At 45.7% G+C, this 102817-nt stretch overlaps 1 protein-coding gene and 1 long non-coding RNA gene across 6 annotated transcripts; one reads left to right on the top strand and one right to left on the bottom strand.

The window, feature by feature from the left end:
- Positions 1–15972: 15972 nt before the first annotated feature.
- On the bottom strand, positions 15973–27117 carry LOC125642814 (uncharacterized). Its single transcript, XR_007358514.1, has 3 exons — positions 26775–27117; positions 19873–19928; positions 15973–16046 (listed from the first exon to the last, which is right to left on the bottom strand). It is a non-coding gene; the product is annotated as an uncharacterized LOC125642814 (long non-coding RNA).
- On the top strand, positions 16526–95180 carry ARHGAP36 (Rho GTPase activating protein 36). 5 transcript variants are annotated; one of them, XM_048864624.2, is made up of 12 exons: positions 16528–16669; positions 16883–17064; positions 38470–38626; positions 57855–57917; positions 62553–62809; positions 66478–66673; positions 69065–69120; positions 72432–72582; positions 82505–82653; positions 84080–84256; positions 88959–89056; positions 93565–95180. In XM_048864624.2, the coding sequence occupies exons 3-12, from the start codon at positions 38491–38493 to the stop codon at positions 93821–93823; spliced, it is 1542 nt and encodes a 513-aa protein (XP_048720581.2). In that variant the 5' UTR covers positions 16528–16669; positions 16883–17064; positions 38470–38490; the 3' UTR covers positions 93824–95180. The 5 variants fall into 5 exon arrangements, with proteins under 5 accessions (XP_048720582.2, XP_048720581.2, XP_048720580.2 ...); XM_048864623.2 differs by having other exon boundaries at positions 16883–17033; positions 93562–95180; XM_048864622.2 differs by having other exon boundaries at positions 16529–16669; positions 93562–95180.
- The last annotated feature ends 7637 nt before the right edge of the window (positions 95181–102817 follow it).

Genomic DNA, 102817 nt, shown 5'->3' on the forward strand with positions numbered 1-102817 from the left:
ACTTCACCAGGCAGAATGATCGTGAGCGAGATCTTCCCAAAATCTTCTAGGTCAGCGTTGAAATGCCTCCAGGATAACTTGAAGGAGTCTTCGAAATGTTTCTTCTGGCCTCCCTGAGAGCGCTTTCCCTCCTTTAGCTCACCATAAAATAGCTTCTTTGGCCATCACTCATCTGACATTCTGGTGGCATGGCCTGTCCATCTCATCTGTGATTTCATCAACAGAATGTGGATGCTTGGAATGTCTGCCATTATGAGAACCGAAGCGCCTGGAACCTGGTGTTGCCATCTGATCCTCATCAGTTTCCTCAGACAGCCCATGTGAAAGTGATTCAGTTTCACAGCATGGCATCTGTACACCATCCAGGTTTCACATGCATAACTCAGAGTTGGCAACAGGATGGCTTTATAGACCTTCAATTTTGTTTGTAGACTGATACATCTGCGCTCCCACACATTTGTATGTAGTCTGCCAAAGGCCACACTTGCTTTGGCAATTCTGGTGTTGGTTTCATCGTTGTTGTGAACTGCACGTGACAGTGTACTGCCGAGGTAGGTGAACTTGTCCATTGCCTGGAGGGCTTGGCCATTCACTGTGTTAGGAGGCTCTACATAAAGCTTTCCTGGTGCAGGCTGTCACATCACTCCTGTCGTCTTGATGTTGATTGTGAGACCAAAAGTGTCACAAGCTGAAGCTCTTCCTGGAGTTTGCTAACTTTTATAGGAACTTCATCTCCAGGTTTTTATGCCAAATCACCCCACTGACAGCACTGCTCCACAAAAGCACTGCTTTCACCTGGTCTCCAGGGAGAAATGACAGGAAATAGAACAATTAGCATTTTAGTAAATACTAGAAAAAGCTTGGAGCTTCCTTCACCACCAGACTCCATGTATTTTTCCTCACTGTTTGAATGAACCTTGCTTTGAGGGGTAACCTTCAGAAGAGTCCACTTGAAAGGGTCATTGGACTGTAAAAGAAAGGGGCAGAAAATCCCAAGTTTTCTCTTTTTCACCTAAGAAGAAAAAGGCACCAGCACCTTTGGGTCTCTGGGAGAGATCCTGACCATCTTGCTGGAAGATTGTTGATGAGAAAGGCCATCTTAAGCAAAGCCTTCAACCAAAACTAGATTTATATCAAGATTTAGACTTCGAGATGTATGTTTTCACTTTTATTTGCTTGTAACCATTTCTAACTTTATCTCTTATACTTGAATTCACTTAAAATACTTTCTTCTTTTGCTAATAAACTTGTTTTATTTTTAATTTAAACTGTTCAGGAGAGGGCTGGACAGTGAAGAACACATGGTTGTAGGACAATCGGGGACTGGGAGGATGACTGTTGGGGTCATCCTGTATGTAGTAACCAATGCTGCTGGAAGCCAGAGTGTGGCTGGTGTGTTGCTGGCAAGCTGCTTGGATCAGAGCTGTTGGATCAGGGCTGCAGCTACACACAGACACCCAGGGTGTGACCTGCATGCTGGTAGGCTGGTTGTGAGCAGTGCAAGTTGGGAGATAGTGAAGCAAAGCATTGTGAGGCACCTAGGGTTACAAAGCATATGGTGACACAACCCCTCACTGGTCTGGATTGCACCCCAGAATGTGACACCCACAAACTGATGGTCAGTCTGAGTGAGTGAATCAAGTGTTAGATTGGGGGGAGGGATAGCTCAGTGGTTTGAGCATTGGCCTGCTAAACCCAGGGTTGTGAGTTCAATCCTTGAGGGGGCCATTTAGGGATCTGGGGCAAAAATTGGGGATTGGTCCTGCTTTGAGCAGGGGGTTGGGCTAGATGATCTTGTGAGGTCCCTTCCAACCCTGATAGTCTATGATTCTATAACAACACTTGTGCTACTTCAAGATTTCCACCAGGACAACTGGTTGAGCCTCCTACCCCAAGCAGAGTTTGCTTAAAACAACACTGGCCACATCCTCACTGGGCAGAATCCGTTCTATGCAATCTGTGGCTTCCACCCCCATCTGTATCCAGCCATATCCATCCACTCTACCAATCCCATGGCTGCTGACTCAGTGCTCTGGATTCATGAGTTCCAAGAAGAACTCAAGGCACAGGTGGAAAAGAAAGATTCCAAGCGGTATACTGACTGCCAGTGCAAGGAAGGACCGGCATTCGCTGTCAGGCAAAAAGTGGCTCTCAGCCCAAAACTTCCACACCAACCAGCTGTATTATAAAATGGATTACCATATTCCATCAGCTAGGTAATCAACTCAACGCCCGTGAGGCTTAAGTCACCCAGATCCCTCAAATTACAGCTAGAGTTTCACATGTCCTTGCTAAAACCCTACTGTCAAGGCTGATTCCTCACTCTGGCACTTCAAGTGCAGAAGGTGGGGTCCACAAGGATTTTAAAAATTAATACTGGCCACTCCAGGCTGGTATTAAACTCCCAAGGTCATAGCTTCTCTCTGACCTTGGATGGGTAGATGCTGCCACCACCCAAGTGCAAGCCCCCCCCCCCCCCCCACACACACACACTTTTAGAGAACCCAGAAAGGCATACTTGGGGAATTTCTTCCTGTGGGGTACCCTCAAGCCCTTCCCCCTCCTCCCCTTCCCCCCCCCCCCCCCGGGAAGAGCTGAGAAAGAAGAACAAAGGAAATCAGCTGTTGCCACCACCTTATTAAGCAACATATGCACAAACCTCTTAGGACACCAAAAATCCAATCCTGTTCTTAAAAAAGGTAAATTTTATTAAAAACAAAAAAGAAAGAAAATACATCTGGAACTTAGGCCTTTGCTAGATTTAAAAAGCCCAATTGCAAAAATTAAGCATCAAGATAGCTCTCTTGAGGTTCAGCTTAAAGGTTACGAGCAAAACAAAAGCATCTGGGGTTAGCACAGAGGAGTCCACAAGCCAATAAGAAATAACCTTAATTGCATCTTCCTAGACATTCCTTGATTTACTTATATAATTGAGGTTTCAGATAAGTAGGGTTGAGGTATGATTTGATGCTTTTTCATATCTGGTTTTAAAGCTTTTTACAGCATAGCTCCAGCCCTGTCCTGCTCTGTCCCCTCTCTCCGGAGAACAACAACAGACAGAGGGAAGTTTTTTTCCCAATTTAAAAAAGTTCTAGCCCTCCCATTGGCTCTTTTGGTCAGGTGCCCACTCCCTTTCTTTTACTTATGGGCTTTTTTAACCCTTTACAGGTAAAGCAAGTAGAGAATAACTACTAACAGGGATTTTGTAGCTGGCTGGGTGTCCATAAAAGGGAGCTCCTCCCCACACTTCATTTATCACACCTAAATTGACAACACCTCCACTCACTGAGCTCAACCACTGTCACCTCTGGCATGGATGCAAACTCACGACTAGTATGAGGTCCATGGGATACTGGATTTGAAAATCAAACTTGGCTCCCTCTGATACTTTGTAGACTGGGAGAACTATGGGGCAGGCAAGCGATCCCAGGTCAATGGCCCTAGCCTTGTGACAGCCTTTGACACAGCCTACCCAGGCAAACAGTACCCCTGGAGGGACAATGTAAGGCCCAGTGGGTCTCAAACCTGTGCCTGCCAAGCTATCAGGCATCAGACAATGCCATGCGGCCACCCAGCAGCCATGGTAATCAGCTCACACTCCACTAGTCACAATTCGCTGTGGATGCAGACCCTGGGAAGTCACACCTCAAGGGGTCTGACAGGCAGCAGCCTCATGGCTCCTCACCCTAAATAAACCAAAGGGACATTCCAGGAAGAGTGTAGGCAACAGTGTAGATCTCCGATAGCTGCTCTGACCATTCCTGCTCCTGAACTCCTGGCTTTGACTTTGGCTTCATTAGGACCTTGCCTCCTGACCCGGATTCTGAAACCTGACTTTGGACTCCAATCCTCGGTACTGACCCTGGCTTGGAACTTGAGTATGAACTCCTCTCAGCCTCAGATTTGACCCTGTTCTGACCCTTGATCCTGACTGCCCTTGTCTGGATCCTGGCACCAATAAGGTGTATGAGGTGTTCAAATGATTCCTTCCAATGTGCATTATATTGCCTTTGTTAATGCAGTGTCCTGAGGAATATTTGTTTCCTCAGAAATGAATTGAGGACTATAATCATACCTGATTTCTTCAGGTCATTCATACACAGATAACAAATTAAGTAATGCTTCCTCAAATTTAACATCAGACGGCTCTCGCTGTGCGCTCCTATGAACACCAGGAATAAACATCAACCACAACAACTGCATCTATTTGCTTACTCTGTCAAAGGGCAGCATTTGCTGCAATTTTTCCTGGTGGCATTTAGGTGCTACTGGTGAGCAGCATTCAGCCCAGCAGCAGCAGCCATCAAGCAGAGTGAGAGCTACACCATTCTCCAAGGCTCTGATCCAACTCCCACTAAAATCAATGGGAAATCCCCCCTTGACTTTAATAGGACAGGATCAAGCCCCAGGTCAGCACGTTCAGGTCCAAATTTTCAAAGGTGGCCAGTGGTTTCAGATACCCTGCTAGAGACACCTTGGGCCTGATCTTCAGACGTGCTTAAAACTCTTTAGAAGTGGAGGTAAATAGAAGGAGAGAAAGGTTTAGAAAGTAAGGAACCGTACAGAGAGGGCACTGCTGTTCATCTGCTCTCATAAACCTTGCAAGAAGAAGGGGACGTTCCAGCAGTGAAAGGCAGCTCATTAAAACTGACGAAAGAGAATACTATTTGCCCAGTAGGACAGTGGAATTCTCTACCAGAAGAGATCACTGAAGCCAAGAGTTTAACAGGGCTAAAAATAAAACAAGGGTTAAATATTTCTAAGGCTCGATGTTTACATTAGAGAGGCAAAAATAGAAGGGCTGTAACCCCTCCTGTGTCAGGGCATTAGCTGATGTGCGACTGAGAGGGCGAGGGAAGCAGTTATCCTGTCATTATCCAGGCTGCACTTCGCACTGAAGCAGTTGTTACAGGCCATTGTTGGAGAGAAGTGAGGGCACTTTGGTCTGATCCATGTGGCAAAGCATACTGCTCAGTACTGATGCAAAAATGGTCATTGATAGAAAGATAACTTACGAGCATTTGATGTTATTGCAAGCTTGTCTTTTGTTTTCATTGGATTTTATGAGCTAATGACTCTTGTGTTCATGCACAGGATGTTCGTAGTAGTTCACATGTTTATGTTCTTGGATGTTCATGTTGTGAAATAGTAGGATAGATTGCTAGTAGGATAGATTGCTAATTCCATGCTAGGAATTCCCTTGTAGAAAACGCAGCTTTCTGTCAACCAGTGATAGGTGTCAAAAGCATCAGAGGATGAGACCTCCTCAGCCAGGAAACCCGATTTATCCCATCTAAGTGTGTTTGCACAGACCCTTGAATCCAGCTTTATAACTTCTATTTTGCTTCAACAGTCTGTTATTTATCTGTATATTCAGATATGATCTATAAGAATATAGATCACATCTGAATACATAGATAAATGTCAGTTATGGTGGTCTCTGTCTTGCATAGAGTATTTGAGAGGAGTCTTTGTGATTGTAAGTTTACTGCAAATGGTACGTTATAAATGTCAGAAAGGCAAACAGCCAACACGTGTCTTCTGGAGAGCAGAACTTCCATCTGTGGAAGACATCAATGTGATACAGACTCAACCTATAAAAAATAAATAGCTTGGGGTATCTATGTCCTGATGGAGAAGGCTGGCTTTGTAAAAGAATATTAAAAACTTCTTATCTACGAAGATCCAAGTAGGAGTGATGTTTATAGACTTGTATTACCAAAGCCATAAAACCTAAGCCAGGGCCCCTTTGTGCTTCCTTTCAACCCCACTCCCCTTGGCTTTTGCCTCTCTTCAAAGACAAAGCATTGAGTTTTGAACCCACACAGAGAAGTGTATGTATTGAAATGGATTTCTTGTATAAACTGCCTACAGTCTTTGTCCATCTGAACTTTAAGGAGACCATTTATAGTTGGGACATGTTTTATAGAAGTTCTTGGTTACTTCTTACCTCATGCTTCTGTTTTATGGCAAAAACCTTTCTTTATTCCTTGCTTGTTTAAGATGACATGAACCTCTTTTGGGATATTTTTTTTAATAAGTGTTGTGTATCTAAACGCATGCCCTTCATATGGTAACTCCCAGATATTATTATTCTGTGAATAGTGAGATATTTTATGTACAAATATGGAAGCAAATGGCCTTGCTATGAATAGTTACTAACATAAGAATCTACTGGGATATTACAATGCTATGTTTAGTAATTTTTTCCTGTTAAACACTAGTTTGTTTAGACTGTGAACTTCTGGAAAGGAGAGATCAGCTAACCTTGGTTAACAGAGTGAGAATGGAATTTCATCTCAATCTAAGTGTTTTTGACTTTCATTAATTTGCCTGTCTTAAGGCCACCCCTTAAAGTGAGTTGGTGGGATTGTATGTAACATCGCTATTTTAAATGAATAATTTATTGAACAGCTTCTTTTAAGGAACTGACTTAAAAACTGTCTTCATTTTCACAGGGCTCAATTAAGATTATTTATCGCTGTCCATTGACAAACTGTTTAGGTTATCCACGAAAAACCAAACAGGATTCACTGACCAGTAAACAAAGCTCTTCCGCCCTTTCATGAACTGTTTAGCTCCTTTTAATACACTGAGCTACAACTCACCGTTGATATGGGGGAATAACATGCATTGGAGCCTCCCCCAATAGAATGGACCCACTCTCTAAGGTGCAGTCTCTGCTGAAAGAGCTCCACAGGTAGACGCTCAGAGGAGACTGTGACTGAAGGTGACCCTTGTTGTTGGCGTCCTTGTGTTCTGTTTTTGTTTGCTTTTTTTCCTTTTTCTTTCTTAAGAAGTTATTCTTTGAGTAGGTATTTGTCTTTAATCATGGTGTCCCCCGAGGCTTAGTAAGAATGCCATGTCTCTGAAGTACTGTAGGTCATGCGCACAATTGATTGTTGCGGTTTGGCCCTACCTTTTCTTGTTTCTCTAGACCATAATATTTCGTAATTTAGGGGATAGAATTACTCAGTACTCAACACCCTAAAACACCCCTTTCTCATCCACACGAGATCTCCGTTCATTCCATTTGAATGGGTGCTGCAGCTGCTCTGCCTCTCTGAGAATCAGGCCCAGTTTATCTAAAGCTGAACACCCCAAAGAACGAGTTCACTGTTTTGAGTCTCATTTCGGGGGGACTTCGCTAGTTACTGTGCCTTTTTTTAGACTACCTGTGTGCCCCTTTCATTGAGTTTAGACTCATTGAACACTCTACATGAATAACTGTATTGTAGTCGGCCCAGCCCCATTGTGCTAGGAGCTGTACAGACCTAAAACAGGGATCTGGGCAAACTTTCTAATAGCATTTAGGAATGTAGGGTCCTAAATCACTTGACTTTCAATCAAAGATAGGCTCCTAAACCCCAGATTTTCAAAAGTACTTATGTGCCTAAAGATGCAGACAGGCTCCTAGTGGGATTTCAGCAGGAGTCAGGCCCCTAATCTGTCAGGTACCTTTGACAATCCCACTAGGTCCTATGTGCATTTTTAGGTGCATCAATGCCTTTGAAAATCTGGCCATAAATCGCAATTAAAAATGCTTCTTAGGCTCTGTGACACTAAGCACCCCTGTATTCACACCCTACACACTATTGTAGTAATCTTTGTACAGAATGTGCCGTGTGAAGTATCATTTAAAAGCTAATAACTTACTGATCATTAATCTTGTGTTATGTGTATGGTGGGTATTAAGAGTTATGGAGATACACTGGGATGATAACTAAACTGTGTTCAAACCAGCTATGTCAGGAGGAGTTGTTAAACAGATTTATCTTTGAGGAATGTGTGTTTACCTCAATTTACATAAAAGCAGTAAACAGATCCATCAAGCTAGCGAGGGGTGGAAACGAACCTCACACTAACAAGTGGGGAAGAAGACAGCATGGTGTCTACACCCAGCAGGAGTGAAAAGCTTGTAGCATTTAGGTTCAGAAAGGGGAACTGCACAAAAATTAGGAACCTAGTTAAGAGGAAATTAAAAGGAACAGTCACAAGAGTGAAATGCCTGCAAACTGCATGGAAACTTTTAAAAAACACCATAATAGAGGCTCAAATTAAATGTATACCCCAAACCCCCCCCCCCCCAAAAATAGTAAGAAGACCAAAAAAATATGCCAGCATGGCTAACCTCAGAGTAAAAGAGGCAGTTAGAGGCAAAAAGGCATCAGTTAAAACTGGAAGTCAAATCCTACTGAGGAAAATAGAAAGGAGCATAAACTCTGGAAAGTCAAGTTTAAAAGTATAATGAGGCAGGCCAGTCTTTTGCTAATTGCCCTTTAAATTCCAACAGCAAAAAACTTAAGTGCATCAGAAGCAGGAAGTCTGCCAAACAATCAGTGGGGCCACTGGACGATTGAGGTACTAAAGGAGGACTCAAAGAAGACAAAGCCATTGTGGAGAAGCTAACTGAATTCTTTGCATAAGTCTTCACTGCGGAGGATGTGAGGGAGATTCCCACACGTTCTTTTAGGTGAAAAATCCGAGGAACTATCCCAGATTGAGGTGTCATTACAGGAGGTTTTGGAACAAATTGAAAAACAGTAATAAGTCACCAGGATCAGATGGTATTCACCCAAGAGTTCGGAAGGAACTCAGATATGAAATTGCACAATTACTGACTGTAGTGTGTAACCTGTCCCTTAAATCAGCTTCTGTACCAGATGACTGGAGAATAGCTAATGTGATGCCAATTTTTAAAAAAAGGCTCCAAAGGTGATCCTGGAAATTAGAGGTCGATAAGCCTAAATTCAGTACCAGACAAATTGGTTGAAACTATAGTAAAGAACAGAATTATCAGACACATAGATGAACACAATATCTTGAGGAAAGAGTCAACACCGCTTTTGTAAAGGGAAATCATGCTTAGCCAATCTATTAGAATTCCTTAAGGGGGTCAACAAACATGTGGACAAGACTGATCCAGCAGATATAGTGTACTTAGGCTTTCAGAAAGCCTTTGACACTGTCCCCCACCAAAGTCTCTGAAGCAAAATAAAGAGTGATGGGATAAGGGGGATCAGTAAGTGGCTAAAAGATAGGAAATAAAGGGTAGGGATAAGTGGCCAGTTTTCACAATAGAGAAAGGTAAATAGTGGGGCCTCCCAAGTATCTGTACTAGAACCTGTGCTGTTCAACATATTCTTAAATGATCTGGAAACAATGGTAAACAGTGAGGTGGCAAAGTTTGCAGATGGTACAAAATTACTCAAGATTGTTAAGGCCACAGCAGACTGCGATCGTTTACCAAGGGTTCTTACAAATTGGATGACTAGGCAAGAAAATGGCAGATTACATTCAATGCTGACAAATGCAAAGTAATGCACATTGGAAAACACAATCCCAACTGTACATACAAAATGAGGGGTTCTAAATTAGCTGTTACCATTCAAACAAGAGATCTTGGAGTCATCATGAATAATTCTCTGAAAACATCTGCTCGATGTGCAGCAGCAGTCAAAAAAGCGAACAGAATGTTAGGAACAAATAGGAAAGGGATAGGTAAGACAGAAAATATCATAATACCACTATATGAATCCTTGGTATGCCCACCCCTTGAATACTGCATGGAGTTCATGCCTATATATAGATAGATAGATAGATATAGATATATTGAAATTAGAAAAGGTTCAGAGAAGGGCAAAAAAAAAAAAGGATTAGGGATTTGGAGCAGCTTCCATATGAGGTGAGATTAAAAGACTGGGACTTTTCAGCTTGGAAAAGAGAGGACTAGTGGGGGATATGATAGAGGTCTATAAAATCATGAATGGTGTGGAGAAAATGAATAAGGAAGTGTTATTTACCCCTTCACATAACACAGGAACCAGGGGTCACCCAATGAAATTAATGGGCAGCAGATTTAAAACAAACATAAAGAACATAATGCAACCTGTGGAACTGGTGACCAGGGGATATTGTAAAAGTCTAACTGTGTTCAAAGTGAATTGGATACATTCATGGAGGATAGGTTAATCAGTTGTTATTAGCTAAGATGATCAGGGATGCAACACCATGCTTTGGGTGTCCCTAAGATCTGAAGCTGGGACTGGACAATCCAGAAGCTGGGACTGGACAATCGGGGGTGGATCAATTGATGATTGCCTGTTCTATTCATTCCCTCTGGGGCACCTGGCATTGGCCACTGTCGGAAGACAGGATACTGGGCTAGATAGACCATTGGTCTGACCCAATATGGCTGTTCTTATGTCAGAAGTTGGTCTGGGTTTTACTTTTCAGAAGAATCATAGAAGATTAGGGTTGGAAGAGACCTCAGGAGGTCATCTAGTCCAACCCCCTGCTCAAAGCAGAACCAACTAAATCATCCCAGCTAGGGCTTTGTCAAGCTGGGCCTTAAAAATCTCCAAGGATGGAGATTCCACCACCTCCCTAGGTAACCCATTCCAGTGCTTCACCACCTTTCTAGTGAAATAGTTTTTCCTAATATCCAACCCAGACATCTTAGCCAGTCGGTCCCCAGCCTGTAGTAGTGCGTGGGATTCTTCCTTCCTAAGTGCAGGACTCTGCACTTGTCCTTGTTGAATCTCATCAGATTTCTTTTGGCTCAATCCTCCAATTTGTCTAGGTCACTCTGGACCCTATCCCTACCCTCCAGCGTATCTACCTCTCCCCCCAGTTTAGTGTTATCCATTAACTTGCTGAGGATGCAATCCATCCTATCATCCTATCAATCTGTTCCAAAGGTTTATTACCCTGTAAAGACAGGGTGTGAACCTCGTGAAAAGCAACTGAATCAACTGATTGTATAGAGTGAGGTCTTTCCTGAAAGCCAATGACACATTGGTGATTAATACTGTGAAATGTATGCATTAATACTATGTAAGGAATTATGGATACTCATTGATATTAGGCTGTACAGTCTGCCCAGACAGGAAGGAACGCATCTCCCATATAAATTAAGCACAGGGCTGTTCTTAGGCATACAGGGCACCTGAAAATTTGGGGGACCCCGGGTCTTAATGTCCACCCTCCAGTCTTGACCCTTCCTGCAGGCTCCCACAGCTAGCTGCTGCAGCCTGGTGACTCTTACTCTGGAGGGGATCTAATAACTTAAAAGTGAAAAAGCCCTTCCAGCCTGCCAGACCTATTAGCACAACATTGAGACTGTTAAAGAGCCATTCAAGTGGTAATGAAGCCATTTAACAGGCATTTACCAGCCCTCAGGTATATACTGTCAGTTTCTGAATTTACTGACAAAAACCGTTGTGCATTACTGTAATGTTTACTTAGAACATGTTAGTCTACAGGACCTTAGTTTAAAATTTGCTTAAAAATATTTCATTAGTGAGTTGATGAAGATTATAAAATCACATCACTAAAAAATCCTCGCATAGATTTTTAGATGCACAATCATCTTTAGCCTTAAATGCTTGAATCTTCAGACATATAGTTTTTTAAATAAATCCTTCAGAAGACAACCCTTATCAAAAATACACATTTTAATTCTAATTACTATAGTAAAAAAAACTTGCTTCCAAAGTCTTCCTGTCCTTTCTGTCCATCGCTTTCTCCCTTCATTAAATCTCTAACAAACTTCAAGGCATATCAAAAAACCTGTGACTGACATTTTTATTCCCAAGTTTAGTGCTTTTAATTAAGTACCTTCTGCGTGTCCAGTCTTCACCGTCTGGCATGCTGTGGAAAACATGCTCCACTTTCTTTAGAAAGAAATTGCAGAAGAGTGTTTTTTTCAGATGTCATTTGCTTCATTTGGGTTCATGGATTTGGCTGGAAGGGGGTGAGCAGGGTGGAGGAGGGAGACAGTGGGATGAGGGTGGGGCCTGGGTGGAGTGGGGCGGGGCCTGGGGCGGAGCAGGAGTGGAGTACGGGTGGGGCCACAGGCAGAAGAGGTGGGCTGGGGAGCTAGCCTCCCCAAGCGGAAGCTTCACCCACTGCCCATGACAGCAGGTAAGAGCGGGTTGGCTCCCGCACACCCAGCGCACACTACAGTGTCTTTAGGCAGGGGCCATATTCACAGAGCCGAATGCACTGGCTCCATGCATTCTGCGTGAGGGAGAGGGTACAGGGGTCTCTCCGGGGAACTGTGACTCTGTGCTGCTGTGAGGCGGGCCAGGCGTCTCGGTATCATTTGCTGCCTCATCCCTCCTCCCCTCCTCCCCCAGCATAGGGCGTAGGGGCACCAGTTTAGTAATACTGCATAGGGCCCCATAAATCCTATGGATGGCCCTGATTAAGCATGGTGGAATCAAACAATGGAAGCCCCAATTTACACAATAACCATACAGGGGGATGGGAAGCCCACAGAAGGGAAAGAAAAGCGTGAAGTCATCCTGCCTTTTGGGAGACATAAGTAAGGATAGAAGCCATCTTTGATATCCATCACTAGAGAGATGTAAGGGAACCAAGCCCTTGCAAACTGAGAAAGATGAGTCCTTCTACCAAGGTGGGTTGAAGTCTCTGGAACTGAATGTAGGTGAGAAACCTACTTAGCAAAGATCTTTCACCTTAGAAGACAGACAAGGGGAAACCAGCACCTTGTACTTCTGTGGATGGTCCTGATGGAGGGAAAGTCAGCCATGGATCGGAAGAAGAATGGTGAGAGAAACCATCTTGAACAAAGCCTGGACCTTGCTAGATTAAGTTTTAGTACTTTAGAAGCATATTTTGTTTTGTTTGACTTGTAACTCTCTCTGTCTTCATTCCTAATAATTGAACTCACTCAATCCTATGTATATTTTGTTAATAAGCTTATTTCATTTTTACCACAGTCCAACTCAGTGCTGTGTGTAAAGGGAAAGGTGTATTTGCCCCCAGTTAAGTTAGTAGGCTGTGATGTGTTTTTACTTTTAATGACATAAAACTGAACCATATTATTTACTTCAACTATCCAGGAGGGGGCTGGACACTGCAGAACATATGTTTTTGGGAAAATTCCAAACTTTGAGTGTGTTTGGGTCACCATGTGAGTAGTAACCAAGGCTGGTGGAAGCCAGAGTGGGGCTGTAGACAGGCTGCTGAGGTCAGAGCTGCTGAACCAGGGCTGTTTAGCGCATGCACACTCAGGGTGTGACCTGTATGCTGGTAGGCTGGTTGTAGGTGGCCCAGGTTGGGAGCTAGAACAGCAAAGCATTGTGAGGCACCCAGGATTGCAGGGCAGCTGGTGCTGCAACTCCTCACTGGTTTGGATTTTCACCCAGAACATGACAGGCTCCTAAGTCACTTAGGAGCTTTTGAAACTTTCACCTATGGTCCTTACCTCTCGGAGTTTTCAGTCTAAATAGAAGATGAGAAAACTGGTGGATACGACAAAGGGATGGGGGAGCACAAGGTCCCATGTGACCGTGCTGCTCAGTAGGACAAGCAGAGGCCACACTGCACCAGCTCCCTAATTGTTGAGATTTTTGTAGACTTCTTAGAGAGGTAAGTTTTCAGGAAGAATGTGAAGGGCAATGGTGCAGTGGCTTTGCAAATGCTACAAGAGAGCCTCCTTTGAGGCATACAGGGCAGTGTGGAAGAAGGTGCAAAGGGATTTGTTGGACAACTTAACAAACAGGTGCCCTTGGCAGAGCAGGAGCAGAGTTGAGGCCACACCCTGCAGTGAGGACATGAGGGAAAAATGAAAAATAAATAAAATGTCTTTACAAATCAGTTTCATCCAGTCTGGACCAAGCACGCTGTTAGGAGCCAGCCATGACTATATGGTTCTTGCTGGGGTCTCTGCAGGTGCCGTGGCCCTGACACCTTCCCAGCACTGCCCTATTGCCCAGCGGACCTAGCAAAGCTCAAGGCAGCACAGGTCCCTGCCTTGCAGCAGCGCTACACGGTTATCTCCTAGGGTGCTACGTTAGCATTATTTCTCTAAGTAGCTCTTTGTTCTTAAAGCTCACCTCAGTGGTCAAGAATGTGAAACCTCTGAGGCTACCCAGCTGAACCTTGGTTAGGATGTGTAGCCTCAGGTGATGTTTCACATTCTAGCCCAGGTGGAGAGGAGGGATGGGTCAGTGGACAGGGCACTTTTTTAGGGCTTGGAGACCTAGATTCAGCTCCTTGTTCTGTCACAGGCTCCCTGTGTGACCTCAGGCTAGTCCCTTAGCTTCTCTGAGTGTGTCTACACTGCAATAAAAGATCCACGGCTGGCCCGGGTCAGCTGACTTGGGCTGTGGGGCTATAAAATTGTGGGTAGAAGTTTGGGCTCAGGCTGGAGCCCAAGCTCTGAGACCCCCCACGCGGGGGGAGGGCTCAGAGCCCAAGCTCCAGCCCCAGCCTGAGCATCTACACTCCAACTTTATAGCCCTCTGAGCCTGTGTCAGCTGACCCGGGCTCTGAGACTCGGTACTCCAGATTTTTTTATCAGTGTAAACAGAGTCTCTGTGCCTTAGTTCCTCATGTGTACAATGGAGACAACAGCCATGCCCTGCCTCACAGGTGTGTGAGGGCAGGTGTGTTCATGGTCTTGAGGACCACGGATGCTATGTTGATGGGGGGCCAGGTAAGTACCTTAGATAGTTATTGTACATGTGCAGTGTCTGAACGCTAAACTACAGCCAGTGCTCTGGGGAGGAGAGGGAGATAGAGGAGCCTGCAAACTCTTCCCAGTAAAAGGCTCCCCCTGTTTGTAATTTTTTTGTTCATTTTTGCAAGAAAAAATCCAAGCAAGCAAATTCCATCAGCGTTCTCAAACATCTGGCCAGCCTGTGAGCTGGACCCAGTGGCTCTGAAGCATTCCCCACATACCAACTAGCTCCCTCTCATTTTTTAAACAAGGCCACTGCATTCAATATTTACCATCCATTTCCTCAAGGCGAATGGACCTTAATACATTGAGTTGTGTTTTGTGCTGGAGCCAAGAAAAACTGTGGGTGTGAAAGAGATTGAATGAGGGCAAGCTGGGACTGAAGAGTACAGCACTGGCCCTTTCATAAACAAGGGTCCTTCTGTGAAAGGCAGGGCGACATCAACCGGCAACTGCAGCCACCTGGTGCATGGGGGAGCACTGTACATGGGTGACTGGTAGGAGCCCAGTGCAATGAAAAGCCAGTGGGGCAGAGGCACACTGACTTTTCCAATGGGTGTTTCTGCTTTCTGGATCATGAAATTGTGTTGTGTGGTCTAGGAGCCATTTTGATGTCTGTATGGCTGTTTGTTCCCCAAGGACAATTGGGGTAACACAATCCATTGAGAGTAGCTTGTGGTTTAGTGGGCAATGGGGCTGGACAATGCCTGCAGGCTTGGGTGTGTCTCCTCTCACACTGCTGTCACAGGGAGTTGGAACCTCCCTTCTCCACATGGAGTGGCTTGTTTCTCAAAGTGGCTGAGCAGCTCTGGCTGGGCCTGGACCCCCCAACCCCAGTCCCTGCCTTGTTCCTCAGTGCACATGGCTTGGTGTTTAGCTACAGGCAGTCTGTACTGTAGCACCAATCACTAGTGCATCTGTCTGTCTTACCCAGGGCCACCTTGTGGGGGATCACATTCAGTTTCAACAGTGACCTTGGAAGATATATGTGATTAGCCTTGGCCAAGGCTCTGCTGGTGAGTCACTGCTCTGCCTGTGCCTGCTGAGTGAGGTACCCTCAGGTACGACAAACCAGCAGCAAGTGTTTGAGCGTGTCACCCGTTTCAGCCCACTAGCCCATGGCTGTGGCCAGCTTACACACCCTGCCTCGCTTCCTCTCCGCTGCACTTATGAGGTCAAGTACGCCTGCCCAACCTGTGCTGGAAATGCTGACAGGCCAAAAGCTCCAGGCAGCACTGCGAGTGCACAACCAGCTCCCTGCACCAGCTCAGCAGTTTGGCATATCTTGGCCTTAGTGACAGTTGAGGGTGCATCCAGACACAGCCACCCACATGCTCATCTCTGTAAAAGACCGACAATCAGAAGCCACCCGAATCGCTGTAATGTCACTCTGAGCCTTTTGCTGACCTTCCCAATCCATACTGACATGCAAAATGTCCCTCAGTTTCATCCAACTCACCATGTCACGCACAGCCTTACCTGTCAGCTTATGGATGCTGAGGAAGAGGAATCTGCCAGCAGATAAACGATCAGCAGGTCGGTCAGATGGTATGATCTGTTGGGACAATCAATTACGAGATTACTGTCAAGGCTTTGCCTGTGAAGTACACTAGTTCAATTCCAACAAATAGGTTGTTATGAACTGAAAAGCAGTGAGAAAAGTATGGGACAGAAGAAACATTATAAGATGGAAGAAAGGGAATTTTGGGAAATCGCTCCAAGCTCTCATAATTCCCTGAGTGTAGTGCTGGTATCCCACAATACACCGCCATGGTGTTCCACATGGCAGCGTGCCGGTCAATGGCACAGGGAACAATGGGATGCCTAGCCATGGTGCGCTGTGTCTTTTGATGACACAATGCCTAGTCATTGTGCGGTGAGGATGTGCTGCGTCAGCAAAAGCAGCCACGTGCATATACTCTGTCAACGTAGCAACGTCAGCAGATGTATGGCAGCAAAAGTCCTTCTGGCAAAACTTTCTAATGTAGACATGGCCTGAGGAGTGCTGCTTGCATTTCCTTTGCTGCTGAGCGCTCTGCAATCAACAGCGACTGCTGGAAATCAGCCTATTATGAAGACTACTTGCCATTTCAGAAGGATCTTGAAAGTTCTTGGGTTTCTCTTTGTGCCCATGCATTAATAGGATCTCTGCCCATTCCCTTATTTTTTTGGCTAATGGTAAGAAAAGAATGGGAGCAGTTAAGACTGAGACCAGAAATGAATAATGATCCCTTTGCCTAAGGAATAAACACCAGCAGCCCTGGGAGCTGTATTTCTCTTTTAAGCTAATCCTCCTCTCTTCTATACACGATGTTTCTGGCTTTCATTTGTCTTGGCAGGAGATTCATCTCTTCTCTTCCCTTTCCCACCCCCTCCTTTCTCTGTTGCCAGAAGCTGTTCTTCTCTGCCTCACTTCTCATCCTGCTAAAGTTGGGGTAAGCTCATCTAACGCACGGTGTCTGGGGAGACGGGGTGAAGACAACGGTTTAAAGCAAGCATCTTAACAATCTCCAGAACTTCACCTTGAGAAAGAAGCCTAGATGTAAGTTGTGAGCCGAAAATGAAGCTGTAAGGTAAACAAAACTCCTTTGTTCCTGTTTCTATGGGGGATATTTATCTGCTGAAGGGCAGTGGCAAACGCAACTCTGGGTAAACTGGGTCTACAAACAGCTTTGGAAACAGAGGAACTGATGCATCTTAAGAGTTTGCTGTTTGATTTAATGAATCTCACAAAGATCCAGCCCTAAAAACAGGTGGGGAGGATTTCATTGTAAAGAGGAAAGTGGTTGTAAATTTCTCTTGGAGGGAAAGATTTGCTCACATTCATCAAACCGACCTTTGCAGTGGATACTTAGCACTTCTGCTTTTAAAGCTTCCAGAGGCTATTCAGCCATTCAGTTACAGACTAATTAAAGCCTTAATACTTCTTGCCCAGTGTGCTTTGGAGTTCAGGGGGACGGGCGAGGAGAGTTTTTCAGACAGCGAGGCACTGTACTGGGCTGGATGTGAGAGCTGTGCTGACAGTTAGCTGCTTGGAATTTATTCTCACCCAATTTTATGTCTGCTAGACAAAAATGAGCCTCACAGATCTCAGTGAACATGAGAAGGCAAATGGGAATTTCTTCTGATGTCTCTTTCTATGCTGCAGGGCTAATGGGGGCTGGAGAGCAGTGCAGACTATTGTGGGGTGAACTGAGGTGTAGATATTAAGGCAACAAGGTACTCTTAGATCATCTGGTCTGAATCTTTTGTATATCACATGCGACAGAACCTCACCCAGTGATTCCTGAATCGATCCCAATAGAATCATAGAATATCAGGGTTGGAAGGGACCTCAGGAGGTCATCTAGTTCAACTCCCGGCTCAAAGCAGGACCAATCCTCAACTAAATCATCCCAGCCAGGGCTTTGTCAAGCCTGACCTTAAAAATCTCTAAGGAAGGAGTTTCCACCACCTCCCTAGGTAACCCATTCCAGTGCTTCACCACCCTCCTAGTGAAACAGTTTTTCCTAACATCCAACCTAAACCTCCCCCACTGCAACTTGAGACCATTGCTCCTTGTTCTGTCATCCGCCACCACTGAGAACAGCCTAGCTACATCCTCTTTGGAACCCCCCTTCAGGTAGCTGAAAGCAGCTATCAAATCTCCCCTCATTCTTCTCTTCTGCAGACTAAATAATCCCAGTTCCCTCAGCCTCTCCTCATAACTCATGTGTTCCAGCCCCCTAATCATTTTTGTTGTCCTCCGCTGGACTCTTTCCAATTTTTCCACATCCTTCCTGTAGTGTGGGGCCCAAAACTGGACACAGTACTCCAGATGAGGCCTCACCAATGTCGAATAGAGGGGAATGATCACATCCCTTGATCTGCTGGCAATGCTCCTACTTATACAGCCCAAAATGCTGTTAGCCCTCTTGGCAACAAGGGCACACTGCTGACTTATATCCAGCTTCTCGTCCATTGTAACCCCTATGTCCTTTTCTGCAGAAAAATAGCTTGGATGAAATGGGTATGCTCAATGTGCAGCCTCTCGTGTGGGTAAAGGGGCATACACTGTTGTCAAGCTATAACAGGACTGAAGTGTTGTGCTCCAGGATACAGATTAATGGAGGTCAGGTGGGTTAGGTCACAGGTGCATCCTTACCGGGGTTAACAAGAATTTAGGTGGGCAGGACCTATGCACTAGCCCTTACAGAGCTGCTGGGTTCATGGAGGCAGGTACCATAGTGCAGTCTGTTACAGGGTTAACAGCAAATGGGGCAGGCCCTGGCAGGAAAGCTGTTTTTCAGCTCCAGTGTTGCATTTCTTGTTACAATGAGTGCCTGACCGTGTTCTGTCTAGTTCAGATTGCTCAAGAGTTTCCATTATAACCCCCTATTTTCACATGCAGATAATTGGGACTATATACAGAGTCTGCTGCAGCTGACCCCAAATCTATCCTAGTTCTTTTCCCACCCTCCAGTTATGCATTGAGTGTATGACTAACATCTGTCACATGTGGTTCATTCTGTCTCTCAGCCTCTTCCCAGGGGAGAAGTGTGGGTGCAGTGGAGTGTTTTAGTTTGGGAGGGTGCTTTTATTATTCTTATATGCACACACTGCTCTGTATTTCCATTAGCAAAGGCAGGTTGGAGCAGTGTGTCTTGCACTGGGGAGGTTAGTGATGATCCTTAGCTCCTGAAGGAGTTCATTTCCCCAGTCTCAGATCATCCCCAAAGAAAGCTCTGTCTCATGCACAGGTGAGCTTTACCCTTGCAGTGGCCCTTGGGGGTCTTGGGAAGAATGAAGGTGGCTTCCACAGGGTAGAAATATCTCTCTGGTGGCTTTAAAGGTTATAAGTAGAGGAATCTTCACTGGGAAGTACATCTGGGGCAGCATGATGGAGTCAAGAGGGTATCGGGATGGACATTGACTGGCCAGATCTGAGTAGTGGCTCAATGGAGAGATAGTCAGCAGCGGTGGATGTGATAATAGTGTACCACTGTGTCATCTATCCTCTTCAGGGTGAATGGCTGGTCTACACCAGTGCAACCACCATTGCTAGAACAAGTGAAAAACTCCCTAGCCTGGTGCACTCCACTGAGGCCAAAATGCCCTTCCCAGCCCAGCGTGGTCTCCACTGGTTTCTGGGTCCACTGCACAATGTATCCTCGCAGAGTAGCCCAATATCTCCCTTCTGTTTTGGGCAGCCAAGTTCCTCTAAAGTAATGTGCAATTTCTCAAGGAGCTAACTAAGGAGATATCTGAGCCATTAGCCATTATCTTTGAAAACTCATGGAAGACGGGAGAGATTTTAGAGGACTGGAAAAGGGCAAATATAGTGCCAATCTATAAAAAGGGGAATAAGGACAACCCGGGAAGTTACAGACCAGTCAACTTACCTTCGGTACCCGGAAAGATAATGGAGCAAATAATCAGGCATTCAATTTGCAAACACCTAGAAGATAATAAGGTGATAAGTAATAGTCAGCCTGGATTTGTCAAAAACAAATGATGTCAAACCAACCTAAAAGTTTTCTTTGACAGGGTAACAAGCCTTGTGGATGGGGGGAAGCAGTAGACATGGTATATCTTGACTTTAGTAAGGCTTTTGATACTGTCTCGCATGACCGTCTCAAAAACAAACTAGGGAAATACAACCAAGATCAGTGGTTCTCAACCTGCGGCCTGTGGGATGCTTGCGGCCCAATCAGCACACAGCTGCGGCCCATGTGACATCCTCAGGGCCATACAGGTAGTATTGTATGCGGCCCACAATGGTAAATAGGTTGAGAACTATTGACCTAGATGGAGCTACTATAAGATGGGTGCAATCCCACAGAGTAGTTATCTGTGGTTCAGAGTCAAGCTGGAAGGGCATATTGAATGGAGTCCCTCAGGAATCAGTTCTGGGTCCGATCTGTTCAATATCTTCATCAGTGATTTAGATAATGGCATAGAAAGTACACTTATAAAGTTTGTGGACAATACTAAGCTGGGAGTGGTTGAAAGTGCTTTGGTGGATAGGATTAAAATTCAAAATGATCTGGACAAATTGGAGAAATGGTCTGAAGTCAATTGGATGAAATTCAATAAGGACAAATGCAAAGTACTCCACTTAGGAAGGAACGAAGCTGCACACATACAAAATGGGAAATGACTGCCTAGGAAGGAGTACTGAGGAAAGAGATCTGGGGGTTATAGTGGATCACAAGCTAAATATGAGTAAGAGTGTCACACTGTTGGGGAAAAAAAAGTGAACATCATTCTGGGATGTATTAGCAGGACTATTGTAAGCAAGACACGTGAAGTAATTCTTTCTCTCTACTCTGTGTTGCTAAGGCCTCAGCTGGAGAATTGTGTCCAGTTCCAGGTGCCACATTTCAGGAAAGATGTGGACAAATTGGAGAAAGTCCAGGGAAGAACAACAAAAATGATTAAAGGTCTAGAAAACATGACCTATGGGGAAAGATTGAAAAAATTGGGTTTGTTTAGTCTGGAGAAGAGAAGACTGAGGGGGGGATATGATAACAGTTTTCAAGTACATAAAAGGTTGTTACAAGGAGGGGGGTGAAAATTGTTCTCCTTAACTTCTGAGGATAGAACAAAAAGCAATGGGCTTAAATTGCAGCAAGGGAGGTTTAGGTTGAACATTAGGAAAAACTTCCTAACTGTTAGGGTAGTTATGCACTGGAATAAATTGCCTAGGGAGGTTATGGAATCAGTCATTGGAGGCTTTTAAGAACAGTTTAGAGAAACGCCTGTCAGGGTCTAGTTATTACATAGTCCTGCCTTGAGGGCAGGGAACTGGACTAGATGACCTCTCGAGGTCCCTTCCAGTCCTTTACTTCTATGATTCTTCCCCCACCATAAAAGAGAAATGACAATTCTGATTAGACTAAGACAAATGCGAGTATTTAAAGAAAGGGATGCAGCTTGGCAGGATAACCACATTTATTACACTGCTCTGTCCAGTAGTGACTGAGGGAGGATCTCCCGTCTACTAACATCTTCCCTAACATTTACAGTTAGTTGCCAAATTATCTTTATACATATCCCTTAATTCTGAAGTAGAGAATTTTCTCCTTTGCTTTTTGGGAGGGAAATTCCTAGGAAGGTAGTCTGGCTATTCAGATTTGTAGTAGTTTATTTTATACTCTGAGTATGATTCTTTGTGATTGCCATTAGCCGTGGAACTGATGACTCTGGTTGTGTTATGGAAACAAGCATCTCATTCCCATGCAATGCCACTTTGTGTGCCTCCCTAGCTGTTTCGCTACCTCTAACGTATTCAGAGAATCTTCTGGCTGTGCTAATACTCCTCTTCAGTTGAATATGAGGAGCGGTTGTGGGCAGACCTGACTTGTAGCTGGTTCTAGCTGAAAAAGACGTGATGTATTCCACTAAGGACTAGAGGCTTGCGGGGAATTGTGTTGTTCTGTTTCATAGATTAGCCTCCTACATCCAGTTTTTTGCAGTGTGATTATCATAAAAGGCAATTACATCAAATTTAAAGGCCTTTGTAGTATGCATGTTATCACTGTTGATGGGTTGTTGTAATGTTTTGAGTGGGGAGTTCGGTTAAGTAGCTTACTCAGATCACTGGCTGCTTTTCTTTGTGACAAATCCTGCCCCAGCAAAGGTAAAAGCTGTCCCAGGAGATCTCTGCATCCCTATTTGATAATGACTTTGGCGGACATGCATCGCATAGAGCCTTTGCGTGGCTTTGGCATTAACATTGTATGTGCTTCCCCCTGGGAAGCTAGTAAGTAGGTTGTTATTCCCAAAGCTATTTTATAAACATATTCAGCATGGCTTTTACTGGATATATTCAACCTTTTTGTATTAGTCACTGCTGAATCTATCTGATCTTGGCGATTTACCTCTAGTCAGAATTTTAATGGCATTTCTAAGAGCCTCCTGTGTGATTTGCTCATAGAATAATTTTATTTGTGTGTTAGGGGTTAAGTAGCAAAGGGCCACGTTTTCAAAGGTATGTAGGGCACCTAAAATGTAGATGGTGCCTAGTGGGGCTTGTAACAGTGTTTAAGCAGGCCAGGTGCCTAACTCTCCTTGATTCCCATGGGAGTCAGCAGCCTAACCTGACCATGTGCTTTTTCAAATCTCACTAGGAACCATCAGCATCTTTAGGTGCCTCCATACCTTTGAAAATCTGATCCAAAGTTTCCAATTACCCTTTTTATGTCTTTATTCACTCAGAGGAGGAGAGTAGCTTTTGTAATAAACTTGAACTATTTGAAGAATGCCTTTAGTTTTAGTTATGAATTCCCTTGATTCCGTTTAAAGATAGAATATGCAGTTGCTGACTTGCTTTATTTTCGTAAGATTAGCTAGCAAATGCCGCGATTTGCTGATGTGCTCGAAATATCTTTGCTGTTGGATCATATAACTATATTGTGTCTTTTGAAAGACTGGGGAGTCAAGAGGCTTTCTCAGGACATCAAGTCCCTTTAGCTTGTCCCTGCCAAGGTTCTCATAATAGTCTTTTCCCAATTTATATAATTTTACTAAGTCTCTTTAACTAACTAACTAATTAAAAACCTCTATCAAACCAAAACGTAAGAACGGCCATAGTGGGTCAGACCAAAGGTCCATCTAGCCCAGTATCCTGTCTTCCGACAGTGGCCAATGCCAGGCGCCCCAGAGGGAATGAACAAGTGATCCATCCCGTTGCCCATTCCCTGCTTCTGTCAAACAGAGGCTAGGGACACCATCCCTGCCCATCCTGGCTAATAGCCATTGATGGGCCTGTCATCCAGGAACTTATCTAGTTATTTTTTTGAACCCTGTGATAGCCTTGGCCACACACTATACCACACACCCCATTCTCCTCTGAGAAAGCGCATGAGAAAAAGAATGAACCATGCATGAAAGCTGCTAATCATTTTGCTCAATGAACGATTGGAAGGTGCTCTGGGCTAGATCACAAACTGCTTCTAAGTCCACCAGCGAGGCACTACGGACATTCTCAAGAGCACTGCTCAGCTAGGTGCCCAAGGTTTCACTGGCAGGCATGCACTAAGCCACCTAAGCATTGGTGCTGTCCCACCCCTAACAAGCTGGTTGGAGTCCTAACTTAGACCTAGGCCCCGGCAGGATTCTCAAATGAAGCTTTTCCCCTGCCTATCTTGCCAGCAGGGCCCAATCTTGCAGGCATAATCAAAGCATGCCTAAGACTGATACCTGTCATAAAAGACAGCCGGGGCAGAGCAGGTGAGGTGTGTGCCCAAACTTAGAGGTTAGGCCACTTACTAGGCTGTGGGAGATGGAAGTTCAAGACCCTGTAAAAATAATTAAACATTTGTTGGAGCAAAGTGGAACTGCTCCAGCCGTAGAGATTGAGAGAGACGTTCCATGGTGTACTCTGTAGCCTGGTGGTCAGGGCACTCCCCCGGGAGGGGAAGAACCTGCATTTAAGTCCCACCTGCAAAGCAGGGACGTGAAACCAGGTCTCCCATGTCCCAGGTGAGTGAGGATTTCACTTAGCATGGTGGCTGGAGGTTTATTGTTGTGGGCTTAGCCCTCAGACACTGTGGTGATGAGGGTAGTGTTGAATCTGTATAGAACAGACTCTTTGAGGCTATACCTTTTCAGCAATTTATTTTTAATGACCTATTTCACAGTATTTTTCTCCATCACAGTTTTTAACTCAAGCTGTTTTGATTTCTTTTTCTGTTAACTGAATATTTTAACCCCTTTTTGGGAAGCATTATTATAGCCTGTGACCTCCATGCTGGTAAGGGATGTTTTTCTGTATGGCTGATGATGACACTGCTTCCATTCTGTGTACGTGTTCTCAATTTTAACTCCCTCTGCATCAAGTTTTTGGGATGGGGATTTCCTTCTGGGTTAGTGACATGCCTTGGGATCAAGGTAGGGAGGAACTGAGGCACCCTACCCTATGGAGCCACTGACTTCCATACAGCAATGGAACCAGGGGAGCGAGGAGGCTCTACAGAGCACAGGGATCCATGAGGAGCCAGGGAGAGTTAGGAGCTGTGCTGAGTCAGCTTCTGAGTCATTTTCCCACTACTCCCCAGGCTCCAACATCCCACACCTTGACTCCTGCTTCCCCCCGTAGCACTGCATCCCTGTGAACTTCCTGAAGTCCACAGGACCTGCTGCAGACTTTAGTAGGCCTGCCCATAAGCCCAGTGTTGACACTACACAGGACCACAGCAGCTCCTGCTCCCTGATATCTGGGACGGAGAATAGGCATACATGTATGGAACTGGGAGAGCTTTCGGCAGGGGCTAGATGACTCAGGGAAGAGGGAGGTGAACCATGGAAACAGGAGAACTGGCCTGGCCAAGACAAGGCTGTAGAGCCAGAGCTCTGCAGGTGTGCTGAGCTGAGGCAATGGGGGAGAATCTGGGGGTTTAGGAGATATGTGGGGTTAGAAGTGTTCCTGAGGCCAGAGGACATCCACGAGGCTGCCTATACGGGGCTGGACGCTGCTGATGGCTGCCGTTTCCCACAATTCCCCTTTTCACACAGTGGCATGTTGTAAGGGGGCTCTTCAGAAAGGAGTATTCCATGCTTCAGCCTCATTCCAGTGCCAGGGAAACAGGCTGAGGTGCTTTGACACAGTGCGGTTTCTGCACAGGGAAATAGCACCTCATCAGTCCGTCCGAGGTCTTCGAACCTGGACATAAAATAGTAGATCAAGGAGAACTGGGTGACCTTATTTATTTGGGCTTTCAAAAAACCCCTGACAAAGTGCGTCACAAGAGACCAAGGAGATGGAGCAGTCTTGAGGAGAGAGGCAAAGTACTATCATGCATCTGGAACAGGCTAAGAGAGAAAATAAAGACTAAGAAACGGGAGAAGGAGACAGATTTGGGGGCAAAGCGAGGGGAACAAAAAGTTGAACACGGTGAAATGTCTTTGTTGCTTCCATTTCCTTTTTTTAAAATGTAGAAAATGCCTTACAAAGTAGCTACGTTAAAAGGAATGCAAAGTAAGGCCGGAAAAGTCAGGAAATGACAGAGTTACAATTGCCTGTGAAATCTTAATCCTGCCTCCTTGTGAGTTTGCCTTAGGATACAGCTTTTTTTTATAAACATGAAAAGCTTGATCATAATGCTCTCCGAACATTTTGCCATAATCTAATTGTGGTTCAGAAAACATTTTTTCAACCTTCTTGTGCACTTCAGCAGCTTCAGGAATTGAAGTGAATTCCTCTGCACAGAAACAAGGGGCACTGCTACTGACTTAAATGTTTGGAGTAATTCGCCAGTAAACCTTCAATTCCCCACTAATTCCCCAGCTCAATATTTGCTACCTTCTGGCAACCAACCGATTCATAGATTCCAAGGCCAGCAGGGACCATTGTGATCATCTAGTCTGACCTGTCTAACGCAGGCTGCAGAACTTCCCCGAAAAGATTCCTAGAGCATATTTTGCAGAAAAGCATCTAATCTTAATTTAAAATCGCCAGGGATGGAAAATCTGCCGCAAGTCTTGATAAATTGTTCAGTGTAACCAACTCTTGCAATTTTATCTGAGTTGTGAGATATTTGGTGTTTTTCTTAAAGCCACAGCTCCTGGAGCCATGTGATTACATGGGAATCTCAACTTTCAGTTTTTAAAAAATTGAAGTTTTGCTGTCACGTGGAATCTTTCAATCAAGATTGGTTGTAGCTTTCAAAAAGATATGCTCGAACTCAGTGTTCCTCAGCGGCTGAGGCTGTTAGGGAAAAAGGGTTAACAAGGCACGACCCACAGGTGACCAGGAAAGGCAATCAGGGGGGTTGTGTGGTGCAGAAAATTATTATAATTATAAAGCAAAGAAAATAAAGTTTCCAGAATAACTTTGGAGCAGCCTAAACATTAAAAACCTATCTCACTCCCCCCACTATCTGCAAATAAGGCCCTTCAAGACCAAATATTCTCTGTCAAGCTCTCAACATACACAGGCTAGAATTGTTCTCGTTGATACATTTTTACTCTGACTTTTATAATAAATATAAGCAGGGGAATGGGGATTGCAAACATTTTTGACTTCCAGTAAGGGGTTGCCAACCTGGAAAGGTTGAGAAACACTGCTCTAACTTAACCACAGGACTCTGGCATGTGCTGTGCAGGAGGTCAGACTAGCTGATTATAATGTCCCCTCTGGCCTTAAATCCATGACTCTGTGCCCTGGTCTACACTGCAGGGTGGGGGGGGGGGGGGGCGGGGGCGGGGGAGGGTGGTCAGTCTAAGTTACGCAACTTCTTATTATAATTATATTATTATAATTATTCATGTAGCTGAAGTTGACGTATTTAAATTGACTTACCTTGGCGTCTTCACTGCGGTGAGTCGACTGCTGCCGCTCCCCCGTCGACTCCGCCTGCGCCTCTCGCGGTGCCGGAGTACAGGAGTCGACAGGAGAGCGCTCGGGGGTTGATTTATCGTGTCTAGACTAGACGTGATAACTCAACCCCCACTAGATTGATCTCTGCCCACCGATCCGGCGGTTAGTGTAGACATACCCTTAGAAAATCAGGCTCTACAGAGGCACCGGAGTCTGGGCATGCACAACCCACTGCTGGATTGGGACCACATCTAGTATCATCTTTCATATTCTTTCCATCCAAGTCTTTTGCGTGCAATTTTAGAGTCAGCCGAGAATGGCCCGATGTTACTACATGAATATTTGTCTTGAAAAAGCCTCATCTCAGTCACATGGCACTTATGCTCTTTCTCGTGTCTTTAGACTATACCAAATATTCCAGTGAACGGGGATGATCAGTTTCACACCTGTAAATAGCTCCTCCCTCAGTAGTTATTTCTGCACGCTCAGTCGGCTGGCTGTGAACATGACCCCACCCCTCAGTACTCAGACCCACACACTCAGCAGACAGCATCTGAATACATTCTCTGGGATCACTTCAGCCATTGCAACCCTGACTCAGGATGGAGCAGTTCAGCTTTCTTGACATATGGAAGTTCAGTGGTTTGGAAGACATGCTGGCTGCAAACACAGCACGAGCTATTTGCTTATCTACGTCGGTTTTGAATCCGTCACAGTAAGGCTGTTAATGATGCCGGCAGGATTAGTGCTGCAGAGTCATTAATACTGCTAGCGCTGCTGTTCCTGGAGTTAGCTCCAGTGGTAGCTGCAGTAGCAGACGGTGCAGCGTGCTGATTCAGCAGACCTCTATGTGATGCATAAAGAAAGACCACAGGCTTGGTTTGATGGTGAAGGTGCTCAGCCAGGTTTATTGTCAGCAAAGCATGTTACTAGCGCCCTGCCCAATAGGTCACAGGGACACGAACACATGTATGCCCATGACAAGGTAAAGGCTCCATCAACATAACAGGTTGCTATCCCCTCAGCCAATCCAAAGATATCCCTCCTAGGACTTCCCCTTTTGTACGTTGATACAAGCAGGTTACGTGTTGTGCCCTGATGGTGGTAGTTACCACCCCTATCCTTGTACCCGCTAGTTCAGGAGTTTTCAACCTATTTCTTTCTGAGGCCCACCCCCCGAACATGCTATAAAAATTCCATGGTCCACCTGTACCATAATAACTGGTTTTCTGCATATAAAAACCAGAGCCAGCATTATGGGGTAGGCAAGCAGGGCAATTTCCTGGGTCCCCATGAAGCTACATTGCTCAGGGTTTGGCTTCAGCCCCGGGAGCCGGGCTCAGGGCCCTGAATTGCAGCCACATGCAGTGCGGCTTTGGCTTTCTACACTGAGCCCCCACGAGTCTAATGCTGGCCTGCTTGGCAGCCTGCCCAGGGGCCCCGGATCCCTGGTTGAGAACCACTGCACTAGTTCAAACAAAACATCCTCATCCCTTATCCTGTCATTCTATCCCTCTCTTATGAGGGATCGGTGTGTTCCTGTACAATTTCCTGGGAATTTGTTTATGTAATTACTTGAGAGATCCGTGTGTCTTTGTACCATCCTTTCTGGTCAGGAATGTACGTACTTGGTTAGCCAATACTTGGTGTGTTACTATTCTGCCAAGGCCAGGTCTCCTTTGGTTTGCAGCCTTTGGTTCACTCTGTTAGTTATGTCTAGGGCTCCAGCAAGGCCTACATCCTGGACTTGTCTTTTTTGGCCCAGATAAGCTTTAAGTGTGAAATTGCTTAGTAGAGGAAACCTCTGTGTAAAATAGAAAATTCTACTAACAATTAAGAAACAAATTAAAGTGATTTAAGACTATAAAAAGGGAAGAAAGCAAAGGAATAACTTAAATAATCCATGTATTTAAATAATATCTATTTAAATGAAGAAAAATCTTGATTTAATAAAATTTATGATTTTAAATTTAAAAGCAAAACCAGGATTTGGATGCACCCTGATGGGAAAGTATTAAGATTGCACATCTCTAGGATGAGCCATTTCCTTCTCTACCCCACTATGTAGGAGGCATGTTGAGGGAGGGAGGAAGGAAGGGGAATGACTGGAGTGCAAGTCACTCAGGCAGATGCAAGCTGTTTCTCAGCCTATAGGAGGCTATTGCAAGCTGTCTTAAGTTAGAAGAGTGGTTCTCAACTTTTCCAGACTACTGTACCCCTTTCAGCAGTCTGATATGTCTTGTGTGCCCCAAGTTTTACCTCACTTAAAAACCACTTGCTTACAAAACCAGACATAAAACTACAAAAGTGTCACAGCACACTGTTACTGAAAAACTGCTCTCTTTCTCATTTTTACCATATCATTTTTACCCTATAAATCAATAGGAATATAAATATTGTACTTACATTTCAGTGTATAGTGCAGGGGTGGGCAAACTACAGCCTGCGGGCCAGATCCGGCCTGCAAGCCATTTTAAGATGATCCAAGAGCCGCACCACGTGGCTCAGCCCCGCTCCGGTTGGGGCGCTGGGTCGGGGGCTGTACCAACAGCTCAGCCCCACTCCGGCCGGGGCACTGGGTCAGGGGCCACACCTGGTGGGGGAGGGATAGCTCAGAGCATTGGCCTGCTAAACCCAGGGTTGTGAGTTCAATCCTTGAGGGGGCCATTTAGGGATCCAGGGCAAAAATTGAGGATTGGTCCTGCTTTGAGAAGGGGGTTGGACTAGATGATCTCCTGAGGTCCCTTCCAACCCTGATATTCTATGATTCTATGTGGCTCCTTGAAGCAGCACCACATGGCTCCTGGAAGCCATGGCATGGCCCCGCTCCGGCTCCCACGCGCTCCAATGGCCCCCTAGAATAGCATAGAATCATAGAATATCAGGGTTGGAAGGGACTTCAGGAGGTCATCTAGTCCAACCCCCTGTTCAAAGCAGGACCAATCCCCAATTAAATCATCCCAGCCAGGGCTTTGTCAAGCGTGACCTTAAAAACCTCTAAGGAAGGAGATTCCACCACCTCCCTAGGTAACGCATTCCAGTGCTTCACCACCCTCCTAGTGAAAAAGTTTTTACTAATATCCAACCTAAACTTCCCCCACTGCAACTTGAAACCATTACTCCTTGTTCTGTCATCTGGTACCACTGAGAAGAGTCTAGATCTATCCTCTTTTGAACCCCCTTTCAGGTAGCTGAAAGCAGCTATCAAATACCCCCTCATTCTTCTCTTCCTCAGACTAAACAATCCCAGTTCCTTCAGCCTCTCCTCATAAGTCATGTGTTCCCTAATCATTTTTGTTGCCCTCCACTGGATGCTTTCCGATTTTTTCACATCCTTCTTGTAGTGTGGGGTCCAAAACTGGACACAGTACTCCAGCTGAGGCCTCACCAATGCCCAATAGAGGGGAACGTCCCTCGATCTGCTGACAATGCCCCTACTTATACAGCCCAAAATGCCATTGGCCTTCCATCAGCAGGTGAGAGCAGGCTGGTGTGTCTCCTTCTCCACCCTCTGCCCACTATTCACCTCCAATACTTCTGCCACCTCCTCCCATTGCTGTTCCTAGGCTATGTCTACACTACGAAATTAGGTCGAATTTATAGAAGTCGGTTTTGTAGAAAGCGTTTTTATACAGTCGATTGTGTGTGTCCCCACACAATTGCTCTAAGTGCATTTAGTTGGCGGAGTGTGTCCACAGTACCGAGGCAACCGTCGACTTCCGGAGTGTTGCACTGTAGGTAGCTATTCCACAGTTCCTGCAGTCTCCGCCACACATTTGAATTCTGGGTAGAAATCCCAGTGCCTGATGGGGCAAAAACATTGTCGCGGGTGGTTCTGGGTACATATCATCAGGCGCCCCCTTCCCTCCCTCCCTCTGTGAAAGCAACGGCAGACAATCGCTTTGTGCCTTTTTTCCTGGGTTACCCATGCAGACACCATACCACGGCAAGTATGGAGCCCACTCAGGTCACCGTCACCGTATGTCTCCTGGGTGCTGGCAGACACGGTACTGCATTGCTACACAGCAGCAGCTCATTGCCTTTTGGCAGCAGACAGTGCAGTATGACTGGTAGCCATCGTCGCCGTACTCCAGGGTGCTCTTTTAGCCGACCTCGGTGAGGTTGGTCAGGGGCGCCTGGGCAAACGTGGGAGTGACTCAGCCAGGTCATTTCCCTTTTAAGTTTCATCTCATGGTGATTCAGTACTGCCGGCAGTCCTACTGCACCATCTTCTAATGAACACCCAGGAGATGACGATGGCCAGCAGTCGTACTGCACCGTCTGCTGCCAGCAAGATGTATAAAGATAGATGAAGTGGATCAAAACAAGAAATAGACCAGATTTGTTTTGTATTCATTTCCCCCTCCCTCCCACCGTGAAATCAACGGCCTGCTAAACTCAGGGTTTTGAGTTCTATCCTTGAGGGGGCCATTCTGTTTCTCCTTGATGCAGAGCCACCCCCTTTGTTGATTTTAATTCCCTGTAAGCCATGTTGTCAGTTGCCCCTCCCTCCATCAGAGCAACGGCAGACAATCTTCTTGAGCCTTTTTTCAGTGCAGATGCCCTAGCACTGGGAACATGGAGCCCGCTCAGATCACCGTGGCAATTATGAGCACTAAAAACACCACACGTGTTATCCAGCAGGATATGCAGAACCATAACCTGCAAGAAAAGTGAAACCAGGCAAGGAGGTGATGGCAGTGCAGTGACGAGAGTGATGAGGACATGGACACAGACTTCTCACAAAGCACGATCCCCGGCAATTTGGCCATCATGGTGTCAATTGGGCAGGTTCATGGCGTGGAACGATTCTGGGCCCGGGAAATAAGCACAGACTGGTGGGACTGCATAGTGTTGCAGGTCTGGGATGATTCCCAGTGGCTGCGAAACTTTCGCATGCGTAAGGGCACTTTCATGGAACTTTGTGACTTGCTTTCCCCTGCCCTGAAGTGCAAGAATACCAAGATGAGAGCAGCCCTCAGAGTTCACAAGTGAGTGGCGATAGCCCTGTGGAAGCTTGCAATGCCAGACAGCTACCGGTCAGTTGGGAATCAATTTGGAGTGGGCAAAGCTACTGTGGGGGCTGCTGTGATCCAAGTAGCCAACGCTATCACTGACCTGTTGCTATCAAGGGTAGTGACTCTGGGAAATGTGCAGGTCATAGTGGATGGCTTTGCTGCAATGGGATTCCCTAACTGTGGTGGGGTGATAGACGGAACACATATCCCCGTCTTGGCACCAGAGCACCAAGGCAGCGAGTACATAAACCGCAAGGGGTACTTTTCAATGGTGCTACAAGCACTGGTGGATCACAAGGGATGTTTCACCAACATCAACATGGGATGGCCGGGAAAGGTACATGACGCTCGCATCTTCAGGAACTCTGGTCTGTTTCAACAGCTGCAGTAAGGGACTTACTTTCCAGACCAGAAAATAACCGTTGGGGATGTTGAAACGCCTATAGTTATCCTTGGGGACCCAGCCTACCCCTTAATGCCATGGCTCATGAAGCCATACACAGGCAGCCTGGACAGTAGTCAGGAGCTGTTCAACTATAGGCTGAGCAAGTACAGAATGGTGGTAGAGTGTGCATTTGGGCATTTAAAAGCGTGCTGGCAAAGTTTACTGACTCGGTTAGACCTCAGCGAAACCAATATTCCCATTGTTATTACTGCTTGCTGTGTGCTCCACAATATCTGTGAGAGTAAGGGGGAGACGTTTATGGTGGGGTGGGAGGTTGAGGCAAATCGCCTGGCCGCTGATTATGTGCAGCCAGACACCAGGGCAGTTAGAAGAGTACAGTGTGGTGCAGTGCGCATCAGAGAAGCTTTAAAAACCAGTTTCATGGCTGAGCAGGCTACGGTGTGAAAGTTCTGTTTGTGTCTCCTTGATGGAAAGCCCCCCCGGCCCCGGTTTCACTCTACTTTCCTAAAAAGAAAAGGAGTACTTGTGGCACCTTAGAGACTAGCCAATTTATTTGAGCATAAGCTTTCGTGAGCTACAGCTCACTTCATCGGATGCATACTGTGGAAAGTATAGAAGATCTTTTTATACACACAAAGCATGAAAAAATGGGTGTTTACCACTGCAAAAGGTTTTCTCTCCCCCTACCCCACTCTCCTGCTGAAGTGAGCTGTAGCTCACGAAAGCTTATGCTCAAATAAATTGGTTAGTCTCTAAGATGCCACAAGTACTCCTTTTCTTTTGGCGAATACAGACTAACACAGCTGTTACTCTGAAATCTACTTTCCTGTAAGCTAAGCACCCTCCCCTACCCTCTTTGATCTCTGCTTGCAGAGGCAATAAAGTCATTGTTGCTTCACATTCATGCATTCTTTATTTATTTATCACACAAATAGGGGGATAACTGCCAAGGTAGCCCGGGAGGGGTGGTGGAGGAGGGAAGCACTGGGTGGGGTGGTGGAGGAGGGAAGGACAAAGCCATATAGCACTTTAAAACTTATTGAATGCCAGCCTTCAGTTGCTAGGGCAATCCTATGGGGTCGAGTGGCTGCGTGGCTGGAGGCCCCCCCACCACGTTGTTGGCCGTCTGGGTGTGGAGGCTATGGAACTTGGGGAGGAGGGCAGTTGGTTACACAGGGACTGTAGCGACGGTCTGTGCTCCTGTTGCCTTTCCTGCAGCTCAACCATACTCTGGAGCACATGAGTTTGATCCTCCAGCAGCCTGAGCATTGATTCCTGCCTACTTTCAGCAAGCTGATGCCACCTACCATCTTCAGCCCGCCACCTCTCCTCGCGGCCATATTGTGTTTTCCTGCACTCGGAGATTGTCAGCCTCCACGTATTTTGCTGTGCTCTGTCAGTGTGGGAGGACAGCATGAGGTCAGAGAACATTTCAACGCGAGTGTGTTTTTTTCGTCTTCTAATCTTCACTAGCCTCTGGGAAGGAGAAACATATGCAGCTGGTGGAGGGGAAAAAAAGGGAGAGTGGTAGTTGAAAAGACACATTTTATAGAACAATAGGTACGCTTTTTCAGGGTAAACCTTGCTGTTAACATTACATAGCACATGTGCTTTCATTACAAGGTTGCATTTTGCCTCTTATTGAGGGTATGCCGGTTTGGTGTGAGAGATCACTCATGCAGGGCCGGGCAGCAGAATTCAGCTTGCAGGCTGCCATGGTAAGCCTTCAGTCTTTTGGCTTCTTTAAACTTCATAACATGTGGGAATGGCTTCAAACAGCAGTGCCCTCATTTTCCAAACGAAGTAGCCATTGGGTTGGCCCTTTAAAATGGGTTGGCCATTTAAAAGGAGGGGCTGCGGTTTTTGGGTTCAAGTGCAGCAGAAACCCAACTAACTCCCCCCCGACACACACCCAATTCTCTGGGATGATGGCTTCACCCTTCCCCCCACCACGTGGCTAACAGCGGGGAAGATTTCTGTTCAGCCACAGGCAAACAGCCCAGCAGGAACAGCCACCTCTGAATGTCCGCTTACTAAAAACACCCTATTTCAACCAGGTGACCATGTATGATATCACTCTCCTGAGGGTAACACAGAGAGATAAAGAACTGATGTTGTTTGAATGCCAGCAAACACCAGGACCATACGCTGCAGTGCTTTGTTCTGCAATGATTCCCGACTACGTGCTACCGGCCTGGCGTGGTAAAGTGTCCTACCATGGAGGACGGAATAAGGCTGCCCTTCCCAGAAACCTTTTGCAAAGGCTTTGGGAGTACTTCCAGGAGAGCTTTATGGAGATGTGCCTGGAGGATTTCCGCTCCATCCCCAGACATGTTAACAGACTTTTCCAGTAGCTGTACTGGCCGCGAATGCCATTAAACACGCTTGCTTTTAAACCATGTATAATACTTACAAAGGTACACTCATCAGAGGTCCCTTCTCCGCCTTCAGGTCCGGGAGCCCGCCTTGGGTGGATTTGCGGGGTACTGGGTCCAGATCCAGGGTGATAAACAGATCCTGGCTGTTGGGGAAACCGGTTTCTCCGCTTCCTTGCTGTGAGCTATCTACAACCTCCTCATCGTCGTCATCTTCCTCGCCCCCAAAACCTGCTTCCGTGTTGCCTCCCACTCCTTGGACGGAGTCAAAGCACGGGGTTGGGGTAGTGGTGGCTGCACCCCCTAGAATGGCATGCAGCTCATCATAGAAGTGGCATTTCTGGGGCTCTGAGCCGAGTGGCTGTTTGCCTCCCTGGTTTTTTGGTAGGCTTGCCTGAGCGCCTTAATTTTCACGCGGCACTGCTGCAGGTCCCTGTTATAGCCTCTGTCCTTCATGCCACTGGAGATCTTTTCAAATGGAGTTCTGCCAGCACGGGTTCGTCTCGCCATACAGCGATCAGATCCTGTACCTCCCATTTGGTCCATGCTGGAGCTCTTCGGCGATTCTGGGACTGCATGGTCTCCTGTGATGATGAGCTCTGCATGGTGACCTGTGCAGGTGAGCTCGCTTTGCTGGCCAAACAGGAAATGAGATTCAAAAGTTCGCGGGTCTTTTCCTGTATACCTGGCCAGTGGATCTGAGTTGAGAGTGCTGTCCAGAGTGGTCACAACTGAGCACTCTGGGATAGCTCCCAGAGGCCAAAATACCGTTGAATTGCGTCCACAGTACCCCAAATTTGACCCGGCAAGGCCAATTTCAGCGCTAATCCCCCCATCGGGGGTGGAGTAAAGAAATCGATTTTAAGAGCCCTTTAAGTCGAAAAAAAGGGCTTCGTAGTGTGGACTGGTGCAGGGTTAAATCAAGATAACGCTACTAAATTCGACCTAAACTCGTAGTGTAGACCAGGCCTAAGCCATTGGCTGGCCCTGCAGAACCCATTACCAGGTAAGAAGTTGCTCCGTGCTGTCTCCTTCCGTGTGCTGCTGTGTACAGTATCGCAGGCAGCAGCTCACTGGAGGCCTGCACCCTACTGTGGGTATGTAGCGGAGCTGCGTGCTGGGCCCCTCAGTCCCATTACCCATCTCCAGCTGGCACTCCTGCCTCTGCTTCTGCCACACTTCCCCCGCCATACCGCTAGCCTCTGCCCCCGACCTGCCCTCCCCCACCCCACACAGGGGGATGTGTATCTTAACTATTCATTTTCTGGACTTCAGGTGTTTACATTTGTTAACTTCATTCCCTGCACCCCAGATCCCAGCTCATAGGGAGGGGCAGGGAGAGGGGCTGAGACAAGAGAAGCAGGGTCCCCCAGATCCCAGAGCACACAATGGGTGGAGGATGGCTCAGACGCCTGCAGAAGGATAGGACTCCCCCTGAGCCCAGCATGCACATGTAAGGGGTGAATTCAGGGCGTATCGGGCCCCCACTCCTATACCCCTAACTTCCTTTGCTACCTCAAATTCACCAACCCCTCCCATCTTCTCCCCTTTCCCTCCCTGAGTCCCCAACCCCTCTTCCCACCCTTATCACACATTCCCATTATCCACCTCCTCATAATACCCACTCCCTCACTGCAGACTGTGATCGAATGCACCCATGTATTCACACCCTACATATCATTGTAATAATCTCTAGCCAAGTGTCAGCAATGTTCATTGGCAATTACCCATCCAGTGGCCATTCTTTGGCAAGGAATGGGGCAGGAAAATATTGAGGTGTATTTTAGCAAACAGCAGCACGGAACCTCTTTAACCAGGAGATGCCATAGGAAGGAACTTTATGTAGGTTAAACCTCAGGAAAATGCATTTCAAAGGGGGACTGAACTATAAAAGTGAGGGGCAAAACACCCTTGGTATTTTCTCTCTCTCTCTTGCTCACTCTTTCACCTGAGAAGACAAAGGAAACAGCCTTTTGGGGGCAGATCCTGATTTAAGAATTTGGTCAGCTATGTTGCTGGGAACATGTGGTAAGAATTTTACTTTGAACCAAGTCTAGTTTGTTAAATTTAGTTACTAGAAAGCATTTATCTTTATTTCTTTTGTAACTGTTTCTGACTTTAATGTCCTACATTTGTACTCACTTAAAATCTGTGTTTTTGTTGTTCAATAACCTTGTTTTATTCCTTGATCAAAACTAATCCAGCATTGTGAATTGTTTGGGTAACTCCATTTAAAGTAGCAGACTGTTGTATATTTGTCCCTTACAGGGGCACTGGACCTAAAATGTCTAAACTCTCCAGGAGAGGGCTGGACAATGCTGGACACCTGTTGGGGGGGGGGGGGAATTCAGGACTGGGAGTGCATTGGGGTCACCCTGCAAGTTGTAATCCAGGCTGGTGGAAGCCAGAGTGTGACTGGTGTATTGCTGACAGGCTGCTGGGGTCCGAGTTGCTGGACCAGGGCTGTGGCTATTCACAGACACTCAGGATGTGACCTGCATGTTGTCAGGCTGTTTGTGAGTGGCCCAGGTTGGGAGCTACAGCAACAAAGCACTGTGAGGCACCCCAGGTTTCAGGGCAGGCAGTGACACAATCCCTCATTAGTCTGGATTGCACCCCTGAATGAGAGACAGACCCAAACCATTCTTCCCCTATTCCCACCTATTCTCGCATCCCGGATCACCTTCCCCATCCAGGGAGCATTTGCTTATGTAGTTTGTTTTCAAAACAGTTTTAACATTTTCTGAATATTCTGCTGTATTCAGATTACACTTCCCCAAAATAATAATTAAAAAAAAACTTTGGTGGAGGCAGATTGGAGCAATATGCTTACTCTTTTACTTCAGAATTCTGCCCAAACTGGATTTGAACTTACAGTGCCAGTGCTCAGAGTCAATGAGCCGAATATAGCTCCTGTTACGTAGAAGTAGTTTTCCAGGTGGTTAGACACTCTCTCTGCACATGCTCAGCATAATCTGTTAGGCATGCAAATAGGCAAATGAGCCTTCCCCCAGTATCTAAGTGGAGAAGCAAACTCTTTTAATCTGATTTCCTCAAAAGAGCTGGTGGTTGCCAGGCACTCTGGTGGGGTAATCCTTGAGCAATGGAGACCCTGGTGTGAAGATCTGAACCCTGGTTTGATCACTATCTGTGAGCAAAAAAGGTTACCAGAATCTGTCAACGTTTATTAAAAAAATTTTTTTCCTTGGTGCTGTATTTTGGGAACCCCTTGGTTAAATGCCCCCAAATTTGAGTCACTGCTCTTACCTTGCCCCTCTGTGAGGCATCCCAAATTTCAAGGCAATTTGATAACTGTACAGATTTTAGAACATTTAGAACAGAAAGCTGGTTTTGACCTTAACTACAGCAGACCTGTTTCTTTGCTATAATAAAAAATAATAATGGCAATTAATAATAAAATGGCACACTGCCAAAAAGAAGACAATCCACTGCATATGCTTCTTCCTTTGAGGGAGAGGATGAGAGAACAACCAACATGTGAGAGATGAATAGTCACATGGCTTATGCACTGCTGGAAGATGCTCAATCTGGGGTATAAAAACGTATATAGAAGAGAACTGAATTGGCCCTCCTCTGCACTCAGAATCAGGAATGCACAGCTTGGCTGGACCCAGAGATCTTGGCTTGTACTGTAGTGATACATGTGCCCCAGAGGCCAGAGTTAAGGCTGGCTGCAGAACCTCACCTGGCCTTCCACACTTCTGAGTGCTTCTCTTTGCACACTGATGTATTTTCTGGTGTAAGTGGGGGTAGTTGGGATTGAAAGTTTCTATACAGTTGTCAGATTTTTACCACTCCTCTCCCAAGCAAAACAGTTTCTATTTTCCACCTTCCATGTTTTCTCATTTATATTTCAGGGGAATTTTACCAAAGCTTCTATGTTGGGACAGAGAGTCAGAATGCAGCCTGCGCCCCTGCATAGTCTCTCAGAGCTGGAGAGAGCCTGTCTGCAAGAAATCGCCTTTTACCAGCTGCAAAAAAGGAACATGATCAGTGGTATCAGCCTTTCTAAAGGTAAGGAGAGGAGACATGCCTTATCTAAGGACAGTGGACTACATCAGTGGTTCTCAGCCAGGGCTCTGGGGCCCGGGGGTGGGGGGGCAGGAGCCGCTTGCATGGGGTCCACCAAGCAGGGCTGGCATTAGACTTACTGGGGCCCAGGGCAGAAAGCCGAAGCCCCACCGCATGGGGTTGAACCCCGGAGCCCTGCCATCCAGGGCTGAAGCTGAAGCCTGAGCAATGTAGCTTTGTGAGTCCCCCTGTGGCATGGGGCCCTGGGCAATTGTCCTACTTGCTACCCTCTAACGCCGGCCCTGGCTTTTACATGTAGAAAACCTGGTGTTGTGGCACAGCTGGGCCATGGAGTTTTTACAGCATGTTGGTGGGGCCTCAGAAAGGAAAAGATTGAGAAACCCCTGGACTACATAACTCCCGTCATTGTCATTATCTATTACTGCTGCTGTTTTTAATAATAATGATAATATATTGGCTGACATTTTGGACATCTCTGCACAATTGTTTCTTGGTTTTGAACCAAATTGTTACTGCTTTGGGTCAGAGTCATCCTCACGGCATCAGCCCTGCTAATGGGACTTTCCCTTCCTTTGGAGCATGGGAACATGACCTTGCCTGTTCACTGCCTATGATATGATCCCTTTAATCTCACGGAGATGTAAAAACTTCTGGCAGATTCTTCAAATGGGAACAAATTAATCATGTTGGATGGGACGGATTCTCTCTGCTCTGCTTTGGAGAATCCTGGAGTTCAGCAGAGTCTTGGTTCCAGGAGACTGGTGCTTAGTTAAACTTATTAAAATACACAACTAGGAAATGTCACTAATATAAATTGACAGATAAATATAGCAGATCCACAGAGACAGTTTCTCTGCATCTTGGCATAAACAGGAGCTGTCAGACTAAATGAGACCAGACCAAGGCTCCACCTACTCAAGTATCCTGCCTCTGACAGTGGCCAGTGAAAGCTGCTGCAGAGCAAGGTTCAACAAACTCTATGGTGGCAGCTGTGGAATAGCCTGGTCGCTGGGAAAGTTTCTTCTTCGCCTCATCAGTTATTAGAGTTTGGTCTATGCGCTGAAGCGGGAGGGCTTAAAGCCCTTCCAAAGCATTTGGTTATTTATTTCATCCTTTCTATTACAAACCCTGCTGTTCTTAGCCATTAAATATCCAGTCATGGTCAGAACCCTAGTAAGATCCTGGCCTCAGTGGTATCTTGTGGCACTGAGTCCCATATGCTATTTTTGTATTGTGTGAAAAAATATTTCTTTGTATCAGTTTGGAATCTGCTGCCTTTCATTCATGGCATCCCCTCGTTCTTGTGGCAGGAGAGTAGGAAGAGAAAGGATGATCTCATGGTAAGAGAGTTGAATGCTGTCTCGAAGAATTGGATTCTATCTCTGTTTATGTGATACAAGGCACACTGCCTGACCCCCAGGTCTAATGCTCATGTTTACTGACTCACTGCATCACTTTTTTTACCCATCTATAGAATGAGGATGATAATTACACACACTCTAGGTTTGCCACCTGTCCGGCTTTTACCCGGACAGTCTGGCTTTTGCCTTCAGTGTCTGGGTGCCATAATGGGTTGCCAGTTTTTGACTGGACAGTCTGGTTGAAAAGGGGACCCGGGGCCTTGTGGGAAGAGGCAGAGCAGGGGTGAGGCCTATGTGTTACCTGCACACACTAGGGCACCTCACCTTTTCCCAGTCTGTAGGGCTCTAGGAGTAACCCGGTTAATTTAGGCACCCCCACCTTTTCCCAATTCATAGGGCTCCAGGCGAAAAGCACCTACCCTTACCCAATTTATAGGGCTCAGGGCCACCCGTACCCAATTCATAGGGCTCAGGGTGTAACTAATCTGGGGGTTCAGTGGTTTGAGCATTGGCCTGCTAAACCCTGGGTTGTGAGTTCAATCCTTGAGGGGACCATTTAGGGATCTGGGGCAAAAATTGGGGATTGGTCCTGCTTTGAGCAGGGGGTTGGACTAGATGACCTCCTGAGGTCCCTTCCAACCCTGATATTCTAGGATTCTATGACTATTCTATGACTTTAAGTACCCACACTCTTTCCTAATACATAGGGCTCTGGGTGTATACTACTTCTGCAGCTTTGCAGGACCTTTTGCCAGTGAAAGAGCCTTACACAGTAATATACTACATACCCTCTATTTATTAACAATCACCAAAAACAGACTGCACACGCTACACATACAGTGCTCACCACTCCCAATAAGAGAGCTGACCTTTTCTTGATGGCCAGTCAGAATCAGGTCCATCTGGGGGACTCCAGTTTCTGCATGTGTCATTGGCAGCGTGTTGAGGTCTGGCAGCTCTGATCTTTGGGGCTGTGTCCTGGAGTTAATTCCCAAAGAACTTCCTTTTGGACCCCAGTTTATATAGTGAAATTTGAGTCCTTTTTAGCTGTACCTTAACTAATCATTTTACTGAAATCTATCTAACCAATCCTAACAGATTGTAACATAATTCTTTAACCAATTATATCCCACTACCCTAATTAATTTACACCTAGCAAAATTAATTATATAGCAGACAGAAACAATTAAAGAACTAGACAGAGATCATACAGATAAACAATAGGGAAGCGGGGACCATAATGACAAAACAATAAAGAAATGAGGATTTCACAACCACTACTATTGATAAGTGATTTCTTGACAGACAGAATGCTATCAAACTAAGTTTTCTTTAGCCATCTTAAGATCTGTTTCTTTATCTGGTGATAGTGGGTGCCATTAGGACGGGGTCTCCTTTTTAACAGCCTGATATTACATTGTTTTAATGAAATTTAGATGGAATGTGAGGATGTGACGTCCTGCTTCTCAGCTAATGGCTGCTGCTAGGCCCTTCTTTTAATCAGGCTGCAGATGAAGGCCTTAGGCTTTAGGCCTTACTATATGGCTGCAGACAAAGGCCTTATCCTTACAGTCTACTACTTAATGACACTTTTACCAAAGCTGTCATTACTATTTCAGAAGTCCAATACTCAGACCTGCTGAGCTTGGGCTTGCCTCCTGGGTACAATTAACCAGGACCCTATTTGATTTTGCATGCTAGCTTTCTGTAGTTTTCGAACAGTTCTCTTCATCCAGCAAGCCAAAGCGACTATGCTTACTAATAAAGCCAATTGGATTCCAGTGATCACCACAATGGGGTGAACCATGATATTTAGCATACCCCTTGCAGAAGGTGACCACCCTAATAGTGTTTTCCACCACGAGTGATGTCCTGCATTTGCAATAGTTTTTAGTACATGAGTGATTTCTGTATTATTATGTTGTACTTTAATATGTATTTGTTCTCCCGTCTTTGCAATATTTTGTAAATGCGAATGTAACATAGGATGGATTAACAATTTTTTTATCATGGTCCTATTCGTGCCTAAGGTTATAGGCATTACATTGTGATACAACTGTGGTTTAGACTTTAACTAGTTTACAATTCATACAGGTACACAGTATTCAAAATCACAACTTTTAATCTTTGTAATGTTGCAGAAACATCTATTAACTAAATAAGTTATAAAATACAATTCCTTATCATTTGCTACTACCATTGGACAATGACTTTTAACACAAACCCATCCCCTTCCTGCATATACAACAGCTGACTTTTGTGTAGTGAATATATTAAACACACAATGTTAGGGTTTTTGTCTTTAACATAGAAACATTTATCTTTTTCTTATAAATTTTGATTTTTACACACACATCCCAAATTTTTATTGGCTACACACTGAAACATGTTAATGGTTTTCCATTGTTGGGGTTTTTTCTAAATATGCCCAGGAATGATGATCAGTGGAATACATACCCACATTTTTTGTTAATTGGATTTTTACAGGTACCACTGGATATATATTAATAGTTAGACTGGGGTGTACGGTTACTACATATGCTTGTAGAACCCTTTGAACTTTATTTAGGGTAAAATTTACCAATTTTTTACCACATCATTAATTGCTTCTCCCCTTCTGTAACATTTTCCCACAACAACTTTTTTATTTCCAAAGGTAAATTTCCTTGCATGCCTTCCCAAATTATTTGAATAACTAACTGCTGACTTACTTTCTGGGCCTGTGTACAGGCTAATGCTAAGCACACATTTTCTTGTACTGTATCCATAGTCCCTGCTAAAAATAACAGATTCTTTTTCCCTTGCTGTTGCCATACTGGCAGTATTTTAGAAAATAATTGTTGTCCCATTTCTAATTTTGACAAGTATACACTGATGGGCTTTTCCAATTCTTGTATTTTAGCTGTAACATAACTTCGTTTGTTTGCCATTACCTCTTTGTTAGTAGCATCCAGTACTTCAACTCCTAATCCAGTTTCACCCAAAGCAGTTTCATTCACTTCTTGGGGATCTTTTTTTAGGCTACCCATCCCTCTTGGTTGCCAGCCAAATCCAATAACCTTTAGTAGTTTACATTGAGATAGTATTAGGGCAGCTAGACCTTCACTGGGCCTTTATGTACTGCCCCTTATAGTAATCAGGGAAGGTGTTCCAATGGCCTTCCTTTCCTTACATTCAATTTTATACAACACCCAGGTGCATTCAGCTGGGCTTGTGTGCTGGAAGTTGATTAAGACTTGCCAATTATTACTGATTTTTTTTCCCAAGCAACCAGTGTTTTTAATACCCTTTTTTTCCCTTGGTAATTTCACTTTGTGCTTCAAAATTTTTTATGTCCATCCTTTTATTCCCGCCAACAGATAAACCTTGTGTTTCACGCATATTTTGCCTTTAAATATGCTTTTACCACTTAAGGATGTTTCCCTGTTAACAGACTGGCGTTCCTTGACCTCTGGCCTTCTGCAACATTGGTTTTTGTAAATACACTTAAAATGCTTATTAATCCTTTTTTGCCTAATGCAGTATCCTCTCTTTTTGTAACACAATACACAACAATGCAAGCAACAAGACAAACACCACAAAACAAACATAAAGCACAAAATACAATTTTCGTCGCAACAGTAGATTCGTGGTATTTTGGGTTGCTCTTTAGCTGGTACCAGCTTCTCCTGATTTTTTGAAAGACAAAAAGAATATCTTTCTACCCCTTTTGGGATGGCAGATTATTGCTTAAAATATTCCTTTCTTTTACAAATACACTTGTTGATTGCAGGCAAAACAGAGGAATTATCCCCATGCTTTCTTGTGTTTTTGTTCTATAGGCAGGCCAGGTTTAATGGCTTTTACCCTTTAAGGGTGAATTAACCCACTGTTCAGTTATTCATTTCATGAGGTGGTGTACCCCAGTTTCCCTTTTCATACAGCAGACCAGGTTTGTAATGTTTTTTCTGCTATGCTAAGCTTTAAGTTCATTTATAGCTAATAGCTGAGAAGCATTACCCTACGACCTTAAAGGTTTTTTCCAAAAATCATACACACTATACATTGTTACAGGGGTACTTATTAACCTTAAATTTATCCCAATGTTTAATATTAACAATAACATTAGCATTAAATCTATTAAACGTATCTTGTTATACCATGCCTTTTTATTTAGACAATTTGTTTGTGAGGCCAGTGTGTTCAATGTTTTTTTGAAATTTTTGTATAGGCTTTTTAATTTAATTATATTCTTGGGGTTTTGGTGGATTAAAAGGTAGGGGTGTCATGCATATAAGCAGACCCCTTTTGTACCTGTCTTCAGATTTCAGCACTGTGCATACACACAAAAAAGTATTTTTTTTTCTACTTAGGGTTAGCCTGTCCCTCTTATTCTTAGGGTTGACTTCTTTTTTCACCTTTCTCTGGGGGGTCATAATTTGAGCCTTTTGGTTTCAGGTAGTTTGTTTGTGACCAGGTATATCCTTTATCTGCAGCTCCTTTGGTACTGCCATTTATGGGCAGTTCTCTCCGTCCTCTATCAGTTAGGTAATTTGCATCAACACAGATGCTTTCTGGCTTGCTTTTGGATCCAAAGCCATCAGCAGAGCTCAGAGACTCTGTCTTAAAAGGGACACAATCAACTTCCACAAGAGTTTTGATTTCTTTCCACATCAACTCCTGCTTTCAAAACACACGATCTGAAAAAGAAAACACAACCTATTGTGGCTCCCTTTGTAGCCCTAATGGGATTTTAATTAAGCAGAATGTTTTGTTTGCATTTCTTTTACTCCTTCTACAATATACATTGCCCATGTCCTGGGAAAAATGCACATTCCTTCCTTAGTTTAACTTTTATAACATTAGCCACATCAGTTTTTACATACAGTGTAACTGTTTCTTTTGCGCTCACAGAGTTTTCATGTACCCTTATCAAAGTGACAGTCTAATTACTCAAAGCCACCTTAAGGCTCAGTGTTCCTAATGTTGCTTTTTTTGTGCGCATCTCTCCCCTACTGTTGCTCCAGAGGGACATTGTCTTTTTTTTAATTTCTTTCTTTTTTTTTTTTTTTTTTTAACTACAGCTCTTATCTGCTATTTTGTTACAAATCCAGAATCTCTTCCCATTCTCCTGGGTTTGACTGCCCTGCTGCAGCCACAACTTTGGTCTTTAAAAAGATATTGAACTTTATAAAGCATTGAGGTACCATAAGGGTTAAATGCTAAATACCAAAGCCAAACAACACTAGTTACCTATGTCTGGAAAAAAAGTGTCTGTCAGTTTTGCAACTTTGAATGAAAGATTCAAATGGATTTTAGTGGTATTATTTAAAAACAAAACAAAATCAATACATCTTAAATCTACAAACCAGGAGTATTGATTTAGGTCCTTAAAACCTCACATATTTACACAATATATGTATATACACACACAGAGATACATACATACTCTTTTGCTTAACATCCCTTACACTGCTTTAATTTTCATACAGCTGTACATAGATTACATTTGTATACATTTGGGGGCAGTTAAGTTCCAACAGAAACCCCTTATGTTCTTTTAGTGAATTTGACTAAATTGTTTATAGTCAAATGATTTAAATCAGATTGTCTCTTTGCCTGGCTTATTTACAGACATTCCTTTGGAAAAGGGCTCATTTTTCCTTCAGAATGGCTGCAAAGAAACCAAGAATTCTTTTCCTATAGCACTTTTCCTTATTAACATTTTCACAACGTTCAACTGCTTAATTCCCTCCAGCCTCTGCAGAGTTAACTTCTCACTCTCTTTCCTTAAATCACTTGCTTATCTCCCAAAATGACACCTTCATTAGTTCAGATTTCACCATTTCAGGTATTGTCCCAGGCATCTGAAATCCCCATGCCTGTACCTACTCCTTTCTTTACTCCTGCCACTACGCCCCCAGGGCTCCGAACCTGTTTTCCAATCTCTTTATCAGTTGCCTGCCTCCTTGTCTGGGCCTGATCCTGCTTTCCTCACTGAACAGTCCTTTTCCATGGGCACAGGCTTTGTCCCACTACCCATTTAGTAAGGAGGGTGGGCTTCTCAACTAGCCTCCCCCTCCTTTTCTTCATTTCCTTTTTCTCTTGTTGTTCTGGGGTGGTCATTCTGCCAGATAGGTAGCGACCCTTTCTGACAGAAGGCCCAGGTACTCTGCTATTATTTACTGTGTTAGACTCTATCAGTTCAGTCCAAAAGACTGTAGGCTGCCTGCATTCTTTCCAGCAAAATTGTTACCTGCACACATTAGGGCACCCCCACCTTTTCCCAATTCATAGGGCTCCAGGTGAAAAGCACCTACCCTTACACAATCTGTATGGCTCAGGGCCACCCGTACCCAATTAGTAGGGCTCAGGGTGTAACTAACCTGGTCAATTCAAGTACCCACATCCTTTCCCAGTACACAGGGCTCTGGGTGTATACTACTTCTGCAGCTTTGCAGGACCTTTTGCCAGTGAAAGAGCCTTACACAGTAATATACTACATACCCTCTATTTATTAACAATCACCAAAAACAGACTGCACACGCTACACATACAGTGCTCACCACTCCCAATAAGACAGCTGACCTTTTCTTGATGGCCAGTCAGGACCAGGTCCATCTGGGGGACTCCAGTTTCTGCACGGTGTCATTGGCAGAGTGTTAAAGACTGGCAGCTCTGATCTTTGGGGCTGTGTCCTGAAGTTGGTTCCCAAAGAACTTCCTTTTGAACCCTAGTATATGTAATAAAAATTAAGTCTTTTTTAGCTGTACCTTAACCAATCATTTTACTAAAATCTATCTAACCAATCCTAACATATTATAACATAATTCTCTAACCAATCATATCCCACTACCCTAATTATACAGCAAACAAAAACAATTAAAAAACCAAACAAAAACCATACAGGTAAACAATAGGAAAGTAAAAACCATAATAACAAAACAATAAAAAAATAAAAATTTCACAACCACAACTATTAATAAATAATTTCTTGACAGACAGAATGCTATCAAACTAGGTTTTCTTTAACCATCTTAAAATCTGTTTTGTTTATCTGGTGATAGTGGATGCCATTAGGACGGGTCTCCCTCTTAACAGCCTGATATTACATTGTTTTAATGTAATTTAGATGGAATGTGAGGATGTGACGTCCTGCTTCTCAGCTAATGGCTGCTGCTTGGCTGCTCTTTTAATCTGGCTTTAGGCCTTACAATATGGCTGCAAACAAAGGCCTTATCCTTACATAGGGAAGAGCCGGAGAAGGGGGCAAGACCTTGAGGATAGAGGTGGAGGAGGGGTAGGGCCTGGGGGAAGAGGCTGGGCAGGGCTAAGGCTCTGGGGGAAAGAGATGGAGCAGAGATGGGGCCTTGGGGAAGAGGCAGAGCAGGGGGCAGGGCCTTGGGGGTCTGGTGACCAGCAATTAGAAAGGTAGCAACCCTAACACAACCACCTACCTCACTTGGGGGGTGTAAGGGCTAATCAGTTAATGTACATACAGGGCTTCAAACAGGCAAAGTTCTATATAATGCCAAGTACTCCAAAAAAACAGGCCCAACACTTCTCAAATTGGGCACCCAAAATTAATGGAGGTTTTTGCAAATTATAAATTTAATTTTCAGCCTCCATGCCCCATTTCTGTGAAACGAGACAATACTCGGTCATCTCTCAGAGACATTGGGAAGATAAACATTAATGTGGCTGAAGCATTGTGATGCTGCAAAGAGATCACCCTGGAAATGCTCAGTTCGAAAAGTAGTAATTCTGTATTGAGCCAAGGGTTTAGATGGTGGCAGTAAATAAGGCAGGGGCCACAGGCTGAACAATGAGGAACAAAAGAAATATTGAATTCCCTGAGCACTGTCCCTCCTGGACACTGAATAAAGCAGAGTCCCATGGGAAAAATACTATATGATCATGTAATTAAAGACATCATTATTATGCATATGCACAGGGGTGGGGGGAGAGAATTAAGGCTGCATGGGCAACCTGTTTGCATTTCTAATTATTGAGTGTTTGACTTTGCAACTAAATAACATACTTGAAACATAGATTTTTCTATGTCATAGGAAACAGACTCATAGATTTTTAGATTAATAGATTCCAAGGCCAAAGTGGACCATTGTGATTGTCTAGTCTGACCTATGTTTAGAGCTAAAATCACCTAAACGTGTTGTGATTGGTCACTGTTAATGGGGCAAGATTACTGCCCCCTTCTGGACATTGCTCGATGGGTATCAATGGGGAATGGAGCTGTCATAAATATAAAAGAAAGCGTAAACACCTTTAAAATCCCTCCTGGCCAGTGGAAAAACCCTTTCACCAGTAAAGGGTTAAGAAGCTAGGATAACCTCATTGGCACCTGACCAAAATGACCAATGAGGAGAAAAGATACTTTCAAAGCTGGAGTGGGGGAGAAACAAAGGTTCTCTCTCTGTCTGTGTCTGTGTGAGGCTTTTGCTGGGAACAGAACAGGAATGGAGTCTTACAACTTAGTAAGTAATCTAGCTAGATATGCGTTAGATTCTGTTTTCTTTAAATGGCTGATAAAATAAGCTGTGCTGAATGGAATGTATATTCCTATTTTTGTGTCTTTTTGTAACTTGAGGTTTTGCCTAGAGGGATTCTCTATGTTTTGAATCTGATTACCCTGTAAGGTATTTACCATCCTGATTTTACAGAGGTGATTCTTTTACCTTTTCTTCAATTAAAATTCTTCTTTTAAGAACCTGATTGCTTTTTCATTGTTCTTAAGATCCAAGGGTTTGGGTCTGTGTTCACTTATGCAAATTGGTGAGGATTTTTATCAAGCCTTCCCCAGGAAACGGGGTGTAGGGTTTGGGAGGATTTGGGGGGAAAAGATGTTTCCAAGCAGGCTCTTTTCCTGTTATATATTTGTTAGACGCTTGATGGTGGCAGCAATAAAGTCCAAGGGCAAAAGGCTAAATAGTTTGTACCTTGGGGAAGTTTTAACCTAAGCTGGTAAAAATAAGCTTAGGGGGGTTTTCATGCAGGTCCCCACATCAGTACCCTAGAGTTCAGAGTGGGGAAGGAACCTTGACATGGTGGCAAAGGTGGGATTAACTTGAAATCATTTTGAGATCAATTTGAGATTTTTTGAACAAGAAGCACAGATTTTAAAAGGGGAATTTATTTTTTCCTTTGGGCTGCTGGAAAGCAGGTTTTCAGCTGAAAGCAGTTAGAGGGTTTTTTTTTTTTTTTTGTCTCTGCTTGGGGGCCAGAGCAGAGACAAAAGGGAATTGTCTTTTGTGAGCTGGAGTTTTCTCTGCCTAAAGGCAGGGTAGTTAACTTCCTGCAGGGAAATTCACAAGTCTTCACAGACCTGAAGAAGTTTTTTTTTTTTAAACCGAAGAGCAACTAGAGGGGTTTTCTGTCTATTTGCCTGGTCTCTAAGGTGCCACAAGTACTCCTTTTCTTTTTGCGAATACAGACTAACACGGCTGTTACTCTGAAAGGTGTTAGGGTTTTTTTTGTTATTTTTTAAAGGATTTTTCTGTAGGCTGACAATCACTACCAGAGAACATAAATATCCGATTCCAGCACAGCAAAATTTTACAAGCCAAGTTTTTTGTTTTTTTATTTCTAACTCTCGGGTGTAAAGTTAGTTAAAAACAGAGAGGCAAACATGATAGAGCCAAAGAGGCTGCCCGCAGGAGAGCTATGGAGGCAAAGGAAAAAGAAATGGAGGGAAAGGAAAAAGCCCAAGGCCCCGACTACCCTGAAACGAACTCTCCAGACACCTTATCGTCCTGCCATACCATTCTCCAGCAACCCACCTCGCCCCAGTGATCTGTCAGCTGGACGATGTTTTAAATGTAACGAGCCGGGGCATGTGAAGGCCAACTGCCCCAAGAACCCCAACAGATTACAGTTCATTGCACTGGAATCACACTAGAGGTCCTCAGGCCCCGATACCTCCCAGATACCCTTGGAGCGGAGGGAAACTGTGAGTGTGGGCGGGAAGAAGGTCACAGCGCGGAGGGACACCGGAGCACAAGTGTCAGCTATCCATGCTTCCTTAGTGGACCCAAATTTAATCGACCCAGAGATCCAAGTGACAATTCAACCCTTCAAGTCCAACTCTTTCAATTTGCCTACAGCCAAGTTGCCTGTCCAGTTCAAGCGCTGGTCAGGAACGTGGACTTTTGCAGTCTATGATGATTATCCCATCCCCATGCTGTTGGGGGAAGACTTGGCCAATCATGTGAAGTGAGCCAAGAGGGTGGGAATGGTCACCCGCAGCCAGGCTAAACAAGCCGTCATGCATAACTCTGTTCCTGAAACTTCTACCAGGACCTGGTCAGAGGTGATGGCCCCAGACCCCAGGCCAATGTCTGCAACAGCAGTAGTGGATCCAGTCCCAGAGACCCAGACAGAGCCAGTCCTAGAACTGGAACTGGCAGAACAACCAGCACCAGACCCATTGCCAGCACTGAATCCAGTACTTGCAACCCCAACGCCAGAGGGCCCCACCAAACCTGAACCGGCCGCAGCCAATAATCCTACACCAGAGGCTTAGCCGGAGCCTGAACCCCAACATAGTGCACCAGTGGAGAGCGGTTCACAGTCAATGGAAACAGCCCCATCCCCCACATCGCTTCCAGGGGGACCAAGCCTAGGTCCACAATCCAATGAGGAACTGATGTCTCCAGCATCAAGGGAACAGTTCCAGACCGAACAGGAAGCAGATGAAAGCCTCCAGAGAGCTTGGACGGCAGCCCGGAGCAACACCGCCTCTCAGCTCTTCTAATTGATCCAGGTTTGTTGTAGAAAGAGGACTTTTATACAAGGAAACTCTTTCTGGTGGACACCAGGAAGTCTGGCATCCTCAGAGACAGTTGGTAGTTCCAACTAAGTACCAGGTAAAGCTCTTGAGCTTAGCCCATGATCATCCTAGTGGCCATGCTGGGGTGAACAGGACCAAAGACCGTTTGGGGAGGTCATTCCACTGGGAGGGAATGGGCAAGGATGTTTCTACTTATATCCGGTCTTCTGAGGTATGCCAAAGAGTGGGAAAACCCCAAGACCAGGTCAATCCTCTCTCCAGTTACTCCCCATCATTGAAGTTCCATTTCAGTGAGTAGCTGTGGATATTCTGGGTCCTTTTCCAAAAAGACACCCAGAGGGAAGCAGTACATACTGACTTTCATGGATTTTGCCATCCGATGGCCGGAAGCAGTAGCTCTAAGCAACACCAGGGCTAAAAGTGTGTGCCAGGCACTAGCAGACATTTTTGCCAGGGTAGGTTGGCCCTCCAACATCCTCACAGATGCAGGAACTAATTTCCTGGCAGGAACTATGGAAAGCCTTTGGGAACCTCATGGGGTAAATCACTTGGTTGCCACTCCTTACCACCATCAAACAAATGGCATGGTGGAGAAGTTTAATGGAACTTTGGGGGCCATGATACCTAAATTCGTAAATGAGCACTCCAATGATTGGGACCTAGTGTTGCAGCAGCTGCTCTTTGCCTACAAAGCTGTACCACATCCCAGTTTAGGGTTTTCACCATTTGAACCTGTATATGGCCACGAGGTTAAGGGGCCATTACAGTAGGTGAAGCAGCAATGGGAGGAGTTTACACCTTCTCCAGGAACTAACATTCTGGACTTTGTAACCAACCTACAAAACACCCTCCAAACCTCTTTAGCCCTTGCTAAAGAAAACCTACAGGATGCTCAAAAAGAGCAAAAAGCCTGGTATGATAAACATGCCAGAGAGCATTCCTTCAAAGTAGGGGACCAGGTCATGGTCTTAAAGGCTCTCCAGGCCCATAAAATGGAAGCGTCGTGGGAAGGGCCATTCACAGTCCAGGAGAGCCTGGGAGCTGTTAATTATCTCATAGCATTCCCCACCTCCAACCGAAGGCCTAAGGTGTACCATATTAATTCTCTAAAGCCCTTTTATTCCAGAGAATTAAAGGTTTGTCAGTTTACAGCCCAGGGAGGAGATGATGCTGAGTGGCCCAAAGATGTCTACTACGAAGGGAAAAGTGCTGGTGGCATGGAAGAGGTGAACCTCTCCATGACCCTTGGGCGTATGCAGCAAAAGCAGATCCAGGAGCTGTGCACTAGCTACGCACCAACGTTCTCAGACACCCCAGGACTGACTGAACGGGCATGCCACTCCATTGACACAGGTAATGCTCACCCAATTAAAGTCCAACCTTACCGGGTGTCTCCTCAAGCTAAAACTGCTATTGAACGGGAGATCCAGGATATGCTACAGATGGGTATAATCTGCCCCTCTGGCAGTGCATGGGCATCTCCAGTGGTTCTAGTTCCCAAATCAGATGGGGAGATACGTTTTTGCATGGACTATCGTAAGCTAAATGCTGTAACTCGCCCAGACAACTATCCAATGCCACGCACAGATGAACTATTAGAGAAACTGGGACGGGCCCAGTTCATCTCTACCTTGGACTTAACAAAGGGGTACTGGCAGGTACCGCTAGATGAATCCATCAAGGACAAGTCAGCCTTCACCACACATCTCGGGCTGTATGAATTTAATGTACTCCCTTTCGGGCTGCAGAATGCACCCGCCACCTTCCAAAGACTTGTAGATGGTCTCCTAGCGGTATTAGGAGAATATGCCTTCGCCTACCTTGACGATATGGCCATATTTTCGGATTCTTGGGCAGAACACCTGGAACATCTACAAAAAGTCTTCGAGTGCATAAGGGAGGCAGGACTAACTGTTAAGGCTAAGAAGTGTCAAATAGGCCTAAACAGAGTGACTTACCTGGGACACCAGGTGGGTCAAGGAACTATCAACCCCCTACAGGCCAAAGTGGATGCTATCCAAAAGTGGCCGGTCCCAAAGTCAAAGAAACAGGTCCAATCCTTCTTAGGCTTGGCCGGATATTACAGGCGATTTGTACCCACAATACAGCCAAATCACCGCCCCACTGACAGACCTAACCAAAAAGAAACAGCCAAATGCCATTCAGTGGACCGAAGAGTGTCAGAAGGCCTTTAACCAGCTTAAAACGACACTCATGTCTGACCCTGTGCTAAGGGCCCCAGACTTTGACAAACCGTTCCTAGTAACCACAGCTGCATCCGAGCGTGGTATGGGAACAGTTTTAATGCAGGAAGGACCGGATCAAGAATTTCACCCTGTAGTGTTTCTCAGCAAGAAGCTGTCTGAGAGGGAAAGCAACTGGTCAGTCAGTGAAAAAGAATGTTACGCCATTGTCTACGCTCTGGAAAAGCTACGCCCATATGTTTGGGGACGGCGTTTCCACCTGCAAACCGACCATGCTGCGCGACAGTGGCTTCATACAGCCACGGGAAATAAAAAAAAAACATATTCAGTGGAGTTTAGCACTCCAAGATTTTGATTTCGACATCCAACACATCTCAGGAGCTTCTAACAAAGTGGCTGATGCACTCACCTGTGAAAGTTTCCCAGAATCAACTGGTTAAAATTGTCCTTGAGATGTGGAAAATATTGTTAGTATTTATATACTTGGTAGTATATTTAGAGGTGCATGTGTCTTATTAACTCTGTTTTCTCCTAGAGGTCCAGGAAGAAATCACAGCCAACGTTTCACCCTATCTGTGATTTGGGGTGTGTGTCATAAATATAAAGGGAAGGGTAAACACCTTTAAATCCCTCCTGGCCAGAGGAAAAACCCTTTCACCTGTAAAGGGTTAAGAAGCTAGGATAACCTCATTGGCACCTGACCAAAATGACCAATGAGGAGACAAGATACTTTCAAAGCTGGAGGGGGGAGAAACAAAGGTTCTCTCTCTGTCTGTGTCTGTGTGAGGCTTTTGCTGGGAACAGAACAGGAATGGAGTCTTACAACTTAGTAAGTAATCTAGCTAGATATGCGTTAGATTCTGTTTTCTTTAAATGGCTGATAAAATAAGCTGTGCTGAATGGAATGTATATTCCTATTTTTGTGTCTTTTTGTAACTTGAGGTTTTGCCTAGAGGGATTCTCTATGTTTTGAATCTGATTACCCTGTAAGGTATTTACCATCCTGATTTTACAGAGGTGATTCTTTTACCTTTTCTTCAATTAAAATTCTTCTTTTAAGAACCTGATTGCTTTTTCATTGTTCTTAAGATCCAAGGGTTTGGGTCTGTGTTCACTTATGCAAATTGGTGAGGATTTTTATCAAGCCTTCCCCAGGAAAGGGAGTGTAGGGTTTGGGGAGGATTTTGGAGGGAAAGACGTTTCCAAGCGGGCTCTTTTCCTGTTATATATTTGTTAGACGCTTGATGGTGGCAGCAATAAAGTCCAAGGGCAAAAGGCTAAATAGTTTGTACCTTGGGGAAGTTTTAACCTAAGCTGGTAAAAATAATCTTAGGAGGTTTTCATGCAGGTCCCCACATCAGTACCCTAGAGTTCAGAGTGGGGAAGGAACCTTGACAGGAGCGGATGAGCTTCACCATCAGGGCAGCCCCCACACCCTGGGGCAGGGGTGGAATCTACCATCTCACTCTTGGGCCACCGCTGAAGGACATCCTGATCAGATTGGGTCCCTCCCTTTGGTCCAATCACATCACACAGGCTTTGGCTAGCTGCTGAACCCCTGGGCTGTGCACCTACAGTTCCTGCTCTCACCCCCTGCCTAATGTGTCAGTTTCCTTCCCCACCTCATTCCCCTTCTCTTGGTCTCCCCCTTTGTGCTGTCCATGTAAGGAAAGTCTAGCTTAGCCCCCAACACAGCTTCACCTGGTGTGACATTGATGTGAGCTTGGGAGCAGAAAGGCAGGTAAAGCAGCACTTGTAAACAGCCTGATGCTGCTAAGTGTTGGCTGGATCTGAGAGGCTGCTCGTACCACTCAACAGGTCCAAACCATCGTAGCAGCCACCTTCTCTCTTTCAAAAATAAATAAGATAAAACCATCTGTCACAGGGTTGGCTGTAGACCAAACAGCGCCCCAGGTAAGGAGTGTCTCTGGCGCCCCCCTTCCAGTTGTTAAACTTTGAATATCTTATTTTTTATTTCATTTGTAGCCCATTTCATAACTTTGAGGCACGATTTGCATGCATGATTTATCCCTGTCCTATAAGACAATAAATTTGAACCCTTAGGATCTGTAAATGTGTATTTATTCATGCTATATCCTCGCGAGGGCATGGCGGACAGCATGCTAGGAGGTTCAAGGAAAATGTAGTTCTCAGAAAGTCTGGAAGGTTCCACAATATTCTACAAAGGTCCAGAACATTCTATGAGGTTAATGAAAAATGAATCTACATACAGAATACCTGGAAGATTTTACTTCAAATATTCTATTTTCCCTTTTGTCGCTAACAACAAAAACAGCATCCCGAGCCTGGTGCCCCCCAATCCTGGCACCCCAGGTGGTTGCCTGGGTAGCCTGCCCCTAAATCTGGCCCTGATCTGTCATATCATCTACAGAAGAGTAAAACAAGAAATTCCCATCTAAACAACTCTGTACTGCTAAAGGAAGAAAATAAGGGGAAGTGTTACACTTGGAGCCTTGACTTGGGAAGTTGCAGACACTCCTTTGGCTGTGTGCATAATAAAAGATTAACAGTGGGACACACCAGCAATAACTGGATGCAAAGCTCCAAACCTGGCTGTTCATGTTGTAACAATAAACCAGGGTTTTTTCTCTACCTGAGCCCCAGTCACTCCCCCTTTATTGACACAAGGAGGTGCAGGATAGAGGGAAGCCAGAGAAGTTTGGAGAACCAGGAGGCTGGCCCCAGAGGGAGGAGCAGGTTAGGGTGACCAGATGTCCTGATTTTATAGGGACAGTCCCGATTTTTGGGTCTTTTTCTTATATAGGCTTCTATTACCCCCACCCCTTGTCCCGATTTTTCACATTTGCTGTCTGGTCACCCTAGAGCAGGTTGGGTTGGAGGGGATGTGGTGAATGGAGTATGAATAGCATTCTACCTCCCGCTTTGAGCTGGGTTCAAATGTCTAGGAGTTCCTCTTAAAATCTAACACACATCACAGACTCAAGCACCCCCAGAGAAATCTGGGAAAAACTCAATACCCCCCCCTTTAGAGGACTCTGAACAGGCAGCACCTCTTCATGTGCAAGCGTGGAGTCTGGTGCAAATCAAGGACAGGCTTTATTAGGGGACAAAGAGACACAACGTCAACCCGGGAAACAGCAAAAATAGATCTGTATATGTAAAACACTCACATGTCACCTTGGCCATTGTCCTGCCACTCAGCTCCCCACCCCTGGTGGGAATGGCAGTGGCAGTGTGTTCACAGTGCAGCAGTGTCTTTCTGCAGCCACTCCATCCCTGAATCCAACTAGAGCGATTTCAGGTTTAGTGGTGCTGAGCAGGGGGTCCCCCACTGGAGGTCTTTCTGCTCAGCTGCTGCTGCATTTCTTTCTTTTCCTTCGCTCACTCTCTGATTTCAGTCCCACTGTCCCCCAGGCACGGATCTGCAGGATCGGAGCTATGTGCTGGCTTTTACACAGCCTTTTGGGAAAACCCTTCAGTAATGCAGACCCCGCAAGGGGTCTTGCTCTTCCTTCAGGGTAGGCCTCACAGCCTCACCACCTCCACGACTGAGCCTCTGGGCTTCAGTCCTCCTGCTTCACCCCAGGAGCTCGGCTCAGTGAGTCCAGCTGAGATAGACTCCTGGTCAGAGCCGTGTACGCTCTTCAGGGACTAATGCACCTCAGCACGTATTTGCAGTGACACCAGGCAGCCTTTTCAGACCAGTAGGTGTATTAGTGATCTGGAACAGAGCCTCGGAAATCCTTAGGCTACCACAGAGAAATTAAGGTTAAGCCAGGCCATCTGACCAGGCCAGAGAAATCCACCAGCCAAGAGGTAATGGATTCAATTTCAAGCTCTGTCTCTCTCTGACCCAGTGGTTCTCAACCTATTTACCATTGTGGACCACATCCAATTCTACCTGTATGGCCCTGAGGATGTCACATGGGTCACATCTGTGTGCTGATTGACCTACAAGCTGCCCATGGGCCGCAGGTAGGGAACCACTGCTCTGACCCTTCATCAGTCCCTGCTGAGAGCTTCTTCTGGAAGCTCATTCTTATCCCCTGCTGTCAACTCTTAGCCCTTTGTTCTCAAGCTGGTCTTTGCTCAGCTACCCTGCTGGGAGGCGAAGGGGGAAATCTTTCCTCTTGGTCACTGATTCCTAGGTGTAAATGATCGGGTCACTGGGTCCTCCCATTGTCTCTCTTGGATTCAGCATTGATACAGTTTGTTTCAACAGGTTCCAGCCAGTTCCTTAACAACTCATTTGTTGCACCCTTAAAGAGCAAGTCACCACACACGTCTCCTGTGTTGCCCCAAAAGCAGATTTAACCCTTCCCCCGCACTGGATAGCAATGCAAAGTACAGAGGGAAACGGAGGTACACAGAGGATTCATAAGAATATTATAAAAATTCCCACCTTGTCACACCACTCAGCTCAGAGTTAGTGTTCAGTTCTGGTAAATCCTCAACGTATCATTTGGAGGAAGTGTAGGTAGAAAGCTTATGGAACTGGCCTCTCTCTGCAGCTGCTCTTTCTCCTGTTCACCATCAGATGTGGCAGGGAGCTCTCTATCACAGGGCTTATAGTTAAGACACTTGTGTTTATAACAAAAAGAGACAATAATGAAGAGTGGCCACAGGCTGCAGGGAAGGGTGGGATGGGTATTATTACAGAGGATATTCTGGTAGGTCCTGGTGAAATGCAACCCCTCCTCCTCTTATATTTGGACACTTGAAAAGAAACCTGTAGCACCCTTTTGCCGAGTGCGATGGCTTGATGCTGCAAGAGTGGATAGCACGGGGGTAGAAGGGTTGTGGATAGGTTTGGATAGGCCGTGTATTGAAGATGACCTAATGACATGCAGTTTTTTCTCACCTCTTCCCCCCACCAGCTGGACCCAAACGCAACAAATTCATCCGAAGGAAACTGGAGAACTCCTCCAAGGAGAAGAAAGGTGAGTGAATTCCACATTTCAGTCTGGCATTGTGCTCCTCAAAGCCATCATGGTCTTTAAAAATAAGCTAAGCCAAGGCATCCTATCTACCTGGATTCCATTGTGAATTTCTCCTTTGTGGCATGTTATTCCCGCCTCTCCCCCAGTGTATGCATGTGCATGTATAAGTATACGGTCATAGGTGCATATGTGTGGGTATGGGGCAGTGTTGCTATGTGAACGTGTTACTTCCCAGGGAGCCTGTTCTTGAGTCTCTCCTGCAATGGATTCCCCTTGAGGAGACTGTTCTACAATTCAGGTGCTCCAGCTGTTAAGAACTATCACCTAAACATTCCTTCTTTCACTTCAGGCACTGGCTCCTTATCCTGCCTCCACCCAAGCTTGCTTACCACTGCATGCACACTGACGCGTACACCCATCACTCTAGTATATGAGAGCTTCCCTTGGAAAATCAACAGCAGTGGCGCAGGGCCCAGGGGACTCCACAGAGTTTCTGGCACATCTCCTTTTTCAGGGTTGGTGGAGCGGCTCTGCTTGGGACGGGGTTTGTGTTTGTCTTTTTATGGGTTTTGCCTTTGAGGGATGTTTGTTTATTTTATTTTTGTGTGTGAATAAAAAGACAGACCATTCTTACAGGAATTCTTATAGGAATCACCTGGAAATCAAAGATTCCTCCTGCCCCAAACTGTTTTCTGGAAGGTGTCAATAAATGGGTATCCTCCATGGGCAGGGTCATAAATACAGTATTTCCAGGTTCCCTACTGACATACAAAAAGCTTTGTATTCTCAGCACTGCCCTGTGCTCTTCTTGCCCTGCCACAAGGCAAGAGTTCATTGCCAACACTCAAATGTTGCAAAAGCCAGGAAATGTGGAATCCCCTTCAAGATTATCAAGACTAAACAAATCATAGATATTGGAAAACTAGGAACAGAGATAAGGAGGCTCTTCCTACACAACATATGCACAAGACCTTAATTTTTCCCTTGTGGGGATGGCACGAGGAACTAGGAATACAGTTACCTTAGCGCTCCCCAACCAAACATGCCATTTTTCTCTGTGCCCAGCATAACTTCAGATCAGGACTGCTACTTGTATGTGCCAACAGATCCCCTCTGTGTTCCAGGTAGCACCATGGATCCAGGCTGGGGGCAGAGAGCACACTGAACAAAAAGGCTCAGGGAGGTGAAGGAACTATGATCTCTCCCTGAGGAGCTCCTTAAGACAGGGACCACAGGGACAGAATTAAAGTTGCATGGCTGTGCGGGTGGGAAATGTGTTCTTAATTGCGTATGTCCTGGCTTTGCAGCATTTGTGTTTGGGAATTCAACACTCCCATTCTGAAAGGGCTCAGGGTGCAGGATAAAGTGAATCACCTGAAATCTGCATGCCAGCTTACCTGTGGGTTTTGCACATGAAATTTCCCTTGGATTCTGAGAAAGTGCCGTAGTGAGGATGGCATGACTGAGAGGTGTTTGGGGAGGGGGCTTCCTGAGTGTTCCTCAGGTACAAGCCGTGCCCGGTCCCTCCAGGCCCTCAATGAGTTGGAGGGGACAATTGACTGGTTGTGAGGTGTTCAGCTAGAAGCAGCACTGGGATGACAGGGAAGCCCCAAGGTTCCTACTGCACATTGGGCTCAGCATGGGGGGAATGGCTTCTGAACTCTCCTTTTTCCCAAGAACAGGGGATGGGGATTTGCAGAGCCCCTTCCCCAAATTTTCTTGGTTCTTGCTCCCAATGTGCGGAAACCCCACCCTCCCTGACAACCAGCCCCTCCCTGCACACACTGCTGAGTCACCCCATGGCTCCAGCTCCAACGGCTCTGACCCCAACATCTCACCTCACACCCTCAGCAACAGCTGCTGTGCCATAGGGCAGTCAGACCCTGGCAAACTCTACAACAGAGCTCCCTTCTGGTTTTGAGCAGCCTGCCCATCTGTCTCCACACACAGCCTGGTAGCTGGCCTTGTTAGAGTGCCAGTCCCCCTCTTGGAAAACATTTCCAGCTGAGATTCAGGAGACAGAGAGTCTGTGGGGAAGGCTGTCCCCTGCTGCTTTTTCCTCATCTGTTGGAGCTTTTTTAAAGGGTTAGACCAGATTCCTGTTTAAAAGAGAGCTCTTTCAAGTGCTCTGCAATCTGCATACTTAAAATGATTGTCTTGAAATTTGCTATGCCTGATGGGAGTGTAGGGCAGGGTTAGTGATCCAGATGTGGGGTCATTTGAATAGGGATTTCCTGAGATACAGCCCTCAGAAAAAAACAAAATCACACAAAACCCAAACAAATATAAAAACACCAGCATTTCATTAAATTCACAGATTCTAGCAAGTTAGTTTGAAACCCACCCAGGGAAGAAATCGGAGAATGAACTGTGAATGTTTGGGGGGGAAAATGCTCCATCAAGTTTTTTTTTTTTTTTTTTTTTTTTAAAGAAATGTAATCTGAGTACAGCAGCCTACTCAGAAAGTGCTGGAACTGTTTTGGAAAAGAAAATGACACATGTGAATGGTCACTGGGAGGGGAGGGCAATTAGAGGTGCAAAAGTAGGTGGGAAGGGAGCTTGGGTCTGCTTAATGATTGATGTATAATTGGAACGGATAGCTGTGGAGGGCAAAGAGTTTGGGGCACAGGTAAGGGAGACGGGAGGGGTTGGGGAAGAGGGAGAAGACAGAGGGGCTTGGAGACTGTGAGGGGTAGTGGAGGAAGTTGGGGGTTTAGCGGGTGACCTTGGGCAAGTCACTCAACCTCTCTGTGTCTGTTTCCCATCTGTAAAATGGGGATCATTATGTAAAAGTTCTTTGAGACCTACTGGTGAAAAGCACTATATGAAATGGTGTCTTTGGATTATTACTTAGCTACAGTAGCATGTCAACTGAAAACCTAGGAGAGAATGACAATGGTCTAAATAATCACTAACTCCTACTGAAAAACCTTTCTGTCTCTGTTTAAAAAACTGGGCAAGTAAATGGCAAAAAACTTTGTTAACCCAGAGTGAAGGTTATCCAGTGATACCTCACGCCCTTCCAGAATATTGAGCTCAGCAAAACTCTAACTTCTAACACCCAGGAAATGCAGAGTTAAGGGAAACGCCCACACAACCATAACTCTGCCTCTTTGTATGATGCCCTAGTATGCCCATAACACACACTTTCGCTCTGCCTTGTCACTGTAATGGACAGACGCTACCTACACTTGCTCTGCACTCAAACACTGAGTCTGTTCCCTGACACAATACCACACTTGTAAAATTTAACAGCCCCTTCACACAGGATAGCTCCTAAACCTGTACTGTCCCATACCCATCATTAAACCCAGCCTGCTCTCATATCCCACCTCACGACTGACATTTCCCAGGGCAAGACCACCTCAGTGCCCTGCTCCGGACACAACCTCAGTTGAAATGGTGCAGACTGGAACCTCAAGGTCTATGTGCAGCTCCTTCCTTTGATCACACACATGGGGCGGTCTCAGACCCTGATCTCCTCATGTCACAGTCACAGCTCTCCTAAGCTGCTCCAGTTTATTCCTCCATCATTCAGTACCACAACACCCAGCACACTGAATACAGCTGCAGTGGATTTAGATACTTCCCAGTGGCTATTGCCAGCTCGGGGGGGAGGGGAAGAGTTAAGCCTCTATGGGCATTCACCTTAACTCAGTTTTGCTGAACTCGACATTCAGAAGAGCATGAGTCATCAACCTTAATGTTGCGTTAAGGCCAAAAGCGGCCATTAGATGGTCTAGTCTGACCTCCTGTATAGCTGAAGCCTTTACATTTTATCCAGTTAACCCTGTACTGAGCCCAAGTAATTTGTGTTGCACTGTGTCCCAGAAACGCATCCAGTCTGGATTTGAAGATGTCAAGAGGTCAGGTGCTCAGTACCCAGAACTGAAGTCAGATTTTACGATGTGCCCATACGCAGTGTGCAACTGATGCACTGACCTCTCTTGGAAATCTGGCCTATCATGGTACTAGACTCTCAAAGTTTATCTAAAGAAAATGTTTCTGGGCCTCATGAGGACAAGAAAAATCTTGAACACATGGCCACGGTGTTACTGATGCAGCAACGCCTGCCTGAATCAGTTGCTCTGAGCGGGGAGTTGCCCCATTGCATTCCCATGGGGTGTTAACTCTGAGCCCATCTGACTGGAGGATGCTCCCATCACCACTGTCCCAGCAGAGGGCATGGTAGGTGGGCTCACCCTATTGTGGCTCTTCTGTGTTGGTAGGATTCCCTCCCCACAGCCCTCTGCTTTGTGGGTAGGAGCTGAACCCTTGTTCCTTCAGAAAAGAGCCTGACTCACCTGCAGGCAGGGAGCTGTGGCCTGGAGCTGGGAGAGACCCCTGGGTGTCTAAAGAGGAGCGGTGGTGAGCAGCCCGCAGCTCAGCTGATGGCTCTTTTGTGTCTGGTTCTTGCCACTGCCCCTTGAATGGGGGTGGGGCAATGGGAACCCCAGATGGGGGGTTGCCAAGGGCCCCAGATTGCCTGACTCTGCTTTTGTTGTTGCAGCATGTAGCTCTGCTGTGCGGCAGAGTACGCAGGTTCCTGGCTGGAGGGAGGGATTGCTGCTACGTCTCTGTCTCATTTCTGCCTGACTGCAGGTCACAGTCCCTAACTGTCTCAAGTTTTTACAGACTGTTGTCCCCAGGTCTTTGGGATCCCGCTCTCCCAGGTCATTGCCAATGACTGGACACACAAGCAAATGCAGGAAGCAGTGAAAGGCAGCCGCAGAGACTGCCTGGAGGTGGAAGCGACTGTGACTAAATTTCGAGCTCAGATTCAGAAGAAATCCCCTTTCGGCAGAGGCTGCGTGCTGGGGCCCGGCGGAGAGTTTGCAGATGAGCCACTCTCTCCTACTTTCCTGGAGAATGTGTCCCGGAGCCACCGAAGGGTAAGGCTGCAAAACAGGTTGAGTGGGGCTGGGGCTGGGGCGGGGGCAGACAGACATAGCTCAGTGGTTTGAGCATTGGCCTGCTAAATCCAGGGTTGTGAGTTCAATCCCTGAGGGGGCCATTTAGAGATCTGGGTTGAAAATTGGGGATTTGGTTGGACTAGATGATCTCCTGAGGTCCCTTCCAACCCTGATATTCTAAACTGTATGCTGGAAGCAAGCTGCCATCAAGCTGGGCAGGAGGGGGGCCATGGCACCCCAACTACTGAGGCTGTTTCCCAGGGGCCCTAGTTACAAGGTCAAGCTGTGCTAGTTTGGCCCTCTGGCTGCTTTCAGCCTTGGGTTGTGCTGGCATCTGTTGGGGAAACTGAGGGGCTTCCAGCAGCATCAAGTCCTGTGGGCTACTGCGCAGAATATAAAGCAGTTCCTGCTCTAAGCAGCTTGCGCAGTAAGAATAAGACAAGAGACAACACTGGACAGATGAGGGAGGAGAAGGAAACTGGCACAAACCTGTTCAGCAAGGGAGAATACATGAAGGTGCTTCTTTGAAAATGTAACATGAGGGTGATAGAATCTGGCATCATGGGCCAGTGATAGGGGGGAGTCAACCTCTTGGTCAGATCTGAGCGAAGACAGGCGGGTGAGTGTAGGCCATGCAAAGAGAGGGGTGACATGGTAAAGTGACGAGCCAGGTCTTTGCAGTAGCATTCTGAATGGACACGAGGAGGGCAAGATAGGATTTATGGAAGCCAGAGAAGAGGATGTTTCAATGGTTGAGACACAAGATGATGAAGGTCTGGACAGGGGTTTTAGCTGTGGATGGAGAGGAAAGGCGGTTCTGAGAATTGCAGAAAGAACTGGAAAGTTTTAGCTATAGCTTGGATGCGAGGATCTTGAGAGGGGGCCAAGTCAAAAATGACATATAGGGTATGGGCCTGAGTGACAAAAAGGATGGTGGTGTTGGGAGAGGAGCAACAGGGAAGGACTCAGAGGGCAAGATTATGAGATCTGTTCTGATCAGTTGAGCTTGTACAGATGGCTGGATGTTTATGAGGAGGTGTCAGAGAAACAGGCTGAGATTGCAGTTTGGACAGATACAGACAGGTCTGGAGTACAGAGGCAGATCTGTGCACCATCAGTACAGAGATGGTAGCTGAATTAGTGTTTGCTGATGAGATTACCCAGAGATAAAATGTAGAAGGAGAAGAGCAGGGGACCCAAGCTCTGAGGGCTGTGATGAGCGTCCCCTGAGCAACATGGTGAGAAGTGATTGGAGAGTCTGGAGGGGCCACATGAGAGCACAGAGCCCTGCAAGCCAAGGGAAGATGAGATTTCAATCGGAAGAGCCTGGTCAGTGGTGGTCACCAGGCTGAGAAGGACGAGGATTCACTCTGCCTGTTGTGGAGGTGCAAGCTTTTCTGCCCCCTCTGCTTGGCTGAGACAGGGGAGTACAGCAGGGCAGGGGAAGCGTATTCTGTTCCATGCAGGATGCTGATATCTTCGGTTTTGTTCTGACTGGGAGCCAAAACCAAATATTTTGAAATTCTCTGCAAAAGTAAATGGAGCCCCGGGACCATTCGTATGTTTGCCTGCTCCAGAGCTGCAGATCCTGGACCCTGGCCTGATCCTGGTCAGGCTGTCTAGGCACTACTGTAATGTGAATAACTAAATCCAGCACATTGTACCACCATATCGGACGAATCTGGTAACTAGCCACTTTCCTGCTGTCCCCGCTCCCGATGAAGCGTGTCACCACGTTGGCTGGTGCCTCAAGCCCAAGACGATGGAGATGGGCCTCCGCGGGCACCACCCAGCCTACAAGGGTATTTTCTGATCCTGCTGCTGCTGCGTGGGTGGGCAAGGGCAGGCAGACAGTCCACTGTCCTGTCAGGGCTTCTGTGGGTCTGGGGCAGAGGGAGCAACTATTACCTTGTTGGCACCCTGGAAAATTAAAATGGGGGGATATGGGAACCAGCATCATCCAGCAGCCCCAGAAGGATGAATGCACTATAAGGTGGGTAGAAGGTGGCTAGATTGTCGGGCTCAACGGGTAGTGATCAATGGCTCCATGTCTAGTTGGCAGCCAGTGTCAAGTGGAGTGCCCCAGGGGTCGGTCCTGGGGCCGGTTTTGTTCAATATCTTCATAAATGATCTGGAGGATGGTGTGGATTGCACTCTCAGCAAATTTGCGGATGATACTAAACTGGGAGGAGTGGTAGATACGCTGGAGGGCAGGGATAGGATACAGAGGGACCTAGACAAATTGGAGGTTTGGGCCAAAAGAAATCTGATGAGGTTCAATAAGGATAAGTGCAGGGTCCTGCACTTAGGACGGAAGAACCCAATGCACAGCTACAGACTAGGGACTGAATGGCCAGGCAGCAGTTCTGTGGTAAAGGACCTAGGGGTGACAGTGGACGAGAAGCTGGATATGAGTCAGCAGTGTGTTCTTGTTGCCAAGAAGGCCAATGGCATTTTGGGATGTATAAGTAGGGGCATAGCAACGAGATCGAGGGACATGATCGTCCCCCTCTATTGGACATTGGTGAGGCCTCATCTGGAGTACTGTGTCCAGTTTTGGGCCCCACACTACAAGAAGGATGTGGATAAATTGGAGAGAGTCCAGCGAAGGGCAACAAAAATGATTAGGGGTCTGGAACACATGACTTATGAGGAGAGGCTGAGGGAACTGGGATTGTTTAGTCTGCAGAAGAGAAGAATGAGGGGGGATTTGATAGCTGCTTTCAACTACCTGAGAGGTGGTTCCAGAGAGGATGGTTCTAGACTATTCTCAGTGGTAGAAGAGGACAGGACGAGGAGTAATGGTCTCAAGTTGCAGTGGGGGAGATTTAGGTTGGATATTAGGAAAAACTTTTTCACTAGGAGGGTGGTGAAACACTGGAATGCGTTACCTAGGGAGGTGGTAGAATCTCCTTCCTTAGAAGTTTTTAAGGTCAGGCTTGACAAAGCCCTGGCTGGGATGATTTAATTGGGGATTGGTCCCGCTTTGAGCAGGGGGTTGGACTAGATGACCTCCTGAGGTCCCTTCCAACCCTGATATTCTATGATTCTATGACTCCAGGCCACTGAGCCTCTCCAGAAGACACTCCAGCCAAGCGGGAAAGACAGAGCAGGGGTAGGGTAACAGGGAAGTGACTCTTGGTTCCATGGGAAATTTCACTCTGAACAAGAGTTTTGCTGGAGTTTGCTTGGAATTTAGACCAAGGCACTAGCAGCTCTGGCAGCAGTAGGGGTGTGTATAGAAGGGAGATTTCCAGTAGTGGCAGTGTGTATAAACAAGGGTTTGTCTACACAGCCACTGGCAGCGTGCTTCCCAGTGTGGATAGATGGACACATGCTAGCTGTGTTCAAGCTAGCATACTGAAAATAGCAGTGTGGCTGCAGCAGCACCAGCTAGCCACCCAAGTGTGTACCCCGGGGCTGTACTCAGAGTGCCTGGGATGAGAGAGCTCACTCTAGCGTCTCACTTCCCTCGCTCGCCCTGGCGTGGCCCATACCAGGCCTCTGTATTTTGTTGGCCAGGATATGGAGTCTTGTGGGGTTCATTTTAGTGCTGAGGTTCTGGGATTTGTGGGGGCACCGGGGGCTTATGAACTGAGGGCTCTGGGCACCTTGCTCTCCCAAGTCACCTCTGTGTCTGATTTCAGGGGGGAGTGTCTGTGGACTCCATCGCTGATTTGGGTGACAACACCTCCAGGCTGCTGGAAGCTCTGCAGCTGTCACATCCCAATGAGCTGGATCTCAGGAGAACCTTGGAGAGGAACAAGACATTGAGCCTCAATCCCATCTACAGGCAGGTCCCGCGTGTTGTGGACAGATGTTGCCAGCACATTGAGGCATACGGTAAAGAAGCTTTTTCCTTCTAACCAAAGGCATTCCTCAAAAATAATGAAATGGTGTCATGTCAGGCCCCCTGAAATCAGTGACAAACCCCCAGTGAGCTCGGGGAACAGGCCCGGTCCTTACCTTCTGAGCTTTGGTTCGCTTGCTTATAGCCAAGAAGCTCTATCCTGTGGGCTAGCCTTCCTCTTGGCCTCTCGAGGTGGATGCAGCTCAGGCCTGCAGAGAATCCTAGACAAGGTTTGGTGAGGATTCCACCTTTTTATTCTTAAAAATCTCACTTTCCTCCCATTTAAATCCCTCTCTCCATCCCCCTGCTAGAAGTGGGGAGGAGACAGAGCCTCTCCGACTCCAAGGCCCATAAAAACCTCCCTTAGGGGTGGACAAACTGGCTCCCCTTTGTTGGATCCAACAAATCTTCACCCCTTTGTTGGATCCAAACCAAGACCTTTCCCGAGTCTCTGATGCTGTTGGAGGTTTCTCCAGCCCCCAAGGTTTCTGAATTCATTGATCAACAAGGAATACTTTGTGACATTCCAAGGTACAATCCAGACTATGAGCAGCTGTGTCACCCCTGCCCTGCAACCATGGGTGCCTTACAATGTCTTGCTGAAGTAGCTCCCATCTGGGTCACTCACATACAGCCTCCAGCATGCAAGCCCCACCTGAGTATCTGTGGGTAATGGCAGCCTGCCAGCCACACTTGGGTTACACTCTGGCTCTCACCAGCCTCGGTTACATTGCAGGGTGACCCCAACACACCCCCAGTCTTAGATTTTTTCCCCACGGAAATGTATGTCCTGTACTGCCCAACCCTCTCTTGGACATGACAAGTTATATTAAATCCGTTATTCTTTTAAAAGAATAATAAACACACAACTTGTCACCGCAAGTGGAGATGCCCAGACACTTAAGTTTAAAGACAGTGGATTAGATAAAACAATAAAACAAGTTTATTAACTCAAAGAGAGAGATTTTAAGTGAGTACAGATAATGAGGCATAAAAGTCAGAAATGGCTACAAGAAAAATAAAGATAAGACATTTATTAATACCTAACTTAACTACTTTAGAATCAAAGCAAAGTTTTCTCACCACATGCTTTCAGCAGTCTTACTGACCAAACTCTCTAGGTCAGGACCCCTCCCTCAGAGTCCAACAGCTGCTTCCTTTGTTGCTTCAGTGCAGGGAGGGGATGTCTTGTGGTGTTTGTCTCTACCATTTATAGTTTCAGTTCCTCTCTTGACAAACATTTCCCAGCTGAAAACCAGGAGTCAAAGAGTTGATGTGGAAGGATGTTCCCTGCTGCTTTTTTCACCTGTTTGAACTTCCTTTGTCTTTCCTTGCTGCTTGATGGTTCTGTTTATGGCTTAAATGCAACTTAAGCAGAGCACACATTCCTTTGTTTAGGACAGACCTGTTTGCCAACTTCTGTTTAGGCAGGGCTGTGGGGTTTGGAACTTGTGTCAATATCACCATACAGGGGAATTGTTTAACTTTACATACAATTTTGCCACATATACTTTAGCAGAAAAATACAGACCAGCAAATTATGGGTTCTCAAATGATACCATACAAGGCATACCTTATACAAACATTATTACAGTAGTGTGTAGGTGTGAATACAGGGGTACATTTGGTCTCTCACTTGCATAGCCAAGAGAAACTGAGTCACTAACCCCCAATTTTCAAAGCTCTGTCAAGTCACCTTTGCAACACAGCTCAGGTGTTAAAAATTACATCAACCTAGTTAGATGTGCTCAGGGGTGTGAAAATGTCACACCCCTGAGCTCTGTAGTTAAGCCAACCTAGCCTCTAGTGTAGTTGCAGCCAGGTCAACCTGGCTACTGCTGCTCAGAGAGGTGGATTACTTATACTGATGGAAAACCCTCTTCTGTCACCTTAGGAAGCATCTACACTATTGTGCTACAGTAGCACAGCTGCAGTGCTGTATCTCTGCAGCTTTAACGCCTGTAATGTAGACATAACTTCAGTTCCACCAGCCGAAGACAACTCTAGAGCTACTTTCAAAACCAACCTTTGTCCCCAAACTCAATTTGAGTCTGGGCAGTGCCCTCCTGGCACTCAGATAATAGAGGAAGTAGCACAGGCTGGAGGCCAGGGACGCAGGAGATTCAGGGGGTGGTTAATTAATTGCAGATGATACCCTGGGGATGAAGGATGGGGTTGCATGGAGGTGGCAGATTGTAGGACAGCACAGGGAGAAGCCTTTCATTTACTGAGTCTTTGTGAGTTAACAGAGTGAAGCAATGTCTTCCCTTGTAGCTAAAGGTAAAGAGCCCAGTGTTCCACATGGCACAGAGCAGTCAGGGCTGTGAACAAGTAAAGAAATTCATTTGAATACAGAGCTGTTTACAAACCTATTTTTCTTTCAGGACTCCAGACCGTGGGCATTTTCCGCGTCGGAAGCTCTAAGAAAAGAGTTCAGCAGGTAGAGTGCCCAACTCACCAAACCATCTGTACAGGTGACAGGTGCCACGCAGGGACATAGAAGGAGAATGGAAGATGGGAACACAGATTTGCCTACTCTACAATAAGAACCAGATTTAAATGTGGCTGCATCCAGGGCTGTGAGCCCCATGTTCTGTAACACAACTTATTCTGGCTTGTATGCACAGCAAAAAAATGATCTCCCAGTGTGGCAGGATCAGGAATCCCCCTGAAGGATCTAGCGCTAGAACATGCTTCTCTGAGCCGGTTGTATTGTATCTCTTCTATGTCGCACAGTCAAGTTAAAAATCAGTATGGATGGTGCTGTACAGAGAGCATTGCTGGGAGGCAGTTGGGAAGAGGCAGGCAAGGAGAGAAAAGAAAATACAATATAGGAAACAGAGCAAGAGACTGAAGTGAGTCTGTCTCCTGTGTGTGCAGGGCAGCTGCCCCTGCAGTCTCTGTGCCCAGGAGAACTATGTTGAGAAGGAAGAGAGAATGGAGCTGAGGAGTGGGGGGAGAGAGAAAGGGGTAAGGACGAGAGCTTGGGAAGGAGAGAGGAAGAAAGGGGTGTATGGCCCAGCGAAGGAGGGATGAGTACAAGACAATGAAGGGAGGAGACGAGACTAAAGCTTAGACACTTGAGAAGATCGGAAAGCTGAGGAGAAGGAAGCCAGAGTATACGTGAGGGGTAGAGAATAAATAAAGTAGGGCTTGGTATACCTGAGCCTAAAATTACATTGACATAGTCCTGCAGGAGCAGAAAACACAGTGCGGAGGCTGGACCTAGGAAACCAGTGACAAGGACTCATAGGGAAATACAGGCCTAGATCCTTGGGTCCAGCTGAACTGTCCTGGAGGCAACTGGAGGCTGATTTGGCTCTTGCCATAACTTAGAACGGCCTTGGAGCTACTCTAACTTACTTTGGCTGGTCACAACTGGATTGCAATGTGCTGTGGCCATGCCTCCACTCTGGGTGGGACTGTGAAGGGTTGGTATAGCTGGCTCCATGCCAGCTGGCAATTCCCCTATGCCAGGTGAACCCCAGCTAGTCTTTCTTCTGATATGTGGCCCAAAGGTGATGTATTGGGGCCAAAGACATCACCCCTACTATGTTTGCCCACCTCTCGCTTTATTGTATTGGAACTGATTCCTAGATATTAAGGCTAGAAGGGACCACTCTGATCATGTAGCCTGACTTTCTGCATAACACAGCCCAGAGAATTTTACCCAGTGATTCCTGCATCAAGCCTATAGCTGTTAGTTGAGGTAGAGCCTATCTTTTAGAAAGACATCCAACCCTTACAGATTTCAAGTGATAGCGCAGCCACCAGATCCCTGCGTAAGATGTTTCAGAGGTTAATTATCTTCATTATTAAAAGTATGTTCCTTACTGTGAATTTGTCTAGCTTCAACTTCAAGCCATTGGAATTTGTTCTGCCTTTGCTACATAGACCCCCCCCCCCGACTATCACAAGTGAAAAATGTCTGGCCAGTAGAATAAATGACAATTAAAAAGGAATTCTTTAAATACTTCTGGGGAAAAAAAGAAATCCTAGTAATGTTATACATAGGGAAGGTAAGATTGTCAATAATGATGCAGAAAAGGAAGTATTCAATAGATATTTCTGTTCTGTATTTATAGTCAGATACATACAAATATTTTCTATTCCAACATTAACTAAACAGGAGGTTAAACAGCTGCTACTGAACATAAACATTTTTAAATCTGCAGAATCAGATATCTTACCTAAGAGTTTTAAAATAATTGGCTGGGGAGTTGTTTGAGCCATAATGTTGATAATTAACAAATCTTGGAATATTGGGGACCCCAGTACAACTATCAGCTGGTTAGCCTGGGCAACCCAGTGGAATGGCTGAGACAGGATGCCACCAGTAAAGAATTAAAGAATGGTAGCATTGTTATTTTAGCAATCAACATGATTCTGTGAAAATAGATCTTGTCAAGTGAACTTGACATTGTGCTTTGATGAGATGGCAAATTTGGTTGATAAGGGAAACTGCGTTCACACAATATACTTAGACTTCAGTAAGGCATTTAACTTAGTGCCCCACAAATTATGTTTTAAAAAAACCCCAGTACCCTACAAAATCATTGCAGCCCATGTTAAGTAGGTTAAAAACTGGTTAACTGATCTCTGAAAGTAATTGTAAATGGGAATCAGCATTCAGTGGGGGTGTTACTAGTGGGGTCCTGCAAGGATCTGTTCTCTGCCTGATACTATTTAATATCTTTATCAGTGATCTGGAAGAAAACATAAAATTGTTGCTGATAAATTTAGCAGGTGACACAGAAATTGGTGGAGTGGTAAAAATGGGTACAGGGCAGTTGTACAGACTGATCTGGATGGCTTGGTAAACTGGGCTCATTTGAACAATATGTGTTTTAATACAGCCAAATGCAAGGTCATACATTTAGTGCCAAAGAACGTGCATCATACTTACAGAATGGGGGCTTACATCCTGGAAAGCAGTGTCTCAGAAAGGACTTGGTGGTCTTGGTGGATAATCAGCTGAACATGATTTCCCAGTGCAATTTTGTGCTTAAGAGGCTGAACGTGATCCTTGGATATATAAGCAAGTCAATGTCAACTAGAAGCAGGGAGGTGATTTTACCTCTGTATGTGGCATCTGTAAGATCATCACTGACATACCGCCTGGTTCTTGTATCCACAGTTTAAAAAAAAGACATTGAAAAAATTGGAAAGGGTTCTGAAAAGAGCCAGAAATAATTTGCTGGCTGGACAACCTGCCTTAGAGCAAGCGATTTAAAATGATCAATCTATTTAGTGCATCAAAGAGAAGGTTAAAAGCTGACTTGATCTTAGTGTAGAAGTATCTGCATGGGGAGAAAATTCTAACAGCAAAGGGCTCTTTAATAATAGCAGACAAAAGCAGATCAAGATTCAATTGAGCCAATTAGATTCAGACTAGAAAAAAGTGCCCATTTTTAAATGGGGTAATTAACCACTGGAGCAATTTCCGTAGAGATGTGGTTGATTCTCCATCACTTGTCATCTTCAAATCACAATGGGTGTCTTTCCAAAAAGTATTCTCTAGTCCAACTAGCAGCTGTGGCCTGAATTATGCAGGAAGTCAAACTAGATGATCATAAAGGTCCCTTCTTACCTTAAAATCTATTAATCGTTCTGTGAGCTGAACACACTCCAATCCCCTTTACTTCAGTGGGAAAAGCGTGCCCCAGCCTTCAAGGGGATGGGCCCCAGACTGCTAGATGGAGGAGTGACTCATTGCTGCTTGCCTTTTTCTTCTTTTTCACATTATTTAAGCTGCGGGAAGAATTCGACCAGGGATTTGATGTTTTCTTGGATGATAGTCATTGCGTCCACGATGTGGCAGCTCTGCTCAAAGAGTTTTTCCGGGATATGCCTGATTCCCTGATTCCCAGGGAACTCTACTCAGCCTTTGTCAGTACAGCCTGTAAGTAGCCAGAATCCCAGCACCCCAGGACCCACTTCACTCGCCTGGGGACAAAGGGCTGCACTTGAATTTTTCTTTTGTAAAGAACAAATCTGTAAAGCAATGTAGTGCTTATTAAAGTGATAGGCTAGTTACTGGGCTCAAAACAGGAGTAGCTGGAGCAGGTCAGACTAGATCAGTGGTTCTCAACCCATCGCCCATGGGCCACTTGCGGCCCAATCAGCACACAGCGGCAGCCCATGTGACAGCCTCAGGGCCATACTCAGGTAGCGTATATATTGTGTGAATGTGGCCCACATAACACAGAGAGCTGCATATGCGGCCCACAATGGTAAATAGCTTGAGAACTACTGGGTTAGACAATCTCATGGTCCCTTCTGGCTTTAAACTCCATAACTTGACAAATAATGTCATGTGCACCTGTAATTCAGACAGCACTTGTGCAAATTCCCGCACACAGCTCTGTCACTGGCACCTCAGTCCACAGCCACAGCTCTCCCCAGATCATATTATTTTAGTCCTGGAACCCCAATGCCCTTCCCCATCCTGCCATTCCAGCCCTCCCACTCCCATATGGCTTTGCCAATGCACCTCAATGCTGACTAGCAGCACCCCCTGTTATTCACTGGTGCTGTATGCGATCAAGGCGTGGGAAATTAGACATGGTTTTGCAGTGTGGTATGACATTTCTAAAGATCATTTTAATTTGGGGGCACCCAAGCAGAGACACCTCCTCGAGAAGCCAAGAAGACCAATGGCATTTTGGGGTGTATAAGTTGGGGCATTGCCAGCAGATTGAGGGATGTGATCGTTTCCCTCTATTCGACATTGGTGAGGCCTCATCTGGAGTACTGTGTCCAGTTTTGGGCCCCACACTACAAGAAGGATGTGGAGAAATTGGAGAGAGTCCAGCAAAGGGCAACAAAAATGATTAGGGGTCTGGAACACATGACTTATGAGGAAAGGCTGAGGGAACTGGGATTGTTTAGTCTAGGGAAGAGAAGAATGAGGGGGGGATTTGATAGCTGCTTTTAACTACCTGAAAGGTGGATCCAAAGAGGATGGATCTAGACTAATCTCAGTGATAGCAGATGCCAGGACAAGGAGTGATGGTCTCAAGTTGCAGTGGGGGAGATTTAGGTTGGATATTAGGAAAAACTTTTTCACTAGGAGGGTGGTGAAACACTGGAATGCGTTATCTAGAGAGGTGGTGGAATCCCCTTCCTTAGAAGTTTTTAAGGTCAGGCTTGACAAAGCCCTGGCTGGGATGATTTAGTTGGGGATTGGTCCTGCTCTGGGCAGGGGGTTGGACTAGATGACCTCCAGAGGTCCCTTCCAACTCTGATATTCTATGATTCTATGATTCTATAAGCAGGGAGGTGAGAGTCCCTCTCTATACAGCTTGTACACAACCAGATCTGCAATCTTACAGTGGCTTCTTGACATCTGCTGGTGTCCTGTACAATAAGCTAAAGAGATGTCAGCAGCTACCTACGGTATTTGGGTGACCACTTCCCATTAGAAGTAATGGGGCTTTGGCAGCCACCTTCCCTCTCTGACTTTGGAAATCTCAACTGTAACGTGCTGGCTGCAAGGTAAATGAGCATGACTCTTTTGATGGCTGAAGGAACCAAGCATTTTTGTGCAGTAAACATACAGTACGGATGTTGCCTGCATGATATTGATGAAAGTGATGAATGTGGGGAGGTGGGGGTTTTCCAATCCCCTTCCTCCATGTCCTACTGTAGCAATGTTGCCAGGAAAACGAGTTACCAAAAACCTCTTCCCATTGGCTGATAGCCTGTGAGCTATATCTGACAACTGCTGCATTGCAGAAAGTGCAGGAAGCCTGGAGAAAAGCTTTCAGACCTCTCGTTCAGTTGTGTCAGGGAAACAGTAATGATGCTTCCAGGACATTTCATTACACCCGCAAAGCACATCCCGTTTCAGCAGCAGATAACGATTATCTGGAGAAACCTTTGTGAACTTTACTCCAGCACTGTGGGGCTGTGCAGGAACTGGGGAGCTGGCTCTAGACCAGGATAATGTGATCTGAGATGAGTTGCCTGAGAAAGCAGTGCATGGGTGAATTCAGGAGTGCAGAAACACAGGTACAAATAGAGAAGCATTTAAGAGGACACAGGGCTTGATTCTCAATTTGTCCCTGCACTTGAGGCAGGGAGCATGTGAATAGAAAGGGGGTGTGATGTTTTGGGGTCCAACCCAGAGCAATGGCTTTGTCACCCTGTCCTGCAACTCTGGCTGCTTTAAACGCTATGCTGCAGTGGCTCACAGCTTGGATACCAACAGCTAGTGTACATGCATACAGGTCACACTGCCTCTGCCCACTTCCAGTTTGCAGAGTGACTCCAACATCCCCCACTCTCAGATTTCCCCCAGAGAGTCTCCCTGCAGTGTCCAGGCCTCTCCTGGAAGTAATTAGGTTTGCTGCTCCTTTGATGAGACAGAAACAGGAGCTTGTTATCATGACTGTCACTTCAGTTCAATCAAAGCACTGGCTTGTCTTTGTAAGAAGTCAAACATTTATTCAATTAAAAAGAGAGTGGATTTAAGTGAGATCAAGTATGGGGGATAAAGATCAAAAGACTTACAAACAAACAGAAGTAAAAACACGCTTTCTAATTGCTCAGCCCCAGCATAGCAAGCTACAGTCTTTGTTCCAGGTGGTTTCCTCACCAGTCTTCCCTTTCCAGCCATGGCTGAGTGGTTCTTAGGCTGCCCAGAGTGCTGGTTTTCCTTGTTTCCTCGGGTGGAGGATAACATAGGCGTTCTCTGCCTCTCTCGGTAGAGCCCAATAAACCTTTGAGAAGTCTCTTTCTCCAAGTTCATTGACCCTGCTTCCAGAGGCAGGCAGGCTTCTTGGGGGTGCAGTCCCAATCCCCCACTGAGTTCCTTAAGTGATGCCTTTCTTTCACTTGCTCTCCTGTTGGCTTTGTTTGCCTGAAATGAACATGTGCTTTCCTTTGTCTTTTGTCCCACCTTGCTCAATTTCCATGGGAGACACATACAAGCATAATAGCTAGCTCACCTTACCTGATCACTCTTGTTACAGTGTGTATGGTAACACCCATTGTTTCATGTTCTCTCTGTATATAAATCTCCCCACTGTATTTTCCACTGCATGCATCCGATGAAGTGAGCTGTAGCTCACGAAAGCTTATGCTCAAATATATTTGTTAGTCTCTAAGGTGTCACAAGTCCTCCTTTTCTTTTTGCGCATTCAGACTAACACGGCTGCTACTCTGAAACATACAAGCAGGACCCCCATTCCTTGGTCTGGAAAGAACCTGTTTATCAACAGGTGACCTGCCTGCTTTAAACACATTTGAGTCATTAATTGCAGCACAGCTGTGTAATCTGTTGTGGGTTGACCATACATACATCCCACAAGAACATTAATGATCCGGAAGTGATTAGTTTTCCAATGTCATGTTACATGACACCTTTTAGAGACTTGTTGGCATGATGTAGATGGTATTTTAGAAACAGGTTATAGCAGTAGTGAGTTGGGGTACACTGAGCAGGTCAGGCCAGCTGCAGGGAGTCCCTTGCCTTCTGGCAGAGGGAGGTTCTTACAGTCACAGGGAGACTTTTAGACACCATATTCCGCAGCCCCTGCCTGACTCCCAGTGTAATTTAGAGGAGCCTCAGGTCTGCTGTAGTTACCACTTTGCTTCCTGTGGCCTGCTTGCGGGCTCTGGGAAGCAGAGAGTACTAGTAGCACAGAGCACTGTGGTCACACCCTGACATTGGCCTAGTCCCCATCCTGTGCTGGGGGCTGGGAGAAGGGCTTGGGGAGCATCCTCAGTGTGAAGAAGGCAATGTCTTGCACTGCCAAAATTGAATGGCGAGGCTTTAGGAGGCGCAAGAGTCATGCCCCCATGTGGACGGGCTTGAAGTGAAGGTACGTGTGCAGCAGCAGAGCTGGAGGAATGCCCCAGCAACCAGAGACACGCGACTGACAATAACTGCAGCCAGGTTATAACCTTCCAGGGAAGACAGAATGACTGAACTTGGAGCGAAATGTCACCAGAGCAGTAAGCAAAACCATTTTGCTGCGGTAGCCGCAGCAGTAGGCTGTGTGCAGCACTAAAGGTGAGGAAAGGCTCTGATCAGTGCACAGCCTCCTTCACCTGCAGGGCGGGGTGACAGTATGAGCTGAGAATCAGTGTGCGAGTACTTCTACCCCCAGATGCCCAGTTGCTGCGCCCTGCCAGCCGGATGCTTCAGTCCCATGCAGAGCAATGGGAGAGGAGCAATAGGGCAGGTGCCCAGAACTGGGGTGTGTGTTTGTAGGGAAATAGGGAAATTAGGGATCATGGTTCCCTGTTATAGGGGGCAGGTTGTCTGCAATGTGTGCCCCAGAGAGAGCTGAGGTAAAGGGAATGTTGATTGGAGCTGGTAGAACTCAGAATTTCCATTCCGTGGGAAATTCTACATTTCAAAACGGCTTTTGTTCCAAATTAGAACAAAAACTAGAAATTTCTACGTTTCCTGGGGAACAGAAATTCCTGGAAGATATGTTCTGAAAAACCCAAAATGTTTCATTTAAATGATTCCAAACAAAATTCAGCATCTGGTTGCCCCAACTCTGGGAGATGCCCTGGTCTGCCCCTAGGGAGTTGCGGACCACCTAAGACCCTTTGGAGTGGGGGGCAGCCTGAAGAGTCCCCTGCCATGGAGCAGGGAACCTAGAAGTCCTGAGAGTCCCAGCTTGAGCTCCCAGGGTTGCCAAGGCTTCCAGGCATCTGGCTGCAGGACTCCCTATCTTGTACTCGGGCCCCCAGCACTTCCAGGCTCCCTGCCATGGAGTGGAGAACCTAGAAGCACTAAAAGCCCCTGGGAACTTCAGCTGGGGCTTCTAGATTCCTTGCTCCATGGGATGGGATTCTCCAGGCTGCCTCACTAATAAGGCTGCCATGACCTTCTGGGAGTACACAGGGGCTTCCACATGGGAGAGGGACCCTCTACATGTGTCTAGAGGGGGTGGTAACAGATGTCAGGAGCCTGTACCCCGGGGGCCTGCTTCTGTGATGGTGTGGGGCCTGGCTCAGACAGCTGCAGCGATGCTTCCAGCTCCAGGACTCCTGTATGGTTTCCAAAGTGTGGGAGGGTGGGTGGGATTGTTGGTTTCAGTACTTCCCCCCTACCCTAACACCCATTTGGCTGCTCAGGTGTTTCTTTGGTGCAAATTCAACCAGGGTCTATAATGGCAGCACATTAGCACAACAATCATATAAGGGTATCTGGTGACATCATGACCTTATGACCCTGCTTAGTGGGGTTCCCTACAGTGGTAAAAGAAGTGCCTCTTTCCCCTGTATTTGGGATATAATCTAGTTAAGCTTGTTAAGTTCTTGGCCAGTAAAACTAGTCCCGGTATGAGGATATGCTCCAACTGAGGAAGCAAGAAGGGGGGAAATCATTGCTAACTCCCCTGCAGATAGAAGCTGAAGACTCAGGGTACATGTACATGGAGCTTGGATATGGGATACGTTCACAGTGTGTCTGGGGTGGGACGGGCAACAACTTGGGCTAGCTGCCCAAGTACATACCCAGGTGGTCAGGTGTGATTGTACGCAGGGTAGCTAGCCCTAGCGACTGCCCATGCCGCCGTGGATACACTATTTTTAGTTGCTAACTTGAGCAGAATTAGTGGGGGTACATCTATGCAAGCTGGGAGTCACACCGCCCAGTGCAAAGGTAGACATACCCTTAGCAGGAGCATGGATGATCCTGTCCCTTCTCCATACCGCACTGCCACAGACAACCTTTGTGGCAGTTATCAGCGTGTGGAGCAATGACTCCTTCTTTAGCTATGTGATTTGGGCTATTGGTAGGGCCCTACCAAATTCACAGCCATGAAAAACACGTCACGGATTGTGAAATCTGGTCTCCCCCCATGAAATCTGGTCTTTTGTGTGCTTTTACCCTATACTATATAGATTTCACAGGGGAGAGACCAGCATTTCTCAGATTGGGGGTCCTGACCCAAAAAGGAGTTGCAGGGGGAGGTCAGAAGATTATTTTAGGGGGGTCGCAGTATTGTCACCCTTACATCTGGGTGGCCGGAGAGTGGTGGCTGTTGGCCGGGCGCTCAGCTCTGAAGGCAGCGCAGCCAGCAGCAGCGCAGAGGTAAGGGGGGCAATACTAGACTCCTGCGCTGCTGCCTTCAGAGCTGGGGGGCTGGAGAGTGGCGGCTGCTGACTGAGGGCCCAGCTCTGCAGGCAGCCATGCAGAAGTACGGGTGGCAATACCACGCCAGGCCACCCTTACTTCTGTGCTTCTGCTGGCGGTGACGCTGCCTTCAGAGCTGGGCTCCCGGCCAGCAGCCGCTGCTCTCCAGCTGCCCAGCTCCGAAGGCAGCGTCACCGCCAGCAGAAGCGCAGAAGTAAGGGTGGCAGTACCACAACCCCCCACCTACAATAACCTTGCAGCCCCCCCACAACTCCTTTATGGGTCAGGACCCCTACAGTTACAACACAGTGAAATTTCAGATTGAAATAGCTGAAATCATGAAATTTATGATTTTTAAAATCCTGTGGCTGTGAAATTGACCAAAGTGGACCATGAATTAGATAGGGCCCTAGCTATTGGGGCGATAAAGGCCCTCTGACTATACTGGGCCCATTTGGACAGACTCTGACACCTGCAGCTCCACTGAATCACCAACCCCAAGCACTCAAAAATCACGAGATTGGCTTAAAAATCAGGAGATTTCTCAACATTACTGACTATTGGTTTTTCTTTTCCTTCTGGTCTCTGAGCCTTTTGGCTACATTCAGGTCACATTTTCCAGGTTTTCGTTGCAGCCACAAAGGCTAGAAACTTACCTACTTTAGCAACATAGGTACTGCCTGACTGGATCAGACCTAGGATCCATCTTGTCCAGTATCCTGTCTCTGACAGAGGCCAACCACCTGCTGCTACAGAAGAAGGTGTAAGGACCCTAGAGTAGGCAGATATGAGATAATCTGCTCCATTGAACTCTCATTTTGATCCCTAATAGTAAGAGATTGGTGTAAACTCTGAAGCATGAGGTTTAATTTTCATTCCAAAACTCGTTGACGTTAATTATGCCAACTCTTGATATTCTTGTTGTCCATATAAATATTCAATCCTTTTTAAATCATTTTAAATTTTGGCTTCAGTGACTTCCGGTGGTAGCAAGTTCTGCAGTTTAATCACATGTGTGAAAAAGTCTGTCCTTTTAGTGGTTTTTAATTTTCCATCCTTCATTTTCATTAGTGTCCTCTTGGTCTGGTTTTGTGACACAGGCAAATTTCCTAACCTGCTGTATCTAGACCAGTCACTATTTTCTATACTTTTCTCATGCACCCTTTGATTTGTTTCCTTTCTAAGGTAATAATCCAAACCTTTTCAGCCTCTCTTCAACTGAGAATTTTTGAAGACACTTGATCTTAATTCTGCAAGCTTCTTTTGGACATAGGCTGACCCGATAGTGCATGCAATATCCAGATGAGGCCACCCTATATAGAGGCATTCTAATATTCTGCTTATTACTCATTGTCTCATCCCTTCTGCATCTTAATATCTTGTTAGCTTTTTAATCTTTTTGGTTTAGACGATTTTCAGTAAGATCAGATTATTGAATAAATGTAAAATGCATAACTGCACAATGAAGGTAGGGGCCTGAAGCCTTGATTAATGAGGATTGTGAAATGCACAGAAATCCTAACAATCAGTGGCACAGCAGAGACTAAAACTCATAGTCTTTGGGTTTGCAGCTCAGTACACCTTCCCCAGAGCTCCTGGGAAGGAGCAGGAGGAAGAAAAGATGACTGTCGCTCAAAAAAACATGGCATTTTCTGTGGTAAATGACAGATCTGGAGAGGCATGAGTATCCTGTGACACTGGGCAGCCCTGTAAAGAGACAGAGAGCAGTTTCTCCCGTCTTGCTATGTTATTTACAAAGATGTTACATTCAAGAATAAATGGAACAGAGGAGTATTGATCTTCAGATCAGAAGTGCAACAGAACAGCATAAGGCATAATGTTTCCTCTTAAAAAAGAGGAGGGGAAAAAAAGGCAAAAGAAGGCAACAGGTTCTTCTTAAATGTCAGATAAAATAAGCAGCAAGAAGATGTATCTGTCTTCTCCAGTATTGAGTTTAGCCCTGAGTAAACAGCCTGTAAATCAAAGAAGATGCAAAAGACACTTATTGGAGCTAAGGTCTATAAAAGGTGAAATTCAAGACATCATTAAAAATCTTTGAAGTGTTGTAGAAGAATAAGCAGACTGAGTCACCAGGCCAGCAGCTGGCTGGAATGAGCAGGCAGACACCATCGCAGGCATGGATGAAAGGTTGGAAAAGAAAAAAATTATTGACCAAAAAAGCTGCAAAAGGCAAAACAATGCGTTGCTGAGAGAACAAAAAAGAAAGGAACAATTTTAACCATATGCATAACTTTAAGCATATAAGTAACATCACTGACATCATCAATGCATACATTTTAAGGCCCAAAGGGACCATCGCAATCATCTAGTCTGACTTCCTGCATAACATAGGCCAAATCAATTCATCCAGTGATTCCTACATCAAGCCCATATCTGGTAGTTGAGCTAGAGTATATTTTTTAGAAGGAGACAATGAATCTTTATTTAAAGACTCCAAGGGATGGAGAATACACCACATCCCTAGGGAAGTTGTTCCAGTGGTTAATTGCCATAACTGTTAAAATAATTTATCTCGCCTGAATTTATCTAGTTTCAGCTTCCAGCTGTTGGATCTTCTTCTGCCTTTGTCTGCTAGCTTGAAGAGCTCTCTTCTGTTAGAAATCTTCTCCCATTGTAACTACTTACAGACAATGATCAAGTTGCCTCTGGACTTTTTGCTATGATAAGCCAAACAGATTGAGGTTCTTTAGTCTCTTGCTGTGAGGCTTGTCCAGATCTCAAATCTTTTTTGTGGTCCTTTTCTGAACCCTTTCCAATTTTTCAACATCCTCTCTGAAGGGTGGATACCAGAACTGGACCCAGTATCCAGAATTGGTCTCACCAGTGCTGCATATAGAGCTACTCCTGTTTGACATACCCATGTTTATAAAGCTAAGATTCACACTAGCCCTTTTAGCCAATGCATTGCACTGGAGCTCATGGTGAGTTGGCTCTCCACCATGATCCCCAAGTCATTTTCAGAGTCGCCACTTTCCAGGACACAGTCCCTCCTCCTGTACATGTGACCTACATTATGCCTAGCTGTATGGCCTGAAATTTGACTGTATTAAAATGCAGATTGTTTAAATGAGCCCACTTGATCAATCAGAACGTTAGGAGCCATGGCTGCTTGGCCATGAGGTGGCTGGAGCACAGCTGAAGTGGGCGTATAGAAGGGATGGGTGGGAAGTTGGAGAGACAGGTTATTTCTGGTGTTAAAAATGCTTGTTACTGGCACAGATACTGAAGCTGTGTGGAGGGAAAAGGGGAGCTCACAATATGGTACAGTTCACATTAATCTTAGTGGAGGCAATAAGGGACTACACTGTCAGTATGAGTTTTCAGTTATCTTACGGCTGTCCCTTCCTGTGAGTTTTAACAATCAGTGTTGTAGGAATCGTCCTGATGAGAACAGGGTCCTCAGAACTTCAGGATCTCACCCTCAGACTGCTTTCTTAGGCAGAGAAGAAGAGAGAAATTGACAGACTGGATCCAGCCCAGTCTCCTGTCCCTAACAGGAAGCTGCAAGAAAACCTGTAGGGGGCAGTTATGGGATCACCTGTCTATGGGAAAGCCTGGGTTCCTGTTACCAAATTGGTAAACAACGGATATGCTGCTTGTTTGTCTGCTTAGGAAATCTGACGTGAGAGTGAAATGTCTGGAACATTCAGGCTGTCTTGTCAGTTGCAGGTCTAACTTGAATTGCTCATTTTTCTCTGAATAGTCATGGAATGCATGGCCCAGCTCTCCATGCTGCAGCTGCTGGTGTACCTCCTGCCTCCCTGTAACAGTGACACCCTGTACCAGCTATTGCAGTTCCTGAACAAGGTGGCACAGCATGCCCAGGATTCCACAGGTCCAGAGAGACCAGAGGTACTGGCTTCAGATGCTCATGCACCCATAAGGCTTTGCACTGATATGTATCTTCTGTAGGGGTGGTGACATAGGAAGGACAATGGCAGTTGCTTGCCAGTGATCTGTGCCTCCTTACTTTTCCAGTTTTTGCAGCATCAGAGTACAGTGTTCTAAAAGGATTTCCCATGTTTTCTGAGTAGTGGCTTTGTGTTGTGATTGGATCCCATGTAAGCTGCATCCTTAGCACATTATGCCATGACCTCAAAAGGCATTACTCTTGTACTACGATGCCTCTGGTTTCCTGCACTATATACTGGGTGGCAATATATGTCAATATACTCTGTTATGTAATATATAATATACTCTGGTTAATTATTCTGCACCCAGAACTCTGCAGTCCTTCTGCATGAGTCCTGTTCACATTGCTGAAGGACTAGGAGGTTTGAAAACAGCCAGTTTCAGGGATAGTTCTAAGCTAAACATGGAAATCTGGACTCCCTCATACTGAAAACAACCTGAGCCATCCCAGCTCCTCAGTGTACCTCCAGCCATACCACCTTGTGCTATGAGCCTGGCAGATCTAGAAAGCTAAATGAGGTTGGGTTAAGAATTCCCAGAAAAACCTACCCAAAGTAGCATTTGGTGTTGTTGACTAGGCAGGAGCACCCTTCCTGCTGCGTCAGCACAGAGCCACTTGTCAGCACAGCATTGAGGTAGCTGCAGGAGGTGCTTTGTGCCAGATGAGATACACAACTGAAGTCCTGACCATTTGTGGTCATTTAAAGATCCCATGCAAGAACTGGGAAAGTATCCCTGGTATCCTAGGTAATTTTCCATTTAGAGGCTGTAGGCAAGATGAATTACTTGCAGCATCCTTAAATTGTTTGTGCAGCTACAACTGAGCATAATGCATGTTATATGACATTGTCTACGTCCCTGCCCTGAACTGTTCCATACTGTTCTTGTGTATTGTTTAACAACTGTCATGTTCCACCTCAGAAATGGCAGGTGAAGTTGTTCTTGTATATAGTCTGTAGAGTGTCGTGGGATGGAATGGGCTATGGAAATGTTATTTGTTACTTTATTATTTGAGCTGTGCAACTGAGCCCATCATGGGGGACAGGTACAAAGGTTGGACTGATGCTTATAGAAGGTGGGAGGGAAGGAGCTTTCAGACACTGCAAGCCAGTTCAAAAAATTCTCCTGGGCCTGCTTGCTGATCTAGTGGAAGCACAATGGCAGATAGAGTCTTTGCTCACAGGGTAGTGGAGACTAGGGTGGAGAAGGAGAGTCTCACTGCGCCATGAAGCAGCCCGGTTCTTCTCCTGGGAAGTGGTACTCAGCAGTTTTCCTTTCGCCTCAGCCATGGGGCAAGGGATAGCACCTGGAGCGAGTTGTGTTACTGGGTTGGTATCTGACACTAATTTCTGTGTTTGGTTGTTAGATTCCTGGAAATAAAATGACAGCCTCAAATTTGGCTACAATTTTTGGCCCCAACCTCCTGCAAAGAGAGAAGCTTCTGGAGAGAGACCCCAGTGCCCAGGCCATGGAAATGGAAAACAGCGCTTCTATCATCCTTGTGCTCCAGAGTTTAATTGAGAACTATGAAGCCTTGTTCATGGTAGGGAAGGAGGCATTTACAGTGAACACATTTCCAAATCTTCCCCTCCTCTTTGCAGTCTCCTGTCATGGCAGTGGAGTGGGGCAGCAGCCACAGCCTGCCTTCTTAGTAGGGAGCTTTGTAACTGGCCTGCAGAGACCTGATTTGTTCCTTGTGTTGATATGAGTTGTGTGGTAGAGATTCATTCTGGGTCACATCGTGATTGGCTCTGGCAGGGGAATGCAGGGCAGAAGGTCGTGCAAGGAACCCTCTCCCTCTTTCCCCTCCCCTCTCAGCTTCTGCAGCCCATGCAAAGGCCAATCACAGAGCAGGCCCTGTGACCAGGAACTGCTCGCCTCTTGCCAGCTTTTTGAGAGCAAGTCACCTGGATGGGGGAGAGGAGTGGCAGAGCCAAGGGTTCAGCCCCATTGCACTGCCCTGCCAAGCAGTGCCAGCTCCCTGGGAGAGGGACCTGCACTATCCTCATTCACAGATAGGCCAGAAGGGACCCTTATGGTCATTAGTCTGAGCTCCTACAGGGACAGGCCAGAGAATCATCCCAGAATTTCTCTCCATACACCCCTCCCTCCTGCACAATTGGCCAAATCTGTTCTGGGATTTGGGTTTTTTTACCTTCCTCTAAAGCATCAAACCATTCTCCACAGCTGCAGATGGAACACCAGACAGGGTGGTACAGAGAATTCTCTTTCTAAGTGTTTGGCTGGTGTGCCTTGCTCGCATGCGCAGGGTCAAACTGATGGCCAGGTTTCTATTTGGGAAGAAATTTCCCCCCAGGTCAAAGAGACAGGGACCTTGTTTTTTTTCCCACCTTCCTTTGCAATATGGGGTGCGAATCGCCTACTGGGATCACCTGGGCATCTCTCACATTTGGGTGAAATTTGATGGCCTGTGATATACAGGAAGGCAGACTAGATGATCCAATGGTCCTTTCTGGACTTAAATTCTTCGAAAACTACGAAAATCGGCGAAGATCATTTCCAGGCTCTGCAGTGAGAAAACCAGGACTGCTTTTGAAAGACGGGACAGGTTCAGGCACAAAGAAAGAACTTACGATGGACTATTTCAGGAACAAGAAAGAGCTGATCCATGAGGACAGACAGGGTCAGCGGAAACTACCTAAAGGCTCAAAAGGAGACGACAACACAACTCTTGTAGCAACTAGCTTCTGCACATGTGCTTGTATCACCCGCCCAGTGATGCAGGTCAATAATACATGCAGAACTGTTGCCTGCTCTCTAGCTTACTCACACCTATTCCAAAGGCATTCCACTTCTGCACATGGACAGGGAAAACAACTGGCATTTCCAAGACATGCAGCCCTATGTGTTTGGGTTTGTATAATAAAGTCTATTCAGAACATATCTCTCTGTGTGAAGAGGACAGCAATCATACGAAGGCATTTGACTTGGTTTGGAGGGAAGCATTATGGAAAGTAGCAAATTCATATGGGGCTCCAGATAAGATAATTGCAATTATAAACGTTAAGTATAAGGAGTCCTGTAGTGCTGTAAGAATTAAGAAGCTGGTTCAAGTCAAAGTTTGGTGTAAAACAAGGGGGCAAGGATTCACCACTGCTTTTCATCGTGTTCTTTAACTGCACAGTAAGAATGTTAGATGAGTTGGAGGGTGTGACACTGGAGGATTTAGGACAGGGGTTCTCAAACTGGGGGTCGGGACCCCTAAGGGGGTTGTGAGGTTATTACATGGGGGGTGGGGAGCTGTCAGCCTCCACCCCAAACCTTGCTTCACCTCCAGCATTTATAATAGTGTTAAATATATAAAAAAGTGTTTTTAATTTAGATGTGGGGGTCGCACTGAGTGGCTTGCTATGTGAAAGGGGTCACCAGTACAAAAGCTTGAGAACCACTGATCTAGAATTAAGCTCCTTGGCTTATCCAGATGACATTGTACAACTGGCAGACACATTTGAATTCATGATAATACTCTTTGCTCCCTTGGAAAATTGTTGTAGTCCTTGTGGACGTACAATAAATGCCAAGAAGGTGAAGTGGTTATATCTGGGAAAAAGGGATAATAGATAAAGTGTTGAAAGGTAGCAGTGATGATGTCACAGAACCAGCAGAATGTTATGTGTATTGAGGAAGCTTGGTCACTGCGCCGAGGGTTCCATCAAGAATGAAGTTAAAAGGCAATGTGCCTTAGCTACATGTGCTGAATTGATGAAATTTATGGATTGATGAAAACATTCTGTTGAGTGCCAAAGTAAAAATGTATCAACCTAGTGTGCTAACAGGATTACTCACTGGTCTGAAAGCAGCTTCATTAAATAAAACAGACCTCAGAAAGCTGGAGGCAGTCGAGATGAGTTCTCTGAAAGATGGCAGGTGTAAAGTGGAACAATTTTAAGACAAATGAAGAAATTAGAAGGAGAGTAGGAAGTGAAATCAAGGTATGGGACTGGCTACAATTGACAAGATTATGAGGGTGAGGACATTGCAGAAGACAAACAAATGAAAGGATGCCAAAGAAAATAATCCAAGCACAACCAAGGTCAGTTCAACCTAAAGGCCGGCCACTGACTAGACGATGAAACATGGTATGCAGGAACATGCCCAGGCTGGGCAGGGGAAAGGTATCTACATAGTAAAAGTATGAGCCCACCCATCTGTTTCCTCCCCTTAACATCAAATCAAGGGGGAAATGTAAAAAAGGTTGCATCTAATACATAAGAAAAAACCCAGCAAAAACAGAACAAGCAATGAGCTGTAATAGCAACTGGAGGTAACTTGTGCCTGTACCTCAGTGATCAGTATGCTCCATTCCCAGTTCCCAAGTGCACACAGTGTTTCTAATTGGGCTGCATGCCAAACGCAGGCTCTGCCAGTTAGAAATAAGTCTTAGGGGACATGGCTTGTCTTTTTGCTGCACATCAACTGCATCAAGTGTGGTTGGCTCCTGACTCCAACTCACCTTTGTTTTAACACATATGATGCAATAGGAAGATGTATCAATCACCACATGAGTCCCTGAACTGTTACAGCTCAGCCGTCTCCACTTGACTGAGCATCCCACACCAGCTGTGCATATAAGTGAATCTGCAGCGCCACAAGGTACATAATCTGGGGATGGCTTCATGGGCCATGGCAGAAGCAGCGATGAAGAACCCATTAATGTTGTGCTGTGGGAAAACAGTTCCAGTCTCAGCCCATTTTTAATAATTCTAGTCTCATGCACTTTGTTTCGTACTCTATGTACACGTTCAGGAACCTGCTGTGATGATTCATTGAGGCCTGTGTCACTACATAGTACCCATCTTCATCATGTACTCCTGGGCTTGTCTCTTTGCAGGCACAGAAAGGGCACATGAATTCAGTCTCTAGTGCAATACAGATTGGGAAGCCCAGTTATTTAAACCCCTCCAAGATTTTTATTGGCCTCCCTTGATGTCATGATTTTGTGCTACTTCTATGTAATGCCATGCAACTAGAGCTGAGCAAATTGATATTTTTTTTGGCTTAGGAGGCCAAACCAAACAATCCTGAAAATATTTCAGTTGGTTCAAACAAAACCTGCATTTATTTTTGGTTTCTCTCACTGAAATGAGAAAATGGGAAAAAAAATCAGTTCAGTTTAAACAAAACTATTTTGTTTGACCGCTAACAATTTTTTCTTCAGGTTTTTGTTTTTACAAAATAAATTCGTTAAATTTCTAAACAAAATGTCATTTTGACATTGTAAGTCCAAACGTTTCATTTCAAAATGGCTGAACTGAAATGTTTGACTTTTTAAAAAATGTTTTCCATTGTTTTACTGCCCAAAACTATTTGCTGAATTCGATCTGAATTTACTAGCCTCCATCCAACTCTAAATGCAAATTTCCATGACAGTAGCACCCAGGAGGACCTGTCTGGGGAAGCTAGCTTCCACAGCTCAGTCCCTCCAGTTGTGGTCAAGGGGCAGATCCCTAAGCAGAGCTCCACTCAGTGACTACCATCCTGGAGTGCCGTACAAAATAAACTGCTCCATGGGGAGGTGTGGGGATGGTGTTGCAACAATAACTCCCTTCACTGCTGGTCTCATGCTCTGGCTCTCCACAAGTCCTGCAGCAACCTCCTCCGCCACCATGCTGCAGAACCACATATACCTGGCGACGACTTTCAAAGCCCCAGCAGAAATCTCTCTGGGTGACAAGGCATGCAAGTTGAGCCGTCTTCCTGGCCTTTATTTTGAGACAAAGACTGGGAAATTATACCTGTTGTTAGGGCCTTATGGGAGTATCCTATGGACTTATGGGAGTTTGACATCTTTTCCCACAATTCCAAACGGGCAACAAGAAGGCCTTTTGAAATCTCCCAGAAGCCATGGCTTCAGGAAAATGTGCTGGAAAGTGCAACCACAACAGTAGAATTAGTTTGGACGCATGGTGCTCCGGGACCACACTGGTCAGTCCTACTAGTTCAGTGATCAATTCTTTACCGGACACTTTACCCATTGTCTAGGAATCCCTGCAGAGTAATCTCCCAGTCTGACAATGCAGCCTTGTGCCCAACTCTGCTCAGACTCGCTAGGAAAAGTGTGAAGTAATATATCCATTTAAAGTCAGTGCATTGTGTTTGTGGGTAAACAGCACAAGTCTTTAGGCCTTGCATCAAACCCTGGTGTGTTTGGCTTAGTTGTTTCTGCTTGTTTTTCCTCTGAGAGGAGCAGGTGCCATATTTACCGGTCTCTGTGACTCTTGCAGGTGTCTCCAGAGGTGCAGCATGACATCCTAAGGAGGCTGTTTCAGAGAGAGCCTGATGTCATTGACTATCTCTTACGCAGGAAGTTCAACACCACTCTGTAAGTCTTTGTCAAGAAAGAATTCGAAGTGGTGGTGCCGGGGTGCCTGGGCCATTAGCTTTGCAGAAACTGAGCTTTTTGCAAAATGGCAGCAAATGCACAATGTCAGCAACAATTTTGCAAATTATTCGTTCTGTTCTTTCCTGCCTCCCTCACTCTCTCCCTCCTCCCCAACAGCCCCTTCTGTCTCCTCCCTCTGAATTCCCAGTCTTTTGTCCCCCAGGTCCCTCCTTCTCTCCAAAACATTCCCTACCCCCACTGCTTCCTGTCCCCCTCAAACAGCACATTCCCCCTCCATTCCCTCCTTCCTGCCCTAAAAGCTGCCCTCTTCATCCCCTCACAAAAATTCCTCCCGTCTTCTGTTTCCTCTCCCTCACCAATATCCCTCTGCTCCCGTCGTCTCTCTGAGGCATACACTACAGTGCCCTCCTGACTTCATTCCTCTCAACCTCTCCGGGTACGTCTACACTGCACTAAAATACCTGACTCAGGCTTGTGGAGCTTGGGCTGCGGTCCTATAAAATTGCAGTATAGATGTCTGAGCTTGGGCTGGAGCCCGGGCTCAGGTACCCTCTCCCTCTCCTACTCCTTTCACAAACCCATTCCAAACTACCTTCCTGGATGTTGCCTGTGCCTCCACGCATGCACCTGTAACTGTCTGCCTATGCCTACATACGTGTGCACCTGACAGTGTCTGTGTGCACCTGTGTGAAGCATGCTTGTGCTGTGAGTTTGGCTGTGTATCGTACATAGACTGTGTTTGTGTGTTTGCACCTGTGCCTGTATTTGTGTATGTGCGGGCACCTGTGCCTCTGTGTAGACATTCATAGGTTTCTAGATCCCAAGGCCAGAAGGGACCATTGTGTTCATCTAGTCTGACCTCCTGTATAACACAGACCAGAGAACTTCTCCCAAATCATTCCTAGAAAAGCATCCAAACTTGATTTAAAAATTGCCAGTCATAGAGAATCGACCATGGCCATTGTTAAATTGTTTCAATGCTTAATTTCTCTTGCCATTCAAAATGTATGCTTTATTTCCAGTCTGACTTTGTCTAACTTCAACTTCCAGGCATTGGATTGTGTTGTACCGCTCTGCACTAGATTGGACAGCTCATTATTAAATATTTGTTCCCTGTGTAAATACTTATAGACTGTGATCAAGTCACTCTTTAACCTTCTCTTTGTTAAACTAAATAGATTGAACTCCTTGAGACGATTACCATAAGGTACATTTGCTTAATCATTCTTGTGGCCTTTCTCTGACCCCTGTCCAATTTATCAATATCCATCTTGAATTGTCAATACCAGAACTGGACACAGGGTTCCAGCAGCGGTCGCACCGTTGTCAAATAGGAGGTAAAATAACCTCTCCACTCCTACTCGGGATTCCTCTGTTTATGCATCCCAGGATCGAATTTGCTCTTTTGGCTATAGCGTAGCAGTAGGAGCTCATGTTCAGCGGATTATGCACCACAACCCCCCAAATCTTTTTCAGAGTCACTGCTTCCCAGGCTAGAATCCCCCATCACGTAGAGATGACCTACAATCTTTGTTCCTAGATAGATAAACTTACATTTAGCTGTATTAGAACACACATTGTTTGCTTCTGCCCATCTTACTAAGTGATCCAGATCACTCTGTGTCAGCGACCTGTCCTCTTCATTATTTATCACCCACCCCAATCTTTGTGCCATCTGGACATTTGGTCAGGGATGATTTTATGTTATCTTCTAGAGCATTAATAACAATGTTAAATAGCGTAGGGCCAGGAACTGATCTCGGCAGGACCCTACCTGTAACACACCCGCTCGATGACGATTCCTGGTTTACAATTACAGTGTGAGACCTATCAGTTAGCTAAGTTTTATCCATTTAATTTGTGTCGAGTTAATTTGATATTGTTTTAGTTTTTTAATCAAAATGTCATGTGGTATCAAATCCCTTACAGAAGTCTAAGTATATTAACTATTACCTTTACCAACCACATTTGTAATTTTCATCAAAAAAAGATATCAGGTTAGTTTGATAGGATCTATTTTCCATAAATCCATGTTGATTGGCATTAATTATATTACCCTCCTTGAATTCTTTATTAATCAAGTCCCACATCAGCCGCTCCGTTATCTTGCCTGGGATCGCTATCAGGCTGACAGGCCTATAATTACCTAGCTCTTCCCATTTACCCATGCACCAGTGCCTGTGTTTGCTTGTGTCTATGCGTTGTAAGACTCATAGGCCATTTAGCTCAGGTATTTTTAGGTTGCTGGGCTGCTATCCACCCGGGGTCTCAAAGATTCTCAACCCATGTGGCTTACTGAAAGAAATGTGACAGTATCAATTTTATACACTTTATTAAAACGCTTAAACTAAAATCAGACCAAGAAAATGTATCACCAAACCTAAACTATTATTAATAAATATTAAATTAACTTAAAAATAAAGCAGCTATCAAATCATGATCAAATCAACAACCCAAACAAGTTAGTCTCTATATTGGATTGGTGTGCAAGCATCAAATTAGTTAAATCATCACACTAATAACAAAAACAATCAATCCTTATAAATTTGACAAAAGAATCTGAGAGGTGGCTATCCACTCGGTTATAAATTCCAACTAAAGAATTTCATCAGTGTCAATCAAATCTATAACTTAAAGCTGGTTCAACCTCTTAATACTGAAACCAAATTATCTAATGTCGAAACCACAACTTCAGAGCCAATTATAAGGATTTGTTTTTAGACTTAAGTTCTCCCCCGCCCATGGTCCCCCTTTCCCCCCAAGATGTTATAATACAGACTTTAGCAGCATACTTGTGAAAAGCAGAAGTTTGATGATTATTTACCAGAAATTACAGATGACCACCTCAAATTTCTCAGGACCTTTCGACACAGAACACACTTTCATGAGCATGTTTATGAGACAATATTTAGGGCTGTTGAAAGCTGGACCTTTTCTTTCTGGGGTCTTCCCTGTGTGGGCTTTATGGATGATTAAACACAGGCATACAGTCACATGTCCACCTTCACACCCTAAAAATAAAGAAAATTAAACTGTTGGGACGTCTCCCAGTTAATAATAAAAAAAAGATTCTGGTTTTTTTTTTTTTTAAAAAAAAAAGGAAAAATAAGATACTTATGATCACTGGGGCTCCAAACCCTCCAGCTCTCACTGTCTTCTGGAATCTCATAGAGCAGGAGCTGAAGCTGCAGTCAAGGAGCCAGAGAGTGATGATCTCCTGACTGAGTGCTCCTGGCTGGTAGGCCTTCTTCAGGGTAGGGAGGCTAGTCCAAGGCTGGAGTGGCCTGGCTGTTGATGCCATAATTTCCTCTCCCCAAGGAGGCCAATCATGGTTAACCTGCCTTCAGGGAGCTTGTTGACTGGAAAGGCAATGCTTCTTGGACTTCCCTTGGTTCTTCTGGTGTTTGAATTCCACTTGCTGCACCTCCCATTCTGGTCTTCAGACAAACCGGAAGCAAGGCCCACTTTGACACCATGTGAGCTGGTCTAGTCAGGTTTGACTTAGGACAGCATTAGCGAGCATCAATTGGGAAAGTCCAACTTAGCCGGCTATCTAAAAAATATCCGGCGGTTGCTTATCACAGAGACTGTTGGTCTCTGACCCTCCCGAAATACTGAAAATTCAGACAGGTGAGACAACTTTTGGTTTTATCGAGTGAAAGTTCAATATACAAACATTTATAAAAATAGCTAACAGGAAAAACCCTAGCAACAGAACCAGTCGCTGAACAATAAATTAATTCATCAGCAAAATGAAAATACATTCATATTTAAGATAAATTTAGTCATCTACAGTTTCTTCTCTGTTATTCTAAAAAACAGACAAATGCTCTGATTCCTCTTGCAAACAGGAAAGGGTCTATTTTGGAACTGGTCTCTAGGTCAAACAGCTTGTCATCTGAAATCTATATATTGACAGAAAGAAGTATAGCTCATCAAGATGAAATCCATTTTAAATATGTTTGTATTTTATATAAAGTCTGTGCGCCTATACAAGCTATTCTCCTTGCAGTGTGCATGCAGCGGGGCCTGTGTGTTTGCCTAGGCCTGTGTCTGCCTGTCAGTGTGTGTGCACACACATGTCAGCGCTGCATGCACACATCGGGCTCCGTGTTTGTGTGTGCATATGTCTTTAGGTGCATTTGTCTGAAGTCATCGCTGCCACCCTGCTGGTTAAAGGGGGGAGGTGCTTGGTGGGTGAACCCGACCCCTGGACCGTGGTGGGATGGAGTGGGAAAGTTCAGTGCTCCAAAAGGTGCTGACCAGCACCACAACAGCAAAGATCAAAGCAGTCAAGCAGGCTAGCCAGTAAGGGGTAGCAGCAAGCTTTGCCAGTGCCCCATACGAGCTGTGCCATCTGATTGGGCCTGCCCAGTGGAAGGAGATAGCCCACTGCTTGGAGCCACTCCTGACAGCCTTTCAGAAACTTGCTCTGAAGGTCAGAGTGGTTTGAAAGGTCACCAGCAGTTTCTCTTTTCTCCTAGAAGCACAGACAGTGATACATCTACAGAGAAACATCCTCGCTCCCTACTGGCCAGCCAAACCTGCATGCTGGCAAGTGATCAGGTTTCCTCGCATCTGTACAGCCACGTCTCATTCCTAAATCTGCATATTGAGAATAAGCAGACCCAGGGCAGCCGAAGCTCCACCCTCACTTTTAATACATACCAAACTGGGCATCTTGTCCACCACAAAAAGAGAGACTTGGTCACCCAGGAAAGAGTGGGGACATCTTGGGAAACATAAATCTCTGAGGGGACTTCTCCATTCAAAGTTATCAGCCTTCTAATTCATATCAGTGCAGCTCCCCAGGTGGGAGGCACTAGTATAAACTGCCCAGATGTTTCACTGCCATATAGCAGAGCTAGACCAGATAGTGCTAAACATGTAGGAGCCCTGTCTACATAAGTACTCTCACTATTGCTGCCCCAGGGAATTACATTCTGATTTCTGCCAATGTAGACAAGGCCTGAGGATACATTCCGCTGAATTCCTGCCTGGCCTTGCCAGTGATTAGCAAGAACGTACAGAACATGTAGAGTTATTTAAAGGGTCGTCTGTAAAATTCTTGTTTGTCAAAGTCTGCTGGAGAGTTAGCATATCACAAATTTCTGTGTGCGTGTGTGTTCAGGAGGCAGAGTGCGTGCAATGGCAGGGAAAGCACAGTTTGTGTGCCTGTGAGGCATGATGGCAGTGTGTGCCTGTTGCTGGTATCAAGCCTAAAAAGCCCTGGGGCTGCATTTTCATCTATCGAGAAACCTAAGTTGGTGCAGAATATGGCGCCTGCTTGCTAACGTAAGCGGTGCATCTAGTGGCAGCTCATGTTTCTTGCACTCCGGGATCTGCCTGTTGGGTTCTGGGTGGACCTTAAGGTGTTGGTTTTGGCCTACAAAGCCCTGACCTGCTTGGAGCTGCCTACCTGAAAGGCCTCTCTGCCCATGCTGTGTTGCCACTAGCAGAGGCCCTTGAGCTGGACCCTTATAAAAGGAGAGCACTCTCTGCTAGGGCCCCTTTCCTTCAAATCACTCGCTGACAAGGTCCCCAGTAGTCCCAACCTGTTGACCTTTCAAGGCATGTTGCAAAGCTCATCGGATGGGATGGGCACAGGGGTAAGTAGAGGCAGCTAAAGCCAGGTTTGTCTAGGAGGAAAGTGCACTGGGATTTTCAGCTAGACAGGTCACACGACATGGGGGGCTTAGACAAGATCAGGAAGGAGAAGTGGTGCTGCTCTGGATGGTGCTTTGTAACTCCCAGGTTATTGTGTTTGTAAATGTGTGGTAAGTATCTCCAGAGCTTTGGATGGGAGCTCTTTGGGCTGGATTTTCTTTTAAGTCAAAATAAATAAGTATATATGCAAACCAAAAAGAGTAACTTTAACATTTTATAAAGGCATAATAGCACCTCTGTGTTAAGATTAGATCCAGTTTTTCATTTGAAGCAAGATTTCAACCTCTTTGTTTTGTATGGAGAATGCAATGTATCTCCCCCCAATTTACACCTCATGAATTGTGGGAAAGACTGAATTTTCTGAGCATTTTCAACTATATCTGTTTATGCGTTCATTATGAATTAATAATAATTAAAATTGAAACTTTGAGATGTTTTTCAGACTCTGCTCTTTTTTCATAACCCTTTTGCTAACAAATGGCTGGTTTGGGTCATTCACAATTTCCATCTAATTAAAACTCATTGCCAGTTATCCTCAAATGTATATTTATAGTAATTAGGCTGGAATAAAAGGTAACATTTTTGTTCTATTTTCCTTATAGTCACATTTTCCTTTACTCAGCCTAGGTGCCATTTTCTATAACTTACCGTGGGACTGAAGCATTAAAATTGCACATGCCCTCAGTAAGGGTGCTTACTACTTCAAGGGGCGGGCGGGGGGGGGGGGGGTGAGGTGAGACAGAAGGACAGTGCCCCTAGTAAAGATGGTCACCATTTCCCATTTTTAACAATGGAACTGAAGCTGACTGGAACTGTGCTCAAGAAAAGTGGCCATCATATTATTAAAGACTTTGCTATCATACTTCTCAATCTTCAGACTTGCCAACGTGTGACAGAACATATGAAATATCTGAAATTGGGAACACTTGTGTTTGTTCACTGTGCCATAATTTGCAGATTATGATGGTTTGATACTGTAAAATGTTTAAGGACATTCTCGCTGTTTAATTCATACAAACTCCTTTTTAAAACAGGAGTTTTACCATGTGTCACCACCAGGCACCACCCCAGCTCCTCAGCACCATTTGAACACTGCACTTCTATAGTCTCAGCAAGAGTGTTACTACTTGAGCTACAGTAACCTTCTTTGAGCAGCTACTAGAGGAGAAAGAGAGAGAGAGACACACACACTCTCCGAGACCACTCTCTCTCTCTCTCACACACACACACGCACGCCACTGGACGGGGAAGTCTCACACACACACCTCTGTAGACTCCTTGAACTAAGGACTCTGTTTAATTCTCAGCTGTCTGAGAGGGCTGTGGTCTTGTGGTTCAAGCAGGAATAGGAGTCAGACATTCTGGCCTGTATTCCCAGCTCTGGGAGGGAGAGGAGTGGGATGTAGTAGTAAGAGCAACAGTTACAGGCAGCATATTCAGATTCTGTGTAAGGGGCAGGATGGACGCAAACTGGCTCAGCTTTATTCTTAGCTCTGCTAGAAATGAACTTGTTCAATTTCTCAGTTATCTTATTTGTAAAATGAGGTGGCTAATACTTGATTGCCACCTAAGGGAGATGTATGATGTTTTTGCTGAGTAACAAGCCCTGGGACGTGGAGTGGTTGAGCTGTGACTGTGGACCCAGTGAACCTTCCCCTGAGAGAAAGGACATTTCCATGAGGGTGTCTCCTTGTCCTCTAAATGGGAGCCCGCTTCAGCTGAAATGTAGTACACTTAAGAGCTCTGCTTGTCATGAAAGTCAGGCTGCCACTAGTCAAGAGGACCTTGCCTCTTGGCTCTTTTGTTGGCAATGGGACCAGAACCACAGGTTATGTGGAGCAGCTGTTGTTGTGTATGGAGCTGGAATGTGCCTGGGGGGGGTGGGGTTACCAGGGTTGCCCTCTATGGGTATGTCTATACTGGACACTAAGCCCAGATCTGAGGGGCTCAAGCTAATGGACTCATAGTTCCAAGCCCAAGCTTGAGCATCCACACTGCAGTGGGAACCCAGGCCTCACAACCATGCTGGGAGAAGTACTGGAACACCATGGAAGAGAAGCATTGCTCTTGATGAGGGAACTAGAGCAGGAGTGAGATGACCTGCAGGCCCAGCTCTGGCAAATGCAGGGTAGGAGGCATCCGTGCTCCTGAGGGCTGCAGTCTTGAGGGGAAAGCAAATGATGGAATGTTCACCACACATCAGCCCTGAAGGGGTTAACGTGGCTCAGCAGGGACTAATTAACCTGGTAGGCTACACCTGGAGGAAGATTTAGGCTTGACTGACAAGGACTAATTGAAGGTGGAGCCCATCTGGGCAGGAGTAAGCAGGGGCTTGTATCAAAGCAGGAAATGTGAGTAGAAGAGGCTGCAATATGGAGGCTCATAGCTACTCTGAGACTACGGAGAAGAGAGGTATGAAAGAGCCGAGGGAAACAGCAACAGGGTCAGAGCTTGAGCAGACTACAGTTGCATAGTGTCCCTCAGCCAGAACCTGGAGTAGGGGGAAGGCCTAGGTCCCCATACTGACCACTGGGAAAGTGGTATAGTTGTGGAAGTTGCTCTGAAGACTCCCTGAGATGGGTTATAGGCGATTTGTCACAAAGAGACAGCAAGTTGAATACTGGAGAGCAAGCGGGGGAAGCGAGTGATGGAAGGGGCATTAGATTCTTAGACCCAGTCACAAGGAGACATCCCCTGTGATGAGTAAACCCCTTTACACTCACCCTCTGGTGCTCCCTATCACCCACTGTGCAGGATAGCCATCCTTGTCACTCATCCTCTAGCACCCATAGCTGCTCCATCCTCTGGTCCCTTGCCCTCTGCTGCCCTCTAGTGCTCGTACAGTTTAGCTGCCCCAGCATCTGTCCTTCACCCTTGGCTGCCCCCTAGCACCCATTATACAGTATAGCTACCCTGCCCCTTGTCCTCTGCTGCCCCCTACTGTCCACTGTGCAGTATAATTGTGCCATCCCTCACACTCTGCAGCACACAAGTGTCCATTATACAGTATAGCAACCCCTGCCCTCTACCACCCCCTAGGACTCATTATACAGTATAGCTGTCCCATCTATTATACAGAATAGCCACCTTGTCCATGTCTTCTTCCCCCTCCTCTGCCCCATAACACCTATTATGCAATATAGTCAGCCTGGTCATCATCCCTTGTCATCTCTGTTGGAAGAAAGAGCAGGTTGACCCAGAGACGGATATGAGTACGGGCTTCTTTATTGTTATACTTGTTCCCCTGGACCCAATTGTCCAATAAGCACTGAATTGATTACAACAGATTCTTTTTGTTTGTTGTAATGGATGTAGGCACGTACATACTAACACCCCAAAAACCCTTATTAAGTAATAAAAACACCCATTTTGGTAGTAAACCCACCCTACATATTACACAGGCATTTTACCTTGAAAATATATTTCTTTGTAAAAATTGGTAGCCACAAATCTCCCTGGTCAGCAATTCTCAGGGGAGGGAGGAAGAGGCCATGAGCCAGGGCTTGTTTATGTAGCTGGGAAAGGAAGGGAGGAGGAGATAACACTGCTTTACCCAAAAGGTATCCTTTAGATCCTCACATTCCTTATGCAGCTGCAACACTTATCAATTCTTATAAGCAACAGGGAAGGGCAAAATATGGCAACTTATTTATTAAACAAAGAACTACAGCCTTCTTATGCCTTTGTCCCCTAAGGCCATGTCAGCACATTAGCAGTTTCCCAGGTCTCTACTTAACTCATACATATCCTAACAGTCTCCTGCTCCTAACACCCGTTATATAGTATGGGCATAGAATATCAGGGTTGGAAGGAATGTCAGGAGGTCATCTAGTCCAACCCCCTGCTCAAAGTAGGACCAATCCCCAATTTTTGCCCTGATCCCTAAATGGCCCCCTCAAGGACTGAACTCACAACCCAGGGTTTAGCAGGCCAATGCTCAAACCACTGAGCTATCCCTCCTCCATATTTAAAAAACAAACAAAAAAACCCACCCATCCCAGTCCCCAATCCCTTATCTTCTGCCACCTCATACCGTCCATAATACAGTATAGCCACCCCATCCTGTACCCTCTGTACCCCAAGTATGTTACAAGGGGTCCCTGGGGGTAGCAATCTAGACTGGTGAATAGCTGCATCACCCCAGCCCTCTTACCTGGGGTGCCCTTTATATTGCTTTGTTGCTGTAGCCTCCAGTCTGGATGGCTCACAAGCAGCCTCCAGTACCTAGCACTCCCAGTTATGTCTGTGTGCACTTGCGACCTGCCGGTCACACTCAAGTTTTTATCTGCATGAATTATTCTACAGGGTGACCCCTGCACATGCCCTGTCCCAGACTTTTCCCCAAAATGTGCATCTTGTTCTACCCGCACCCTCTCCTGCACAAGCTCACATAAAGTCTGTCATTTTGTTAGGGAATTGCTACAATTAGGACTCTTAAACCTAGCCCAGGAAGCTGTTATAGTCCCAGGCCTAAACCTAGCCTACCCTTAGTAACCCTAACTCTAGGTTGGGGAGCCCTACTGACTCCAGGTGTAACCCTATCTTAGAGAGGCCTACCATTAGTAACCCTATCCCTATCTTGAGGATCCGTACTGGCCACAAGCCTCATCCTAGGCCAGGGATCTCTACCTTTAGTCATCCTAACCCTAGCCTGGCAAGGTCTAGTGACCCCAAGCATAGCCCTAGCCCAGAGACACCTATTCCTAGTAACCCTCACTCTATATTGAGAGCCCTACTGGCCCCAAGCTTAATTCTAGCCTGGGTAACTCTACTGGCCACAGGCCTAATCCCAGCCTAAGAATCCCTACCCTTGGGTCTCTAACCCTAGCCTGGGAAGTCCTACTGACCCCAGATCTAAACCCAGCCTGCAGAACCCAATCTTTAGTAAGCCTAACCCTGGGTTGGGAATCCCTACTGACCCAATGCCTATTCTTAGTAACCATAATCCTAGCCCAGGGAGCCCTACCATAGGGCCTCTACCCTAAGTAATTGTAATCCTAACCTGGGGAGCCCAGCTGGCTCCAGGCCTAACTCTAGCACAAGGACCCCTATCCATAATAAACCCAATCCTAGCCTGGAGAATCCTACTCATAGTTACCCAAACCCTAGGGTGGGAAGCCCTACTGACTTGAGGCCTAATCCTAGCCCAGAGACCCATACCCTTTATCACCCTAACCTTGGCCCAGGGAACCCTGCCCTTAGTCACCCTAACTCTAGTCCAGGGATCCCTTCAAGCTCAAGGCCTAAACATAAGATGGGAACCTTTACCCTTGGTGATGCTAACCCTAGCCCGGGGAGGCTTAGTGACCTCAGGCATAGCCCTAACCCACAGAGGCCTGCCTTTAGTAACACTAACCTTAGCCTAAGGATCCCTCTTGGCCACAGGCCTAATCCTGGCCGGTGGGGTCCTACACTTAGTAACCCTAACTCTAGTGCCAGAAGCCCTACTGGGCCCAGACCTAACCATAGGCCAGGGACCCCTACCCTTCGTAACCCTAAGAAGGGGACCATTACCCTTGGTAAGACTAACTCTAGCCTGGAGAGTTATACAGACCCCAGGTGTAACCCTACTCTAGAGAGGCCTACCATTAGTAAGCCTAACCCTAGCCTGAGTGTCACTACTGGCTACAGTCCTACTCTTAGCCTGGTGATCCCTAGCCTTAATAACTGTAATACTAATCGGGGAAGCCCTACTGGCTTGAGGCCTAAATCTAGCTCCTAGGGACCTATGATAAGTAACTCTAACCCTAGTCCAGGGTGTCCTATCCTTAGTAAACCTAACCATAGCACCACAAACCCTACTGGCCACAGCCTAGGGACCCCTATCCTTGGTAACCCTAACCTGAGCCAAGGGAGCCCTAACCCTAGCTCTGGCAGCTGTATTGTTGCCAGGTATGACCTTGGCCTACAGAGGACTACCATTAGTAACCCTGACCCTATCTTGAGGATCTCTGCTGCCACAGGTGTAATTCTAGACTGGGGATCCCTATCCTTAGAACCCCAATTTTAGGCAAGGAATCCCTAGTGGCCCGAGGCCCCTAGGGCAAGTCACATTAACTGCAGCCTGCCAACCCCATAACGTTGTCCCACTGCACCAGCAACCTCAGGAGCTGCCTGCCAACACCAACTCTACCACCCAATGGGCCTCAGGCCTAGCCTTAGCATGGGAACCCAAGTCTCCCTTCCTCCCCAAATAAAGTTGCCTCCACCACATCTACAAGGGGGAGATTCATTCCCATCCTGCCAAAAGCTTGAACTGCTTCTTCACTGCCCAAAGCCTACCCTATCCCCACACCTTCCCCAGGAATCAGCAGTGTATAATCAACTTTTCCCTATGCAGCTGCTAAACTGTTAACTTCCATCCTGCCAAAAGTTGACAGTGTGGAAATAAAGTTAATATAAAAATGAATCATACAAGGCATACTGAAATGATTTGTGTTCATTTTCAAGTTTAATTTGATTTAAAAACCTTAAAGAAATCTTCCTGTCTGCCTGTATGAGACTGGAGCAGTGTGTGTGTTGCCAGAATTAGGAGAAACATAATAACGTATTCTGGTGCTCTCAAGTGGCAAAAGAGCCTAATTACATGAGTGCTTAAAAAGTAAACCCATTTTCAGTTAAATGTGAGAAGCACTTATAAATACATAAGGAGACTCACGTAAATAAGTTACAAATGAAAAAGATTTGATCACCCAGTATTTAATGCTTCTGCATGCACCATCTGTACTGCTGACCTCTCCCTCAGCCTTCCCTCGCTCTTATTCAGAAAAAAGAAAAGGAGGACTTGTGGCACCTTAGAGACTAACAAATTTATTTGAGCATAAACTTTCATGAGCTATAGCTCACTTCATCATGCATCCGATGAAGTGAGCTGTAGCTCACAAAAGTTTATGCTCAAATAAATTGGTTAGTCTCCAACGTGCCACAAGTCTTCCTTTTCTTTTTGCGGATACAGACTAACACGGCTGTTACTCTGAAACCTGTTCTTATTCAGAAATGCATCTACTCTTACAGAAAGTGCCATGGGATTTCAAATGTCTATGCAGCAAAGGCAGGACTTCAGTTTTTAAGCCCTCATCCCATTATTAAATGGCACGATCATACAGATGGATCTCGAGAGGAAGCAGGTACCAGCGGCCAGGCGTGTACTTCATCCAGGCCCACTCCTGCAGAGGGTGTAAGTCAGTGCGGAATTTGCCCCATACATCCTCTATCCTGTAACCTCTATTCACATTCCCCTATACAAGGCTGCAACACTTATGAAATTCCATCTCCTCTGCAATACAAGTAATGCAGCATGCTGAGTTTCTAAAAGTTCATCTTGTACTCTCTCCAACATCTTGCACTGTTAGAAAAGGTTTCAGGCGGGTAGCTGTGTTAGTCTGTATCAGCAAAAACAATGAGGGGTCCTTGTGGCACCTTAGAGACTAACAAATTTATTTGGGCATAAGCTTTTGTGGGCTACAACACACTTCATCAAATGCATGGAGTGAAAAAAACAGTAGGTAGGAATAAATATACAGCACATGAAAAGATGGGAGTTGCCTTACCAAGAGGGGTAGCACTGACCCTCCACTTGGTAAGGTGCCACAAGGACTCTTCATTGTTTTTGCAGTTAGAAAAGTATCACAATCTCTGAAGCTTACAGATGGCATGATTCCAGTACATCTTGCTATGCTGCCTATTCACACCAATAGTATTGACACAGCACAAGATGCATGCACATCCTAACAACCAAAACACAGCTGGTTTAAATTCAAGTTTAAACATAGCAGCTCCAGCCCTGCCTCTTTAAAGAAAAAACAATACAGAACTTCGGGTACAAAGCCCACATTCCTGTCAGGTAACCAAAGAGCAGCCTCTACTTCCCAGAGAGCTTTCCTGTATATTTTGCTGTAGTCCTCCAGTAAACCTCACTTGTTAGAGTTTACTTCCATCAAATTTCCCTCTTATTGGGTGAGAAGTGCAGGAGAAACCAGCGCTCACACAAAGCTGTGAGCAGGCCCATCACAAAGGCACGGTTTATCCTTCTAATTAGTCCTCAGCTTGTCTTCTGTGGAATTACTAGAGGCA

Source organism: Caretta caretta, chromosome 9 (genome assembly GCF_965140235.1).
Source record: "Caretta caretta isolate rCarCar2 chromosome 9, rCarCar1.hap1, whole genome shotgun sequence".
Taxonomy (NCBI): domain Eukaryota; kingdom Metazoa; phylum Chordata; order Testudines; family Cheloniidae; genus Caretta; species Caretta caretta.

What these genes read in the sequence shown, in the direction of transcription:
- ARHGAP36 (XM_048864623.2), top strand. Translation starts at nt 38,491, where the DNA reads ATGTTGGGACAGAGAGTCAGAATGCAGCCTGCGCCCCTGCATAGTCTC. An exon ending in CAGGTCCAGAGAGACCAGAG is followed by an intron (nt 82,654 to 84,079) that starts GTACTGGCTTCA and finishes TTTGGTTGTTAG; the next exon opens with ATTCCTGGAAATAAAATGAC. An exon ending in AGGAAGTTCAACACCACTCT is followed by an intron (nt 89,057 to 93,561) that starts GTAAGTCTTTGT and finishes CTTTTCTCCTAG; the next exon opens with AAGCACAGACAGTGATACAT.